Below are 144,179 nucleotides of genomic sequence, written 5' to 3'. Positions count from 1 at the left end.
TAAGCTGGGATATAGAGAAAGACTGTTTTGTTTTTCAGGTTTCTTCAGTAGAAAAGCCATTCACGAGAAGAAGAATTCTATCCACTGTGAACAGTCTCTACGATCCTCTCGGGTTTGTAGCACCTGTCACCATAAAAGGTAAGGCCTTAGTTCGTGAACTGTCAAGTGGAGAAAGTGAGTGGGATGCCTTACTTCCACAAGAGAGACTCCATGAGTGGGTCCAATGGACAGAGTCTTTACAAGCCTTACAATGTTTACAAAGACCTAGATGTTATGTTCCTGTTTCATTGTCACAAGCCTGCAAAAGAGAACTGTACATTTTTTCAGATGCATCTGTTACAGCAATAGGTGCAGTTGCTTACTTAAAGGTAAGCAATGCAGGAAATGTCTGTCATGTTGGATTTGTTATGGGAAAATCCAAACTGAGTCCTAGGCCGGAACATACAATTCCACGCCTAGAGTTATGTGCAGCTGTACTAACGGTGGAACTGTATGAGCTAGTGAGAGACGAGATGGACCTAAGCCTAGATGCTGTGAAATTCTTTACAGACAGTAAAACAGTCTAATGCTCCGTACACACGGTCGGATTTTCCGATGGAAAATGTCCGATCGGAGCGTGTTGTCGGAAATTCCGACCGTGTGTGGGCTCCATCGGACATTTTCCATCGGATTTTCCGACACACAAAGTTGGAGAGTAGGAGATAAAATTTTCCGACAACAAAATCCGTTGTCGGAATTTCCGATCGTGTGTACACAAATCCGACGGACAAAGTGCCAGGCATGCTCAGAATAAATAAAGAGATGAAAGCTATTGGCCACTGCCCCGTTTAAAGTCCCGACGTACGTGTTTTACGTCACCGCGTTCAGAACGATCGGATTTTCCGACAACTTTGTGTGACCGTGTGTATGCAAGACAAGTTTGAGCCAACATCCGTCGGAAAAAATCCTAGGATTTTGTTGTCGGAATGTCCGAACAAAGTCCGACCGTGTGTACGGGGCATTAGGCTATATCTGTAACACTACCAAGAGATTCTTCTTATATGTTTCCAATTGGGTGAATAGGATCAGACAAGCAACCTGTCCAGAGCAATGGTTCTATGTGCCCTCAGAACAAAATCCTGCAGATTATGCTACCAGGCCTACACAGATGGCTTGCCTTCAGAACTCTATATGGTTCTCAGGCCCACATTTTCTGTATCAGACAGTTGTAGATAATTCTGATAACACCAATGTTTACTCTTTAGTGGAACCCAAAGCTGATCCTGAAATTAGGTCAGAAGTAGTAAGCTTCAGTACTTAAGCTGTTGACACTAGACTGCAGTTACATTGTTTTGAAAGATTTCCCAACTGGAAGAGACTAAGCAGGGTCATAGCAAGACTACAAAACTCAGTCCCTTTATAGATCAAGATGGACTATTGAGAGTAGGTGGCCGTTTATCCTTTGCCACGCTGTCAGATGAGGAGAAGCAGCCTGTCATTCCTCATGATCACCACATTGCTACTTTGATTGTAAGACATTATCACAATCAAATAGTTCACCAAGGGCGCCACATAACAGAAGGTGCAATCCAAGCTGCAGGTTTCTGGATTCTTGGTGAAAAACGTCTAGTGTCTGCAATCATTCACAAATGTGTCATGTGCCGTAAGCTCAGAGGGAGATTGTAAAATGAAGTAGAATAGTAAAGTATCGAACCAGGCAGAACTTCAGCAATGCAGGTTTATTAACAGCTGATAACATACAGGTTTTTGTTCAAAGTATTACAAGATACAGATCTAATTTATACAGTTTCTTACCATGCAAGCACATTAGATATAGGTATTCTTATCCTCTACCCCAATTGATACAATTGTGAATTGTTCTTACCTTGAACCAGAATGGGTCTTTACTGCCAATTCTTGGGAACCTCTCACCTGATAGGGACCAGCCAATTGGCCGGTGGTCTGGTCTCCTCACAGAGTTCTGGGTTCCAGCTCAACCAAGTTTGTGAGGGAAATTCACCTGAGACCACACTCTGGAACAAGTTAAGAAGTCTTCTCTGACTTGTACGAGGAGACAAGTTAGGACAGATACTTGCCCATTGGTTCTGACCTCTATGACCCGTGCAATAGGGCAGCATACACAGAGTTCAGCCTTATGAGCTCCTATCTGACTTGTCCGAGGGGACAAGTTAGGACAGATACTTGCCCATTGGTTCTGACCTCTATGACCCGTGCAATAGGGCAGCATACATAGAGTTCAGCCTTATGAGCTCCTATCTGACTTATCTGTCTAACAATTGCAGAGCTTGCATTTATATACTCTTTTACAAGTCTTATCTTAACATATCTCTTACATATGATTGGTCGCTAAGATCTACGTCAAAGTAACCAACCATAAATCTGACACCTGTTCTACAACCAGATAAACTTAATTATTCCCAAAATTCCTATATGTTCATTAAAGTGATTTATAACTGTTTTTGTCCAATTAAAAACACCTGTATAGAGACAGTCTGGCACCCAGCTGTGTTATCAAACTCTCCTTATCTTGATAAGATTTAACTAGCTTCAAGGATTTGCAGATTTACAACTTTGAGACAATTAACTTTCAATAACCCCACCAGATGTTTTATATGTTTCACTATATGCATGTATTTTAACAGTTTTAATGAGGGCACAAGCAGACCTTTGTTTGACCCTGTCAAACTTAATTAATGTTCTGTACATAACTTTCCTGTATTCCACCTAATTATTTTAACCACCTGTTTTCTTATCTGTCTGAGACAATTCTACATAACTTGAATCTATTCTAATGAACTTTCATCCAGTAGACTATCTTAATACATTTTCGAGAACACCTGTTTACAAGTACTTGTCATAAAGCAGAGGTCATTTAAAGTTCAACACTTAAAAATGAAGACTTTCTAAATCTGGAAAACACAGTATACATTATTAAAGATTAATAATTGCTGCTTTACTTATTGAATAATAATATTGATAAAACCACTACTATATAATAATATAAATAATAATAATAATAATAATTATCAATAAAATATATGCAAATCAATATATACAATATGAAATACATTGGCTAATATGAGATTCCACAACATTTCCCCCCTGTTGAGGCATAAGCCTCACAGCAATTACAGTACAGATCACCCACCATGCTCCTCAGAGACCCCATGCACCCAACACTGATCACATAAATTGTCCAAAAAATATAAAAAATAAATCAGTCCAAAAAATAAATAAATCAGTCCAATCAAAAACACACTGCATCTTCTTCTGTAGCTGCAAAGTACTTCTCCATATGTGGCACAGAAAACATAGTTGTCAGTCTCAGTGGCATTGTGATCATTCTTGCTACAAACTTCTTGCAACAGGCAACAGTTACTCAGCAACATCACATCAAGGATAACAGGGAAGAGGAGCAATCCGTTTAGCTAGTGAATGAAAGCCAAGTATGTGGTTCCAAGGAGCATTCAGCAGACTCAGTCCCATAAGGCTCTGCCTTTTCCTGCATAGGTCTTTTCAGCTTAACCAAGTGCTTGATGTTTTTTTTGGAGAGATCTCCTTCTTCATCATCATTTGCTGGTCCAGTATCATAGCACAAGCTGCTTTGGATGCTGTAAGACACAAGTTCAGTGCATACCTGTTCTGCAAAGATACAAGTCTCAGATTTTCCAGTTCCTCCTTTTATGCATGAAATCCTTCCTTTGTAGCAATGAACATTTGTAACAAGTTACATCATGTCTTCTGCGATCACCGAATATTTGTCTGGATATAAAATACACTTCAAAAATATAGTTATAAAAAATAAAAATAAAAATAAAGTCAGTGTCAGGATACAATAGGTCTCTGGCAAACATTTCAGGGCAACCTACAAAGCAATGGCTCCTCCACTCTCATCTTATCTAATAACTTAATTTAGTGGCTTCCTTTTACTTCTACAACATCCGCTAAAATAATATACATAACTCTATATAGTTTTATCATAATACAATACTCTTACAATATTAATAATAATTGTTAGTATAAATCCCTTGAAGTACATAATTTCACTACAAAGTATTTTATATAGACTATTCTTTCACATTTCCCAACCTATACTATTTCCCATACAATAATTGTAAAATTCTTATCATTTCTTAACCTTGACTCCACCTATCAGTCACTATGTCATACTGTCAATATAGTCAGTCCAGATATTTCATTAGTTTTAATTTTGTAGTCTTCCCACAAAGTTTGCTAAACCCAAAACCATTTCAGTTTTTGTCCATCCCTGCGCAAACTATACTGCAGAATATTGTACAATAACAGTCATCATGGGTCTCTTCTGTCAGTCACTGCTATACTGTCTAAGTCAGTAGCCTACCTCTCCTATGTCTTAAAACATAAATTATAAAACAATATCAAGATAAATATCATAACGTATCTTATAAAGCATCAATATCATACAGTCTTTAGCGAAAATGTCATACTCATTACATAACACCTCCCCACTTTTTTTTTTTTTTTTTTTTTTAAATGATAAAACTATTTGTTTATAATGATTGAACATTTACTCAAAGTGGAACTCTACTCACAAAAATGTGATAAAATAAGGTTCATTAGCAAGAAAAATACATTCCACATTAATTATAATGCTACCATTTTACTGAAGCCCAGAACCTTTGAGCAGCAGTAGAATTTCAGGCTGTCAGCAAACTGGCCTCTAGATTTTATTCATTGCAAAAAAATAGAGCACAACTGAGCCTGTGTAGAGCAGGGTGGAACAGTGGATTTTAAACAGTATAGGCACTTTTTTTTTTTTTTTTTTTTTTTTACTGTGTTTCATAGCTACACCTGCAAAAGGGGTCAGCCTCAAGTGATCCAGCAGGAATTAAGTTTCTGACCAAAGTTCCACTTTAAGGTGTTCACAATAATAATACTTATAACATATATAACAAACAAGACAACAGTAAGTCTCTACATACAAAGTATCACATATAATTAATTAGCATTGTCCATTACTGAAATACTTCCAATGTCTTTGTCTGCAACAGTCTCTTGTATGTATTCCACTTGCACTTTTCTTTTAACTACAAGTAAATGAAGCATTAACCTGATTACAACAATTTTTCAATTTGTTTCTCAGCTGCTTAATGTGTTCCATAAAATATTACATATAAGAGCAGGTACAGCAAATACAATTCCTGACACAGAGATTAACATGCGAAGGTGTTGAGGGTTTCTTAGTATAGATACAGTCAAAAAAAATCTTTTTCCCTTGGAACAGTCAGTCTTTTTGTTTCAACTTGCATTGGCTCAAATGATACCATACTGATCTCCCCTGGACTTTAACTGCTGTTGGAGTTGAAAAAATTACTTCAAATGGACCCTCAAATTTTGGATCTTTCCACTTTTTCTTATGCACTTTAATATACACGTAGTCTCCAGGAATCACTGATATTTCTTTTGGATTGCCTCCTCCTGGATGAGATATTGTTTCTGAAACTGGAATCTGTTTGGAAAGAAACTGCACAGCTTTGGTTAACTCTTTTAAATATACTGACATTTCATCTCCCAGGATGCTACACTGGGTCTCTGCATCTGTATTCTGCCTTTTTAACAGCAGAGGAGTGGGCATAATTCTGCCTGTCACAATTTCATGTGGTGTTAAATGATGTTCTCTAGCTCTTGTATTTCTAAGACTAAACAATGCCAGTGGTAGACAGTCTACCCAAGTCTTTCCTGTGGTCCTGCAGATTTTAGCTAATTTTGTTTTCAACAGTCCATTCATCCTTTCAACCAATCCATTTGATTGTGGATGATAAACACTCACCAGGTTCTGTCTTATGCCAAGCATAGTACAGATATGAGCAATAATTTCATTAGAGAAATGACTTCCATTGTCTGATCTGAGAGCTATGCAAATCCCAAACCTGGGAAACACCTCTCGGATTAGACATTTAGCTGTTGTTTTTGCGTCTGCATGTACACATGGAAAGGCCTCTATCCATTTTGAAAAGGGGCAGACTATCACTAAAATGTACCTATATCTTTGGCATCGTTCCGTCATATCAATAAAGTCCATGTGAAGATGTATAAAGGGACCTTGAGGTCTTGGAATGGTAGACATAACCACCTTTTGCGTGGGACTTGGTGTATATGTTTGGCAGATGGCACAGTTGTGTAAAAAGTAAGTGACTTGCTCTGCTAAATTAGGGACATACCATTCTGTGCTGAGCTGTGCCATAAGTGAATTTTTTGACTCATGAGTTGGTAAGTGTAATTCTGTCAGCATTACAGAAAGTAATACTTGAGGAAGCACCACTTTTCCTGACCCCGCTTGTCTCCACAATCCTGTGGCAGGGCAAAGTATACAACCCCTAGATTTCCATAACTCTTTTTCAGCCACTGGTGCATTTGTCTGACATTCTAAAAGACTTAGAACATTTTCAGCTTTTGAAGATTCTGATGTAGATTCTACTGATTTAGGTGACATGTTCATAATGTATGCTGGGTACGGTGTCACCATATAAGCTGCCTCCTTGGCTGCTACATCAGCCATGTGATTCCCTTGGCTAATAACATCATTTCCCCCTGTATGTGCCGCGCACTTAACAACTGCAAGTTGGGAGGGTAATGTAACTGCAGTAAGAAGTTGCTGAAGCAAGTGTTTATGTTGTACAGGGGAACCATCACTTTTAACAAACCCCCTGCGCTCCCAGACAGAAGCGTTAACATGAATAGTAGAGCAAACATAGGCAGAGTCAGAATAGATAGTTAGAGGTGAATTTTGAAATTCAGATAGAGCAACAATAACAGCAATTAATTCAGCAGCCTGAGCAGAAAAGTTGTAAGGTAGTGCCCATTGAGAAACAACAACAAAAGAATCATGTTGAAGTGCCACTACTGCTGCACCTGTATGCCGTAACCCTGTGCTTTGATCAATACTAGAAGAACCATCTACAAAGACAATAATGCCGGCAGACAAAGGATCTTCAGAGATATTCAAATTATCTTGGTGAGTAGGGGAGTATACAGCGCAATCATGAGGTGCTCTGTCATCAAACTCCTGGGCTAGAAAAGTGGCAGGGTTAACAACAGAACACCTCACCACCAAATTGGCGTTGGATAGGATAACTTCATATCCAGAACGTCTTTGAGGAGTGAGACAAGATTTAGCTTTTTCAAACACTGCATACAAGGAATGTTCAGCATACAGAGTAACAGGATGCCCCAAAGTGATGGAAGAGGACTTTTCAACAGCAAAGGCAGCAGCAGCAAGGGCCTGTTCACATGGAAATAAGCCACCCACAACATAATCCTGTTTTGCACTGTAATAACCTAAGGGCTTATGGCCCATAGAGGTTTTTTGAGCAAGAACAGCGGACATGTATCCATTTGAGGCCTGTGAAAAGAGATAAAACATTTTAGTATAATCTGGAATACCCAATGCAGGAGCCTGCATAATGGCTGCCTTGAGAGAGCAAAACATCCCAGTGGTAGGGCCAGTCCACTCAATACATTCATTTTGCTTTTTATTTTTCATTAAGTTAATCAAGGGCTTAGTAAGAAGTGCATAGTCACAGATCCATGATCTACAATAATTTGTCATCCCCAAAAACTTTTGGAGCTGCCTAACTGTTTGTGGCTGAGGGTAATTCATGATTACAAGCACCCTGTCTTCTGTAATGGACTTAAGATTGTGACCAATAGTCTGTCCAAGGTATGTGACTTGTTTTTGACAATACTGCAACTTTGATCTATTAACTTTATGGCCATTACTTGCTAGAGTTTTAAGCAAGAGCAGTGTGTCTTCTTGACAATCTTGCTCTGAATCTGAACATAAAAGCAAATCATCTACATACTGAATGAGAGTGCTTTTAAGAGGTAAATTAGCCAAATCTTGCGCTATGATTCTATTGAACACACTCGGGCTTTCGCAATATCCCTGGGGTAATCTACTATAGGTATACTGCGATTTTCCATAAGAAAAAGCAAATAAATATTGCGATTCTTCATGCAACGGTATACTGAAAAATGCTGCACTTAGATCAATTACAGTAAAATGTGTTGCAGTAGGTGGAATATTGGACAGAATCGTAGCTGGATTAGGTACGACAGGGAATTCAGCTTGTACAATCTGATTAATGGGTCTAAGATCTTGGACCATACGCCATTCCCCCGTTTTACCCTTTTTAATTGGGAGTATTGGGGTGTTGCAGGGACTAGATGTCTTATAAATTACTCCCTGTTTTTCTAGCCTTCGAATTGTATATCCTATTCCATGATAAGCTTCTGCGGACATTGGGTACTGCCTAATCCTAGGCAGCTGACAATTAGGCTTTAGCTGTATTCTAACTGGGCCTACTGAAGTCAGAAGACCCACATCATCCTTGTCTTTTGTCCATAATGAGTCAGGTATTTTTGAGGCAATATCCTCAGGTATGTCATTCAATACAGTCTGAGGCATGACATTGTGTGAAAATAACTGTACAGTAATGGGGAACCTTAACTTGATACTAACAACAGATATGTTCCTATTTGCACTAACAAGTAAGGTATGGGGATGTGTTTGGTGTTTACTGGTATCTAATAATAAGCTCAGTGCTCTCCTAGTAGAAATCTTATTGTCTCCAAAAAGCCACACTATAGCTTCCCATTCATTTCCTATACAATCTTCTGCTACAGCCCTACAGTCCTGCAGGGTCAAATATATAGCAGTTACTGTAAATACAGCATGGTCATTAGGGTCAAGACCAGATACTAGTTCGTCCACGGGTTGGAATATAACATTATGTGGGGGATGTCCCTCAGTTTTAAAAAATAACTCCACCCAGTCATTAGATTCGGTCCACATATCAACAATCTGATAAATCAAATCGTTATCAATTAGTGTGTACCTTTGTGCACCTACATAATTCTGTAAATACGCTTTTAGTGCACTTGGGTCAATGCCAGGGGTTTCACATATAAGACCTCCAGGGGTGCATGAAATGGTAAAGTTAAATTTGGACAGCAAATCCCTTCCTAGCAAGTTAACGGGAGAAGTAGGTGAATACAACAGAGGTTCAGTAACTGTTAATGAGCCCACAGTGATGTCAATTGGTTTGGTAAGGGGTACATTCTGAATTAACCCAGAAAAACCTTGGGTAGTAATATGTTTTCCTGACAGAGGCAAAGACTGACCATCCTTACCTATGCATGAAAAAGTTGCCCCAGTATCAACCAGAAACTGGATGGTATTTCCCCCCACATTGACATGCACTATGGGCTCTTCTTTGGGGGCATTGGTTATGGTCTTTACTGGCAACATATAGGTTTCTCTTGGGCACCCTCAATCTTGTTTAGGGTATGGGTCTTGTCTGTGGGGTCTGTATTCTCCAACTACATCGGGGTAGGGACCCCTCCTGGGGGCCCTACACATCCTAGCAGTATGTCCCAAGTTCCCACAGTTCCAACACTGACCTGTTCTTTTAGTAGACATCCTATCAGGTGTATTTCTCTGGTCTCTCCAAGGGATCCTATATGGCACATATCTTTGGCTGTCATGATGATCTCTTACATTTGTAACAACAGCAGCCTCTACTACATGCGGTTTTCCCTGGTATACTTGCTGGTGCACCAGTTTTGCCTCATTAAGAGTTTTCTGTTCCTTCCTATCTCTTTCACTCCTTTCCAGTTGTCTAAAGTAATGTATAATATGTGCTTGGATTTCCATCCAAGGTTTCTGTTCCATTCCTACCACCTCATCCAGTTTTTTCTGTATGTCTGCAGGTAATCCCTTTTTCATTGTATAATAAAATAGAGCATGGGATCCCCCTGTCTCATTCCAGTCTTGTCCTACTTCCGCTCTCCATTTTTTCTGCATTTCAGTAATGTAGTCTAATGGGTCTTGCCCTTTTTTCATGTGAATTGCAGTAAGATTGGCTATATCCCTTCTATCGGGGTAAATCCTACGCATAGAATCCCAAATTAACTGTCTGTAAGGATTTAAATGTACCCCATCGTGTACATCTACCTGTAGGGTAATTTCAGGCAGTCCTGCTCCTACAAAAACTTCATTGGTCTTTGCTCCAATTGACCTTCCCAATAATGCTTTTATCTATTGTTATGGATTGCCCAGTTGTTATTTCCTCCAGCTTTCTAATCCATTCACTTGCACCTCCAGTCAATGAGGGCAGCGCTTTTATGAGATTTTCCTGATCCATATGGGACCAGGGCACATACCTCAAGTTTACCCCACCTAGTCCTCCTGGAGCCCAGAGTAATGGCTGTTGTAAGACTGTCTTTTCCTCAATAGATTCCCATTTTATCAAACAATCACCCATGTATTTATAATCCCAATTTGGGTCACCTCCTTTTCCCCTGATCATTTCTCTTGCTAAATTCATGTAAAATGTGAGAAATGATCCCTCTTTTGGCCATGGATCAGCTACAACTTTTTCAGTCCAACTACTTAGATTGGCACTGAAGGGATTTACATAGTACCAACCATACTTTACTGCCATCTTTTCATTTGGGGTCATCTTTAGTTGACTATTCCCTGAATTCTGAAAATTTCTTATTTCATTGTTTTTTGGAGTTGCAAAAACAGGGCACATGGTATTGGTGTCTGGATATCCTGTCTCATCTATTGTCACCTTTGTTTCTCCATATTCCTTATAACTCACTACTCCCTGTCCCCTTGATTCTCCTTTAATTGTGCTACTCTTCGGCTGTTTCACTTTACTGTCCTCAATTTCACTTATCTCTCCCCCTCCTTCCTTGTCACCCAGATGAATGCCAATAAGTCGTTGGATGACTCCGTGCAAATCAGCCTTGACATCCCGTAGTTTTATCAGGGCTGAAGCATCTACCCAAACATCACTATCTTCCCCATTACCTCCATTGTCTCTAGTACCCTCTGTCAATGTAGAATCAAAAGTAACTCTATTTATAGAAGAGGATTTAGGGGTACTACAAACTATTGGTTGAGGCTGATTTGCTATAGGGGCTGAGGGTCCTTGCAAGGGCTGGTGGGAAGACGCTAAAACTTGCGGAGCTTTGTATCCTAAAGCCACAGTGGGCACCTCTATTTCAGGGTATAATCCCTTGGGGGTCTCATAAGGGGGAGGATTACAAGCATTTGCCATACCCTTGTCTGTTAGGCTGCATACTCGCACATCCTGTGCTGCCTGATGGGCTACAGTGTGCCAGAGGTTAAGTATCCCTGAATGATGTTTTCTGTGTTTGCCCTTTTTTACAGTTTCTATCCATGTGTGGAGCCCACTAAGTGTATTTGAATTAAAAGTTCCCCCTATTGGCCAGGCTAGGGTTAACCCCTTAGTCTGCTCCTGCCACTTCTCATCATATTTGATTATATCCTGTTTTCTATCTGGGTCTTGCTTAATAACTTTATCTAATGGAGTATCCATACTTACAAACAACAATCCTGACTCTATATATACAAAATGATTAGTATTCACAAAATTGTTAGTAAGCAGCAGTGCTCAGAGTGAAGCCCAACGGCACCGTGGGGAAAGGCCCCACGTCTCTTTACAGAAACGCTACTATAAGACAAGTATCCCGCCAAGCCCTGCTTGCCACGGTGATCAGGAATGTCTCAACCTGATCTCAGCCCAGTTAGTACATATATAAATGCATTACAATCAAACATGATATATATACAAATACAAACATTTTCATGTGATTATTAGTTAGAAACAAGACCGTCCTCAAGATCTACCTGTAAAGCAAAAATCATTGCATCATCAAAGTCAATCTTAACAATTAGGCGTGTAATGGTACTATATTTTTGTGCAATTCCCTCAAACATTAGAGTATGAACATTAATGACTTCCTCCCTCACAGCGTCTATTGTTGCCCATAGATTAGGTAACCGTCTCCCTTCAGGCTGCTTTTCAAGTAAGTTGATTTTTAATGGAAATATATTATCTAACAAGGATGATTCAAGATTTAATGCAGTTAACAGATAATCTCTTGGATATCCGTATTCAATCCTGGCCAGGATGTCCTTAATTCTATGAGGAAGGATTTGACACACTATTTCCAACCCAAGGATCACTGTCCTAGAAAACCACAATTCTGCACAGGCGTCTTCTCTAGTGTATGGAACAATTACACCCTTTACAATATGCTGAGCCTTTTCCCACCAAGAAAGGTCTGACATTACTTACCTCCAAGAATATATATATATAAAAAAAATATATATATTAATAATAAATGAATAAAATAAAATAAAAAAAATAAAAGAAAATAATAAAAAAATAAAAATAAATAAATAATAATAAAATAGATCTTGCAGGGGTTTTAATTATCCTGAACCTTTTCAGGACTGAATTTTATGGTCTAGGCAACCAACATGCATGTAAACATAGGTTCTCCAGGGGTCTTTAAGTCCCCAAAACCTCATCCAGACAAAATTTTGCAGTCAAGATAAACAACATGCATGTTACGCAAGTTCTCCAGGGGTCTTTAAGTCCCCAAAACCTCATCCAGACTTAAATTCGCAGTCCAGGGAACCAACATGCATGTTAACATAGGTTCTTCAGGGGTCCTAAATCCCCAAAACCTCTTCCTGACTAATTTTTGCAGTCCAGGGAACCAACATGCATGTTAACATAGGTTCTCCAAGGGTCCTAAATCCCCAAAACCTCTTCCTGACTAATTTTTGCAGTCCAGGGAACCAACATGCATGTTAAATATAGGTTTATATAGAAAGTAACTTAATCCTCTACAGGGGTCCCCCTTCAAAATAATAAAATAAATGAATAAAATATAAAATAAAAAAAAAAAAAAAAAAAAAAAAAAATAATAATTAAAAAAAAAATAAAATACAAAATTTTACAAATGTTTCCACCCAGGGTATCTCAACCTGCACAATGAACCTTAAAGCACCCACAGTTGAGAAAACCCAACCTGTTATCACAAAGATCTACCTGGTGGACAGCGATACCCCAACAACAACCACCTGCCCCTCCTAGCGCTAGCAAAACACGGCACAACACAATGCAGAACTAATAATAGGTGTCTGCTAACCTGATATATTGCGCAATATTGTGTTGAGCTCAGTGCCCTACCAGCATGGAGTTAGGCAAGATCGGAGTTGAGGTTATGCTGTCCCCGTACGGGCCACCAAATGAAGTAGAATAGTAAAGTATCGAACCAGGCAGAACTTCAGCAATGCAGGTTTATTAACAGCTGATAACATACAGGTTTTTGTTCAAAGTATTACAAGATACAGATCTAATTTATACAGTTTCTTACCATGCAAGCACATTAGATATAGGTATTCTTATCCTCTACCCCAATTGATACAATTGTGAATTGTTCTTACCTTGAACCAGAATGGGTCTTTACTGCCAATTCTTGGGAACCTCTCACCTGATAGGGACCAGCCAATTGGCCGGTGGTCTGGTCTCCTCACAGAGTTCTGGGTTCCAGCTCAACCAAGTTTGTGAGGGAAATTCACCTGAGACCACACTCTGGAACAAGTTAAGAAGTCTTCTCTGACTCGTACGAGGAGACAAGTTAGGACAGATACTTGCCCATTGGTTCTGACCTCTATGACCCGTGCAATAGGGCAGCATACACAGAGTTCAGCCTTATGAGCTCCTATCTGACTTGTCCGAGGGAACAAGTTAGGACAGATACGTGCCCATTGGTTCTGACCTCTATGACCCATGCAATAGGGCAGCATACATAAAGTTCAGCCTTATGAGCTCCTATCTGACTTGTCTGTCTAACAATTGCAGAGCTTGCATTTATATACTCTTTTACAAGTCTTATCTTAACATATCTCTTACATATGATTGGTCGCTAAGATCTACGTCAAAGTAACCAACCATAAATCTGACACCTGTTCTACAACCAGATAAACTTAATTATTCCCAAAATTCCTATATGTTCATTAAAGTGATTTATAACTGTTTTTGTCCAATTAAAAACACCTGTATAGAGACAGTCTGGCACCCAGCTGTGTTATCAAACTCTCCTTATCTTGATAAGATTTAACTAGCTTCAAGGATTTGCAGATTTACAACTTTGAGACAATTAACTTTCAATAACCCCACCAGATGTTTTATATGTTTCACTATATGCATGTATTTTAACAGTTTTAATGAGGGCACAAGCAGACCTTTGTTTGACCCTGTCAAACTTAATTAATGTTCTGTACATAACTTTCCTGTATTCCACCTAATTATTTTAACCACCTGTTTTCTTATCTGTCTGAGACAATTCTACATAACTTGAATCTATTCTAATGAACTTTCATCCAGTAGACTATCTTAATACATTTTCGAGAACACCTGTTTACAAGTACTTGTCATAAAGCAGAGGTCATTTAAAGTTCAACACTTAAAAATGAAGACTTTCTAAATCTGAAAAACACAGTATACATTATTAAAGATTAATAATTGTTGCTTTACTTATTGAATAATAATATTGATAAAACCACTACTATATAATAATATAAATAATAATAATAATTATCAATAAAATATATGCAAATCAATATATACAATATGAAATACATTGGCTAATATGAGATTCCACAACAAAAGCCAAAAGATGGCAGAGTTACCAAAAGATAGAGTCAATCCTGAGCCTCCATTCACTAGTGTGGGTGTTGATGTGTTTGGTCCCTGGGCAGTTGTAACACGTCGAACTAGAGGAGGTAGCGCTGACAACAAATGCTGGGCTGTTCTTTTCACATGTCTTTCTACAAGAACAGTGCATAAAGAATTGATTGAGTCCATGTCAGCATCCAGTTTCATCAACGCTCTAAGAAGATTGTTTTCTGTTCGTGGTCCGGCTAAGTTAATTCGCTCGGATAGAGGTACTAATTTTGTAGGAGCATGCAAGGAACTGCATATATGTTCAAATGATGTAGAACTATCTTGAAGACAAAGGATGCACATGGATCTTTAACACTCCACACTCATCTCACATGGGAGGTGCTTGGGAAAGGTTAATAGGTGTAGCTAGGCGCATTTTAGATGCAATGTTACTCCAAGCTAAACCTACTCGTTTGACTCATGAGACTTTGAGTACTTTCATGGCAGAAGTTATGGCCATCATTAATGCAAGACCTTTGGTACCACTATCTACAGATCCAGATAATCCAAAAGTTCTTACTCCTGCTATGCTCTTGACCCAAAAGGTAGACTTTTTGTTGGCCCCTTGTGGAGACTTTAGTACAACAGAACTTCATGTAAAGCAATGGAAACAAGTCCAGTGTCTGGCTGATACATTTTGGAAGAGATGGAGGAGAGATTACCTGTTTACCTTACAAAGTCGCAGGAAATGGGATAAGACCAGTCCCAATGTTAAAGTTGGAGATGTTGTGTTGTTGAAAGATAGTCAAGAAAGCAGAAACAACTGGCCTATGGAAATTGTCACTAATACGTTGCCAAGTAAAGATGGTAATATCAGAAAGGTTGATGTCAAAGTGACGAAACAAGGGACTGTTAAAGTGTACGCCAGACCAGTTTCGGATGTCATTGTTCTCCTTTTAACAGGTATTTCTGTTATGTTGTTGACACAATACATAACATAGAGCTTGTCACTGACGGCTTTCAGACGTGACACTTGCCATGAGTTAAAATTCATCCTGTGGATTACAATTGGCAGTGGAGATAGTTTGGTCTAGTGCGGCTTATCCAATCCGAAGATGGGTTTATGGACAAAACTATTTCTTCATGTAGGCTATCAGCTTGAAGTACCATAGCCAAGAGACACTGATATTGTGGACTCATGTTTTAGTTTATGTTATCAGTTCTAGACGGGAACGTATTTTCTTATTAGTATGTTTTTCCCTGTACAGTAGATATGTATAAGTAGTAATATAATATATTATATCAGACAGGGAGTGTGCTGCCTTTTCAGGCTAATTCAGTTATAGTTACTTATATATAATGTGTAGTTTACGACTGCCATCTAGTGGCCAAAGTCTGTAGCAGTTTTATCTTTAGTTATTAAATATTCTCAGACAGGAAGTGACTTTTGGTTTGACATTTTAGATTGTCATTCTACATGGATGTAGCATGTCTGTTTCTCTCTCAAGGGGCTTGAGACATCATCACCTTTTCAAAAAAAACAAAAAATAAATAATAAAGAAGTAAAGTTGGATTACTTCGGTAGACAAAACAAGCATTGGGCTTCCGTTTACTGGAGTCTCTGACAAGTGCTTAGCTGTCCGTTTAGAACCACACATAGTCAGTGTTTTGAGAGCGGAACACCATGGATAAAGGAAGGTTCAGGATGTCCACTACCTAGAGGGGGGTATCATTATTCCAAAACTTATGCTGATTGCAAAACCAGGGGTGGTATACCTAGCTACTTGTGCTTATGGCACTTTTTATATAAGGAAGACCAAGCGTATCTTTGCCAGACGTATACAAGACTATTTGTATTATTTAGATGCTGGTTTCCTATATACCCTAATCTGTAAACACATAGGACTCAATCATAGTTTTGATTCATCCTTTATCTCATTTTTTGCATTGGAGGTAATTTCCGAACCAGAGAGAGGTAAGGATTTTGACAAAAAGATTCTCCAAGAGGTGGCTAAGTGGATCTTTAACCAGAAAGCCTTATATCCATCGGGTATGAATACAGCCCTCTCTTTCAAATCTTTTCTATAGCTATCTGTGACTTTGACAACTAGGATTCTTCTATATTATTGCAGTGATTTTTACCATATATGATTATATCATTGTATCAATGGATGTCTATAATTATATTTATTGTTTTCTATTTATCTCACTTTATTTATTTTTTTTTAGTTATTTAATTTTGCCTGTTAGTATGGTTTCATTTTTTCTTGTTAAATATATTTATTGAGTTTTCACAGAAGAAGAAATAAAATGATACAATACATGGATACATATCAATCATCAGAAGATCTTTGTTGTATGATAAAAAAGATAAATAAATAAGTTAATAAAATAAAGTAATTTTAGAGATATTTTACAACCATATTTACTATACACTAGTTGGGATTCTAGATGTAAGATTAGAGAAATAAATCAAGTTATTAGACTAAGTATCCATAGGAATATTTTAGGAAATAATAAAAGAAAAGGGGAGGGAGGAGAGATAAAGATGGAAAGAAGGAAAGAAGAGAAAAAAAAAAAAGAGAGTTTCCCGGGATGATGATCCAGCTCTCATTAGGTATACAAATATAATATATATTTCAGTAATAATATGATATATATCTTAGTGTGGTAACAACAGAGATTGGTCAAAATCTGTAGGGAGGTAGTTTTTAACCCATGGTTGCCAAATTTTGTGAAATTTATTTATTTTATTTTCTTCAATAGCTGTCATCTTGGCGTATAAATGTGCTCTGTTCATTCTGTGTTTAGCTTCAGCAAGAATTAGAGTGGGACTTCCACGCCTTGGCAATCGTTTGTTTAGCTGCAGCGCTAAGTTGGATAAACAATTGGAATTGAGTATGGGTGAGTATTGTGGGTTTAAGGTTTAGGAGTGCCGTTGCAGGATCTGGAGGAATTGTGATTTCCAGGGCTTTAGAAGCCATAAGAAATATATTCTTCCAGAATTCTTCAACTACGGGGCATTGCCACCATATGTGAAAATGTGTTCCTGCTGTGTCACATCCTCTAAAGCAATTAGGTGAATATGTGGGGACAAATTTAGCTATTCTAGCTGGTACAAGGTACTAGCGTGCTAGAACCTTGTAATTAGTTTCTACAGCAAAACAATTTGGAGAGGAAGTTTTGGTGGCTGACCATATATTCGACCAATCTTGTTTATTAAACACTCGATTCATATCTTGTGCCCATTTAGTTGTGTATGAGGGCAGAAACTTACTAGATATCATATTAAGTTGGAAATATAATATTGAGATAAGTCCGCTAATGTGTGGATCACTTATACAAATCCGCTCAAATTGAGTCATTTGATTAAAAGTTGAGTCTGTACTAAGAAGTGGTTCAGAAAAATTTTTAATTTGTAAATATCAAAATATTTCAGTTTTAGGTAACCCAAAGGTTTCACATAGTACAGGAAATGTATAAATAGCTTTAGTCGAGGAAAGATTGTATAAACGAGTCAGGTTCGTAGAGGTCCATGCAGAGAATGATTTTGGGAATTTCCAGGCAGGATAAAAGGCTGGATTATTAAGAAATGAAAGCAAGGGATTATGTGTTGATTGAAGATTATGTGCAAATTTACATTTATCCCATACTGCTAGGGTCTGTTTCGTGATAGGATTAGAAAGATGTATTCTATCAGCAGGACAGAGCCAAAACATATTTGCCACTGAGATAGGGTCACTTTCCACTGATTCAAAAGCTACCCATAGGGGAGCTTCTACAGAAGTATGATACTTGGGTATAAGTGCTAGCTGTGCAGTGTAGAAATAGGAGGAAAAGTTGGGCAATCCCAAACCACCACTCAATTTATTAAGGTAAAGCGTAGATTTAGGTATACGAGGTTTGGTGGTACCCCAAATGAAGGACATAACTCTACGTTGAGTAAGTCTAAGAAAGTAAGATGGTAAAGAAATAGGGAGTACCCTAAATAAATATAAGAATTTCGGCAGGATTGACATCTTTACCGCATTAATCCTTCCCAACCATGACAATGATAGAAGAGCCCATTGTTTCAGGAAGCCGGAAGTTTGTTTAAGGAGGGGTAAGTAATTTGCCGCAAAAAGGTCTTTAAGAGAGATTGTGAGTTTTATTCCTAGGTATGGAAGCTGCTTTGGAACCCAAGTAAAGGGTAAGGAAGTTTGTGCCTGCTGAAGTTCTAATTGAGATAAGGAAATATTTAATGCATTTGATTTTGTTGGATTAACATGTAGTCCTGATATTTGGGCAAAATTATCTAGTGTTTTTAGTAGATTAGGGGTGGATATATGGGGATGAGACAAAAATATGAGAATGTCATCCGCAAAGAGACATAGTTTATGGTGATAACAACCTAGTTCGATACCTTTAATGTCAGGATTGGTTCTAATAAGGTGTGCCAGGGGTTCTATTATTAGGGCAAAAAGTAGAGGGGAAAGAGGGCATCCTTGTCTAGTGCCTCTTTTGATATCAATCATTGTTGAATTATAGCCTGCATATTTGATATATGCTCTAGGATTATTGTATAAGGATGAGACCCAGGTTAAAAAATTGTTTCCAAATCCCCATTTACCAAGGACATATTCCATATAAGGCCACGTAACCGAATCAAATGCTTTCCTTTTGTCTAAGGATACAAGGCAAGCTGGGATTCGTCTAGTTTTAGCCGCATTAATAAGTAAGAGTGCTCTCCTGATATTATCTCCAGCTTGGCGTTTAGGCATAAAGCCTGTTTGGTATTTATGGATTAGTAGGCCAATAATATTATTCAGTCTAGTGGCCAAAATTTTAGCAATTAATTTTATATCGAGATTTAGGAGGGGTATAGGATGATAATTAGTCCAGGAGGTGGAGCCAGAATGTGGTTTGGGGATCATTGCTATTATAGAGGTGAGAGTCTCTGTTCTAAATGAGTTACCTTTAAGGATCGAATTGAAGGCTTTAGTTAAGACAGGTGTTAAGATTGATGCAAATGGTCTATAATATGTTGCCGAAAATCCATCTGGGCCTGGTCTTTTACGTAATTTTAAAGATTTTATTGCGTTAAGGACTTCAGTATCTGTAATTGGACATTCAAGAAGATCTTTCTGTTGTTGATCAAGGTTAGGAAGCGTGATATTGGAGAACAGTGTGTCTGCTTTAGTTTTATCAAAATTTGAGGCAGAAGAATATAGTTTAGATAACTTAGAGCGAAAAATTTCAAGTATTTTCACTGGGTTACTAGTGTAAGATTCCTGGGATACTTTCAATCTGATAGGCGTATGTATATGTTGTGAATTTTTTTAAATTCTGGCCATAGGTGTATCAGGTTTATTTGCCCTGCGATATTGAACATGCTGGCGTTTACTTATAAGTTTATCTGCGGTATCAGTAAGAAAAAGATCTAGATCCAGGTGGGCTTTTTCTAGTTTGGTACTGTTGGTAGCATTCGGGGAGGTTTGAAAAGTTTGATGACAGTCATTAAAGGTAGATTCAAGTTTTGCAAACAACAGTTTGCATTCTCTTTTAAGGTTAGTTGCTTGTTGTATCAGTCTACCCCTAATGACTACCTTGTGCGCCTCCCATAATGTAATAGCAGAGACATCGTCTGTATCATTGGATTTTAGGTAATCAGAAAGTGCTTTTTCAATCTCAACACGATGAGAAGGGTGGGTCAGAATTGAATCGTTTATACACCAAGTGGTATCGTGTGATCTAGGAATTGTGGAAGCAATGGTAATGAATACTGCGCAGTGGTCTGTCCATGGAAAAGGAATGATTTTGGATGATATGATTTCTGGTAGCATACTTGACGGAATTAGTATATGATCTATTCGTGAAAAAGAGTTATGCGGATAAGAATAATGAGTGAAGCGCCTACTATTAGGGTTCATCTCTCGCCAAGTATCTACCAGGCTATGAGTGGTGAGTAAATGTTGAAAAGTTAGGTTTATTGAGTTTGTGGTAGGTCCAGGGGGAGATTTATTTAAGAACGGGAAAATAGTAGCATTAGAATCCCCACAAATAACAACAGTACCAAACTTATGTACTTCTATAAGTTGAAAAAGGTGGGATAAGAAAGCAGTTGGGCGTTTGTTAGGGGCATAATAAGACACAATAGTAATAGGATTATCAGAAATAAATCCTGTTAGGAGAACATATCGTCCTTCAGGGTCTGTTATTTTGGATACAAGGTTAAACGGAGTGGAACGGTGAAAACCAATGAGAGTTCCGCGCTGTTTAACCGTAGCTGAAGCAGTATAGAATTGTGGATATGATGATGAAAGAAATTTGGGATAAACTTTGTCAGTAAAATGCGTTTCCTGCAAACATATAATATTAGCTTTTTTCATAGCAAAAGAGCGTAAAGCCTTGGTTCTCTTATGTGGAGTATTAAACCCCTGTACATTTAATGACAAGATATTTATAGGAGCCATAAAACACGAATGCGAATATTATAGCATAACAAGCAGAGTACTCACCGAGAGCCAGGATCACCAACCCGAGAGTCAGGAGGGAATAGCAAAGATTAAAGAAAGAAGCAATAGAATAGAAAAAGAAAAAAGGAGAGGAGAATCGAACAAACCCAATATGAAGACAATTTAGCAGTATATAAAGGCTAAATAATAGGGTGTAGGAGCATCTCAGGAGAGTTTTTAGAACTCTCTGAGAGGTTCCGGGACCACCAATAGAGACCCCCATAACAATGGTAGGAGTCCTTAGGTGGAATAAAGGGCAACAAGAAATTCCTAAGGGATGTATAACATCGGAGGACCACAGGAACTATTCCATTACTATCATGGAAAAATTTCACTTAAATTGTTACAAAAAAAGAAAAAATAAAGTTCAAAAACTTGAGAGGAAAAAAAAACAGAAAAAAGTTAATATAAAAAAAAAAAAATATATATATTTTTGTAACATAACAGTAGTATGTAGCCATAACTCATTTTAGTCATGAATATGGACAAATAACTAGTCTGGCTTAGATTGTCAGTCCATTGAATCCTCATTGTTTGGTGGTGAATGTTCATATCGACCTTGCTTGTTAAGATTTTGATGGGAAGATGTGGAATAGCTGTGTTTTGGGTCTTTGTTTTGCTGTGTAGAACGAAAAGCTGAGCGCCTATGAGACTGGTCATTTGGTAAGATTGCTTCGGCTAGGCCCATATCAAATAGGGCTGACTTCAAGTCCTCTGAAGAGCGACAAACATATTTTGTTTCCAAATGAGTAAATCTGAGACAAAAAGGAAATCCCCATTGATAGGAAATTTCTCTGGAGTACCTGGAGTTGAGGTTTAAGTGCATGTCTTTTTGCAACCGTTAGTGGGGACAAATCTGTGAAGATTTGATAGGTATTGCCCTGGAAGCTAAGAGATTCTCTCCCTCTGGCAGCTGTTAGTATCTGTTCTTTGGTTCTGTAAAAGTGCAATTTAGCTATAATATCCCTCGGGGGACCATTTATTTTGCGTGGGGCTAACGCTCTATGCACTCTATCCATTTCAAACCTGTCAATAGGGGTTCCAGGTAATAATTCTTGAAAGAGCGCCGTGATATTAGCCTGCAGGTCTAGAACAGATTCAGGGATTCCCCTGATTCGCAGATTCGATCGACGATCTCTGTTCTCTTGGTCCTCTAAACGATTTTGTAATGTAAAGTTTTCCTCTTTTAGTACCTTCATCTCAGACATGTAGTTCTGTGTAAAATTACCAATTTCATCAACCCTCAGCTGTTTTCTGACCTAGTTCTCTAATTTCTTTAGTCAGTTTGTCAGTTATATGATCAGAAGTCTGTTTGAGGGCTTTCTGAAGCATACATTGAAATTTTTTGAAGATGTCAGACTGTGTAGCAGCTTGTAATTCACAGTATTCATATTCAGACTCAGACTCACCGTTAGCAGCCTGTGTCTTCTGACTGTGAGGTAAAGATTTTCCAGTGTATTCACCGTTGTGCTGACTGTGAGGTAAAGATTTTCCAGTGTATTCACTGCTGTGCTGACTGTGAGGTAAAGATTTTTCGGTGTATTCACCGCTGTGCTGACTGTGAGGTAAAGATTTTCCAGTGTATTCACCGCTGTGCTGACTGTGAGGTAAAGATTTTTTAGTGTATTCACCGCTGTGCTGTGGGGGAGAGGATGCTGCCGCCATTCCAGCCGCCAGCCTGTGTGCCATTTCCTTCGTTTTTCCTGCTTTAATTTTCGTTTTAGGAGCTCTCAAGACCATTGTCAGTGAAGCTGACAGTATTAGGTAGGATTTTCTGCAGTTTTGGGATACTTGCTGGTTCACTGGGACCTGTAGTCCTCCGATGAAAACTCCAGAGGAGCGGAGCTCTAAGGTAACATTACCTTCACCTCAGGCTGCCGCACATGCGCCCCATGGTTTCATTTTTTATCATTATCTTCATTTCCCTTTTGTATGCTACTCTATTTTGTATTTCCTACATTTTTATATGTAATTGTTAATTGCTAAAGATTCATTGGCTTGATATAGCAACTACTTCTGTGACCACTGGGGGCAGAGGATTTTCCTGTGGATATGGTCATCTGTTACGGACATTTGGGTGCCCTTGGTGGACGAGGAGGTTACTTTTCTCCTCGTTACCCTCCCCCTTCTTTCATCTCTGGGGAAGGCAACGCCTTTGCTTTGTATCCCATAGCATTAAAGCATCTTTGTTGTATCATGTGCATTAAGTATTTTGCATTAAGCATTAAGTATTTTTCCTGGTCATATTTCTATCTGACCCCTAAGACTATTATATTGTCATTTTTAATGATTTTTTTTGTAATAAATCTTTAAATATTTTTATACTACTTGTGGTCGTGCTTGCCTCAGCCTGACAGTCGAAACAATTTTCACTAAAATCCCACTACTCTCTGAGAGAGATTTTCTCCCTCATACCTCCTTTCTTTATACTTTACTAAGGAATGTGAATTGTTCATCTGTCCCTAGAAACCATCTAACATTTTCAATAGAGCCAGGACACGTTCCTCCAGTCGGGTGTTCGGGGGTTCCTCTTGTAAGTTCTTGACAGCCTGGGTAAGGCCTGCCAGGTGTAGGCAAAGTTCATCCATGGGAGAGGCGCAGACTCAGACATGGCTGTCTGGTACTGTCACGTACCTGGTGGTAGAGTCTGATATGCAGAGGGAGGCCTCTCTTACACCTCTGACTCGAGGCCCCTGGTAGAGTAAACAGGAGGTGCGGGAGTGTAGAGTCGCAGGAGTGCCTGGCAGAGTTGCTAACAGTGGAGCTGGAACGGAACTGATGGTAGAGTCGGGATGGAACCAGGAACAACTGTCAGGCTGGAGACTGGAGTAGGCTGCTACATGGAAGACATGGGCTGGAACGTGAATACAGCAGCTAGCAGGAAAGATATCAGCATGGACTGGAGCTCAGGCAGGTGCAATTAGGCTGGCTGGAGACACTGGTAAACAAGTCCAGAACAGACGTGGATACAGGAGCAGAGTCAGGTGCAGGCAGGTTCAGCAACAGGCTGGCAACAAGATAGCAGAAGGAGCAGGCAGAAACGTAGTCAAAGACAAGCTGAGGTCGGGTGCAGGCAGATAGCAGGAATAGCCAGGGACAAGCCGGGTAGGTCAACTGGAACAGGTACAGGCAAACGGGAATCAGGAATCACAGGGAACGCTGTAGACCAGACAGCACTTATCCTGGGGAATGAGTCAGTTTAAATAGTCTGTTTAGCGCCAAGAACTGTTACAGGGTGCGCACACGCGTACACTTGTTGGCATTCCTTTCTGCATTAGCGTGCATGTGCATCAGTGCACGCAAGTGTGCCCGCGTACCCCTTCTCAGTGGGACATGCAGTACGGGGGAACTTCTGTGGCCGCCATCTTGAGTATTGGTGTGCCCTTCCTGACACGTGCAATAAAAAAAAAAACGGACAATCATTCGTCTGATAATCTCATTGTGTGTACCGGGCATTAGTGTCTCAAGAAATGAGCTAGGCCGTCAGTACATCAGGTGTGATCAATTTTCAGTGATTGGCACCGCAGCTTGTAGACTCTATAACTTTCACAAAAACCAAATAATATATGCTGATTTTGGTTAATTTTACCAAAGATAGGTAGCAGTATAAATTTTGTCCAGAAACAAAGACAAATGCAATTTTGTACAAACATTTTCGGTCTTTTTTCATTAATAGCGCAAAAAATAAAAAACCCAGTGGTGATTGAATACCACCAAAAGATAGCTCTATTTGTATGAAAAATAGGACAAAAATTTCATATGGGTACTGATAGGATTCACTTTCATCCTATACCTCTATTCCTAACTATCACCTTATTACTGTCTACTAGGGATGAGCCAAATACGCCCCGGTTCGGTTCGCGGCAGAACATGCGAACAGACCAAAAATTTGTGCGAACACGCGAACCCCATTAAAGTCTATGGGACTCGAACGTGAAAAATCAAAAGTGCTAATTTTAAAGGCTGATATGCAAGTTATTGTCATAAAAAGTGCCCCAGGGGACATGTATCAATGCAAAAAAAAAGTTTTAAAAACTGACATTTTTTTCGGGAGCAGTGATTTTAATAATGCTTAAAGTGAAACAGTAAAAGTGTATATTCCTTTAAATATCGTACCTGGGAGGGTGTCTATAGTATGCCTGTAAAGTGGCGCATTTTTCCCGTGTTTAGAACAGTCCCTGCACAAAATGAAATTTCGAAAGGAAAAAAAGTCATTTGAAACTGCTTGCGGCTGTAATGTAATGTTGCCCCCCACAGCCCATTACCAGGCCCTTTGGGTCTGGTGATGGATATTAAGGGAAACCCCGCACCCAAATAAAAAAAAAAGGTGTGGGGTCCCCAGGCCCTATATACTCTGAACAGCAGTATACAGGTGGTCCCCGGGTTACAAAAAAGATAGGGACTGTAGGTTTGTTGTTGAGTTGAATATGTTTGTAATTTGGAACAGGTACATTTTTTAAGTGTAGCTCCAGCCCAAAAATCTATTTTTAAGCTTTTTGGAAAACATAGGGAAGGGTTATCACCCCTGTAACATTTCTTTTCCTGTCTGTGCCCCTGTTCAGAAGATTTCACCTCACTTTCTGTCCCGATGACAATTGGATTTTGAAAATGTTGGGTTATTAGGGAAACAAGGATTGGTGATAAAGCATTAGTGGAGACACCTTTTTCCCATATTAACTCTTACAGGAGAGAATTTCTATTCCTAGGGGTAGATTTTCTCTCACTTCCTATTGTCTACCTCCATTTGTAAGTAGGAGTTGTTTGTAAGTCGGATGTTTGAAAATAGGGGACTGCCTGTATATACTATATGGCCTGCCCTATACACTCTGTGGAAAATTGGGCCTTAGGTGTTGGTGGTACCAGAACACTGTAAGCCCTCACAGTTACTCTTGGTGGGTGCTGGAAGGGGCCCTGCTGTGAAATATTATATCAAGAATTGTAATTACATGCCACCGTTAAACAGGGGCAGAAAAATTGGGCCTTAGGCGGTGGTGGTGTTGGTGTTGGTGGTGGCACAACACTGTAAAGAAAGTTACGGGACCTCTGCGCTACTATAAATCTGAAGTGAATACAAAACAAAAATATATATACAAAGAACATGGAGATGCTGCAAAATCAATATAGTGATCACTAGTCACCTAAATACAGTAGAAAGTATATAATTAAATTATATGTGATCTTGCGCATAAATCTCAGTTAGCAGTGAATGGTTGAGAAAGGTGCTAAAAATAATCGTGTGTGCGGCACACTCACCAACCAATAATAAAACTTTCCACCAATAAACTCATATACAAAAAATGTGCTCACATGTGTAACAGAATAAGAATGATCAATACATAGGGGGTGGATTCTTGATGCAATAGATGAATATCTCCTCCAGCCCGGTATCCAGATCCACATGTAAAGGAATAGCCTCCAATAGTGTATTACCACAAAAGACCAATTTATTAAAGATAAAATTATGCTTACATCAAACAAATGAAGGATAAGCCAAACAAAGACCAGAAACAGCGTGTTTTCGCCACCTCATACGTCACTTCCGGTCCACGGTGACCACTTCCGGTTCGCGGTAAACTCCCGATTCGCAGTGAACGGCTTCAGGTTATGCCTTGCATCTTACGCGTTATGTCACACCCTTGTGACTTCCTCTGAAGTCACGAGGAAGTAGCCCAACCATCATGCACGGAGGAGTCCCCCGAACTATTCAACCAGAGTGTCGAGTACATGCTGCTGGAGGATGCGCAGCAATTTGAAGGCTCCGATGTTGGTTCCCAGGTTGAGGAAGGGAGTAACGTGAGCCTAGAGAGAGGGGGTGCCCAAGAAGGACAAGAAACTGGCAGTCATGTTCCCCCAGCTGCAGCATAGTGCCAAGTTTGCTCCAGTGACAGGGAGGGATGAGGAGGTCACTGATTCTACTTGGGTGCCTGATAGAATAGAGGAGGAGGAGGAGGCACAACTCCAATGAGGCAGGATGTCCTCTAGGAGGCAGCTTAAGGGCAGCCACCCTACTGCATCACACCGCAAAGCTCCGCAGGTGCAGGGCGCTGCTGACTCCCCGCTGATTTTGAAAAGTTCCTTGGTGTGGGCCTTTTTGGACACGTGTGCAGCAGATCACACCATTGCTGTTTGCAACCTATGTCTGAAGCAGATCAAGTGTGGCCACAACAGCAGCCGCTTGGGCACCACATGCTTGCCAGACATATATAACGACCTCCCATGCAGTCTTTTTCCCGTATACTATATTTGAGATCTAATATCTCTCAGATATAATTTGGGTTAAATGAGATTTCTTTGACCATGAGTGAAAGCTTAATACAATAACAACATTTATTGGTGAGTAGTTGAAAATCTATCTAATACACAACCATCTATCTATAGTCTACACCAAGGAAGAAAATATTAGGTTAAAATAAGAGAATTACATGAAGGAATACTGAGTATATTCCCAAAAACATTAATCTGCAAACATATTAGTTACAAGTAAAATGCAGACCTTTCCCATAATTACCCTTTGCACCAAGGTTCCATTCTGATGGTTGCTCTCCCATAAAAGTGTGTGTTTCCCTCCCATCTAGTCTGTGTATATCATTATATGTTGATGCCTCATTGGTTGGCATAGCGTGGCTCTGATTGGTGAGCTTCCCTATTCCTGGTTAAGGACTGGCTACATCTCCAGTCCCTATACTTTGCATAAGTTAGCCCCTTTTAATGCAAATCCTTGTGACTATTCTGAGCAAGAGCTTAACTTGAATTTCCCCGGGAAGTTAAGTATTGATTACGGGTTGGCCTCCCTTCATTGCATATCCCAGCATGGGATCCTTTGAAGTGAGTATATGTAAAACAATGAGGTTTGGATCCCATTTTTTTGCATACACAAGCCTAGGCACCGACTTGTCTGGTCTACCAGAGATTTCTGTGAAGATAATATGTACTGCCCTACATAGATAAAAGCTAAATTAAATATATTCATTAAATATAAATAAATTAAATATAAATTAAATATAAATTAAACATATTCATAATTACAATATCCGTTGGCAACAGCACTTGAAAGACCCACATCAAAGAAAAAGGTGGACTTCTCCTTGCTCCTCATCTGGGATCTCCAACCCTACTCCAGTCCTCTCGAAAACCTGCACCGAGAGGAATGAAGGGATAGCAATAGGTGTCCCAAGTACTTGCAGCCAATCTGCTAGCAGTACACCACCATCTGATTTTAGCAGGCAAATTTCCCTACCCCAGTTGCTAAACCGTAAAAAGAAATTCGGTCCCAGCTATCCACATGCTCACAGTCTGAATGCTAGCTTGAATGCCAGCTTGGCCAAATTGCTAGCACTGCAACTACTGCCTTTTCAGCTGGTAGTCACGTGGTCAGTGACGATACTCATGAGGGAAAGGAGCCGTGGTGACATCACTTCCGGTCGTGACCGAGACCAGGAAGTCTGCTTTGTTTATGCTGTTCATTCGTTTCTGCAATTGTAAGTTGTTACTACATTATTATTAAAATCACTTGCTAAATACTACACTATGGAGTCCTCCTCTTGCCTTTGCCTTTCCATGCTATGCCATTGAGTGCTGCCAATCTGAGAGCCTGGTTGTTCCTGACCCACTGAGGAATCGATCTACCAGAAATCAATCGGCTAGTGTGGAATACTCAAGCTTAATTTATTTCAATATGAGGTGAGAGGCTGGGGCAAATGGTATCACTCACAGTGGATGGAATACCCAAACTAGAGTGTGGCACATGCACTTTATGTGTGGAATATTTAAGCTTGATTGATTTCTGTATGAGGTGAGAGGCTGGGGGAAACTTTATCACTCACATTGGATGGAGTATTCTTATTAGAGTGTGGCACATGCACTTTATATCTGGATGCACTATATATTGGATGAACTGTCCTGTCTGTTGGAATTCAGCACCCTTTTTTTGGATATATTACACTTATAAAGACTGTGTTGTCACAAATTGATTGTATTTGCATTTGCACTTTTTGGAAGTTTTTTACTGTCACTTTGCACTTTATTTTTGGATAGTACTACACATTCACTTTAATACTGGTATTCATACCAACTGGTATATTTTTTGCACTTTAATATATAGCTGCTATTGTTTGCGCAGTTATTTATTTTGATATATTTTTATTGATTATGTATTTAGTCATATTTATTTAGGATTTGCTCAGCTTTTAGTAAGCGCCACATTCTTTTACGTTCTCATTAATGCTTTTGACTTGTTGGACAGGGCGGTCAGCCGTAAGGTGTATATTACCGCAGAGTCATGGTCTAGCAGGCATGGGCAGGGATGTTACCTTTCCTTCACGGCGCACTGGGTAACTCTGCTGGCAGCTGGGAAGGATGCAGGACAAAATACTAGCGGTTATTCTGCCACAGCTCTCTCCTCCACCCCCTCCTCTTCTTCTTCCTCTATGGCTTCTTCTGCAGATTTGTTCTCTGAACCAGCGGTGCTCTGTAAGCATTCAAGGGGCTTACACAAGTCTATCAAGTCCAACCTATGTGTGTGATTATATGTCAGTATTACATTGTATATATGTTGCGGTCATTCAGGTGCTTATCTAATAGTTTCTTGAAACTATTGATGCCCCCCGCTGAGACCACCACCTGTGGAAGGGAATTCCACATCCTTGCCGCTCTTATGCCCCGTACACACGGTCGGACATTGATTGGACATTCTGACAACAAAATCCTAGGATTTTTTCCGACGGATGTTGGCTCAAACTTGTTTTGCGTACACACGGTCGCACAAAGTTGTCGGAATTTCCGATCGCCAAGAACGCAGTGACGTCAAGCACGTACGACGAGACTAGAAAAGGTCAGTTCAGAACCAAGCGCGGCACCCTTTGGGCTTCTTTTGCTAATCTCGTGTTAGTAAAAGTTTGGTGAGAGACGATTCGCGCTTTTTCAGACTCGTGGTTTTCAGATCGTTTTCTGCTGTTTAGTTTGTGCTTGTGGGTTTGTATCTGCTCTTCAGTGCGTGCAAGCAAGTTCCGCGTGACTTAGTCATTGTATTCTTGTTCGTTCGTTACTGTTTTTCAGGTCGCTCTTCACAGGCCTTGCTGTTCTTCAGTGCGTTCTGTTACTTCGTTCTGAGCAGCCGACCGTTTTCTAGCCATGTTGCGTATGCGTACTCCTCGTAGAGTTCGTGCTGTGCGGGGGCTTGGTGTTGGAGTCCTGACCTTGACACAAGTCCAGTCCATGAACAGGGTGGGGAGGAGTTCATGGACCAAGAATTGGTTGCTTCAGCGTGACCAGTTCTCTCATATGCCTTTGCTCCGTGAGATCCGTGAGAATAATCCTGATGATTTCAGGAACTTTCTCAGGATGACGGACCCCGTGTTTCACCGTTTGTTGGCTTCGCTGACCCCTTATATTAGCAGGCAGGATACCTGCATGAGGCAAGCCATCACTCCGGAGCAGAGGCTCGTCGCCACCCTGCGGTACTTGGCGACAGGGAGAAGTCTGCAGGACTTGAAGTTCTCGACAGGCATCTCCCCCCAGGCTCTGGGGATCATTATCCCAGAGACCTGTTCTGCCATCATCCAGGTCCTGCAGAAGGAGTATATGAAGGTAAGATTTTTATCCTTTAATATCACATTTCATTGTATTTAATGTGTGCTAATATATTGTATTTTTTTCCTCATTCCCTAATTACCATGATTGTAATATGCTGTGAATGTCCCCTTTGTTCTCATGCATGCTGGATTTTTATGTAATTAATTTTTTAGGTCCTTCATACAGATTGTCCTTCACTAACTTCCCCAGCATGTTCTCTCCTGGCCCTATATTCACCGCATGTAGTCACTTTAAACAATGTATTTTATCAGCTCCATAGTAGTGCTTTACCCCAAACATCCCCTAAAATGTTTTGAAATGTTATTTTAGCTTTAAATTCAGGCAGAGTGGCAGAGGCTTATTTTTTGTGGTGTCCCCAAATCATTTTTAGTAACCCTCCCTCCCCCCAACTGCTAAGTCAGCTGATCCCAATTCTCTATCTATCCTCAATCATCTATCTGCTGACTTTGCCAAACCCATACACACTATACCCACCTCTTTTGTGCTCTGATTTATGGATGAATTCCCCAAAGCATGTAGTGCAAGGGCCTGCCTGTATACTTTCAAATGGTACTGTTTAAATTTTTAAGATCCTATTATTATCTTGAGTCAGGTAATAGCAGAATGTTCAAATGTGCTCAAATGTGTACAATGTGTATTTATATCTTTGTATTCAGACACTTCTTACCTGTCCAGTGGGCTGCCAATAGTGTAACTAAGGAGGGGCTGTTCCAAGTAATACCCTGTATTTAGGCATTCATCTCTCAATGAAGTGAAGAGGGTTACCTGTCCAAGATTTCCACACCCCCCATAATGTTAGAAATGGCCCATGAGAGGGGGGGGAGGGGGAATATGATAGGTGTACCTTATACTTTGGTGTTAAATTCCCCTTAATAAATGCTATCTGGAGGTTGCCCCAGAATGTTTGTGCCTAATCTGCTTGCCATGTTTCTGAGCAAAAATATTAATTGTTTTTTTTTTTCCTCAACAGTTTCCTTCCACGCCACAGGAATGGCAGACTGTGGCCTCCCACTTTGCCCAGCGGTGGGACTTTTCTAACTGCAGAGGGGCAATTGATGGGAAACATGTCCACATCATCCCACCACCCAACTCGGGGTCGTACTATATCAACTATAAGGGGTTCAATAGTATTGTGATGTTGGCGGTGGTGTCGGCTAATTACGACTTCTTGTATGTGGACGTGGGGAAGAATGGCCGGATGTCCGATGGTGGAGTCATCGCCCAGACGGAGTTCTACAGGCGTCTCCAGAATGGCAGCTTGGACTTGCCAGCTCCAGAGGACAATGTGGAAGGACTCCCATTTGTTGCTGATGAAGCGTTTGCGCTGGGGGACCATCTTATGCGGCCATTCCCTATGAGGACCCTCACCCCGGACCAGAGGGTTTTTAATTACCGGCTGGCCAGAGCCCGAAGAGTGGTGGAGAACACATTTGGAATCCTGGCCAGCCGGTTCTGCCTATTTCTGACACCTATCCATATGGCAGAGTATAAACTTAATCATATCATCATGGCGTGCTGTATTCTCCATAACTTTTTAAGGAAACATTCGGCCAACCATGCTGGCTCTGTTGGGCCTGAGGCCGGAGTGATACCTGAAACAACACTGACGGCGCTTGAAAGCGGCCGTCCTGGCTTGCCCTCCCTGAGTGCCCGTGATGTCCGGTTACGATACCTGGAGTTCTTTGCGGGTAGGGAGGCCATCAATATGCCAGCAAATATGTGAAGCCTTTTTCAAATTAAAAAAGCAAAAAACAGAAATTCTTTGTGGACATTTACTGCTTGTGTTTGTTTTAGCTGACCCTGACAGAAATGTGTTGAGTCCAGAAAATGGCGTGATTGTGTAACCTTATACAAAGCACTGTTGGGTGTTCTTGACTAAATGCAAAGACACTTTTCACTACAAGTGCACTTGCAACTGCACTGAAACTGCACTTGTAGTGCCAAGAGGATTTGTCCTTAGGAAATAACCACCATTTTCACCGAAAACACCAATTACATCACCACCAAAGTGTTTTAGCGTTGACACAATAATCCACACATTCTTGATTAACACACTTTTTAATACCTGCACAATCACATGTGCATTTACCAAAGGTTTTTCAAACAAACCAACATGTTTGTTGTCGACCAATTTTTGGGGTAGCATTATCAAAAATAGAAATGTCCATTTAAGATAAAACAGGCATGTGTCAAACCAACAAGAAAGACACAAATCTTGAACTTACAAAGTTCACATTTGCTAGAATTTGAAGGCAATATCAGACATGAGTATTTAGGAACTGTGTTTGATATTACGTTCAGATGGGGTGAAGTCACCCCAGGAAAAGCCAAATTTGGAAGATGCACACAAATTTCCGAATGTCAACATGTGTTAGCTGCCATCACGGGGGATCAAGGGACGTGTTCGGGGTGAGAAACCCCTTCCTCTCAGCTACTTTATTATTGAGGAAGGGGTTGCACCCCCAAAACGCGTCCATTGATCTCCCGTGATGGCAGATAGCACATGTTGGCACACTGTGTGCATCCTCCAAATTTGGCTTTGGGAAAAATCACAAAAACATTTTTCACATTGTAGCACACCAAAAAACAAAGGGATTTGAAGGGGCTTTAAACTCGCCCCAAAACATCAATGATGTTTATATTTTTGGGAATAACATCATTGATGTTTTTCTTGAGGTTTTCCAATTGTAAATTACACCCCATGATCTCCCCGATCAGGATCTGGGCACTTTCGGATGTGAAAGGATCTGGATCCACAAAAAAAAATTAGGTGTCAAAAATATGCCGCCATCGATCTCTTACCTGAGCCTGTGGTCGCAGACACTCACCTGTTGTGGTGACTAGTTCCACCACGTCTTCTTCCTCCTGCTCAGCTTGTGTTGGGGGGATTTCCCCTTCTTCCAGAGGGAGGTGGGCTCTGGTCTCCTCGGATGAGGGGTGTCCTCCAAGTCTTTTATCCCCTATGTAAAACATAATGGTATATTTAGCACACAGATATTTGATGGCAGAACTAGAAATAGTCAACATTGCTTGGAAGTGGGGTACAATTGTCAATTTTAGCAGAGTTCCAAAATGTAGCATTTTCAGTGTCCTTTGTCAAAGCTTCAATACTTAACCTGTTTGGTACGAGCTTCACAGATGTAGCCCCCACTATAGTATACACTGGAGCACCTGTGTGGCCCCCTAATAAAAATGGTGTTCTGGGGTCCCACACTAGTGCTCCAGAGTCCAGATGTGAAAAAAGCTGCTGATTGTCCTCTCCTTACACAGAATCTAGTTTGCATTTCATTCTAGTAACAAAGCCATCTACACAACCAAATTAGTTGCAGACAAGTATAGGGCGTAAAAATGGTGGCCAAATGCATATGGCCTAAACAATGGTGTTTTATAGGCTGAAAGAAAAATGTTTGATATGAACGAATAATGTGCCCATGAACATGAAAGTTGCCATTTTAAACTGTACAACAGTTCCTAAAAGCACATGGAGCAGCACGAACGTAATAAACATCAAAAGAATAGGAACACAGGACAACTACTTACTTTTTTGCAGCACTCTCCGGATCTTTCTGTACTGCTCATGTTCTCGTAATTTCAGGTCCGACCACCGCTTCCTGAGCTTATCTTTCGATCGTTGTACCCCGAATTTCCGGTGCAGACTCTTGACCACTTTCGCAATGATCTTGGCCTTTCTGACATTGGGGTTGGGGTAAAGTCCATACTTTCCATCATAGTCGGCCTTCTTCAGGATGTCGACCATCTCCAACATCTCACCAAAGGACATATTTGAGGCCTTAAATCTCCTTCTGGATTGGGACGTTTCCGGATCTGGCCTTTCCTCCTCCTCCTCCTCGTTGCTACAATTAGCACGATCCTGCTGTGTATCCGCCATGTGCTCTTCCCCCACTGCACAGATCGAAAAGAACGTCAGGGGCGCAGTGTGTATAAAGCGTAACACGCGCGCGTCTTACGTACGATCTGTGAGCAGAGGAAGGAGCATCGGAGGCGCCTTCGTGATAACGAAGGTAAGATCTAAACTTGCGCCTATACTGCTTCTAAATGGAAGCCTATATTTTAACAAGATTAGGGGAGTTTGGCCTGACCTTAGGGTTTGTCTTGTGTTGTGTCTTGCAGAGAAAATGGATGGGTTCAACGTCCACAATTTCCTCCCCCTGTTCATAGACAAATACAGGGAGCTGCCCTGTCTGTGGCAGGTGAGACACCCGCATTACAACAATAAACAAAAGAGGCAGGCAGCGCTGGAGAAACTGCTGGAGTTGGTGAAGCCGGTGGTCCCCGCGGCAACCATCCCTTATTTAAAAACCAAAATTGGTGGCCTGAGGAGCACTTATCTAAGGGAGCGCAAGAAGGTCACGGATTCCCAGAGGTCCGAAGCTGCAGCAGATGACGTTTATGTCCCCAGGCTGTGGTACTATGAGAGACTGCGATTTCTGTCAGACCACACTGAAGTCAGGGAATCCCTCTCTACTCTTCCTTCCACTCTTCCTTCCACCCCAGCTGAGGCTTCCGATGTCCAACCTGGGCCTTCCAGCCAGGAAGAAGTGGAGGAGCCCAGCTGGAGTCAGGTATAGCATTCTTCTACAGATTTCTGGTCAATAAAGAAATGATGTATACTATACATGTTATTATTGATCACTAATTGGTGATTTAAAACAATTGTTTTACATATCAATAGACAGTAGTGGGCACCCAAAATTGTTAAAAGAAACAAAAATGCTGGGCTCAGAATGATAGTCTGTTATATTTGTTAACATTCAATTTGCAACAGTCAGGAGGTGAAAATTGTGTGTGATTGATGAATAAAAAACTAAAACAATGCCCCTTTTTCATACACAGGAAGACCTCAGCCAGGAGGAGGTTGTGGAATGTGGCAGTCAGGAGGAGGCTGGGATTAGTGGCAGCCAGGAGGAGGCGGGGCTAAGTGTCAGCCAAGAGAAGCCTGGGACAAGTCGCAGCCTGACCGAAACGCAGGTTCCTCCCCTCCGCCTTCCATATAATAAAAGAGCGAGGAAGGCGACTCCCATGCAGGATTCTGCGCTCAGGCTCATTCAGGAGGCTTCTGCATCCCTCCGAGCCTTACCCACTCCTGAAGAGGCCTTTGCCTGCATGGCTGCCACCAAACTGCAGGGCATGCAGGAGGGGCAACGCAAGCTATGTGAGGACCTGCTTTATAAAGTCCTAAGAAAGGGGGTGAGTGGGGAACTAACACCCAAGACCGACGTGATTGAGTTGGACCATCCTCCTCCTCCTCCTGCTGCCACAACTCCACCACCACAGCCACAGCGTGTAAGGAAGCGTGGAAAGAAGACCTGAGAGTGATGACCCTGGGTTCAGTCTGGTCTGACAAAAGATGCAGTCTCTCGTATGACCACAGCCTGGGGACACAGATGTCATCTGCTGCTTTCCGGATCTCTGGGACTTCTGGACCAGACTGCCCTCCCTTAGATAAAGACTCCTCAGCCCACCAATTTTGCTTGAAAATAGTTGATGTGTGCCCTGGCGTCCAAGGCTTCACCCATTTCTGCAGTTTCTCCAGCGTTGCCTCCCTCTTTGTTTAGTTGTGAGCCCTTAATAAATGTTTTTTTGGGGGGAAATTCTACTCTCCTGTGTGTGTTTTCATCCAAAAAGGACAGTTTGTTGGTGACGATTCAGGTACATTTCTAACATAAAATGTGAAATTAACAAGGGACAGCAACACCAAACAATCTCCTACAGATTAAATAGAACAACATATCAATGGTGTTGTGGTAACTTGACACAAAAAACACACAAAAAAATATTTCGGGAGTACAAATAAAAATCCAAAAAAAAAAAACACCCTTCAAAAAAATACAAACACAAAAAAAAAATCTACATTAAAGCCAAAAAAAAAAAAAAAAATTACACAAAAATAATGTTGTCAGATGTGAGAAATCAAAATATATTGAGTGAATCACCATAAATAGTAACGAAATAAGTTTGTGAGAAGTGTGTGTGAATATGAGCAGCAAAACTACTTAATTCTTCTCACATAATAAAGAAGAAGAGAGTGCGCTGTATTAAACCATTTTTTACATTGCAGCGTGACGAAAGTGCTGTATCCATTGCGAACGCTAAGTTTACCAGAATGAGCTGTTCTGTGTCGGAATTTCTTCTGAGCATGCGTGGCACTTTGTGCGTCGGAACAGGCCACACACGGTCGGAATTGATGCGATCGGATTTTGTTGTCGGAAAATTTTATCTCCTGCTCTCCAACTTTGTGTGTCGGAAAATCTGATGGAAAATGTCCGATGGAGCCCACACATGGTCGGAATTTCCGACAACATGCTCCGATCGGACATTTTCCATCAGAAAATCCGACCGTGTGTACGGGGCATTACAGTAAAGAACCCTCTACGTAGTTTAAGGGGACAGGAGCCACACTGGAGCAGAGATTCTGTCAGCTCTGCAGGGGCAGGCTCAGAGGTGGTTGACACCACACCAGCTTCAGCCAGGAATGGTTGTATGCGACAATGGCACCAACCTTCTCTCCGCCCTCCGACAGGGACTCTTGATCCATGTTCCATGTTTGGCACACATCCTGAATTTGGTGGTGCAGCGGTTCTTGAGCAGGTACCCAGGCTTACAAGATCTCCTGAGGCAGGACAGAAAAGTCTGTGGTCATTTCCAAGAGTCATACAATGCCAGTGCTCGGCTGGCTGACACTTAAAGGGAATGCAACCTGCCCACCAACCTCCTCATTTGTGACATGTCCACCAGGTGGAAGTCAACGTTGGCAATGCTGCAGCGGCTGTACATGCAGCAAAGGGCCATCAATGAGTACCTGTGTGAGTATGGCACCAGGACAGGGTGAGGGGAGCTTGGCTTCTTTTCACCACACCAGTGGCTACTGATTAAGGATGCATGCACTGGCCTGTCACCATTTGATGAGGCCACGAGGATGGTGAGCAGTGACAATGCATGCATCAGTGATACTGTCCCTCTTGTCTTCCTGTTGGAGCACACGCTTCATGGAATGATGGACAGGGCATTTGAGGCAGAACAGTGTGAGGAAGAGGAGGACTTCCTTACCTCTCAAGGCCCCCTTTATTCAGATATTATTCCTGCAGGCCTGCCTAACACACAGGAAGAAGAGGAGGAGAAGGAGGAGGATTGTGTCAGCATGGACGTGGAGGATAACACTCAGCAGAAGTCTTCAAGGGATGGTTTTCAGTCTCCAGAAACCCAAGGAGTTGTAAGTGGCTGGAAGGAGGTTGATACAGATCATGTGATCCTTAGTGACCCAGAGGACTCAGAATCCAATGCCTCTGAAAACTTTTGCAGGCCTTGCAGAATCAGGGAGGCCATGCTCCTTCTCTCAAAGAGAAGGAATCATGACTGGCTGGGAACCCTTCTTTATCCATGTTACAAGGGTAAGGTTGCAGAACTCATTCTGCCTTCGCAGAGGTAGCAGAGGATGAAACATCTTCAGGAGGCCTTGAAGAAAGGATTGTGCAATGCATTTCTAGACCCTGTGAGGTTACAATTTCCTGGTGCTGTAAAACGTGTGGCTGAGGCTTCTGTCAGGTCACCTGGGGCCAGATGACAGATGCACACTGTTGTGGTCAGGAGTGCACTGCAAAGGTAGTGGACCCTATGGCTGACTGCTGCGGATGGGAGTCTAGGTGGTTAAGGAAGGCAGGTCCGCTGGAACACCAACACGGATCCCACAGGGGCTAGAGCGTAAGATTCCCCAGGGCACGGAGTCTAAGAGCCAGCAGGTGTTCACCATAGCCTCTAGTGGTGAGGATGGACTGGGCTGCAACTGGCTCCAGGTCGCGACCCCCAGGGTCTCCCAGCTCATGCCCACAGTAGGCTACAGGAGAACAGAGATAGTAAGGGAATAAGCCAAAGGTCAGGGTGACTAGCAGACAAGGATAAACATAGAACACGCCAAAGGTCAGGGTCACAAGCAGGCAGGGATAGTCGAGAACAAGCCAAGATTGGTAACTGTAATCAGATGTAGAAGACACAGCAAGATGCACACGGAAGCTAAACACACAAAGGTTGATCAGCAAGGCAGGCTTGCAGTGCACAGGTTAATATAGAGTTCCCTGATAGGGGCTGGGGTGGATGCCATGCTTTGAGGAGAGATTATTTAAGTAGCCAGGTGAGAGTGGCTGGCCTCCAAAGGTGAACACATGGAGGAGAGGTAAACTGACAGACAAAGATTACTGCATAACCATGACAGCTTCATTCAGTCAGAGGAAGAGCAGTGGAGAAGGTGGCCGGCTGACCGATGCCTTTAGACAATTTTTCAGTCCTCAGCACCAAGGTTCAAGCAACCATCACCATTGTCTGCATTACATGGTGCAGGAATATCTAGGGGCAAGAGCAGACTTAGAGACCTTTCCAACAGAGCATCCACTGGGTTACTGGGTCTTGAGGATGGACCACTGGCCAGAACTTGCTCAATATGCAATTGATCTACTGGCCTGTCATAGAGTGCGCCTGTCCACAGACTCCCTTGATAGGCTCACATTCATAAAAATGAATCAGTCTGATCTGATCTAATATTTCACAGCAGGGCCTATTCCTGCCCCTAACAAGAGTATCTGGGAGGGGTTACAGTGTTATGGCACCACCATCACCAAGGGCCCAATTTTTGCCAGAAGTATATTAGAAAGAGTACACCAGGAACGGCCTGCAGTGAGATATAGCTAAACTGTGTGAAGTGGATATATATATATATATATATATATATACAAGACTATCTGTATATATATATATATATATATATATATATATGTCATTTAGAGTGTCATTGAGCAGGCAGGCAGGCAGATTATTCAGTTAGCTGCAGTGTATTTAAAATATATATACAGTCTCATATATATATATATATATATATATATATATATATATATATATCCACTGTATCCAGTTTAGCTAGATCTGACTGCAGTGTGATATAGCTAAACGGCCTGCAGTGAGATATAGCTAAACTGTATGCAGTGGATATATATATATATATATATATATACACACACATATGAGACTATCTGTATATATATATATATATATATATATATATATATATATATATATATATATATATATATATATATATATAAAATACACTGCAGCTAACTGAATCACCTGCCTGCCTGAAGTATATTGGAAACATTACATCAGGAACGGACTGCAGTCAGATCTAGCTAAACTGGATACAGTGGATATATATATATATATATATATATATATATATATATATGAGACTGTATATATATTTTAAATACACTGCAGCTAACTGAATAATCTGCCTGCCTGCCTGCTCAATGACACTCTAAATGACACTCTCTCTTTGTCCACGCCAACGACACACTACACGAGGCCGACGTGTAGGCGGCCTTATATAGTGTGGGGCGTGGACTTAGTCCCCCTGAGCCATGATTGGCAAAAGGCACCCTGCCTTTGGCCAATTATGGCTCTCTTAGCTGAGGGCGCTGTGATTGGCCAAAGCATGCAGGTCATTGTGCATTCTCTAGCCAATCATCATACAGCAATGCACTGTGGTCTCACAGTGCATTATGGGCCGTTACGCGCCACTTGAATTTGGCACGAATGGCCCATAATGTTCGGTTTTCGACGAACGGGCGAACAGCCAATGTTCGAGTCGAACTCATGTTCGACCCGAACAGAAAGCTCATCCCTACTGTCTACATTACCTTACCTTATTTGCTGGCATTCCTCTATTCCGCTACACCCAGATTCTGCGCAGGGAACAATGTATATATAAAAATGACCCAACACAGATCAGATCTACACACTGTACCGCATATTTATAGTATACATTCAAGATACAGCCCACCCATGGGTCATTACCAATCCAAGCCATGCCAAACACCTCCCCCATGTACATACAGTTATTCATAGCATTTCTGGCCTATCAATGTTCAGACAGTTTTTATAAAAGCTTTTATAACAATACACAGGCTATCACATCACTTTGACTCAGACGTTAGTTTTGTGTTTTACACAAAACTAAAACAAGACTTCCATTTTCTCGATAGAAACACCTCTCTTATTTCTAACTTAAGAGCAACAATATATTGAAAGGAGTAATAACCCAAAACAATATATATACAGTATCTCACAAAAGTATGTATATCCCTCACATTTTTATAAATATTATATTATATCTTTTCATGTGACAACCTTGAAGAAATTAAACTTTGCTACAATGTAAAGTAGTGAGTGTACAGCTTTAATAACAGTGTAAATTTGCTGTCCCCTCAAAACTTACTCAACACACAGCCATTAATGTGTTAACCACTGGCAACAAAATAGAGTACACCCCTAAGTAAAAATGTCCAAATTGGGCCAATTAGCTATTTTCCCTCGTTATGTCATGTGACTCGTTAGTGTTACAAGGTCTCAGGTGTGAATGGGGAGCAGGCATGTTAAATTTGGTGTTATCGCTCTCACTCGCTCATACTGGTTACTGGAAGTTTAACATGGCACCTCATGGCAAAGATCTCTCTTGGGATCTGATAAAAAGAATTGTTGCTCTACATAAAGATGGCCTAGGCTATAGGAAGATTGCCAAGACCTTGAAACTGAGCTGAACCACGGTGGCCAAGATCATACAGCGGTTTAACAGGATAGGTTCCACTCAGAACAGGCCTCGCCATGGTCGACCAAAGAAGTTGAGTGCAAGTACTTAGCATCATATCCAGAGGTTGTCTTTGGAAAATAGACGTATGAGTGCTCTGCCTGTCAGTGCTCAGACCATACTGCAATGCATCAAAGTGGTCTGCATGGCTGTCATCCCAGAGGGAAGCCTCTTCTAAAGATGATGCACAAGAAAGCCCGCAAACAGTTTGCCGAAGACAAGCAGACTAAGGCCATGGATTACTGGAACCATGTCCTGTGGTCTGATAAGACCAAGATAAACTTATTTGGTTCAGATGGTGTCAAGCATGTGTGGCGGCAACCAGGTGAGGAGTACAAAGTGTGTCTTGCATACAGTCAAGCATGGTGGTGGGAGTGTCATGGTCTGGGGCTGCATGAGTGCTGTCGGTGTCTTGTCGAATACTGTCCCCCATTGGATAGTGTCCACCCTGTACTGCGCAGGCGAAGTATGGAGGACAAACGAGACGCCGAAAGTCTCCGAAATTCAACAGCTGATCATCAGCTCTACACGGCACCTGCGCACTTATTCTGCCTTGAGTCCAGGTTCATGCCCCACTATCCAAGTGGACATAGATTTAGAATAAAAAGATGCAGAGCGCAGCGAGGCCGTGCCCGAAGCGTGGCAAGCGAAGCGAGCCCACGAGGGGCCCTGTTACAAAGCGTTCATTATTAAGCGCCCAAGCGCCGTGTACAGCTGATCAACTTCGGAGACTTTCGGCGTCTCCTTGTCCTCCGTACTGCGCAAGCGCTGTGCCTGCGCAGTACGGGGCGGACACTATCCGATAGGAGGACACTTCTCGTCAGAACACCGGCACTGAGAGCTATAGTTCATTGAGGGAACCATGAATGCCAACAAGTACTGTGACATACTGAAGCAGAGCATGATCCCCTCCCTTCAGAGACTGGGCTGCAGGGCAGTATTCCAACATGATAACGACCCCAAACACACCTCCAAGACGACCACTGCCTTGCTAATGAAGCTGAGGGTAAAAGTGATGGACTGGCCAAGCATGTCTCCAGACCTAAACCCTGTTGAGCATATGTGGGGCATCCTCAAACGGAAGGTGGAGGAGAGCAAGGTCTCTAACATCCACCAGCTCTGTGATGTCATCATGGAGGAGTGGAAGAGGACTCCAGTGGCAACCTTTTAAGCTCTGGTGAACTCCATGCCCAAGAGGGTTAAGGCAGTGCTGTAAAATAATGGTGGCCACACAAAATATTGACACTTTGGGCCCAATTCGGTCATTTTCACTTAGAGGTGTACTTACTTTTGTTGCCAGCGGTTTAGACATTAATGGCTGTGTGTTGAGTTATTTTGAGGGGACAGCTAATTTACACTGTTATACAAGTTGTACACTCACTACCTTACATTGTAGCAAAGTGTCATTTCTTCAGTGTTGTCACATGAAAAGATAATAAAATATTTTAAAAAATGTGAGGGGTGTACTCACTTTTGTGAGATACTGTATATCTATATTAGGGGAGCTCTTTACAATATTCTTTCAGGTACAGTGTTGCATGACTGAGTACTTGTCATTCAAAATGTGAGAGCACTGAATGTTGAAAATTGGTCTGGTTAGGAAGGGGAAACTAAAAATATTAAGGTTATTCCCGCGCTATCTAAATATGGAAGACGGCTAAACCTGGAAAAGCTGCTTACACCGATTCGGGTACACACCTGACCTTCACAGAGAATAAGTATAAATGGGTGGTGCTGCGCTAATCCTCATTAAACAAACTTGTGTCATATGGGGTACGGATTCATTCGACTGGAATACCCCATTGCACATTGTCACTTTCTCTGAGCATTTTGCACACAGTTTAAATCATTTTGATTTTGCACTATATGATGGAATGTTTTTTTTAATGATTGCGAGGTTTACTAAATTGCTAGGAGGCCATATTTATGTGCCATCATGTATACATTTTCACGTATATGATATATATTTGTTTTTTCTCTCCTCACTGGATTAGTTTTACTTATTGGTTAGTGTCACATATCACGTTTTGGTTAGGAAGGGGGTTTAAGTGCCCAGTGGGCAAGTAAGTGGGTAAACACAAATATCAGTGATAGAAATTGAATCAAATAGATAAGAAAGGTTTAAAGGAGGTGGATTTATTCAAACCAGGGGTTGGGGGGGGGGATAGCCCTGAACGGGTGAATCCACCTCATCTCCTTCTGCAACACTCTCCTATCCCAATCACTCTCCTCGGACCACAGGGAATATGGCCAAATGCTAAAAAATGAAATTTAAATCAACGATATTGATGGTTAATCCCTGCATGTCGACTAATTGGTGAATACAAGTCCCCTATTTCTATGGCATAGGTGTGGTCATATATTCTATGCCAGAATTCACGCATTGTCTTTCCGACATAAAACGATCCACACTCACATGTAAAGAGGTAAACAATCACTTGTGTGTGACAAATTAACAAAGTGCTTGGGAAAGAACTTTCTGCCATTAGGGAGGACTATGTTTTTATTGGTGTTTAAAAATGTGCAATATTCACAATATCCACACTTGAAAGTACCACCTGGTAAATTCCTATTAAGATGGCCAGAAAAGTGACTGTGAAACAAGTTTTTCTTTTAGAGACAATGCATGTCGAAATTCAATGCTAGGTTGAGGTGCTACATATTTTGCTATAGCAGGGTCACTGGTAAGTAGATACCAATATTTTTGTAGAACAGTTTTTATAGCATGGTGTTGACAGTGTTATCTTGTTTTGCTGGTTTCTTGGAAAATAACAAGGACTCACAGGACTGGGTTTTGGTACGGTTATAGGTCTTCCTCAGACATTTCTTAGTATAGCCCCTATCCAGAAGATGTTCTTGTAGTTTTCTGGCTTCCAACCCAAAGACATTATTGTCACTACAGTTCTGTTTCAGTCTAAGATATTGACTATACGGAATCAAGTGTATTAAAGGGTGATAGGTGGGCACTGCTTGCATGTAAAATTATGTTGCCTGCTGTAGGCTTACTTAGTATTTGATCCTTGCAGTGCAGGGAACCTCAGGCTTAAGGTGTATGTACACCCAAAAGTTTATTTTAGTTTGGGGTGAAATAGGGAAAGGTTAAAACTCTGCCAGTATAGTTTTTGCTGTCTGTGTCCTATTGGGGAGATTTCCCTTTACTTCCTATTGTGGAGATAAAACAAAAAGTGAGAATACTGTAAATCTCTATTCCTGTATTACAGTTGTTCCTAAAATAAGTGTCTCTATTGGAAGATTTAACTTCTGTTTCTGTTCTAGGTACAGATGTAAAATTTTGGATTTCCTAACATTTTCTGTTTTGGTGACAATAGCCAAAAGGACAAATAGGTTAATGTCCAGAAACCCTCACCACACATGACAAGTGACAAGCATAAAGAGATAATCCCAAAAATAAATAAACACCCAAAAACGGATATAAAGTAAATGCTGCACTGCTGTGAAAACCAAAATGACACTGTATAATTTACAGAAAATGTAATGTTCACTCTGATAAATTTAAAGCAGATCTTTACCATTTGAAACAAGTTTGTTCCTCTCCATCCTGCCCCCCCCTCCTGCTGCAACAATATTTATTTACTTACCTTGTTTACCTCCATGATTGCCTAGGCCAGGGGTCTACAAACTTCTTTCTAAACAGTGGGCCAGTCTACTGTCCCTAGACTTGGGGGGGTAGGATTGTGGCCATTGGGAGTAGAAAAGGTCCAGACGTCAGTGGGAATAAACAATGCGCCATCTTTGGTGTCAGTGGGAAGCATTGCGCTCCATCATTGGTGTTATTGGGAGGAATTGTGCCCCATCATTGGTGTCATTGTGCCCAATAGCCGGTGTCACCGAGAGTTAATGTGCCCTATCCTTGGAGTCATTGGGAGGAATTGTGCCCCATCCTTGGTGAGATTGTGCTCCTTTCTTGGTGTTGATGGGAGGAGTTGTGCCCTATCATTGATGTCAGTGGGAGGAATTGTGCCCTATCATTGATGTCAATGGGAGGAATTGTGCCCCATCATTGGTGTCATTTTGCCCAGTTGTTGGTGTCATTGGGAGGAATTGTGCCCTGCTGTTGGTATAATTGGAAGGAAGTGTGCCCCTTCACTGGTCTCAGTGGGGGAGAATAATACCTCATTGTTGGTATCAGTGGGTGAAATGGTGCCCCAAGGACCTGATAAAAGCAAGCAAACGGCCACCCAGGCCGCAGTTTAGAGACCACTGGCCTAGGCGAATGATGTCCATGCCCCCGGTGCCTCCTGAGATTTGTGACTTGCATATCCCAGGAGGCACCCGGAGCATTACAGTAATTCCATTTACTAAAAGAGAAGGAGGTGGGCCTAGCGGTAGATCATCAGGTTAGGGAAGAGCCAGCAGTCTTCTGATGATGTCATAGGGCAACATGGCAACGCAGGGCCCAAATGGAAGCTACAGAGAAGAGGATCTTCTGCAAACACAAAGCTGGATCTGCTGGGGGGGTGGGTGGGTATCTGAATGGAGGACGATCCAGCATCAGGTAAGTAGGGAAAAATAGGTTAATGAGGGGGAAGGTGAAGTTCCTATAAGTTAAATACAAAATCTATAAAATCACCATATTACCACAATATACATTAATATAATACATGTCTCATGCAAACAGTATCCCACAATTAAGAGCACAACTGCAAAATTCCAAACGTTATCAAATTCATTTTAAATGTGACTACTGTTACTAAAAAAACTAAAATGTCAGTGAAGGCTCCTATACTCTTCTAGTGGGACACAGGCAGCAATAAAAACTTAATCAGGGTTCTAATCTGTCCCCACTCTACTGAAAACCTTAAAAAAAGGTGAACTAACTCCAAATATCCTTGCCACTCCTCCAGACCCCACTGCACACAGTGTCAATGATGCCCCAGTGTGAGTATCCATTATAATGCTGACAATGGCAAGTGCTCAGTGGTTAGTGTGACCATTTGACTGAGCTGACCAATGAGAAGTGCTGCTTTCTTATGGGACACCTTACCAGATGAAGATGCATAATTCATTGGTCAGTGCAACTACAAGGCCACACTGACTAGTGAGAGCTTGCCACTGCTAACATTATGAAGTGTACTCACTCCAGGACTGTGTATTGCAATATATTGTGCACAGACTGATACACCAGCAGCACAGGGCATCATGTGCAGCGGGGTCTGGAGGGGTGGCCAAGAAATATCAAGGTAGTTTACCTTTTCATTTTTCATTACAAGGTGAGCTTACCCTTAAAAGTTTTGTCTATGCATACATAGTTATAAAGGTTGAATAAAGACACCAGTCCATCCTGAGTGAGTGTGGGTGCGTGTCTACAATTGTCCCTATCCCTGTACATTGTGTCTCATTAAGATGCTCATCTATTATATTATTATTTATTTAAGGTACCCATATACCCATTGCTCCACGCATACATCGTCCCTACCTTCAAGGAGCCCACAATCCAAGGTCCCCAACTCACATTCATATACTAGGGCCAATTTTGGACAGAAGCCAATTAATCACTTGCCAACCGGCTCACGCCGATATACGTCGGCAGAAGGGCACGTACAGGCAGATTAATGTACCTGTACGTTGTCCTTTAAGAAGCGGTTTGCAGGTGCGCGCGTTCGCCGCGACCTCCGTGAGTGTGATTGCGGGTCCAGCAGACTCGATGTCCGCGGGGATACCCCGGATTGTCTCACTGAGAGGAAGAACGGGGAAATGCTGATGTAAACAAGCATTTCCCCGTTATGCCTAGTGACAGGACACTGATCACCTGTAATCGGGAGCGGTGATCAGTGTCGTGTCACACATAGCCCCTCCCCCCCACAGTTAGAATCACTCCCTAGGACACACTTAACCCCTACACGGCCACCTAGTGGTTAACCCCTTCACTGCCAGTCACATTTACACAGTAATCAATGCATTTTTAATTGCACTGATCGCTGTATAAATGTGAATGGTCCCAAAATCACGCCAAAAGTGTCCGATCTGTCCGCCATAATGTCACAGTCACGATAAAAATGATCGCCGCCATTACTAGTAAAAAAAAATAATTAATAAAAATGCCATAAAACTATCCCCTATTTTGTAGACGCTATAACTTTTGTGCAATCCAATCAATAAACGCTTATTGCGATTTTTTTTTACCAAAAATATGTAGAAGAAAATGTATTGGCCTAAACTGAGGAAAAAAATGTTTTTTTATATATTTTTGGGGGATGTTTATTATAGCAAAAAGTAAAAAATAATGTGTTTTTTCAAAATTTACGCTATTTTTTTGTTTATAGCGCAAAGAATGAAAACCGCAGAGGTGGTCAAATACCACCAAAAGAAAGCTCTATTTGTGGGGGAAAAAGAACGTCAATTTTGTTTGGCAGCCACGTCGCAGGACCGTGCAATTGTCAGTTAAAGCGACGCAGTGCCAAATCGCAAAAAGTGCTCTGGTCTTTGGGCAGCCAAATGGTCTGGGGCTTAAGTGGTTAACCTACCAGCATGTCTTTGGAGTGTGGGAGGAAACTGGAGTACCCAGAGGAAACCCACGCAGGCACAGGGAGAACATGCAAACTCCAGGCAGGTAGTGTTGTGGTTGGGATTTGAACCAGTGACCCTTTTTACTGCTAGGCAAGAGAGAGGCTACCCACTACTCCACTGTGCCGCCCAAACACTATAATCTTGCAGGTTTAGTTACAAGTGGCCCTACCCCTCTATTTTGTAAAATGTCACCAATAATAACAAGCAAAGCCAACTTCAGTCCTTCATTATTTTTTAATGTTGTTTAGCAAAAGATACGTTTCCCAATTAATATGTGTTATACTCTGTTCAATCCAAAATGCTGTAAATCATGAAAATCTAATCAAATTCTATTATCGATTAAACTGTGAAATTTGTTTTTATGGTTTTGGATTGAACAGTGTATAGCATATATTTGTTGTTTAGTTCCTTTGTTTAGATTGGTCTCATTGATCATTACATTTGAGCGTGGTGTAATAGTTTTATATATTTGTGGAGGTGAATAATCATGTAAATACTGCTTCTTCAAACACTTATTAGGTGAGTGTGAAAGTTTCATTTGAATTGACACTTTATGTAGATGACTATTTACTTTTACTTTTGTCATATGCAATGTCATCTTAATATTCAAATGTACCAGAAGGTGGCACTACAGGATCTTGCAAGAATTACTTACAGCTGTGGATAAGAAATGTTAAACCTTACATGGGAAATGAGGTCACCTTAATCCTACAATATATTTTGTTACTTTTAACCTGCACTTTTAGAAATGTTCTACAGGATATACACCATAGCAAGAAATTACAACACATTTATTATGTGTGTTTATAGGGTGGTAGGGGATTTAGAACCAAATAGCTCCCCTTTGAAGTTTTTGTTAAAGCCTTAAATCATAAACATGTCCATGACAAATGTGACATAATGTACTGTAGACAATCTGAGAAGCTGGTGATCTTTTAGGTAGTTGTAATGCTCCGACAGTTCACTGACAAGCAGGACTGTTAAAGACCTTTATTCAAAAGTACTGATTTAATTTTGGGTGGAGAGTGATAGGGGTAGCCCTACTAATCTTAAAATCTTAGACCTCAGCAAAAATGTATTTTTTGTTGGATGCATTATGCTAGGGAATTTTGTTTATTATGATGCTGCTTATTTATGAAGCTTTAACTGAAGGATGAATGATGAACTCCTTTAATACGTTGCAGTTCATTTGGACCAAGCTGATCCAAACAAACTTTTTCCTTTACCAATACATGCGCCCCCTGTTAGAGCTGTATAAACTGTATGTAGCATCAGTTCCTGTTCCCACGACAAAATCGAGTCGGGCTAAGCGCTGCCAGACGTTTACAGAAAGCCTTGTATTTTTATGATTAAATACAAGGCTTCCTCTGATTTGCTGAAGTGGAGAGGTGCGTGGATGATGTCACGCTCTCCACCCCAGCCAATCAGAAGGAGCCTAGTCTGTGAATGACTGAGCAGCGCTCAGGCCAACTTGATTATGTTACGCAATGGGAAAAAAATTCTATAAAATGCTAAAAGATGGTTTATACATTTTTTACTGTGCTGACAGCAGGTGCATGTATAAGTGAAGAAAATTGTATGCTTGGACCAGGGGTTAGACCCCTGATAGGTTTTTGTGGTGTACTCCAGAACAACATACTCAAAGTTACTCAGGTAGCTTTCAGACTTGCACCTGTTGTCAGATAAGGGAAAACTTCAAACAAGCTCTGTAGCTCTGGCGAGGCGGCTGCCACACAGCAAGCACCCAACAGTAGCTCAAACCATAGAAATACAGAAAGGAGAGTCAGAACAAAACCAGATAAAGGAGTAAAAAAGTAATATAAAAAAATCCAGAAATCCAGTGCGTTTCGGGGACAATACTACTCCCGGCTTCATCAGGGTTTACATAGTTGCCAACATTGTGAAAAAAAATTATAGGGCCACGGTGAAAAATGGGCGTGGTTTACGTGAAATAGTGGACGTGGATTAAATGGACGTGGCTCAAAGGTGGTATGGAAGGAAGGAAGGAAGGAAGAAAGAAAGAAAGAAAGAAAGAAAGAAAGAAAGAAAGAAAGAGAGGAGAGAGAAGGAAGGAAAGAAAGAAAGAGGGAGGGAAGGAGAGAGAAGGAAGGAAAGAGGGATGGAGGGACAGCAGGCCCAGATCCTACACCACAATAGACATGTGCATTCCAGAGTTTAACAAATCAGCAGATAAAGATACTCCATCAGGTGCCCCCAGCAGAGTCCGTCCTTGCATCAGGTGCCCCAGCAGAGTCCATCCTTACATCAGGCATTCCCAGCGGAGTTCCTCCTTAAATCAGGTGTCCCCAGCGGAGTCCCTCCTTACATCAGGCGTCCCCAGTGGAGTCCCTCTTTACATCAGGCATCCCCAGCGGAGTCCCTCCTTACATCAGGCGTCCCCAGAGGAGTCCCTCCTTACAACAGGTGTCACCAGCAGAGTCCCTGCTTACATTAGGTGTCCCCAGCGGAGTCCCTCCTTACATCAGGTGTCCCCAGCAGAGTCCCTCCTTACATCAAGTGTCCCCAGCGGAGTCCCTCCTTACATCAGGCGTCGCCAGCGGAGTCCCTCCTTACATCAGGCGTCCCCAGCGGAGTCCCTCCTTACATCAGGCATCCCCAGAGGAGTCCCTCCTTACATCAGATGTCCCCCTATTGAGCCCCCTTACATCAGGTGCCCCCCTATTGGAGCCACCCTTACATCAGGTGTCCCCTCATTGGAGCCCCCCTTACATTAGGCATCATCCCCCATTGGAGCCCTATTACATCAAGTGTCCCACATTGGAGCCCCCTTAATCAGGCGTCCCCCTATTGGAGCCCCCTTACATCAGGCTTCCCCCCATCGGAGCCCCCCATTGGAAACCCCTTAATCAGGCGTCCCCCTATTGGAGCCCCCCTTACATCAGGCTTCCCCCCATTGGAGCCCCCTTACATCAGTCGTCCCCCCATTGGAGCCCCCCTTACATCAGTCATCCCCTATTGGCGCCCCCTTACATCAGGTATAGCGGTGTCTCCACCGCCATTACGGTTTCCCCGTTCCCTCGCGGGGAAACCGTAATGGCGGTGGAGACACCGCTATACCTATACCTATACCGAACAAAATAGAGGCGGAGCCGGCCTCATGGCTACAATAAAAATTAAGCTGTGGCGCCGCCCACCCGCCCCTTTCCATAATAGGTCAGAGACGGACCGGCAGCAGGGCAGGCCGGCCTGGGGTCTACGGCGCCTCAGCTTAATTTCTATTGTAGCCACCCATGTTCTTCGTATGGTCTTCTTAAAAATGGTGGCCAGCAGAGACATTGTCTCCCAGGATTCCCAGGACGCAGGATACCTCATGGTGTATTAACAATACCACTCTCTCCCAACCCTCTCACTGCCTAGACCTTGAAATAGCTCTAAAAGAATATCTCTCTGATAACAATACTGACGATATATCGGTGTCACGGAACGTCCCTCACTCCGCTTCAGTGCTTCCGTCATATACCACTTCCTCCCAGTCTGTATACAGATATCAGATATTCCAACCTCTCTGAGCACAAAACAAGGCGACACTTGCTTGTTGCTACCATGAACTCACTTTTATTTAGAATCAAAATTACAAGACTTTATATGCCGTTGGAACCTCCTCTAACAATACAACTTTAACCTAATTAACATAATTAACATGAGCTAATTAACTAAAAAATTTACCCAGACCAGATGACAGACTTGTGGGCACCGAGCTTCACACAGTAGTATAAACACAATAGCTGGAACTAATTACAATTAACAATACAAACAACAATCTCCCCCCTCCTCAGCCTATTCATCAAAAGTTCGGCTACTAGCCAGTCCTGGAGGCTAATGTGATCAGCTCACTCAATTAACAGGTTGAGTTCAGAATCAACCAAACCAATAATAGTCTCTACATACATCCTGGGAGATATTGTGGACAAATATTACTGTCCCATTTTAAGTAGTCCAATATATATTTTCTCACTCACCCTGTGCCAGGATGGCACAGGGTGACTTAGACATAAGATGTATTGTGAGTTCCACGGGCCCTCCCGTCACATCTCTCCCCTTTCGGCAGAAGACTAACACAGGAGGAGACCCCAGACGGGTTGACTCCGAAGTTAGTAAGTAGTTCCAGTCCTCTACTGCCTGTACCTACACAGTACCCCAAATAAATTGTTCCAAACAAAGCATTACTCACCCAGCCAACCTCTGCCTCTCTCAGAGAACATATCTGCCGCTGGGGAGAGGCCCGGACTGGCCCTTCTCCCTGGAGTCCTTTCTGCCGCTGGAGAGAAGACAGGGTGTCTGGGCTCACTCTGTCATGCTGTTGGGGATCGGGGCCCACTGCCCAGCATCCCTGGGGTATACAGGTGGAGACTGAAGTCCCATCCACCTTCACAGGAAATCCATCCTCTGTTAGTCGAGGGCAGAGTCCAGCAGTCCTCGGCCCTGTTGCCAGCCCTTCTGCTGGAAACCCCACACCATCTGTTCCGGCTAACTGTTGGGGAGGGAGGCCGACTGCCCCGCCTCCCTGGAACTCTGTAGTTGGTGCTGGGCAGAGGTTGGTAACACTCTGCCCTGTTGCCAGCACTTCTGCTGGGGACTCCGCATCCTCCGCTTCGGCTAACCGTTGGGGCAGGAGGCTGGCTTCCTCCACTCCCAAACTGTGTAGCTGCCATTGGGGAGGTGAGCCGGCTGCTTCCTTTTCCATTCCCTCATCTGGTTGCTTAGACGACATGTCTATGGTACTGTCTCCCAGGTGCACTGATCTTTGCTGGGGAGGGAAGGCCGCTTCCTCCACCCTGACCAACTGTTGGGGAGGGACAACACACACCTCCTCTCTCTTCTCCCCCTGTATCTGCTGCTGGGAAGTGATTGCCATCAAAACAAGGCGACACTTGCTTGTTGCTACCATGAACTCACTTTTATTTAGAATCAAAATTACAAGACTTTATATGCCGTTGGAACCTCCTCTAACAATACAACTGTAACCTAATTAACATAATTAACATGAGCTAATTAACTAAAAAATTTACCCAGACCAGATGGCAGACTTGTGGGCACCGAACTTCACACAGTAGTATAAACACAATAGCTGGAACTAATTACAATTAACAATACAAACAACAATCTCCCCCCTCCTCAGCCTATTCATCAAAAGTTCGGCTCCTAGCCAGTCCTGGAGGCTAATGTGATCAGCTCACTCAATTAACAGGTTGAGTTCAGAATCAACCAAACCAATAATAGTCTCTACATACATCCTGGGAGATATTGTGGACAAATATTACTGTCCCATTTTAAGTAGTCCAATATATATTTTCTCACTCACCCTGTGCCAGGATGGCACAGGGTGACTTAGACATAAGATGTATTGTGAGTTCCACGGGCCCTCCCGTCACAATCGGCATTAACACTATGGGAAGCCCACAAAACGGTTATGTGGGGAAGATTGATCAAACAGGCGACATCCCTTAAACGAGAACGCAGGATCCTATTCCAAAAGTTGGAAGCAAACTTTACTGCATTTCACGCAGTTTTCCAGACCAACCCCACCCCTACCACTAACTCGCTTCTCGACACGGCCCGACTAGATATTGACCTATTTCTCACCGATTCCGCTGACAAACTCGCCCTTGCGAACGCCAACATACATCCTATCTTAAGGCCAATAAACTAGTCACACCTATGGCACGCGCACTATGAGCCATTAATCACCCCGCAACATCTGTGCGATTAAAAACAACCCGTAATGCTTATACAAGTAACCCAGTCAAAATATTAGAAGTGTTCCGTGCAAACCTTGCCAAACTCTATTCACCCTCTCAAGACTTTGACCCTGCCAAAGTGGACGACCTATTCTCCCATATCACCCTCCCTTCACTTACACAAGATCAGCAAGATTTACTTAAGTGCCCTATCACAGACCTAGAAGTGACGGCTGCCATTAAAGTGTTTAAACCAAATAAAAGACCGGGACCGGACGGATTCTCAGCGTCATACTATAAAATATTAGCACCTATTCTAGCACCTATACTCACAAATGCCTTCAACTCACTGCTTAACGGACACTCATTCAGATCTGAAACTCTGACATCTATAATCTCTGTGATGTGAAAAACAAAGTGTAGCGCTAGATATACTCATGTAACACTATGACAGTGGTGAACTGAAAATATTGAAATATACAAAACATGAAATATGACATATATATATATATATATATATATATATATATATATATGTTAAAATACGAACATGTGACATGTGAATATAATAATCACATGTACAAAAAAAGGTGATCAGTAAAGATAATGTCCAAACAGTGAAGAAAAAAATATAAACACCAAAATAATTAACTTCCTAAGAAGTGTGTCCATCAAATGGCTGACTTTAAAATCCTCTGTAGGAATGGTAATGATACAGCAGGATGAATAGAGGCTGGCTGTAGAGCTGTTAAAACAAGAAAGTCTTCTAATGGAAAGATGTAGATATATAATCTTACCAGACAAGGTGAACCCACTTGCCAGAAGCCTAGTGGTCAAAAGTGGTACCAACTCAAATGCGACTGGAACATGAAAGGAGGTAGCTCCAAACATGGTAGGTCAGCAGGAATACAGCCTGTGCCAGTAGATATATAGTATATCTTATTACCTGTCCTTGCAAAAAACAATACGTATGACGCACCATGAGGACCTTCTCGGTGAGGGTCAATGAACGTCTGGCCAGCATCAGGAAGGGTTGTATTAATCACAGTGCGCCTCGTCATTACCTGAAACATCATGATAAAAATCCTATGGGCACTCAATTCCAAATAATGGATAAATTTGTTCCACATTGGAGAGGCAACTCCTGCTTACGCGGAGTATCCCATCTTGAGACCTACTGGATACATGAATTAAAGTCCTATTTGCCGCTCAGCATGAATGTCGATTGGGACATAAATTGTTTTATTAATCAAGCCTAATCCATTTGTTTTGTGTTTGACCTGCTATATTACTTATGCACATTTTGATACATGTCCATTATTCTCAGTGTTATTTGTACTAGATTTCTCAATTTATTTGTGTTATTGTTTTACTAGTTTTTTGATATTATGGTACTTAGGCATATTAATTTTACATTATTGTGTTATTTTAGATCATGATTCCAGTTAAGTCATTGGTCCCATTGATGTTTTTTATATTTGTTACTTTCGTGGTTATGTCGGCTCATTCTCCACTGTAAGACTCGAACGGGCCTCCAGGTGGCAGTTTGGAGCGCATACCACCTGTTGACACCAGTACGTTCTTGCGCCATGACGGCAGTGAAGCCTGTGTGGCTTAGGCGAAGTCAAATGGTGGTCATGTGATCGACCCATCTAGGAAGCTCCGGGCAATCACGCTCACCCAGTGAGTGCATGACATCGGGTGATGCCATTGTGCCATGACAAGAATGAAGCCCACGAGACCTGTGGTGAGTCACGTATTCAATCACGCAACCTGTTTAGAAGTTCTTCTATGGATGGGTCATGCGGGGGTTGCACCCTCGCCTTTGCAGTTACGTGGTTCCCTAGCGGCGTGTTTCCTTCCTACCTCGACCTGGAAATCTAGGAATGAGGCGTGGAATTTGCGCCAATGGCCATATTTTCTGAGTCTTGGTATAGTGGGCATAATCTAGCCCTCCATCCATATATGTGGGATTACATCTCTAACGAGGCGTGGCGCTGATGCCGGAGGCCACTACTACCGGTTTCAATACTGAGGGCGGAGCCATACTTCTCATTGTCACATGTTTGATCAGCAAGATATGTTATAAATACAAGCAATGTGGGGGGGAGCAGTGTTATGCCCCAGTTGAAGTCCGTTAGGACGAAACGCGTCGGGATGGCTTCACTTGCTCCCCGCATTGCTTTTAACCTTTTTATTCAGTAATCACAATTTTTTCTGTACTCATCTACATTGATGTTTGTATTTTTTAAGATTAAAATCCTTTTTTTGACCTACACCATATGGAGATTTTTTATTTCCTTATTTGTATGTTGACCTGAATGAGAATACTTCCCCATCCATCACTGGTCTTCAAACGGACCCTTCATTGGGTTTCAGTTAGACATGTGCAATTCGTTTAGTTACAAATTCATTTTTTAACAAATTTTGACAAATTCGTTATTTCCAAAATTTCCGAATTTTCCAAAAATTTCAATTTCCGAAATTTCAAATTTCCAAAAATTGGAATTTCCGAATTTCGAATTTCCGAATTTCCGAATTTCCGAATTCCGAAATTCAAAATTTCGGAAATTGGAAAATTCAAAATTTCGGAAGATGGAAAATTCAAAATTTCAGAAATTCGACATTTCAGAAATTCGAAAACTCGGAAATCCAAAAATTCAAAATTCAGAAATTTGAAAATCCGAATTTTCAGATTTCCGAATTCCTAAATTTTTGAATTTCCAAATTTTCACATTTCCGATTTTCAAATTTCCGATTTTCAAATTTCCGAATTTCGAATATTCGGATTTCGGAAATTTCAAATTTTCAAATTTTCGAATTCCCAACTTCCGAATTTTGAATTTTAGAATTTCGTATTTCGAATGCTTGAATTTCTGAAATTTTGAATTTCTGAAAATTCGGAAATTTGAAATTTCTGAAATGTCGAATTTCTGAAATTTTGAATTTTCAATTTCCGAAATTTAGAATTTCAGAATTTCCAAAATTCTGAATTTCCGAAATTCTGAATTTCCCAAATTCCGATTTTCTGAAATTCCAAAATTCCGAATTTTCGAAAATTCAGAAATTTGAAAATTTGAAAAATCGGAAATTGGAAATTTTGGAAATTGGAATATTAAAATTTTTTGAAATTTCGAATTTCCAAATTTCGAATTTCTGAATTTCGAATTTTCGAATTTTCAAATTTCAGAATTTTTGAAAAATTCAACATTTAGAAAATTCAAAATTTTGGAATTTCAGAATTTAGGAAATTTGAAATATTGGAAAGTCTACATTCGGAATTTGGAAATTTCAGAAATTCAGGATTTGGAAATTTCAGAAATTCAGAAATTCGAAATTTCGGAAATTCGAAATTCTGAAATTGGAACATTTTGGGAAATTGGAAATTCTGAAATTAGTAATTTCGCAAATATGAAATTTGGAAATTCGCAATTTCAGAAATTGGTACATTTTGGAAATTGGAACATTTTCAATAATTCAAAAATTTCAAATTTTGGAAATTCAGAAATTCGAAAAAAGAAAATTCGAAATTTCATAAATTTAAAAATTCAAAAATTTGGAAATTTGAAACTCCAAAAATAAGAATGAAAATCTGAACATTCGAAAACCCGAAAATCGGAAATAATAAATAACTAATAATAAGTATTAAATTTATTTATAAATTGGGGGAGCAGTGTTATGCCCCACTTGAATTCCGTTAGGCCGAAACGCATCGGGATTGCTTCATTTGCTCCCCATATTGCTTTTAACCTTTTTATTCCATGATCACAATTTTTTCTGTACTCATCTACATGATGTTTGTACTTTTTAAGTTCCAAATCCTTTTTTTGCAATTCATTTAGTTCCAAATTCATTTTTTACCGAATTTTGACAAATTCGTTATTTCCGAAATTTCCGAATTTTCCGAAATTTTCAATTTCCGAAATTTGGAATTTGCGAAATTGGAATTTCCGAATTTTGATTTTCCGAATTCTCAAATTTTCAAATTTCCGAATTTTCGAAAATTCGGAATTTCGGAATTTCAGAAATTCGGAAATTCGGAATTTCGGAAATTTGAAAATTCAAAATTTCAGAAATTTCAAATTTCCAAATTTTTAAAATTTTCCAAATTTTCGAAAATTCAAAATTTCGGAAATTCAAAAATTCGAAATTCGAAATTTGGAAATTCGGAATTCGAAATTTCGGAAATTCGAAATTCTGAAATTGGAACATTTTGGGAAATTGGAAATTCTGAAATTAGTAATTTCGCAAATATGAAATTTGGAAATTCGCAATTTCAGAAATTGGTACATTTTGGAAATTGGAACATTTTCAGAAATTCAAAAATTTGAAATTTTGGAAATTCAGAAATTCGAAAAAAGAAAATTCGAAATTTCATAAATTTAAAAATTCAAAAATTTGGAAATGTGAAACTCCAAAAATAAGAATGAAAATCTGAACAGTCGAAAACCCGAAAATCTGAAATAATAAATAACTAATAATAAGTATTAAATTTATTTATAAATTGGGGGAGCAGTGTTATGCCCCACTTGAATTCCGTTAGGCCGAAACGCATCGGCATTGCTTCATTTGCTCCCCATATTGCTTTTAACCTTTTTATTCCATGATCACAATTTTTTCTGTACTCATCTACATGATGTTTGTACTTTTTAAGTTCCAAATCCTTTTTTTGCAATTCATTTAGTTCCAAATTCATTTTTTACCGAATTTTGACAAATTCGTTATTTCCGAAATTTCCGAATTTTCCAAAATTTTCAATTTCCAAAATTTGGAATTTGCGAAATTGGAATTTCCGAATTTCCGAATTTTGATTTTCCGAATTCTCAAATTTTCAAATTTCCGAATTTTCGAAAATTCGGAATTTCGGAATTTCAGAAATTCGGAAATTCGGAATTTCGGAAATTTGAGAATTCGGAAATCCGAAAATTCGAAATTTGGAAATTCGGAAATGTGAAAATCCGAATTTTCGGATTTCCGAATTCCGAATTTTTGAATTTCCGAAATTTCAAATTTCCATTTTCAAATTTCTGAATTTCCAAATTTTCGAATTCCGAATTTCTGAATTTCCAAATTTTCCAATTTTGGAATTTCCAAATTTCGAATTTTTGAATTCCGAATTTCCGAATTCCGAATTTCCGAATTTTCCAATTTTGGTATTTCCAAATTTCGAATTTCTGAATTTCGAATTTTTGAATTTCCGAAATTTCTAATTTTCAAAAATTCTGAAATGTGAAAATTCAGAAACTTGAAAGTTCTGAAATGTTGAATTTCTGAAATTTTAAATTTTCCAATTTCTGAAATTTAGAATTTCAGAATTTCCAAAATTCAGAATTTCTGAATTTCTGAAATTCCGAAATTCAGAATTTTCGAAAATTCTGAAATTTGAAAGATTTGAAAAATCGGAAATTGGAAATTTTGGAAATTGAAATATTCAAAATTTTTGAAACTTCGAATTTCCGTATTTTGAATTTCCGAATTTAGAATTTCCGAATTTTCAAATTTCAGAGTTTTTAAAAAATTCTAAATTTCAAAAATTCAAAATTTCGGAATTTAGGAAATTGGAAATTTTGGAAATTCTAAATTCGGAATTCTTGAAATTTCCGAAATTGGAAATTTTGGAAATTCAAATTTTCGGAAATTCAAAATTCGGAAATTGGAACATGTTCGGAAATTGGAAATTTTGAAATTTTGGAAATTCAGAAATTAGAAAAAAGGAAATTAGAATTTTTGAAATTTCATAAATTTGAAAATTCAAAAATTTGGAAATTTGAAACTCCAAAAATAATAATGAAAATCTGAACATTCGAAAACCCGAAAATCTGAAATAATAACTAACTAATAATAAATTCTAAATTATAGGTAATGTCCTTTCAAATTTGGCAGTTAGTGAACGTAACGAGTATGTCTTTATCCAAAGTTATCTGAAATAACGAATGCCGCATCTAAATGAATGGAATGTAACAATCTAATAATAATAAATAACAATAATAATAAAACCTTTTTATTATTATTATGTATTATTAATTTGTTCCATTCCATTTGTTTATATGCGCCATTCGTTATTTTGGATAATTCCTAACTTCAGATAAATTTGTATTAGTTATGTTCACAAACAGCCAAATTTGAAAGGAAATGCCAATACCTATAATTTAATAGTTAGTTATTATTAAATCTGAAAATTCAGAAATTCTGAATTCAAAAATTCAGAGAATTCGAAAATTCTGAGATTCTGAATTCGAAAATTCAGAAATTCAGAAAAATGAAATTGAAATTCGGAAATTCGAAAAATTCAAAAATCCAAAAATTCGAAATTCGGAAATTCGATAATTCGAAAATTCGGAAATCCAAAAATTAGATTTTCAGACATTTGGACATTATCTTCACTAATCACCTCTTTTTTTGTACATGTGATTATTATATTCACATGTCACATGTTTGTATTTTAACACGCAGATATCACATGTCGTATTTCATGTTTTGCATATTTCAATGCTTTCAGTTCACCACTGTCATAGTGTTTGAGGAGTTTATCTAGCGCTACACTTTGTTTTTCACATTCATTTTTGGCCTTGTTTGTTTTAGTGTTAGCAGCTTCACCCATATTGGTTTAGAGCAGTAATTTCTCCATTTCTTACATAATCTCTATGATACCTAAACCCTGATTGGACACTTCTTCGTGGACAATCACTCCATCTCCCTCCTATATCTCGACATTAAATTACTAGCCAAGATCCCAGCAACCTGCCTGAATAACCTCATAGGTCAACTAATACACTGTGACCAAACCAAATTTATGCCAATTCGCTAGGCTGGCGATAATATCAGTCGTGCCCTATTGCTAGCCCAAACAGCCAAAAATAGATGCATCCTGACATGTTTCCTTTACCTTGACATCAGGAAAGCATTTGACTCAGTCGCCTGGCCACATCTCAATTACACACTTCAACGTTGGGGTTTTGGGAATCATTTCCTGGCTTGGGTCTCCTCCTTATATGATAATCCGCGAGCGTACATAAAGTATGCTGGCTATAAATCAGCAATATTTGACATTAAGAGGCACTAGACAGGGCTGCCCCTTATCCCTGCTGTTGTTCGCCTTACTCCTTGAACCGCTGGATCAGATCGGACCCTGATGTCAAGGGGATAGAATTGGGAGGCCACCGACACAAAATCTTCGCGAACGATATATTAATCTTCTTATCCCACCAGCACATCTCCACCCCCAAACTACTCTCCATATTAGAGAGTTTCACCTATATTGCCGGCCTCCATGTTAACCATACCAAATCGCAGGCCCTCAATATATCCCTATCACCGTAAGAACTCACATGAACCATGTCCTTTCCAGAATTTACATGGGTGCCACACCACCTTCCATACCTAGGGGTTCAACTGACTGCCTCTATAACTGATCTATTTGCAGGCAATTATTTACCACTACTAAAGCAGGTTACCAGCCTCATGTCTCAATGGTTCTCTCTCCCCCTCTCCTGGATGGATAGAATTAACACCACCAAAATGTCGATACTGCCCAAGTTTCTGTACCTTTTTAGAGTACCCATTCCATTACCCTCGTATTTCCTACACCTACGCAGAGTGATGTCCTATATTTGAGGTACTATAAAACCCTATAAAACCCTGTATTCCCAAAACCATCCTACTTCTTCACAAAGCCAGTGGGGGACTTGGAATCCCAAATTTTTCATCCTTCTATTATGCTGCACAACACGCACAATTGTCTAAATATAATGCAGCGAAAGAAACACCACTTTGAGCAGCGGTCGAATCTGTTGACTGTGATCCTGTATCTGTAGCTAACATGCTATGGCTCCATCCGAAAGATAGAAACTTTATTCAAAACCCCATTACCATAAATTCCCTATTTATATGGGATAAGTTCAGGGACACGCGTAACCTACAATCCCCCCCATAATCCACTCCTCTTCTTCCTTAGGAACCCGGCATTTTACCCAGCATGGGAATCTCCTACAGCATTTACTGCCTGGTCCAATACTAATCTATTCAGACTTCACAAACTAGTCTCTAATAATGCTATTCATTTTTTTCCAACTCTTTGTGAGTCTAGGACTCCCTAGATCCGAACTCTTTTGCTATCTACAGATCAAAAATTTTTATATGCCATTCCTTAGAATGGGATCACAACTCAGCCAGATGACACAATTCTAACGGATCTGTAAAAGTGACCCACATGTTCGAGGTCTCATCACAATGTTTTATCAACAATTGAACAACGTTCCAGAAACTGCACCACCATCATACACAGATAAATAGTCACATGATTTGGAGCGCACGTTTGAGATTGCAGATTGGTCTAATATATGGATGGCCACTGAATCCTCTTCTCCTAATATCCTGGCAATCAAAACTAACTACAAGGCCTTAGCATGCTGGTACCTTGTACCAGCAAGGATGGCAAAATATGCCCCATCTTATCCAGGGACATGTTTTCGGGGGTGTACAGCTCAGGGTACACACTCACATACATACAACCGTCAACATGGACCCGGCAACAGCCCTTTTAAACCTTAAACCTCCTGAGCTCAATTACTTTTACAACTCACCACAGGGGCCAAACAAACCAAACAAGGCATGGAAATCCCAGACTGGTTGTGGCTGAAGCTAAGCATAGAATGAATAAAGCCCTTATAAATGCTAAAATGACTGCCATTGAAAACAACAAGATCCGGAAATTCTAAAAGGTCTGGCAACCTTGGGTCAAACACTGCTTAACCCCCTGATTTTGACGAATTCTTATTACTGCCATGGTAACTGTAATTCGATATATAATTCTCGAGCCATGTCCGAGCCATGTCCTGAGACAGAGTCGCACCCCCGTGATGGAAATCTTTCACCCACCTGTAATTGTTCTATTGGGGTCTCTCTGTCCCTTGGGGTGTGAACGCTCTACAGTACATACATACCGTTTACGTAGTGCTAAACAAAGCCGGAGACGCTCACCCCCTTTCTTTCTTCCCCCTTTTCTCTTTTCACTCTTTCCCTTCTTTTCTTATCTTCTCTTCTCTCCTCTCTTCTAGGTTACAGATTCAATAATCCGAAACTCCTACCTGAGATCTCGTCTCTCTTCTTAACCCACAAACTAATATTTGGTTCTATTATTAACATATTGCACCAGTGTTGATTATTCATTCTACTTTTTTGCCAATGTTGTTGTACTACACTGATAGAAGTTGCCTCAATAGAGTCTCATGCTTACACTCATCCCAAATGTGGATGAGTAGGTTCCTTGGTTTGTTACCTTACATATCTTTTGTATGACGATTCTCATGTTCCTTTTATGTACCTACTTAATAAAATCTTTTGACAAGAAATATAATGCCATGCTTTCTGAGAATTGCCTATATAATCAGTTCCATTGTCCGTGTGCAAATACACTCAGCATTTTGGCAAATTTGTTGCTTACTTGAGCCAAATACTGTTCACGTTTCTCTGGTACTTCACTTTTGTTGTGTAACAGATATACAGTATCTCACAAAAGTGAGTACACTCACATTTTTGTAAATATTTTATTATATCTTTTACTGTGACAAAACTGAAGAAATGACAATTTGCTACAATGTAAAGTAGTGAGTGTACAGCTTGTATAACAGTGTAAACTTGCTGTACCTTCAAAATAACTCAAAACACGGCCATTAATGTCTAAACAGCTGGCAACAAAAGTGAGTATATCCCTAAGTGAACATTTCCAAATTTGGCCCAAAGGGTCAATATTTTGTGTGGCTACCATTATTTTCCAGCACTGCCTTAAAAGAGAAGTATGTTTTTTTTAACCCATCATACTTACAGATGTAGATGCAGCATCGGACCAATGCACCTGGCGTTTCTGCTCTGAGAACCGAGCCATCGAACAGCTCCGATGGCTCCATTCTCTCAGCTGCCCGAGCAGAGAGCTGTTGCCTTTCAGTCAGGAGCTCTCCTCTCTGCTCCTCCACACTCATTGGAGTGCGGAGCTGTGGAGGGGCGGGGAACGGCCATCTCAGGCTCTCAGCGGCTCACTGAGAGGCTGAGACAGGCATCAGTCCAGGCACCTGGCGGATGCAGACTTTATTGTCATGATGACGCGGTGCCTTACAGACACTCCCACCACCATGCTTGACTGTAGGCAAGACACACCTGTCTTTGTACTCTTCACCTGGTTGCCGCCACACGCTTGACACCATCTGAACCAAATAAGTTTATCTTGGTCTCATCAGACCACAGGACATGGTTCCAGTAATCCATGTCCTTAGTCTACCTGTCATCAGCAAACTGTTTGCAGGCTTTCTTGTGCATCATCTTTAGAAGAGGCTTCCTTCTGGGACGACAACCTTGCAGATCAATTTGATGCAGTGTGCGGTGTATGGTCTGAGCACTGACAGGCTGACCCCCCACCCCTTCAACCTCTGCAGCAATGCTGGCAGCACTCATACATCTATTTCCCAAATACAACCTCTGGATATGACGCTGAGCACATGCACTCAACTTCTTTGGTCGACCATGGCGAGGCCTGTTCTGAATGGAACATGTCCTGTTAAACCACTGTATGGTTTTGGCCACCATGCTGCAGCTCAGTTTCAGGGTCTTAGCAATCTTCCTGTAGCCTAAGCCATCTTTACGTAAAGCAACAATTCTTTTTTTTTCAGATCCTCAGAGAGTTCTGTGCCATGAGGTGCCATGTTGAACTTTCGGTGACCAGTATGAGAGAGTGAGAGCGATAACACCACATTTAACACACCTGCTCCCCATTCACACCTGAGACCTTGTAACACTAACGAGTCACATGACACCTGGGAGGGAAAATGGCTACTTGGGCCCAATTTGGACTTTTCACTTAGGGGTGTACTCACTTTTGTTGCCAGCGGTTTAGACATTAATGGCTGTGCGTTGAGTTATTTTGAGGGGAGAGCAAATTTACACTGTTATACAAGCTGTACACTCACTACTTTCTTCAGCAAAGTGTAATTTCTTCAGTGTTGTCACATGAAAAGATATAATAAAATATTTACAAAAATGTGAGGGGTGTACTCACTTTTGTGAGATACTGTATGTGTAGTTTGGAAAAAAGGGTATAAGTACCACAGCGCTGACAGCCTGAATAAATACAATAAAGTGCAACTGTAGTGCATACTAAATTAAGTGCAAAATGAATTAAAAAAAGCCCCAAAAATATATCAAGCATGTAGCCAGTGAAAGCTTAAAAAACACATGCAAATATGTACAAACTTATAGTTGGAAGGTTCCTTTCACAGGTGCTGCTGTGATAGAAATAGTACAAATCAATATTAAGCATGTGACCAGTCCAAAAAACACGTGCACATAAACATATGGCAGTTCTCAGTTGATAAGTTCCTTTCCCAAGTGCCTTTCAAAAGGGCTGCTATGCTAAAAAAAAACATATGATGCTGTAAACAGGTACATTTGGGATCCACACCAGATCCAGTGGACCCCCAGGCAGTACTGCGTTGCGGGTCAGGTAGGCTTAGTATGGTGAGCAGGGTGATGAAAACGCCAACTCCTGGGTGCGATCCTTCCTGTGGTGTTTCAGGCACAAACATATGGAGAAAGAGCCCGCATAGTAAAGTACATCTTGTTTAATTCATTAAAATCAATCTTTACAAAGTTCCAATCATAAAATCAATCTTTACAAGGTTCCAAGGTGAAGGGCAAACGAATGAACATCAATTACCAGTCCATTAATCAATAGGTTCTCTTACAGCCTAAATGCAAGCCGCAAGCTGCGGTTGACGCTGCGTTTCTCCCTTCTCACAGGGCGTTATCAAAGACAAGAGACTCATGGCATCGCTGTGATATTTATAGCCAGAGTGATAACATGGAGCCAGCACAATACGTCCCAACGTTTCATCCACTAAGACATCATCCGGGGTACAGGGTCACAGTAATCAGTTGTTATTTATAGCACTGATTGATGTAAAAAATATCACTGGACCCAAAAAAGTGTCAAAAGTGTCCGATCTGTCCGCCGCAATGTCGCAGTCCTGCTAAAAATTGCAGCTCACTAGCATTACTAGTAAAAAATAAATAAATAATAAATATGCCATAAATCTATCCCCTATTTTGTAGACGCTATGACTTTTGCATGAACTAATTAATATGCTTATTGCTTTTTTGTTTCGCCAAAAATATGTAGAAGAATACATATTGGCCTAAACTGATGAAGAAATTTGTTTTTTTTTTGGATATTATAGCAAAAAGTAAAAAATATTAGCTTTTTTTTCAAAATTGTCGCTCTTTATTTGCGTTTACAGCGCAAAAAATAAAAACCGCAGAGGTGATCAAATACCACCAAAAGAAAGCTCTATTTGTGGGACATAAATTTTGTTTGGATACAGCATCGCACGACTACACAATTGTCAGTTAAAGCGACGCAGTACCGTATCGCAAAAAATGGCCTGGTCATTAAGGGGGGCAAATCCTTCCAGTGGTTAATGCCACTGCTGTGCACTGGAAACCAGAACGTTTTAATAAATCATCACTATGCAGTTTCCATGCAGCTGCAGGGACCTTTTCCCTGTGTTTTCTGTAGGTACTGTAGCCCATTCAAATGAATGGGCTGCTGTACCCGTGTAAACATGGCCACCACCAAACCAACATAGTGTGAACTCTGTTTAATGTCATAACATTTGCACACAGATACACTATGTACTTTTAACTACAGAGTTTAGACCCAGTTTTGTACATTCCTAAAATATTGACAGCCTGTACTATGAGATAAATAAAAAATGTATGTGTTTTTTAGTGCATTGACTTTAATGATCTATCTAATGTTTTATGATATTTATCTCATATTTGATATTTTACTTGGATTCATTGACTCTTTTATTATTGCATGTGATAAAAAAAACACAAATGCAATAACTGTTAATGAATTGACCCCGCTGAGACAAATTTTCCTTCCATTTATTTTGGGACATCTTTTTATTCCACTGACCACCATTGCTAGGGCATTCTTCCTTATTTTTCCCTCCTACTGATCACTGACACCGGGGCATTTTACAAAATAAATGTGTGTTGTGCTACAGTGATATTAAAAATACTGTTTTTTTTTTTTTTAAACAAACAGTCTAGGAAAACCAGTATCTCAAATGGACCATATGTGGATAAGGTTATCCAATCCCTTCACCAAGCGAACACGCCACCACCACAATAGGTTGGATTCTTACCAAGGAGCCTGGACCCTTTATTACAAAGGTTCAAACAGACTTGATGAATATGTCCCGGTAGGGGTCATCAGCAGGGAATGTGCAAAGGAACCATGTCAGGAACAGCTCCAGAGCATCCAGGGGACTCCACCCAAACGACGATCGTGTAGTCAGATCCAAATAAAACCTAAAACGCTTGACAGTGTAAAACCTCTTAAGGCTTGCATTTATTTAAAGTATTGCACCTACACCATAGTAAAAACAGCATTACATTGTAAAAAAGGAAGGCGGCCACCACAGAACATCCAAACATATAAAATGTGCAATAACAAGAACATACAGCTCAGCCCCTGGGACATTTTATCCTGCCACTGGCTGCTGACACCACACCATTCTTCCTCATGCTGACACTGAAGACCAGACATTTTTCCTTCTATGGACCATTACCACTGATCATCAATTTTTGGAAGTTTTTCACCAAGCACTGGGGAAGCTTTTCTCCTATATTATATAATCCTAAACGCTGCGCTCTGTAAGCTGTACTGTGCAATGGCATACTCCTGTGCCCGTTTCAACAATGCCCAATATTTAGCAATATGCATTCACACCCATTTTTAAATGCTGTGCATGCTGCAAATCGATGTACCTATATGTCTGCTTTTTTATTATATAGAGTTGGCAGGTACAGATCCCATATCTACAATAGATCCCAAACCAGCAGCATGTTGGCAGCTCAGATTTGCGACCAGCTCAAAACAAGCTGGTCAGGGTCTCTGCCCCATTCCTTCTTGGAATAGGGTATGTACATAGGTGTGCGCAGGAGGTGTGCCAGGTGTGCACACCCTAATCACTCTTTGCAGTGCACATTCCCCCCCCCTCCCCGTGTTGCGCCCCCAAACCCCCACACCAGTTTTGCTGGCTTCCCTCCTCTCCTCTCCCCACAGCTGCTCGGGGGGATGTTTGAGGATAGAGAGTGGGGGAAGGTGCTAATCAATATGGTATTTACTGGCCCCGTCCTTTTCTAAAGAAACACACACTATGTTCAATAATGACTGAAGCACAGTAAACTGTGTTTACTATGCTTCAGTTTGTGAATGAACAGGAAGCCGCCCAGAACGGAGCACCTACCGTTCATTCACTGTCCCATGCAGCTGAGGCTGCAGAGAAAGGCATGTGTGTTTGAGCTTTGGGGTGCACACCCTACTGCAATAGGCTACGCACACCTATGGGTATGTACATATCTGCCATGGGAGAGACTCTGCCATATTGTGACTCACATACTCCAAGCCTGAAACCCACCTTCTTGGGTAAAGAATGTCCACAGAATAGTCTTTCAACTCTTTTATTGTGAAATAACAGGATAACATTTTGTACAGTCACTTCTTCAAATTCATAATCAAGCCATCAGTACAGTCCTATTCAGTGCAAATAACTTTAAACATAGACAGTCCAGCTGTCTCTCCCTTTCTCTCTCTCCATCATGATCCCCACTATTGTGGGTCCCCACCCCGGGTCTCTTTCCTGGTAGGACCAAATGACCTTCTAAACTTTAGGATACAAATCTGCATTTTGTAAGTTAGGTGTAGCCTGTGTACCCCATCCACACAAGTTTGTAAAGGGGGGCAAGGACTCCACCCACACCTACACAAAGGGGCGGGGTCTCCCTAAAAGGGTAACACCTGCGTACAAGCAGAAAATGTGAAAGGACTGTGCATTGTGTTCAGTGAGTTTTATAGTGTTTTACTAAACTATAATTCTTCATCCTAGTCTTCAACTCTGTGGTCACACTTACTGTTTGCTACTGACACTAATGGGGGGGGAACTTCAATGGTGACACCAGTGTATTTGGAGAAATAAGAAAGACAAGGAGAGGGGTGCCTCTGAATAAATAGTAAAAACTTTAATTAAAAAAAGCAATATGGACTCACATGAGAGAAAGTAATGTTGCACATGGGTTAACTGGATACCCTCCAGGAGCAGGGTCAGGATAGATGAACATGTCGAGGCAAGGTCCACTTCTCACTGATATAGTTGAAATCCTGCTGGGACATCAGTTATCGGGGGGGGGTTGGAAGTAGTGAGCTATCAGAGCTGGAGCGCTCAGTGCTGCTATTCCTTACTTGTCCTCACTGGTAACTGTTGCAGAGTGGAAAACGGCCGTGTTGTGTCAGATCTCCTCCAGAACGAGGCTTGGAAAGCATGTGGCAGCGTGGTGCTGTGACGTCACAAACATGCAATGCGTTTCCGAGCATTCGTGCTGCGAGTGGTGTGGCAGCAGTGCTCCTTTTTTAAGCATAGAGAATGGAATGAGGGGAACAGTCCTATGTAGTGGGACAAGGGGCGGAGTTAATGAGCATGCACAGGGCTTTTTTTCTCAAACAATAGGTGCTGGAACTTAACCACGGCCCCACAAAACCCCTCCCCCTACACACACCCTCCAAATCACATCAAATAGTGGGTGTGTTCAGTCAAATTTCACGAAAACAGTAGGAGGGTCTTAAAGGAGCCTTAAATACCAGGATTGCATTACATACAGAGTGCTGAGCTGTCACTTGTAAACACAGAAACCAGACTTCTGTGTTTACAAGTGATTGTGGTGAGCAGGCACCAAAGGGTCTGAGCCAGAGGTGGTGGAAGTCCTGAGCGTGCATAAGCAATAGTTGATGGAAGCATAAAGTGCATCATATACAACATAAAGAAGACATAAAAAATTCACTAAAAAATCTCACAATATTACTAAACACAGAAAAAGTAGAAGGGCTCACGAAAGAATGGATTAAATAAATATGAAACTAAAAAATAAAAAAAATGTTAAATTATTCAATTGATTAATTGTTGAGGTAATTGATGGGTTTTATGGATTTACTGGAAGGTGACAGTGATCAGTTGTCCAGTGCACACTCTCAACATGACGGCATATACTCATATGCATACACATAGGGAACTAGGGAAATAGAAAAACAGAAAATAAAGGAATATGGATATAAAGAAAGGGAAGGAAAAGGGGAGAAGCATATGACTATGTAGGTCATCTTCAGGTCAGGTGTATATATATATATATATATATATATATATATATATATATATATATATATATATATATATAAAAAGGATATATATAAGTCATATATAAAAAGTCCCACACATATGGCTACCTATAGTCTAATACAAAAAAACCTCAGATCAATAGACCAAGATTATAATACCGTGGTGATTTCAACGCCCTCATTCAGGCCTCCAGATGAGAGCACATCAAGATTGTAAATCCAGAAGCTTTCTCTGGTGCACAGTTTTTTGAAGCGCACGGCCTCCGTGAGGGACCTCAGTATTTGTTCTATCACCCACACCTGCAGGCCAGCAGTGGATTTGTGTTGAAACTCAGCAAAATGCCGTGGGACACTATGTTTATCCTTGCCCCTTTCAATGAGTCTTCTATGTTGGCCGAACCTCTGCCTAAGAGGGCAGATGGTGCGGCCAACATATATCAACCCACAAGGGCAAGTGAGTTCATAGACCACGAAATCTGATGAACAATTGAAGAAATTTTCCAGCTGAGGTTTTACCTTTAGAGCAAAAAGATTTCTTGCCATGTTGCACAAAACCTTTCGGCACTGGTACATACCCACAAGGGGTATGAGAACCAGAGGGCTGGGACTAACATGAAGAGGTTTGAGTTTACTGGGAGATATCTTATTTTTGACATTAGGGGCTTTTCGGTAGGTGACTCTCAGTTTACCTGGAAGAATGTTTTTAGGATGGGGGTCCTGTTACAGTATGTGCCAGTGGTTGCTAAGTATATTTTCCATTTTTTTATATTGGTAGTGAAATGTGGTTATGAATCTGGTGGAGTGATCTATGGATTTCACGTACTGTTTGGGGTGGTTTGCCTTTTGAATAAATTTCACAAGCTTTATCTACCAATTCCTTGGGATATTGTTTGTCCAGAATTTTTTTCTTGAGTAGTAAACTTTTTTGGGCATAATCAGTGTCAATAGCACAATTCTGTTGGAGCTGACAAGACTGGCCTTTTGGAATATTTTGTATCCATTTAGGATAATGGCAGCTACTATGGTGCAAAAAGGAGTTGCCCGCAGTAGGCTTAGTATAATTTTTGGCAAAGATGGTGTCACGGTTCCAGGTCCAGAAAGGCTAAGTGGTAAGGGTCAGAAACATGTGTAAATGACAGACCATATGGGTTGGTGTTGCAATGATTAACAAAGGAGGCAACAAGTTCAATAGATCTGTCCCAGATGATGATGAGTTCATCAATATATCTTCCAAAAAAGACAATATGGGCGGAGAACGGGTTGTGTTGCCAAATGTAATTATTTTCCCAATAGCCCATAGCCAAATTGGCATACAAGGGGGCAAAATTAGCCCCCATAGCTGTCCCCTATATTTGCAAGTAGAAGTTGCCATCAAAATTAAAATAATTATGAGTAAGGCAAAAATTGGTTGCTTCCAAAATGAAGGCCGCCTGTCTAGGATTTAGTAATGGGTCATTGGCGAGAAAATACTCTAATGCTAGTGGGCCAAACTGACGGGGAATAGAGGTATAGAGGTATAGAGGGAATTAACATCTAAGGAAAGCCACAACCAAAGATTGTAGTTGGTGGACTAACGGCTGAAGGTATTGATCAATATATTGGCAGAATCTCATAGTCACGCTGTCCATAGCAGCTACTATGGGTCTGCCAGGTGAGGCTGTCAAATTTTTGTGAATCTGCTGGCATGCTAACCACTGGAAGAGAATTGATATCATTAGGTGATCTAACAGCCATAGATGGATTATATATGTCCACAGGGCTGTCGGTCAGGGGATGTGATTCTGTAGGGCTAGTTATACATTATTTTTATTGATCAATATATCGGCAGAATCTCATAGTCACGCTGTCAATAGCAGCTACTATGGGTCTGCTAGGTGAGGCTGTCAAATTTTTGTGAATCTGCTGGCATGCTAACCACTGGAAGAGAATTGATATCATTAGGTGATCTAACAGCCATAGATGGATTATATATGTCCACAGGGCTGTCGGTCAGGGGATGTGATTCTGTAGGGCTAGTTATACACTATTTTTATTGATTTTTGGTGGGAGTAGAGGTAGGTGTCTGGAAGAGGGGATGGAATGAGAGGGTGGAAAAGGGGTGCGAGTGATAGGGAATGACATCAGAAGAGGGGGAGGGGAAGGTGTGGGGATGGGCTTGGGACAGGAAGGAAAGGAACGGGTGAGACCCATGTCATGAGTTGGTTGTTTTTTTTTTCCCTTTCCAAGTGAATATTCTATCCATATTGAAATCATCTAGCTCTCTTCTGAATTTTCCTAACTTGGTCTTAATGATAAAATCTTCCTCTGACTTTGTGTTTTTCTTTAACACATCAAGCCAGGAAAGAGGAATAGTAGCTTTATGATTAATAATATCCTGAGCTAGTAAATGGGCTTAGTGAGTGAGTTTCCCCAGCCAATGTGATCTATGCTGGATTAGAACCTCCATCCATTTGGATGTGCAGAATTCGGATATATTTTCCCATTCCTTTTTGCCAGCAATATCAAGCAATGGGCAGTCCTTAAGGACTCTGAGTCCTCTAGGTGGGATTTTTGTGGAAATATATTTCTACAGAAAGAATCTATCCCACCATTGCTGGTTAGTGTTTTTTATTCTTTCGAGATGTTTGAATTTCCCACACAAAATCTGTCTGGTTTTGCCAGTCAGTGTAGCATTATGGGGGAAAATTGAGGAAGGAAGTGTAGTATATAGGGTGTTATGTCTATGGGTTTCTACTTCTTTTAAGATATCCATGTCGTAATGGGTGTACCATATAGCATGGGCATAGTGAGCCAAAGAAGAAAGGTAACATACAGTGTTCAATAGATGCAGAGAATTACAAAGATATTATGAGTGCATATACATACAGTATCTCACAAAAGTGAGTACACCCCTCACATTTTTGTGAAAATTTTATTATATCTTTTAAATGTGACAACACTGAAGAAATGACACTTTGCTACAATGTAAAGTAGTGAGTGTACAGCTTGCATAACAGTGTAAATTTGCCGTCCCCTCAAAATAACTCAACACACAGCCATTATTATCTGAACCTCTGGCAACAAAAGTGAGTACACCCCTAAGTGAAAATGTCAAAATTGGGCCCAAAGTGTCAATATTTTGTGTGGCCACCATTATTTTCCAGGACTGCCTTAACCCTCTTAAGCATGGAGTTCACCAGAGCTTCACAGGTTGCCACTGGAGTCCTCTTCCACTCCTCCATGATGAGCTGGTGGATGTTAGAGACCTTGCACTCCTCCAACTTCCGTTTGAGGATGCCCCACAGATGCTTAATAGGGTTTAGGTCTGAAGACATGCTTGGCCAGTCCATCACCCTTACCCTCAGCTTCTTTAGCAAGGCAGTGGTCATCTTGGGGGTGTGTTTGAGGTTGTTATCATGTTGGAATACTGCCCTGTGGCCCAGTCTCTAAATGGAGGGGATCCTGCTTTGCTTCAGTATGTCACAGTACATGTTGGCATTCATGGTTCCCTCAATGAACTGTAGTAGCTCCCCAGTGCTGGCAGCACTCATGCTGCCCCAGACCATGACACTCCTAACACCATGCTTGACTGTAGGCAAGACACACATGTCTTTGTACTCCTTACCTGGTTGCCGTCACATGCTTGACGCCATCTGAACCAAAAAAGTTTATCTTGGTCTCATCAGACCACAGGACATGGTTCCAGTAATCCATGTCCTTAGTCTGCTTGTCTTCAGGAAACTGCGGACTTTCTTGTGCATCATCTTTAGAAGAGGCATCCTTCTGGGATGACAGCCATGCAGACCAATTATGATGCAGTATGCAGCGTATGGTCTGAGCACTGACAGGCTGACCCCCCACTCCTTCAACCTCTGCAGCAATGATGGCAGCACTCACACGTCTTTTTCCCAAAGACAACCTCTGGATATGACGCTAAGCATGTGCACTCAACTTCTTTGGTGGACCATGGCGAGGCCTGTTCTGAGTGGAACCCTTTCCTGTTAAACCGCTGTATGGTCTTGACCACCATGCTTTAGCTCAGTTTCAGGGTCTTGGCAATCTTCTTATAGCCTAGGCCATATTTATATAGAGCAAAAATTATTTTTTTTTCAGATCCTCAGAGAGTTCTTTGCCATGTGGTGCCATGTTGAACTTCCAGTGACCAGTATGAGAGAGTGAGAGCGATAACACCAAATTTAACCACTTGTCGCCCACCATATAGCAATATGACGTCGGCAAAGTGGTTTCAATATCCTGACCGGGCGTCATATGACGTCCAGTAGGATATCAAGCCGCTGCGCGTCCCTGGGGGCGCGCATCGCGGCGATCATTGTTGCGGTGTGTCAGTCTGACACAGCGCAAAACCGATCTAGGTAAAGAGTCTCTGACGGAGACTCTTTAGCACATGATCAGCCATGTCCAATCACGGTTTACCTCAGTGTAAACAGGAAGAGCTGTTGCGCCTCTGACGGGGGGTCTGTGCTGATTGATTATCAGCACAGCCCCCCCGAGGATGCCCCGCGCTGGACCACCAGGGACGCCACTAGGACCACCAGGGATGTCACCACTAGGTATGTCACCCTAGACTATCAGGGATGCCAAGCAGTGCCCACAATGGATGCCAATCATTGCCCACAAAGGGCATCACTGATTGGCAGGCATTATTGTTTGTCACTGATTGGCATCCATCTATACCATCAATAAGTGTACATCAGTGTCTCTATCAGTGCCCATCCATGCCCATCCGTGCCACCTATCAGTGCCCATTCATGCCACCTATCTGTGCCCATCTGTGCTGTGTATCAGTGCTCATCCGTGCCGCCTATCAGTGCCCATCCGTGCTGCCTATCAGTGCCTATCTGTGCCGCCTATCAGTGCCCATCAGTGCCACCTATGTGTACCCATCAGTGCTGCATATCAGTGCCCATCAGTGCCACCTATCAGTGCCGCATATTAGTGCCCATCATCAGTGCCACCTCATCCGTGCCCATCAGTGCCGCCTTATCAGTGCCCGTCAGTGCAGCCCCATTAGTGCCCATCAGTGAAGGAGAAAACTTACTTATTTACAAAGTTCTGTAACAAAACCCAAAAAATACATTTTTTCCCAAAATTTTCCGTCTTTTTTTTATTTGTTTCACAGAAAATAAAAATCCCAGAGGTGATCAAATACCACCAAAAGCTCTATTTGTGGGAACAAAATGATAAAAATTTAGTTTGGGTACAGTGTTGTATGACCGTGCAATTGTCATTCAAAGTGCGACAGCGCTAAAGGATGAAAACTGGTCTGGGCAGGAAGGTATATAAGTGCCCTGTATTGAAGTGGTTAACACACCTGCTTTACATCCACATCTGTGACCTTGTAACACTAACGAGTCACATGACACCGGGGAGGGAAAAGGGCTAATTGTGCCAAATTTGGACATTTTCACTCAAGGGTGTACTCACTTTTGTTGCCAGCGTTTTGGACATTAATGGCTGTGTGTTGAGTTATTTTAACTGGACGGCAAATTTACACTGTTATACAAGCTGTACACTCACTACTTTACATTGTAACAAAGTGTAATTTCTTCAGTGTTGTCACATAAGTAAAGTAGTAATAGTAAACACTTTAATTAAAAAAAGCAATATTGACTCACATGAGAAAAAGCAATGTTGCACATGGGTGAACTGGATACAGTCCAGGATCAGGGTCAGGATTGATGATCATGTCACGGTGAGGTCCACTTCTCACTGATACAGTTGCTGCTGGGAATTAAAGTGTTTACTATTTATTCAGAGGCGCCCCTCTCCTTGTCTTTCTCAGCTCAACTGGATTTCTGGCTTCTGGTCTACATCGGTGGCAGGCCTGACTTGCAGACCCATTACCCATCATATACTTATTGTTGGACTTTTATGGATTTTATATGGTCACCTCAGGAGGTACTAGTGTGTTGCGCCTTTTACTTGTATCCAATTGGAGAAATCCACTGACAACCAAGGTAAGGGTGGGTTTCTCTACTGACCACCAATGTAAGGTGGCACTCTTCCACTAATGACCAATGTAAGGGGAACTTCTCTTATAACCACCGACCTAAGCAGGCACTTCTCCATTGACCACCAATGTAAGAGTCACTACACTGGCCACTTTTTAGAGTGCATATCTCAGACACATTCCCCTATTTGCACACCATTTACTAAGTTGTATATTATTCTCCAGGCCACTGCTCCTAGTAAGTTCTTTTGTACATTATACACTACTGACCAGTGCTCATTGTCTCAACATTTGCTGTTTTTTAAAATTGCCCCCAATATATTTTGTGAAGTTCTTCTTTAAGGTAGACTCAGACAAAATATTAATTCTCTGTCCATATTTGATGTGTAGAAAACTATATATAGTGAAAGTGTTTGTTTTTAATTGTACAGTATTAGCATGGCATGTATGTTTTCTTCTCTCTTGTTGTCTACTCCATGCCTTATCATGAGCCATTTTCCAGTTTCGCTATGATGTCTATTCCGGTAATTCATGCAATGATTTAGTGCAGATACATGACAGCTCCTGCCAAGTGGCATCTTCAGCTACTATATGCATGGAACATTATGAATTGTTTTACCTTTGTGATCGGATAATGATTCTTTCTTCTGGAGTCAGCACATATCATTGTCTATATAATTAGGTATTTTTTTGGAATGTGACAATTATTTACAGTATATTTACTCAGTGGTACTTTTGAGTGGATTTTTCATTTAATTTTGTTGATGGTAGTTTATGCATCTTTTTAGTTCTATTTTGAAACATTTTATTGGATTTATATTTTTCTATCTTTGACACAGATATATATTCTACATATTTTGTACTCGTGTGGTTTAGAGCTATTACTTTGGATTTTGGGATTTTTTAAATGCTTTTCCCTCATTCATTGGGGAACACAGTACACCACTGGTCATAGGCTCTGCCACTAGAAGAGTGGACACTAAAGCTGGCCATAGATGGATTGAATTTTGAACTAAAATTCTTAGGAAAATTTGTCAAGACATTCAAATGTCGTTTGAAAGGTTTTGTTTGCTTCTAACATTTGATTTTGGAGAGAATAGATTTTGCCAATCAAAAATTAAATACACTGTTAGAAGTGTGTTCCTTTGAGGAAAATTTTCCTCAAATTTTCTCATCACTGTAGTCAAAAACAAACGTCCGTTTGACTCACTAATTGTTAGAAAAACAAACTGTTAGGAGTCTGCACAGGAGATGAAGGAGATATGTAGCTACACAAAGAATCTGGGACCCAACCAAAAGTATATATCTTTAAAGTGAGATTTATTTACGATGAAAGAAAGATAACTTCACACCAGCAAGCAACACGAGAGTGCATTAAATCAGAACTAAATAACAAACTGCAGCAACCTAAACATCAAACTAAATATACAAATATACAGTATACACGTGAAATGTACAAGGCAGGGGGAAAACTAGGGGAGCAGATGGGAAGAAGGGAAACAAGACTGAGAAAGGAACAAGGCAACAGAATACTGGATACAGGGAAAGATCAAGGGTAAATGGCAACAGAGCCTGGCAGCACCATGGCAAACAGGGAACAAGGCAGGAGCAGCCAAAACACTGATGCGCCATGTGCTAGTAGAAGCAGCCTTATACAGCCACCTAGCAGCTGAAACCAGGTGGAGCTGATCGCTGAAACCTGTTAACTTCTGGGAAACATCTGCTGGCGGACACTGGAACTGCAACTATCAGTCCTGAGAACCACAGCACCACTGGCAGATGAACCAGGACCTGACACAAACTTTCTTAGAACATTCTCTTCCAAAGAACTTTTGTTGAAATTCTAGCCATCTATACCCGTTTTTTTTACAGATACTCTTAATTAAACTAGAATTCCAGCCAAAGCTTGTTTGGCTGGGCTTCTCATATAGGTCACAGGAGTGCAATCCGTTGTGCACTCCTGTGACCCATTTTCAGTAGAGAGTGGACTGAAGTCTGCTCTCTGCTCATGTCACAGAAATCAGTCCAAGCACCGCATCATCGCAACAATAAAGTCTGAATCTGCCAGGTGCCTGGATTGACACAGATCTCAGCCCCTCAGCGAGCCGCTGAGAGCCTGAGATGGGTGCTTCCCTCCACAGCTCAGCACTCCAGTAAGCGTGGAGGAGCAGAGCGGAGAGCTGCTGATTGACAGTCTGCTCGGGGAGCTGTGAGAACCGAGCCATCGGCAGTGTTCGATCGCTTGGTTCTCAGAGGCGCCAGGGGACAGCTGCAGCATCGGACCAAAGCTACATCCACCTAGGTACATACGATGGAGGAAAAAACCCCAAACCCATACTTCTCTTTTAAGTTTTTTGAATTTAAGGTACAAAACAAAGCTTATTAGGCATACCCAGGCTTATAAGGAAAAAAAAAAGACATAAAAAGAGAAAAAAAGATGTCTGATTTGGATAAAGCTCATTGGCGTAGGCAAAAATGGCACCACCTATTCTACTTTGCCCTACAGATGCTCTCATTAAGTCAGTAGAATGAAATCAGGGAGGGGGGACCCAGATATCCCATGTTTTGGTGAATTTCCCAGGACAACCCCTGGACTCATAAGTGAACTTATACAGCGGTATTGCTGAATTGACCAGAGTTTTCCAAAAATCAAGTGTAGGTGCCATTGGAGACTTCCATTTGAGCAGTATGGCCTTGCTGGCGTAAAATATTAAATAAAACCCCTATCAGCGTTCTAATAGCTCTGGACATGGCCAGCAAGTAGACCAGATCAGTATACAAACATCCACCGTCAGTGGTACAGAGAGCAGAGTACACTTTTTAATACACTCAGTAACATCTTTCCAAAAGGATTGGAACATTGGACACAGCCATTTATAAATATTGCTGGGTCTTCTGGGCAGCACCAGCATTTTGCAGAAATGTTTGTGTAAATCCTATGCAGTTTTTGCGGTGTGATATATATACCCTGTGCAGTATTTTAAATTGGATTAGTCTGTCTTTTGCTGAGACCAGCTCTTGCATAAGATATTCCCAGACATCCTCCCAAGTCCTCCAAGTCCATATCTGGGGCCTCCATGCGCCAGCTGGACAGCAGTTTATCAAGGCTATCATGAATAGATGGAAGGAGAGCTTTGTATATTGTGGATAAAAGTTTTTCCAAAGCATCGTCTCACAGCATGCTCTCCAATCCTGATTCCAGAAAGGTCATCTTTGGCCAGTTTAAGAAAGCAGCAAGATTGGCTAGGTTTCCTGATTCAAGATTGTATATGACATGCTGCTGACAATGTCATAAAATTTTTTTCCACGTCTTAGAGGGTATCTGCCACAGTCACCTACATGCTCTTTTTCATAATTTGGTCACCAGATCCAATAGTTTTACTGCAGCCTCTTCTCAAAGGTCACTATGGATAAGAAACCCATGACAAACTCAGTTTCATACAGGATCTCTAAACTTTGGAGTTTCACTGTAGCTTCTGCTATTTCTCATCTTACAAAGAGAAATCCTTCAGCCAAGTTTCATACTATTATGCATAAACCCTGGAGATTCACTGCTGCATCAGCATACTTCTTAAAAAGAATAAGGCTGCTCTGGGGAAGGGGTTCTGCTGTATCTTTACAGGGGGTTTTAGGGTCTCCCTAGCTTCTATTTATTGCTGTCTCACTGTGTCCCTTGCTTTACTGTTTAACAGTAATCATATACTGGTAGCTCATCTCTTCACAGTGCTGATAGTGACTTTACATTGATCCCTGAGGCTGAGTAATGGACACTACATTGGGTACTGTACATTGCGCACTGACACAGGGTAATCAGATGCAAAATTCTTGCCCCATGGTCTACAGCCGTGGGCCTTGGACTGTTCACTATTAACCATTACTGCTCTAGAAAGACTGTCTTCTGATTACTGGCTATTGATGAGCTTTTTGGAGTATCCCATGCCCCAAACCCTCTCCTATTACAATTTTTGTCAGCAATAAATCACAAAGAGACAACCCCTAGATTGTTTGATGGAGCCAGAGTGAATGGACTGTTACTTGGCCCTTTTTAGGGCTTTCAGAAGTAGGAATAGAGAATGTATTGTGGATCTCAGTTAGGTTCTCAGTTTCCCAAGGGCTCTCATAAGAAACCTCTTCCTACTCCTGAATTTATTGCTCCTTCTGATTCCAAAAATGAGCCTTCTCTAGAACCCCCCAGGTCATCTGTAGTTCACCAAGATTGCAGTTTCTCTTAGGAATGGTGAGCAATCTAAGGTCAAGTCAAATTGTCTCACTATAAAGAGACAATTGACAGCCTGTTTTAGGCAATACATTGTACTTTAGAAGCCCAGGTTTTAGGCGTTAGCCAAAACTTACAACAGCATGTTTACAAAGTTCAGTTTTAGGAATCACACAGCTTAGAAGTTTGAGGACATTCTATGGAAGGAGAGGTAACACCATAAACAGGCCTGTTTTGTTCCAAGCCACTTGGACATTTCTTACCTTCTTAACAAAAAAACAAAAACAAAAAAAACGGTGAAGAAGTATCCATGGTAGACCCACTGGCAAAGGTCATCCATACTGATTGTGAGCCTTTTAAAGCCCCAGTGAACAAAAATGATTTACTGTGGATTCTTAGACCAGTGTTTGCCTCCACATGAATGAACAAAGTCTCAAACTGAGCTCTGAAGGATCTTTTTGATCAAAAATAGAAAGATCCTTCCTTAGAAGAGATCTTCAACTTCCATGTCTGGAAAAGGTAAGTACCTTTTCCCCGTGTGGTATCTTTGATAATTTCATCCAGAGAGGCCCTGAAAAGATGGGAACAAATAACTTAGCACAGTGTTTCTCAACTCCAGTCCTCAAGGCGCCCCAACCTGTCATGTTTTCAGTTTTACCCTCAGATGAAACGGCTGTGGTAATTACTAAGATAGTAAAACTGATCAAATCACCTGTGCAAAATAACGGGAAGCCTGAAAACATAACCTGTTGGGGCGCCTTGAGGACTGGAGTTGAGAAACACTGGCTTAGCAAACTCCTAAGTGATGCTTTCCCTGGATGCAACTCTCTTATTCTCCAACATTAGCTTTGCAGCTATTGTCTTGAGGAGGACTCTCTAGCTAATTGCTGGTCTGCAGACCAACCTGGCCATTTAACGGCTTGTATCAATTGAGGCCTATCTGCGTCATACCATCAAGGTTGCCACAGGGGAAAAGGTGCTTATTTTTCCCTGACATGGAAGCTAATTCTCTCTTCTAAGAAATTATTTTTTTTCTTTTCAAATTTTTTTTTTGCATCATTTTATTTGCAGGAAAAAGGTTTAAATTGCTCTTTGAAACACAGGTCTAAACCTAGACAGAAGTCTTCCTGAGCCACCAAGTTCGATAAGGTATCCAACAAATCTTTGTTGACACACAGTTCTATCCCCACTTTTAGCAAAAAATTTGGGGGGAATGCTGTTAAAGTATTGGTTGCACAGGATCTCTGACTTTAGGAAGTAGTCTTACCAGATACAAGACAGTTTCTGTCTCTCCCTATTATTTTTTTTACCTCAAATTTCCCAATTTCCTCTCAGCGCAGCACTAAATTGTTTGAGGCCTTACATATGTAGCGATACCCCCGAATGAGCTGCTTTTATTTGTTCGCCTTCTTCCTCACACCACTGGATAGCAGCGGCAAGGTCCATCCTGGTGCTTATAGGGGAGTTGAATGCAGAGTAGCGGAAAATCCCAGATAAGAGCCCCCACATGTAGCGATACCCCTGAAGGAGCTGCTTTTGTTTGTTCAGTCTGTTACCCTGCCTCTCAACCCCAGCCCCTCTGGAGCACCTAGCAATGTGATTAATGGAATAACACAGTAATAACACACAGACAAAGTTCTGCACTCTCAAATTTACTTGGACCAGAGAAAGGTTTAAAATGATATTAGTCAGCCAAGTCCTGTATAAGTAGCCAGGGCTTGGTTGAAACAATTACTGTTAAAACAATAAATGGCAATTAGCAACAACAAAAGTAACACCAGTAAGTACAGTGTTAAGCAGTAATAAGCAAATCTTTAAGCAAGCTAAGGATAATTATAGATATTAATATCATTAAAGGGGAACCCCGGGCCAACCTATTGGGAATAATGCACTATAGGTATCAGTGGCAGTAAATAACAGTGTCCTAAAAGTGAGGCCTCACACAATCTTCACCGGCACGTTGAAGCTCTAAGAACAAGGGTCCTTTGATGTAACAGAGTGATAAGGAACATGGTAAGATAGCTGTCTTGTGATATAACACTCCTCTACATGATCCGGGTAACAGATGTCTGTGCACAGTGTTCAAATGTATAATTTATAAAAGGCAATGAGATTCCTGGGCAAGAGCCCCCCACCAATCCTGTACATGTTTAGTGATCCTCTGAAGAGCGATCAAACGATTCTCCTAATCGCAGATGTGTTGCAATGGCATTCAGTCTGCTGACCTGGTGAATCGGCTGATTCAGTGGCATACAGCGTTGCTGCAGAGTGTCCTTCTGAAAGCAGATGGCGTCCTGAACCTCTGGATTGGACCTGTAGGCTGTGTGCCCCTTGGTAGGCTACAATCCCTTCACACAGCAACAGGATAGTGTTCTCACAATGGGATTCAGGAAGCAACCTCACTTGGGCCTTGTCTGCTGATCATTTTATAATCTCTCCCATCATCCTCTGCTTTTCATGCAATGCAGGCTGGGTTTTGTAGTTCTGTGCCTTTAAAAATCAGTGAGCAGCTTTTGTGCTGGGACTTCATATTCAAGACTACTTTTCAGCTGCTGCTGGTTAAAGCCACATTCATTGGTTCCTGTAACTGCTTCTACAATTGGCTTCCTTCCTCCTGCCAATAGGAACACAGGGAAGGAACAGACTAGCCTGTGTGTGTGTGTGTGTGTGTAAGGAGAGGAAGGGGGTGAAAAGTCCATGCAGCTGCTAGCAGGCAGCTCTCTCTCCTTTGTGGATTCAATCAGCTTGGAGAGGTACCCGCTACAAACTCCCCCGACCAAAGAACCTTTGGACCCCAAAGGAAGTAAAAAAATCTGTGACCTGTTACATGCTTTTTATATACAAGCGGAGAAAGCAAGTTAGTGTGCACAGGAAATCAGACAGTTTGCATCTGCATAAAACCTGGCAGAGGAACCTCCCTCAAATTAGCATAGGAGGGGAGATTGTCCTGCCTACAGGCCACCTGAGTTGGTAAAGCCCAGCTAGATGTGCCAGGGGGTGAGTTGGGGTTGTCCTCCACCAAATGCATGGTGGAAGAACCAGGCGCCTCAAGAGTCGTTTTTGAAGTGAAAACAACACATCATACGCATATCATAGGTCAGTCTCTTAGGTGGATGAATAGTTTTTTGCTCGCTCTGTTCTTTAGGCTCTGGAGGTACAAGGTCTCTGCTTCATCCACAGCTTTTTCTTCTTCCTGCATGTCAGCCTCAGCTTCTTCTTCATCAATAAAAAGAGAATCCTCGGGGCCTGTTGCCAGCAGGGAAGATTGAGGGTCTTCCAACACTTCAGAAGGTGGAATTTGAGGCACAAACTCAGGAGCCTCTGGTCTGAGAATCCTAATGTCTGTCACCTTGGGAGGAGACGAAGGGGGGGGTGGCAGGCCCTGGCATTTGAGAGGGCCACATCCAGTCTATTCCCATCTCTTCATCTTCGCTGTCCTCATCGTCTACAGCAAGGGGTACAGACTGAGATCTAGTGACCGGTTCAGGATCTCTGAGAGGCCGTGGGTGTGGACTGTGAATTTGGCTGTGGTGGCAAACTAACTGCTTCTGGTAGAGGCAACAGATGGTTGCAGTGCCAAGTCTTTAGCGGGCCTGTACCCCCCTCTGGCCATATTTGGTACACTGGGAGTCCTGGCAGCTGCTTGCAAATGACATAGGGCTGCAACTTTCAGCCAACTTGTGCTTTCCAGGGAAACCCAGATTCCTCAGCAGCACTCCTTCGCCTGGATGCAAGTCCTGTACTCATACCCTGATGTCAAAGTTTCTTTTGTTCCTCTGTCCTGGGGCATCTGAAGCAGCTTTGGCCTTGTCATAGATGGTCTTCAGACTTTTCCATAAGCGGTCCACATACCCTCTGTGGGAGGTTGTCGAAGTATGGTCTAAGGACGTGCCAAAGGCCAAGTCTACTGGCAGCCGGGCCTCCCGTCCAAACATCAGACGATAGGGGAAGTATCCTTTGGCATCGTTTGCGGTGCTGTTATAAGCCTGCACTACTTGCTCCAGTGCTGCTTCTGTTCTGAATTCAAAGTCCCAAGCATATCCAGGAGGGTTCGGTTGAAACTCTCTGGCTGAGTATCCCCTTGAGGATGGTATGGGGTGGTTCTGGACTTCTTAATGCCTAACAGGTCTAAAAGTCTTTTTATGAGGCTGCTCTTGAAGTCTCTCCCTTGATCAGAGTGGATACGTTGGGGCAGACCATAGTGTACAAATAACTTCTCCACTAAGATCTTGGCCACCGTGGATGCCTGTTGATCCTTTGTGGGAAGTGCCTGGGCATACCGAGTGAAGTGGTCAGTCAATACCAGAATATTTCCCTGTGCACTCAGATCAGGCTCCAAGCACAGAAAGTCAATGCACACCAGCTCTATGGGTCCCTGACTCGGTGAGGCAAAGTTTTTCTTTGAATACATCTGATGCAGGAGTGGCAATAGCCCTCGACTTCAGCCTGCATGCAGGGCCAGTAGAATCGGTCCCTCACCAGGTGGAAAGTCCTCTAGGGCCCTAGGTGGCCATGGTTGTCATGAAGGGAAGTTAATACTGTCTCCCTATGTTTTTCCAGTAGAAATAACTGCCATTTTTCTTCGAGAACATCAGAGGGGCCCTTTCGGTAGACCACCCCTTGATGCAGCTGCAAACGATCCCACTCTCGGTGCAGTAGAAGGCATCCTTCGGGGAGTCAGTGAGGAGCATGTCAGGGCATTATCTCTCCAAGGCCTTCAATGCCAAGCTACAGAGAGGATTTTCCAATTGGTCCCTTTGCAAGTCCTTCTTAGAAAGCTTTGGCAGACTTTCATCCCTGACTTGGGTGACATTGCAATAACAATTGAGGACATCAGCAGACTAAACTCCAATGTCTTTGGTCCTGGATCCTCCTCCAGCTTGGTGTTTTTCTCCTTGACATAAGGCTTGTAACCCTTCAAATGTCAGCTGGGCCCATTCTTCTGGAGGGTCACTGGAGCAATGGGGCCTTCTTGACAGAGCATCTGCATCTTTGTTCCCAAACCCCGGTCGATACTTCAGGCTGAAAGTAAACCTAGATAGGGCAGCCAAACATCTGTGACCTGTGGTGTCCAACTTGGCAGTGGTGAGGATGTAGGTGAGAGGATTATTGTCAGTGTTAATCACGAACTCCGCTCCATATAGATAATCCCTCAGGTTATCCACTACTGCCCACTTCAAGGCCAGAAACTTGAGTTTGTGTGTGGGGTAGTTCTTCTCGGTGTGTGCCAAGTTCCAACTCACATAGGCAACAGGCCGTAGGTGGCTGTCGTGCTCTTGATACAGCACCCCACCTAACCCATCTCAACTCGCGTCAACGTGTAGTTAATATGGCTTTGTTGTATCTGCATAGGCCAGGACTAGAGCAGGTGTTAGGCTCCATTTCAGCTGCCTAAAAGCCTCTTCACATTGGGCAGTCAACTGTTCCTGAATGGAATCTCTGGGTTTTCTGGCCCCTCCAGCTGGTCTGACAGGCTTTGTCGGACCATTGTCTTCCTTTGCTTTTCAGTAGCTCAATGAGTGTGCGAGCTATTTTAGCGAATCCCTCGACTAATCTTCTGTAACAGGAACAGAATCCCAGAAATCACCTGAGCTCAGTCACATTAGTGGGCTTCGGGCAGGAGGTGACGGCTTCCAGCTTCTGTGCGTCAGTGGCCACTCTGTCGGCAGACACGATGTGACCATGGTAGTTGACCGAGGGTTGATAAAACTGGCACTTCTCCAGAGACAGCTTCAACCCCTCATCATAGAGTCTCTTCAGAACCTTCTCCAAACGTTCCCATGCTCCTCTAAGGTCTTCCCAAAGATGATGATATCGTCTAAATATACCAACACCTCTGTCAGGTTCATGTCACCCACGGTCTTCTCCATGAGCCTTTGGAAAGTGGCTGGGGTGCCGGACAAGCCCTGAGGCATGAGGTTGAATTCAAAGAACCCCACCGGGGTAATGAAGGCGGACTTCTCCCGGTTGAAATCACTTGGTTTGGTTGAAATCACTTCGAGAATCATCTCCACTCCCATGTCTTTTTTTCTGTCTGTCTGCTTCAAGGAAAATGAAAGAGCCTGGTTGTTTCCAACTTAGTTTGACAGATGCCCGTAAACAGGCCACTTCACAAGGCTGTAACACCTTCTCACTCTGGTCCTGGTGCCAGATCTTTCCCACTCCTTCAGCTGGGGCCTTCTGTTCTTGCATCAGGCACTGATAGGCTTGTCTCAACATGGGGTGCACACTAGTGTAGTTGAAGTGTCCTGCTTTTGGACAAGAGGTGTCAAAAGTCTTCTGACAAGATCAGTATTAGTCCTGATGATGAGAGAACTTTTACTAGCCCCTGGTGGGGGAGGACAGACCACTGCCAAAGTGTCAAAGGTCTCAGCTATGGAGGGATCGAAGATCAGCTTGACTGGTAGATAGCCATCATAGGGGAAGTTCTGAGTCCCAATGCCTCATATCTCTAGCCCTTCTAACTTCTGTAATGGCAGGTGTTTAAGGTGCCTGTCATAGAAGTCTCTGTAGAGGAGGGTCACTTGAGCTCCATTATCCTGGATGGCCTTGGTGTAGATTCCCTCCACTTGGATGGAGACAACCAGAGAAGGTCCCACTAGCTTGGCAGGGAATTTGTGGGAAGTGGCAGGCTTGGCCTGTTTGGTGGCTTGTATCTGCACTCCTTTCTTGCAGAAGTTCTGATCTGGCTTGAGTCTCTGTTCAGCTCTAGGTGTCTGGTGTGCATTGACTCTCCAATGCCAGGTAGCATGGGTCAAAGGGAGTGGGACACTGGGTCGCTCGGAGGCAACAACAGGAGCCCTCTGCAAGGGTTTGGACTTCCACTGCGGTCTCTTCGCGTCGTTGGTTTTTCTGAAGCTAGCTAATGTAGATGAGCACCCAGTTGACTCCTTCACCAGGGCCTTCTAGAGTTTCCCACTAGCTTTTGGCGCTGTGCTTCAGTCTTCACTGGGCTTGGGCATACTCGTCGATAATGTCCTACAACTCTGCAGTTGAAGCAGACTTCATTATTCATTGGCCTCTGGCCAGAGGCAGTAGATGGAGTTGGAGGCACTCCTGTCACTGTGACACCCTCATCAGTTGTCTTGGTGATTTTCACTGCCAAAAAGGTCATCATCTCCATTATCTGTGCCATTTGAGACTTCAGGGTGGCTATTTCAGAGTTTTGCCCCACTGCCCCCACAGGCCTGATTTCATCCAGAAGTGTAGAGGCTGGACGAACAGCTACTCGCTTGTCATGGAACATGGCCTCTTCTCTCACTACTTTGATGAGATCAGGGTATTTTAGGGACATAACAAACGCATAGGTCTTCAGCTGAAGCCAGACTAGGTTGAAACGTAGGGCCCCCTTTAGGATTTGCTGTATTCTGGCCTGGTCTATGGCAGAAGGCATCATCCCTGTTTTTAGCACAATCTGGTATAGCATCTTGTTCAGCCGTCTAATGTATTCAGATGCCCTTGGCGTTGAAGGGCATGTTTGAATTAATAGATCAGGTCAGCTGCTTTCGCTGTCTGCCTAAACTCCTCCTGTAGCATGGCTAGGTAATCATAAGCCGTACAGGTTGTGTTACTAAATCTCAAGTTCCTGATAGCCTCAGCAGCGGCTCCTCGCAAACTCTCAATGATGCATTGCTTCTTTTGGGCCTCTGGCAGGTCCCACTCTCCAAGTCCTGTATAAGTAGACAGGGCTTGATTGAAACAATTACTTTTAAAACAATAAATGGCAATTAGCAACAACAAAAGTAACACCAGTGAGTACAGTGTTAAACAGTAATAAGCAAATCTTTAAGCAAGCTAAGAATAATTATAGATATTAATATCACTAAAAGGGATCCCGGGCCAACCTATAATATCTCAAAGTCTATTGGGAATAATACACTATAGGTATCAGTTGTGTGTCCCCTTTAAGAGCAGAATATAACAGTTTCCTAAAAGTGATGCCTCACACAATCTTCACCGGCATGTTGGAGCTCTAAGAACAAGGGTCCTTTGATGTAACAGAGTGATAAGGAACAGGGTAAGATAGCTGTCTTGTGATATAACACTCCTCTACATGATCTGGGTAACAGATGTCTGTGCACAGTGTTCAAATGTGTAATTTATAAAAGGCAATGAGATTCCTGAGCAAGAGCCCCCTTACCAAACACCTGTACACGTTCAGCAATCCTCTGAAGAGTGATCGAACAATTCTCCTAATCGCAGATCTGTTGCAATGGCATTCAGTCTGCTGACCTGGTGAATCGACTGATTCTGTGGCATACAGCGTTGCTGCAGAGTGTCCTTCTGAAAGCAGATGGCGTCCTGACCCTCTGGATTGGACCTGTAGGCTGTGTGCCCCTTGGTAGGCTACAATCCCTTCACACAGCAACAGGATAGTGTTCTCACAATGGGATTCAGGAAGCAACCTCACTTGGGCCTTGTCTGCTGATCATTTTATAATCTCTCCCATCATCCTCTACTTTTCATGCAATACAGGCTGGGTTTTGTAGTTCTGTGCCTTTAAAAATCAGTGAGCAGCTTTGTGCTGGGACTTCATTTTCCAGACTACTTTTCAGCTGCTGCTTGTTAACCACTTGCCGACTGGGCCATAGCTGAAAGACGGCTACAACGCGGTTGGCTTATTCTGGGTGGGCATCCATGGACGTCCTCACAGAATCGTGCTCCCGCGTGCCCCCTGGGGCGCGCACTCAGGAAAATCCGTGACCGCTGGGTCTGGGGGACTCGGCGCATCACGGATCACGGTAAATGGCCGCTGATAGCGGTCGTTTACCACGTAATCACTCCGTCAAATGACGGAGCATCATTTGTAAACAAACATGTCGGTACAGTGTGAGAGGAGAGAGATCGTTTGCAGTGCTGTGGGCACTACAGATCCAGCACACAGCGCTGCTCAGTGCCCATACTCTGCCATACTATGCAATATTCTGCAATACCATGCAATACTCTGCAATACTCTGCCAATACCATGCAATACTCTGCCAATACTCTGCAATACTCTGCAATACTCTGCCAATACTCTGCCAATACTCGCCAATACTCTGCCAATACTCGCCAATACTTGCCAATACTCTGCCAATACTCTGCCAATACTCTGCCAATACTCGCCAATACTCTGCAATACTCTGCCAATACTCTGCCAATTCTCTACCCATACTCTGCAATACTCGCCAATACTCTGCCCATACGCTGCAATACTCTGCCAATACTCTGCAATACTCTGCTATACTCTGCCAATACTCTGCAATACTCTGCCAATACTCTGCAATACTCTGCCAATACTCTGCCAATACTCTGCAATACTCTGCAATACTCGCCAATATTCTGCAATAAATTTTACCAGAAACAAAGGGTTTTTTTTTCTTTTACCTAATTTTTAGTCTTTTTTTGATTTATAGCGCAAAAAATAAAAAAAACAGCAGTGATTAACCACTTGCCGACCGCCTCACGCATATATACGTGAGCAGGTCGGCACGGGCAGGCAAAATCACGTACCTGATACGTGATGCCTTCCCGCGGGCGGGAGGTCCGATCGGACCCCCCCCGGTGCCCTGAGTGGTCGGCTCTTGTTCGCGGGCGATTAGGGGTCAGGGGGAGGCCATCCATTGATGGCCACCCCCTCCCGATCGCTCCCACGAATCAAATGCTTCCTCTCCCTCTGTAATGTAAACAGAGGGAGAGGAAGTGATGTAATCTCTCCTGGAGCCGGTCTTTTTGATCCGACGCCGAGGAGAGAAGACATCCAAGTAAGTGCACCAACACCACACACTCAGTAGAACACGCAGGCACACTTGTCACCCCCCTGTCACCCCCCGATCACCCCCCGATCACCCCCCTGTACCCCCTGTCACTCTGACACCAATAGCAGTGTTTTTTTTTTTTTTGCATTGGTGTCAGTTTGTCAGTTATAAGTGTTAGGGCAGTTAGGTTAGCCCCCTTTAGGTCTAGGGTACCCCCCTTAGGTCCAGGGTACCCCCTAACCCCCCCTAATAAAAGTTAACCCCTTGATTACCCCCCGTCACCAGTGTCGCTAAGCGATCGTTTTTCTGATCGCTGTATTAGTGACACAGGTGACGCTAGTTTAGGGAGGTAAGTATATAGGTTCGCTGTCAGTGTTTTATAGCGACAGGGACCCCCATATACTACCTACTAAAGGTTTTAACCCCCTGATTGCCCCCTAGTTAACCCTTTCACCAGCAATCACCGTATAAGTGTTACGGGTGACGCTGGTTAGATAGTTTGTTTTTTGTAGTTTATTACAGTTTATTACAGTTTATTATAGTTTTAGGGCATCCGCCGTTTATTACCTTATAAAGGTTTAACCCCCTAATTGCCCGGCGGTGATAGAAGTTAAGTTTTTAGGATCAGATAAGGTCTGCGTCGCCCCAGGCAGCGTCAGGTTAGCGCCAGTACCGCTAAAACCCACGCACGCAGCATACACCTCCCTTAGTGCTATAGTATCTGAACGGATCGATATCTGATCCGATCAGATCTATACTCCCCAGCAGTTTAGGGTTCCCTGAAACGCAGTGTTAGCGGGATCAGCCCAGATACCTGCTAGCACCTGCGTTTTGCTCCTCGGCCCAGCCCAGCCCAGCCCACCCAAGTGCAGTATCGATCGATTACTGACACTTACAAAACACTAAGCACACATAACTGCAGCGGTCGCAGAGTCAGGCCTGATCCCTGCGATCGCTAACAGTTTTTTGGTAGCGTTTTGAATCAGTCGCTGACAGTCGGGAGCTTTTTTGCCTGTGAGTCTCACTAGTGTACCCCTAAATTTAGAGGCCAAAATGGCAAATCGAAGGTACACTAGTGAAGAGGCCTACAGGATTCTGAGCATGACAGATAGTGAAGAGGAAGTCACTCATCTGTCAAGTTCAGGCTCAGAATACGATCCTGTAGAGGACAGCGGCTCCATGACAGATAGCTCTGACGACGGAGTTGTGGTCCCTGCTAAGGTCAGGCGTACCAGACCCCGAACTTATGCTGTCCTTGAAGTGCAAGAACCGCAGGGCTCTCGTATGGAGCAGAGAGGTACTAGCGCCGCTACTCCTTCTGGTGAACTGGCAAGCACCAGCGGCCTAGTACACCCTGGTCGTACATCCAGCACTGCAGTATCACGTGGTGACGTGGCGAGTCCCATAAGTGCAGTTCAAGCTGGCGAGGTGGCAAGCACTAGTAGTGTCCCGCTGCCACCAAGAAGACGAACACAGGCCCGTCGTGCCCATAGTGCCCTTCCTGCTGCATTGGCCAATCCGAATTGGGTACCCACCACTTCTGCAGCACCCGTACTTCCCCCTTTCACTGGCCAACCCGGAATTCAGGTGGAAACAGTTGACTTTACGCCACTGGATTTTTATTCGCTGTTTTTCACCGAAGATCTCTATAGATCTATTGTGGACCAAAGCAATTTATACGCTGGTCAATACATCGCCACTATGCCCCAGTCCACCCTTGCCAGAGATTGGAGACCAATTACGGTCTCCGAATTTAAGATCTTTCTGGGCCTTTCCCTCCTCATGGGGTTGAATAAAAAGAGTGAGTTGCGGTCATATTGGTCCACTGACCCAATTTACCATTCACCCTTGTTCTCTGCTTCCATGGCCAGGGCACGATACGAGCAGATTTTGCGGTTCATGCACTTCAACGACAATGAACTCTGTCGTCCTCGTGGAGACCCTGAATACGATCGGCTCTACAAAATTCGGCCCCTCGTAAACCACTTCAACCAACGTTTTGCAGACTTGTTTACCCCCCATCAAGTTGTCTGCGTTGATGAGTCCCTGGTTAAATTTTCTGGCCGCTTGTCATTCAAACAGTACCTTCCCAGCAAGCGTGCCAGATACGGGGTCAAGATGTATAAGCTCTGTGACAGGGCCACAGGCTATACATGTAGATTTATGGTTTACGAGGGAAAAGATAGTCACGTAGAGCCGACAAACTGCCCTGACTACATAGGAAGCGCTGGCAAGATAGTGTGGGACTTGGTGTCACCCTTATTCGGAAAGGGGTACCACTTGTACGTGGACAATTATTATACGAGCGTGCCACTTTTTAGCCACCTTTTTGATCATCAGATTGGAGCATGTGGCACCGTGCGACCTAATCGCCGGGGCTTTCCCCAGCGGCTTGTAGATTCCCGTCTTAGGCTGGGGGAGAGAGCCTGCTTGAAGTATAATAATTTGCTCGCTATGAAGTGGAGGCATAAGAAGAATGTTTTCGTTCTCACCTCCCTTCATGCAGACACGATGGTCCAAATTCCTACGGCGACTGGTGTTGTGGAGAAACCCCTCTGTGTCCACGAATATAACCTTAATATGGGAGGGGTGGACCTCAACGACCAGTTGTTGGCGCCGTACCTAATTGCCCGTAAGGCCAGACGCTGGTACAAAAAAGTGTCTGTTTATTTATTTCAATTGGCTTTGCTGAATGCTTATGTGCTATACAGAGCTTCAGGACGGACTGGATCCTTCCTTAAATTCCAGGAAGAGATCGTCAGAGCCCTTCTGTATCCAGACGGTGCTCCACCTCACCTTCCCCAACCAAATGCAGTAAGCCGGCTGCATGAGAGGCATTTTCTTTATGCCCTCCCGAGTACCCCTACCCAACGAACCCCCCAAAAAAGATGTCGTGTCTGCAGCAAGCGCGGATTTAGGCGTGACACCCGGTATTGTTGTCCCCTCTGTCCTGGCAATCCTGGTCTTTGCATTGGTGAATGTTTTGAACGCTACCATACACTAGTGGAGTATTAGCGTAGGGTACAGCACTGCACAGACTAGGCACACTTCCACAGGGTCTCCCAAGATGCTGTCGCATTTTGAGAGACCCAAACCTGGTACCAGTTAAAAAAGTTAAAGTTACAAAAAAAAGTGTAAAAAAAACAAAAAAAAGTAAAAAAAAGAAAAAAACACAAAAAAAATATAAAATAAAAAAACCAAAAATAGTTGTTGTTTTATTGTTCTCTCTCTATTCTCTCTCTATTCTCTCTCTATTGTTCTGCATTCTATACTGCAATGTTTTATTGTTATGTTTTTATCATGTTTGCTTTATAGGTATGCAATTTTTTTATACTTTGTTTTTTTTTATTGTTAACCACCTTTGTGTTTTCAGGTACGCCATTCAGCTGCAGAGCGGATTTATTTATCTTGACAGCAACAGCGTTTGCTCCCACGATACATAAAGCCGCGACTCCAGCGCTGTCGGAGGTGATTTCACCACCACAGTTACATACTTCAGCATATATGCCGAAGCGTGGGGGCAGCAGTGGGTGGAGGAGCGATTTGCTCCTGCCTTTTGCGGGAGGATGCCCCCATGCTTCGGCATATATATTTTTTAGGTAGGCACAGGTTGCGTTAAATGTTTTATTTTTTACTATGTTTTTTTTGTATTTTGCTTTGCAGGTATGGTAAGTATTACTGTTATACTGTAATGTTACTTTGTTTTTTTGTTAACCATCATTTGCTTAGCAGGTACGCCATTCAGCTGCAGAGCGGATTTATTTATCTTGACAGCAACAGCGTTTGCTCCCACGATACATAAAGCCGCGACTCCAGCGCTGTCGGAGGTGATTTCACCACCACAGTTACATACTTCAGCATATATGCCGAAGCGTGGGGGCAGCAGTGGGTGGAGGAGCGATTTGCTCCTGCCTTTTGCGGGAGGATGCCCCCATGCTTCGGCATATATATTTTTTAGGTAGGCACAGGTTGCGTTAAATGTTTTATTTTTTACTATGTTTTTTTTGTATTTTGCTTTGCAGGTATGGTAAGTATTACTGTTATACTGTAATGTTACTTTGTTTTTTTGTTAACCATCATTTGCTTAGCAGGTACGCCATTCAGCTGCAGAGCGGATTTATTTATCTTGACAGCAACAGCGTTTGCTCCCACGATACATAAAGCCGCGACTCCAGCGCTGTCGGAGGTGATTTCACCACCACAGTTACATACTTCAGCATATATGCCGAAGCGTGGGGGCAGCAGTGGGTGGAGGAGCGATTTGCTCCTGCCTTTTGCGGGAGGATGCCCCCATGCTTCGGCATATATATACGGTGCATGTATGCCCATCATTAGAAGTGGGTGGATGAAGGGAGGTATTCTAATGGTGGGCATACCCACCGATCAATATCTTTTTTTCGTTCAGCCCACAGGCTGCATGAAAAAAAAGTTTACAATGTATGCCCAACAAGGACCAGCAACGTACTGGTATGTTGCTGGACTTTGAGTGGTTATACCAGAATGATGCCTGCAGGTTTAGGTATCATCTTGGTATCATTCTTTTCAGCCAGTGGTCGGCTTTCTTGTAAAAGCAATCCTAGCGGCTAATTAGCCTCTAGACTGCTTTTACAAGCAGTGGGAGGGAATGCCCCCCCCCCCCACACCGTCGTCCATGTTTTTCTCTGGCTCTCCTGTCCCAACAGGGAACTTGAGAATGCAGCCGGTGATTCACCCAGCTGACCATAGAGCTGATCAGAGACCAGAATGGCTCCAAACATCTCTATGGCCTAAGAAACTGGAAGCTACAAGCATTTCATGACTTAGATTTCGCCGGATGTAAACAGCGCCATTGGGAAATTGGGAAAGCATTTTATGACACCGATCTTGGTGTGGTCAGATGCTTTGAGGGCAGAGGAGAGATCTAGGGTCTAATAGACCCCAATTTTTTCTAAAAAGAGTACCTGTCACTACCTATTGCTATCATGGGGGATATTTACATTCCCTGAGATAACAATAAAAATGATAAAAAAAAAATAAAAATGAAAGGAACAGTTTAAAAATAAGATAAAAAAGCAAAAAAAATAATAAAAAAAAAAAAAAAAAAAAAAAAAGCACCCCTGCCCCCCCCCTGCTCTCGCACAAAGGCGAACGCAAGCGTCGGTCTGGCGTCATATGTAAACAGCAATTGCACCATGCATGTGAGGTATCACCGCGAAGGTCAGATCGAGGGCAGTAATTTTAGCAGTAGACCTCCTCTGTAAATCTAAAGTGGTAACCTGTAAAGGCTTTTAAGGGCTTTTAAAAATGTATTTAGTTTGTCGCCACTGCACGTTTGTGCGCAATTTTAAAGCATGTCATGTTTGGTATCCATGTACTCGGCCTAAGATCATCTTTTTTATTTCATCAAACATTTTGACAAAATAGTGTGTTTTAGTGTATTAAAATTTAAAAAAGTGTGTTTTTTCCCCAAAAAATGCGTTTGAAAAATCGCTGCGCAAATACTGTGTGAAAAAAAAAAATGAAACACCCACCATTTTAATCTGTAGGGCATTTGCTTTAAAAAAATATATAATGTCTGAGGGTTCAAAGTAATTTTTTTGCAAAAAAAAATAATTTTTTCATGTAAACAATAAGTGTCAGAAAGGGCTTTGTCTTCAAGTGGTTAGAAGAGTGGTCGATGTGTGACATAAGCTTCTAAATGTTGTGCATAAAATGCCAGGACAGTTCAAAACCCCCCCAAATGACCCCATTTTGGAAAGTAGACACCCCAAGCTATTTGCTGAGAGGCATGTCGAGTCCATTGAATATTTTATATTGTGACACAAGTTGCGGGAAAAAGACAAATTTTTTTTTTTTTTTTGCACAAAGTTGTCACTAAATGATATATTGCTCAAACATGCCATGGGAATATGTGAAATTGCACCCCAAAATACATTCTGTTGCTTCTCCTGAGTACGGGGATACCACATGTGTGAGACTTTTTGGGAGCCTAGCCACGTACGGGACCCCGAAAACCAAGCCCCGCCTTCAGGCTTTCTAAGGGCGTAAATTTTTGATTTCACTCTTCACTGCCTATCACAGTTTCGGAGGCCATGGAATGCCCAGATGGCACAACCCCCCCCCCCAAATGACCCCATTTTGGAAAACAGACACCCAAAGCTATTTGCTGAGAGGTATAGTGAGTATTTTGCAGACCTCACTTTTTGTCACAAAGTTTTGAAAATTGAAAAAAGAAAAAAAAAATACGTTTTTCTTGCCTTTCTTCATTTTCAAAAACAAATGAGAGCTGCAAAATACTCACCATGCCTCTCAGCAAATAGCTTGGGGTGTCTACTTTCCAAAATGGGGTCATTTGGGGGGGTTTTGTGCCATCTTGGCATTTTATGGCCTTCAAAAGTGTGATAGGTAGTGAGGAGTAAAATCAAAAATGTATGCCCTTAGAAATCCTGAAGGCGGTGCTTGGTTTTCGGGGCCCCGTACGCGGCTAGGCTCCCAAAAAGTCCCACACATGTGGTATCCCCGTACTCAGGAGAAGCAGCAGAATATATTTTGGGGTGTAATTCCACATATGCCCATGGCATGTTTGAACAATATATCATTTAGTGACAACTTTGTGCAAAAAAAAATTAAAAAAAAAAAAAATTGTCACTTTCCCGCAACTTGTGTCAAAATATAAAATATTCCATGGACTCAACATGCCTCTCAGCAAATAGCTTGGGGTGTCTACTTTCCAAAATGGGGTCAATTGGGGGGGGTTTGTGCCATCTGGGCATTTTATGGCCTTCAAAAATGTGATAGGTAGTGGGGAGTGAAATTACAACTTTACACCCTTAGAAATCCTGAAGGCGGTGCTGGGTTTTCGGGGGCCCCGTACGCAGCTAGGCTCCCAAAAAGTCCCACACATGTGGTATCCCCGTACTCAGGAGAATCAGCAGAATGTATTTTGGGGTGCAATTCCACATATGCCCATGGCCTGTGTGAGCAATATATCATTTAGTGACAACTTTGTGCAAAAAAAAAAAAAAATTCTCACATTCCCGCAACTTGTGTCAAAAAATAAAATATTCCATGGACTCAACATGCCTCTCAGCAAATAGCTTGGGGTGTCTACTTTCCAAAATGGGGTCATTTGGGGGGCTTTTGTGCCATCTTGGCATTTTATGGCCTTCAAAACTGTGATAGGTAGTGAGAAGTGAAATCAAAAATTTATGCCCTTAGAAATCCTGAAGGCGGTGCTTGGTTTTCGGGGCCCCGTACGCGGCTAGGCTCCCAAAAAGTCCCACACATGTGGTATCCCCGTACTCAGGAGAAGCAGCAGAATATATTTTGGGGTGCAATTCCACATATGCCCATGGCATGTTTGAGCAATATATCATTTAGTGACAACTTTGTGCAAAAAAAAAAAAAAAAAAAAAAAATTGTCACTTTCCAGCAACTTGTGTCAAAATACAAAATATTCCATGGACTCAACATGCCTCTCAGCAAATAGCTTGGGGTGTCTACTTTCCAAAATGGGGTCATTTGGGGGGGTTTTGTGCCATCTTGGCATTTTATGGCCTTCAAAACTCTGATAGGTAGTGAGGAGTGAAATGAAAAATTTATGCCCTTAGAAATCCTAAAGGCGGTGATTGGTTTTCGGGGCCCCGTACGCGGCTAGGCTCCCAAAAAGTCCCACACATGTGGTATCCCCATACTCAGGAGAAGCAGCTAAATGTATTTTGGGGTACAATTCCACATATGCCCATGGCCTGTGTGAGCAATATATCATTTAGTGACAACTTTGTGCAAAAAAAAAAAAAATTGTCACATTCCCACAACTTGTGTCAAAAAATAAAATATTCCATGGACTCAACATACCTCTCAGCAAATAGCTTGGGGTGTCTACTTTCCAAAATGGGGTCATTTGGGGGTGTTTTGTGCCATCTTGGCATTTTATGGCCTTCAAAACTGTGATAGGTAGTGAGGAGTGTAATCAAAAATCTATGCCCTTAGAAATCCTGAAGGCGGTGCTTGGTTTTCGGGGCCCCATACGCGGCTAGGCTCCCAAAAAGTCCCACACATGTGGTATCCCCGTACTCAGGAGAAGCAGCTGAATGTATTTTGGGGTGCAATTCCACATATGCCCATGGCCTGTGTGAGCAATATATCATTTAGTGACAACTTTTTGTAAATTTTTTTTTTTTTTTTTGTCATTATTCAATCACCTGGGACAAAAAAAATAAATATTCAATGGGTTCAACATGCCTCTCAGCAATTTACTTGGGGTGTCTACTTTCCAAAATGGGGTCATTTGGGGGGGTTTTGTACTGCCCTGCCATTTTAGCACCTCAAGAAATGACATAGGCAGTCATAAACTAAAAGCTGTGTAAATTCCAGAAAATGTACCCTAGTTTGTAGGCGCTATAACTTTTGCGCAAACCAATAAATATACGCTTATTGACTTTTTTTTTACCAAAGACATGTGGCCGAATACATTTTGGCCTAAATGTATGACTAAAATTGAGTTTATTGGATTTTTTTTATAACAAAAAGTAGAAAATATCATTTTTTTTCAAAATTTTCGGTCTTTTTCCGTTTATAGCGCAAAAAATAAAAATGGCAGAGGTGATCAAATACCATCAAAAGAAAGCTCTATTTGTGGGAAGAAAAGGACGCAAATTTCGTTTGGGTACACCATTGCATGACCGCGCAATTAGCAGTTAAAGCGACGCAGTGCCAAATTGTAAAAAGTGCTCTGGTCAGGAAGGGGGTAAATCCTTCCGGGGCTGAAGTGGTTAAATACCACCAAAAGAAAGCTCTATTTGTGTGAAAAAAAGGACAAAAATTTCATATGGGTACGGTGTTGCATGACTGAGTAATTGTTATTCAAACTGTGAGAGCACTGAAAGCTAAAAATTGGTCTGGTTAGGAAGGGGGTTTAAGTGCCCAGTGGGCAAGTGGTTAAGGCCCCATTCATTGGTTCCTGTAACTTCTCCTACAATTGGCTTCCTTCCTCCTGCCAATAGGAACACAGGGGAGGAACAGACTAGCCTCTGTGTGTGTGAGGAGAGGAAAGGGGGTGAAAAGACCATGCAGCTTCTAGCAGGCAGCTCTCTCTCCTTCGTGGATTCAATAAGCTTGGAGAGGTACCTGCTACACATATTAAACCAGTTTCTGAAATGAGACAGCACATTCCTGTCTATCAAGGCTCTCAATAACTTTATTTGACTCCATACATTCTGCATGGAGTCAACCAGATCTGTCATGGCTCCCCTGGAACAAGAAGAATTTCTAGCCTCTATGGACATAAGGACTGCCTATCCTGATTCCCCTATCTTCCCTCTGCACCAGCTTTTTTTGTTCTTTGACATTGGGGAAATGTAATTCCAGTATGTGGCTTTGCCTTTCAGCCTAGCCATATCTCCAAGGGTGTTCTTCAAGATCCTGGCCCTGGTTTAACTCAGGAGCATCCTAGTCATGGCATATCATAATAACCTCCTCAGCAGGGCTTTGTTCTGCAAGAAGCCGCAGGTCAGCATACACATGACCTTAATACTCTTCAAAGTTTATGCTGGTTTATGAATTATCACAAGTCCTGTCTGACCCCATCACATTGCCTAGAATAACTGGACTAGCTACTGGACACCAAGGAGACAAAGGCTATTACCTTCCACAAAGCTGAGAGTAGGATTCAGTCCTTACTCTACAGTAGAGGATCCCTGGATACAAGTCTCTCTGGCTATGAAGGATTTCTTGGTGTGGTTTGGTACTGGGTTGCTGGATGTATAAGAAAACTACCCTGTTGATCTGCATTCTTAAAGTGGTGTTCCGCTCACAAAAAAAATTAAAAGCCAGCAGCTACACATACTGCAGCTGCTAGCTTTTAACAATAGGACACTTACCTGTCCTGGAGTCCAGCGATGTCGACACCACAGCTGATGTTTCCATCAGTTTTCGGGTGCTGCCACCGCCATTGCGGGTAAGGGTACCCGGCATTGTAGCCTAACGGCTTCATGCCGGGAACCCTACTGGCACAGCGACAGGGAGAGGAGGAGGGAGCCCCATGGTGATGTCACGGGCCACGGCCCGGACTCCCAGACGTGGGAACAGGATACCTGTCAAATACAGGTATCCTATCCCCACTCCCCCCGAAAGCTGCCAATTATGGCACCGAAGGGGGAGAGGAGACAAATGAGCAGAAGTTCCACTTTTGGGTGGAACTCCGCTTTAAAATCAGGGCAGTCTACTTTTTCTCTTCTATGCTGGAAAGTACATCTTAACTTTAGAACCACTGACTTTAGAGCCACTTTAACTCTAGTGCCCTGTACACACGATCGGACATTGATCGGACATTCTGACAACAAAATTCATGGATTTTTTCCGACGAATGTTGGCTCAAACTTGTCTTGTATAGACACGGTCACACAAAGTTGTCGGAAAATCCGATCGTTCTGAACATGGTGACGTAAAACACGTACTTCGGGACTATAAACGGGGCAGTAGCCAATAACTTTCCTCTCTTAATTTATTCTGAGCATGCATGGCACTTTGTGCGTCGGATTTGTGTACACACGATCGGAATTTCTGACAACGCATTTTGTTGTCGGAAAATTTTATAGCAAGCTCTCAAACTTTGTGTGTCGGAAATTCCTATGGAAAATGTGTGATGGAGCCAACACACGGTCGGAATTTCCGACAACAAGGTCCTATCACACATTTTCCATCGGAAAATCCTATCGTGTGTACAAGGCATAGGACATTCTCTACTGCTAGGAATCTCAATTTCCTGAGAATCAATGGATCAATGGGCAGATTTCCACTGAATTCCTTTAGGAACCATTGGTGTCTCATTCCTTGACATGTACTTTTGTACAGGTAATTCTACACCTTCATTCCTCTCAGTGCAGGTCTCAGAGAGGACTGAAGGTATAGTGGGGTTGGAATTCCTAGCTAAAGAGGAACAAGGAGAGGTCCTCTTTGTTCTTTGGTGTGGGTGTTTTAGGTACGTTTGCCAACGAACTGCATGGCAGATCAACATATGTCTGGTCAAGCATGTTGAGCCCAAGCGGGTGATGTTTTGGCCACGCGAGATACGCTTTAGACATATGTTGCAAATAGCAGCAGTGGGATCTGATGCACTAGTCTCAAAAAAGGCCCACACCAAAGAACTTTTGGAATAACGCGCAGAGACAGCAGCGCCCTGCACATGCGGAGCTCTGTGATGTGATGCTGTCGGTGTGCTGCCCTTAAGCTGGCCCCTGGAGGGCATCCTGCCTCATTGGTGATGTGCCTCCTCCTCCTCTCTCCTATCAGGCACCCATGTGGAGTCAGTGACCTCATCATCCCCTCCCTCCTCATCACTGGAGCAAACCTGGCAGTATGCTGCAGCTGGGGGAACATGACTGCCAGATTGCTGCCCTTCTTGGTTACCCCCTCTCTCTGGGCTCACGTTACTGCCTTCCTCTAGCTGGGTACCATCATCTTAGCCTTCAAAACGCTGGGCATCCTCCTGGAGCATGTACCCAACACTGTGGTCAAACAGTTCGGGGGACTCCTCAGGAGAACATGGTGGGGCTAGGGAAGTAGTGACTGATGCCATTGAGCCGAGGGAAGGGGCCACGTTGGCAGCTGCTTTGCCAGAAAAAGTACCCTGAGCCTGGGTGAGAGAGGATGAGGAGGATGAGGATGGCTTGGTAATCCACTCTACCAAGTCTTCCGCATGTTGCAGCTCAACGCGGCCAGCTGCTGCAAAAAAGGACAAGTGTGTTTCATGGCCACGTGCTGATGAGGATGCACCGTCTCCATGACCAGCACTGTTGCCTCTAGACAATGAGCCTGCTTGCCCTCTTTTATTGGCTTGTGACTGTCTGCCTCTCCTTGTTGGCCTTCCAGACATACTAATGGCCTGCAGTGAGATGTAGCTGCACAAAGCTGGGATGTATATATATACTGATACTGCAGCTAGCAGAATCAACTGCCTGCCTGTAGTATTATTAGTATGAGAACACCAGCAATTGTCTTCAGGTCGCTTTAGGTGCACACTGTGCAGAGGACACAGTACACTAACCAGGGGCGTAACTATCGGGGGTGCAAGAGTCGCAGCCGCGAATGGGCTCTGTGCTGCAGGGGGCCCGTGCGGCCCCCCTTTACACATGGCCTGGCGGCATCATAGGCTAGGAATACCAATGCGTGCACCGTGCGCACGGGTGGCTGGCTGCTGACTGGAGGTGGGGGGTGGCTATCAGAGCTCCATGCTCGAGTACCGCACTGGCTGCTGTTTAGTTCTGGGTTCCCCGCATGACCTGTGTCCACAGCCAGCTCCTCTGGGTCCCCCTCTCCTGCTTCATGCAGCGTCGCTCAGTCCGTTTTCAGTCCCGCCCCCTGAGTCGGCTCACACTGCACTGCATGCTTCTAAAGGGGCAAACAAACTGAGCACACAGAGGCAGTGTGTGCAGCCCTGTGAGAGCCGGCTCCTCGGAGGACACTGCAGGCTTGTCTGCCAGCCCCCCTCCTCCCCCGTCATACACAGATGACAGGTCTTTCTGGGAGATACACTGATCGTCTGTGCAGCATGCTGGAGGGAGCCCAGGCCACCATGGATGAGTGCCCGGCCTGCAGCTTGGTCATGGTGAGTGAGATGACCCCATCCCCCACACATACCATCACATACCCCCCTCCATCACCCTTAAGACAGGGATCCCATGTCCCCTAATGACAGGGACCCCATCTCCCCTAAGGACAGGGACCCCATCTCCACTAAGGACAGGGACCCCATCTCCCCTAAGGACAGGGACCCCATCTCCCCTAAGGACAGGGACCCCATCTCCCATAAGGACAGGGACCCCATCACCTCTGAGACAGGGATCCCATCACCCCTAAGGAGAGGGACCCCATCACCCCTAAGGACAGGGACCCCATCTCCCCTAAGGACAGGGACCCCATCTCCCATAAGGACAGGGACCCCATCACCTCTGAGACAGGGACCCCATCTCCCCTAAGGAGAGGGACCCCATCACCCCTAAGGACAGGGACCCCATCTCCCCTAAGGACAGGGACCCCATACGGGGACCCCATCACCCCTAAGGACAGGGACCCCATCACCTCTAAGACAGGGATCCCATCTCCCCTAAGGACAGGGACCCCATCACCTCTGAGACAGGGACCCCATCACCCCTAAGGACAGGGACCCCATCTCCCCTAAGGACAGGGACCCCATCACCCCAAAGGACAGGGATCCCATCTCTCCTAAGGACAGGGACCCCATACAGGGACCCCATCACCCCTAAGGACAGGGACCCCATCACCTCTGAGACAGGGACCCCATCTCCCCTAAGGAGAGGGACCCCATCTTCCCTAAGGACAGGGACCCCATCTCCCATAAGGACAGGGACCCCATCACCTCTGAGACAGGGATCCCATCACCCCTAAGGCGAGGGACCCCATCACCCCTAAGGACAGGGACCCCATCACCCCTAAGGACAGGGACCCCATCTCCCCTAATGACAGGGACCCCATCTCCCATAAGGACAGGGACCCCATCACCTCTGAGACAGGGATCCCATCTCCCCTAAGGAGAGGGACCCCATCACCCCTAAGGACAGGGATCCCATCTCCTCTAAGGAGAGGGACCCCATCACCCCTAAGGACAGGGACCCCATCACCCCTAAGGACAGGGACCCCATCACCCCTAAGGAGATGGACCCCGTCACCCCTAAGGAGAGGGACCCCATCACCCCTAAGGACAGGGACCCCATCTCCCCTAAGGACAGGGATCCCATCTCCCATAAGGACAGGGACCCCATCACCTCAGAGACAGGGACCCCATCTCCCCTAAGGAGAGGGACCCCATCTCCCCTAAGGACAGGGACCCCACCTCCCCTAAGGACAGGGACCCCATACAGGGACCCCACCACCTCAGAGACAGGGACCCCATCTCCCCTAAGGAGAGGGACCCCATCACCCCTAAGGACAGGGACCCCATCTCCACTAAGGACAGGATCCTCATAACCCCAAAGGACAGGGACCCCACCACCTCTGAGACAGTGACCCCATCACCCCTGGGGACAGGGGCCCCATATCCTCTAAGGACAGGGACCCCATCTCCCCTGGGGAAAGGTACCCCGTCTCTCCTGGGGACAGGGCGCACTTCTCCCCAGAGGGCAGGGACCACTTCTCATCTGGGGACAGGGACCCTCTTCTCACCTGGGTACAGGGACCCCATCACCCCTGGGGACAGGTACCCCATCACCTCTGAGACAGGGACCCCATCTCCCCTAAGGACAGGGACCCCATCTCCCCTAAGGACAGGGACCCCATGTCACCTGGGGAAAGGGACCCCATCGCCCATGGGAACAGGGCCCTCTTCTCACCTCGGGACAGGGACCCCATCTCACCTGGGGGCAGGAAATCTATCTGCCCTGGGGACTGGGACCCCATCCTTCCTAGGGACAGGAACCCCATCCCCCCTGGCAATGGGGACTCCATCTTACCTAGGGATCCCATCTTCCCTTGGGACCAGGACCCCACCTCCCCTAAGAACAGAAACCCCATCTACAGACCATAATGGCTGGCAGGGCTGGCGTCAGCCATCCTAGGGTGCCAGGATGGAGGAGGGAGCAGGACACACAGAGGAAATCTGAATCCCCAGCTATTTAGGGGGTGTACCAGCAGGGGTCACTGGACACCAGGGGGGGGTACAGCAGGACCAGCATGCGGTCACTGGAGATGGGGATGGGGTACCAGCAAGGTGTGCACTCCAGCCCCTGTGTGCTCTTTCCCAGACCTTCTCGTCGGTTCTTCTCGTCGGTTGCCAAGTTACCCCATTCTCTCTCCTGCTGGCTGCTGCTGGGGATCTGTCAGGACGGAGAGTGGGAAATGGGCCAGTAAATGTGTACCGATCACTGACTCCATTTCATAACTGTGTTTACTATGCTTCAGTTTATGAATGGGCAAGAAGCTCTGTACAGAGCTGTTCCTGTCCATTTATTCTATGTAGCTGAGGCTGCAGAGAAGGCGATTGGGGGCTGTGTCCCCAGTCTTCCTCTTTAGCTCAAAGGTGGAACATCATAGTCTGTTTAGACCTCTGAAATGTCACCAAAGCCCCCCAACGGGGCTCCTAAAAAATTGTAAAAAAATAATAAAAAAACTACTGATACCAGTGGCAGAACTACAGGGCTCACAAAGGTCTTACCTGTAATCGGGCCCTGGAGTTCCACCACCTGACTCGGAGGGAAGGGCCCCGGCTGGGGTTCAGGGGGGCCCTTAATGGTTTCTTGCACCGGGGCCCTGGAGGTTCTAGTTACGCCACTGACACTAACTGTAAATACTGTAGCTGCCTGCCTGTGGTATTAATAGGATCAGAAGAACACCACCAATTGTCTTCAGGTAGCTTTAGGTGCACACTGTGCAGAGGACACAGTACACTAACTGTAAATACTGTAGCTGCCTGCCTGTGGTATTAATAGGAGCAGAACAACATCAATTGTCTTCAGGTAGCTTTAGGTGCACACTGTGCAGAGGACACAGTACACTAACTGTAAATACTGTAGCTGCCTGCCTGTGGTATTAATAGGAGCAGAACAACAGCAATTGTCTTCAGGTAGCTTTAGGTGCACACTGTGCAGAGGACACAGTACACTAACTGTAAATACTGTAGCTGCCTGCCTGTGGTATTAATAGGAGCAGAACAACATCAATTGTCTTCAGGTAGCTTTAGGTGCACACTGTGCAGAGGACACAGTACACTAACTGTAAATACTGTAGCTGCCTGCCTGTGGTATTAATAGGAGCAGAACAACAGCAATTGTCTTCAGGTAGCTTTAGGTGCACACTGTGCAGAGGACACAGTATACTGTAGCTGCCTGCCTGTGGTATTAATAGGAGCAGAACAACAGCAATTGTCTTCAGGTAGCTTTAGGTGCACACTGTGCAGAGGACACAGTACACTAACTGTAAATACTGTAACTGCCTGCCTGTGGTATTAATAGGATCAGAAGAACATCACCAATTTTCTTCAGGTAGCTTTAGGTGCACACTGTGCAGAGGACGCACTACACTAACTTGTAAATACTGCAGCTGCCTGCGGTACTAATAGGATCAGAAGAACACCACCAATTTTCTTCAGGTAGCTTTAGGTGCACACTGTGCAGAGGATGCAGTACACTGACTTGTAAATACTGCAGCTGCCTGCGGTACTAATAGGATCAGAAGAACACCACCAATTTTCTTCAGGTAGCTTTAGGTGCACACTGTGCAGAGGACGCACTACACTAACTTGTAAATACTGCAGCTGCCTGTGTTACTAATAGGATCAGAAGAACACCACCAATTTTCTTCAGGTAGCTTTAGGTGCACACTGTGCAGAGGACGCACTACACTAACTTGTAAATACTGCAGCTGCCTGCAGTACTAATAGGATCAGAAGAACAACAGCAATTGTCTTCAGGTAGCTTTAGGTGCACACTGTGCAGAGGACGCACTGCACTAACTGTAAATACTGCAGCTGCCTGCGTTACTAATAGGATCAGAAGAACACCACCAATTTTCTTCAGGTAGCTTTAGGTGCACACTGTGCAGAGGACATACTACACTAACTTGTAAATACTGCAGCTGCCTGCAGTACTAATAGGATCAAAAGAACACCACCAATTTTCTTCAGGTAGCTTTAGGTGCACACTGTGCAGAGGATGCACTACACTAACTTGTAAATACTGCAGCTGCCTGCGGTACTAATAGGATCAGAAGAACACTACCAATTTTCTTCAGGTAGCTTTAGGTGCACACTGTTCAGAGGATGCACTACACTAACTTGTAAATAATGCAGCTGCCTGCGGTACTAATAGGATCAGAAGAACACCACCAATTTTCTTCAGGTAGCTTTAGGTGCACACTGTGCAGAGGATGCAGTACACTGACTTGTAAATACTGCAGCTGCCTGCGGTACTAATAGGATCAGAAGAACACCACCAATTTTCTTCAGGTAGCTTTAGGTGCACACTGTGCAGAGGACGCACTACACTAACTTGTAAATACTGCAGCTGCCTGTGTTACTAATAGGATCAGAAGAACACCACCAATTTTCTTCAGGTAACTTTAGGTGCACACTGTGCAGAGGACGCACTACACTAACTTGTAAATACTGCAGCTGCCTGCAGTACTAATAGGATCAGAAGAACAACAGCAATTGTCTTCAGGTAGCTTTAGGTGCACACTGTGCAGAGGATGCACTGCACTAACTGTAAATACTGCAGCTGCCTGCGTTACTAATAGGATCAGAAGAACACCACCAATTTTCTTCAGGTAGCTTTAGGTGCACACTGTGCAGAGGACATACTACACTAACTTGTAAATACTGCAGCTGCCTGCAGTACTAATAGGATCAAAAGAACACCACCAATTTTCTTCAGGTAGCTTTAGGTGCACACTGTGCAGAGGATGCACTACACTAACTTGTAAATACTGCAGCTGCCTGCGGTACTAATAGGATCAGAAGAACACTACCAATTTTCTTCAGGTAGCTTTAGGTGCACACTGTGCAGAGGATGCACTACACTAACTTGTAAATAATGCAGCTGCCTGCGGTACTAATAGGATCAGAAGAACACCACCAATTTTCTTCAGGTAGCTTTAGGTGCACACTGTGCAGGGGCCGCACTACACTAACTTGTAAATACTGCAGCTGCCTGTGGTACTAATAGGATCAGAAGAACACCACCAATTTTCTTCAGGTAGCTTTAGGTACACACTGTGCAGAGGACGCACTACACTAACTGTAGATACTGTAGCTAATAGGACTAATAGGATCAGAAGAACACCAGCAATTTTCTTCAGGTAGCTGTAAATACTGTAAAAACACCTGCCTGCCTGTCAGTAGGAAGAGACTAACAGGAAGGGATCTAGCTAAACTGAATACAGTGTATATATATATATATATATATATATACACATATATATATATATATATATATATATATATATATATATACCTAGGATGCATATATATACACATTACACTGTAAGTGTAGCTAACTGACTCGCCTGCCTACTTTATCTAACTTAAATCAAATGACACTGTCTCTCTCTCTCGCTATCTCTCTCTCAACGCCGGAACACACTACACAGGGCCGACGTGCAGGCGGCCTTATATAGTGTGGGGCGTGTACTAAACCCCCTGAGCCATAATTGGCCAAAGCCACCCTGGCTTTGGCCAATTACAGCTCTCTGTACAGTCATAGTCATAGGGGTCATAGTGCATGCTTGACCAATCATCAGCCAGCAATGCACTGCGATGCTGCAGTGAATTATGGGCCATGACGTGCCACTCGAATTTGGCGCAAACGGTCCATATCGTTCGTAATTTGACGAACGGTCGAACATGCGAAGTTCGCATCGAACATGGGTTCGACTCGAACTCGAAGCTCATCCCTTGTGTCAACTGTGTCAAACGCTTTTGCAAAGTTCAAGTATGATATATAACCAAAAACACCTTTGTCAATACTTTTGCTTGCTTCTTCATAAATAGAAAGCAGGATTTGCTTGACAACTTTAATCTGTTGTGAATCCATGCTAACTATTGCTTATAATATTTTGTAGCAAAAAATTCCTCTGTGTGTTTTTTTCTTTTTTTTTTTTACTAAACTCTCAAGTATCTTCCTTATAGAACTTAAAGAGGAGGGCCCATTAAATAAAAAAAAAAATAAAAGTCAGCAGCTACAAATACTGCAGCTGCTGACTTTTAATTGGACACTTACCTGTCCCAGGGTCCAGCGATGCGGGGGATCGAAGCCCCGCTCACCTCCCTCGCCTCCCCCTCGCCTCCCCCTCCGGTCCCCGGGCACCCACTGTGCATGTGCGAGCGGCGCCTCGCGCCGTGATTAGCCGCTCAGTCACCTGGGACCTGTAATGGGTCCCAAGTGATTGACAAGAGCGAGGGAGCAGAGCCAAGTCCTTCATGTACTAAAGTTCTGCTGTCACAAACTGTGAGCAGGCAGGCTCTTTATTGCAGAAGAGACAAGCACTGCCACCTACCTGCATTCTCTGGCATGTAAACTGAGCTGTGCAAGTAAACTAAGCTGTGCATGCACAGCTCAGCTTACATGGCCAGCATGATCCCTGTGTGCCGGGTTGACCGACTATTGTACATGCGCAGGAGTGACATCATTCTGCACTAGCCAATGAAGACAGACTAATGCTGGCAACCAGCAGAAGATGCCGGTGAGGGATGGGGACTGTCGAAAGAAAGGTAAGTTTTGCTCCACTTTTAACTGGTAGCCAATCAGCCGCAGTAGTTATACTGCGGCAGGTTGGCGTGGCTGTGCAAATCCCCGTTGCTCCTTTAAGACAACACAGCAGGCGCGTGTCCCTTGAACCGATGCACATGCCCGGAGGGCGCGATGACCACCGGGCACCCGCGATCGCTCGTGACAGAGCGGGAACCGGGATCCCGTGAGTGTAAACACACAAATCCTGGTTCTCTCAGGGGAGAGGAGACGGATCGTGTGTTCATACTATGAACACCGATCGGTCTCCTCCCCTAGTCAGTCCCATACCCCCTACAGTTAGAACACACCTAGTGAAAACAGTTAACCCCTTGATCACCCCCTAGTGTTAACCCCTATCCCTGCCAGTGACATTTATACCGTAATCAGTGCCTTTTCAGCTCTGATCGCTGTATAAATGTCAATGGTCCCAAAATAGTGTCAAAGTGTCCGATCTGTCCGCCGCAATGTCGCAGTCCTGATAAAAATCACAGATCACCGCCATTGCTAGTAAAAAAATTAAAAAATTCTAAAAATGACATAAATCTATCTACTATTTTGTAGATACTATAACTTTTGCGCAAACCAATCAATATATGCTTATTGTGATTTTTTTTTTTAGACTTTTTTGGGGGGATATTTATTACAGCAAAAAGTGAAAAATATAGCTTTTTTTTCAAAATTGACGCTCTTTTATGTTTATAGCGCAAAACATAAAAACCACAGTGGTGATCAAATACTACCAAAAGAAAGCTCTAAAAAAAAAGGACATCAATTTTGTTTGGGTAAAGCATCGCATGACCGTGCAATTGTCAGTTAATCGACGCAGCGCTGTATTGCAAAAAATGGCCTGGTCATTAAGGGGGTAGATCCTTCCGGTCCTTAAAGCAGAGTTCCAGCTGCAAATTTTTTTTTAAAGTCAGCAGCTACAAACACTGCAGCTGCTGATTTTTAATAAGGACACTTACCTGTCCAGTGAGCCCGCAATGTTGGCCCCCCGAGGCCGATCCATCAGAACGGGTGCAGGCGTCACCATTCCAACTAAGGGAAACTTCAGGCTTTACTGCCTAATTCCTGCTGCGCATGCGCGAGTCTTGCAGTGATTCCTGAATGGCCCTTCATCTTCTGGGACACACAAAGGTCCCAGAAAGCAGCGGGGGAGAAGAGGACGTGACGCACTAGCCCACGGGGCGGAAGTACACTATGTACTTCATAAAATGTAAGTAAGGAAAAAAAGAAAATATCCAAAATCGAGTGGTGGAGAGGTTGTCATTCCTTTAAGATAAAGTTGAAAAGTGGGTGGAACTCCACTTAAATGGTTAACAGAACTTGGAATCATCTGCAACTAATATTTTTGAATAAATAGACTGTAATCAAAGTTCACCAACAGATGGCAATGCAGGAGAATACTATTTATTTCGTAGCTGATTTTCATTGTTTCTGCTGATGGTAAAACTAAGCTTCTTGTGGGAAACAGAGTACTCTCAATTTCACTACACAAATAGGTCCAAGTCATTATAGATGTTTTCATTTTATAATAAAACCCCTTTAAATTTGAAATATAAGTACAACTGAGCCTAATTTGTTGCATCTCTGCTTGAAATAATTAGAAAGCCTGTTAGTTCATTCCAAGATTCACAGACTGAATATCTGTAGATTTTTTTTTTAATTTCCGCTTGACACTGCTTTTGTCAGATTAGAGCCCGCTTGTCACTCAGTCATGTCTCCTAGTGACATCTGTGTCAGATAAAGAACAGAGAAGTACAGATTCATATTCTTTATCTACAAGGAAACGACCCAGCCCTTGGAGCTGATAAATATTGAATCAAATTTTTACAGTTATCTTTTATTATTAATAAGAAAAATGTTACATGGAAAAAGTGCAACCAGGGGCGGACTGACAACTCATGGGGCCCCCGGGCAATAGGAGATCCTGGGGCCCCTTGTCCCCGCTCATGTGTTCCCACCCACACTCAAGCCACACCCACACAAATTCCCACCTACATTTTGCACTGCCCACACTACATGCGTTCGTCACAGAATTACATTAAAGAAAGTGCAACAACGGTACATTTCCAAAATTAAAGTGATTGTAAAGGCTCTTTTTTTTTTTTTTAAATAACAAACATATCATACTTCCCTCCACTGTGCAGCTCGTTTTGCACAGAGTGGCCCTGAACCTGGTCTTCTGGGGGTGGCTCTCGCGGCTCCTCCCCACATCAGATAACTCCCTAGGAGAAGCGCTCTCCTGGGGGAGGGGGGGGGGTTACCTTTCAGGTGCGCTCCCATGTCCAGCATTTGCGTCTATAGACACATGTTTACATACATGTGCTCATCCTACATAAAGCTTTTCATATAGAGCATGTGCGGGGATCATGGGGGTGCTTTACATTTTTTTTTAATTATTATTATTTACTTTATATAATTTTCACTGACCACCAATGTAAAGAACATTCTTCCCACAGACCACCAATATAAGGAACATTCTTCTCACTGACCACCAATGTAAGGAACATTCTTCTCACTGATCACCAATGTAAGGAACATTCTTCTCACTGATCACCAATGTAAGGAACATTCTTCTCACTGATCACCAATGTAAGGAACATTCTTCTCACTGATCACCAATGTAAGGAACATTCTTCTCACTGATCACCAATGTAAGGAGCATTCTTCCCACTGACCACCAATGTAAGGGACATTCTTCCCACTGACCACCAATGTAAGGAACATTCTTCTCACTGATCACCAATGTAAGGAACATTCTTCTCACTGATCACCAATGTAAGGGACATTCTTCTCACTGATCACCAATGTAAGGAACATTCTTCCCACTGACCATCAATGTAAGGAGCATTCTTCTCACTGATCACCAATGTAAGGAACATTCTTCTCACTGACCACCAATGTAAGGAACATTCTTCCCACTGACCACCAATGTAAGGGACATTCTTCCCACTGACCACCAATGTAAGGAACATTCTTCCCACAGACCACCAATGTAAGGAACATTCTTCTCACTGACCACCAATGTAAGGGACATTCTTCCCACTGACCACCAATGTAAGGGACATTCTTCCCACTGACCACCAATGTAAGGAACATTCTTCCCACAGACCACCAATGTAAGGAACATTCTTCCCACTGATCACCAATGTAAGGAACATTCTTCTCACTGACCACCAATGTAAGGAACATTCTTCCCACTGACCACCAATGTAAGGAACATTCTTCTCACTGACCACCAATGTAAGGAACATTCTTCCCACTGACCACCAATGTAAGGGACATTCTTCTCACTGATCACCAATGTAAGGAACATTCTTCCCACTGATCACCAATGTAAGGAACATTCTTCTCACTGACCACCAATGTAAGGAACATTCTTCCCACTGACCACCAATGTAAGGGACATTCTTCTCACTGATCACCAATGTAAGGAACATTCTTCTCACTGACCACCAATGTAAGGATCATTCTTCTCACTGATCACCAATGTAAGGAACATTCTTCCCACTGACCACCAATGTAAGGATCATTCTTCTCACTGATCACCAATGTAAGGAACATTCTTCTCACTGATCACCAATGTGAGGAACATTCTTCTCACTGACCACCAGTGTAAGGAGCATTCTTCTCACTGATCACCAATGTAAGGAACATTCTTCCCACTGACCACCAATGTAAGGAACATTCTTCCCACTGACCACCAATGTAAGGATCATTCTTCTCACTGATCACCAATGTAAGGATCATTCTTCTCACTGATCACCAATGTAAGGAACATTCTTCCCACTGACCACCAATGTAAGGAGCATTCTTCCCACTGATCACCAATGTAAGGAACATTCTTCCCACTGACCACCAATGTAAGGATCATTCTTCTCACTGATCACCAATGTAAGGAACATTCTTCCCACTGACCATCAATGTAAGGAGCATTCTTCTCACTGACCACCAATGTAAGGAACATTCTTCCCACTGACCACCAATGTAAGGAGCATTCTTCCCACTGACCACCAATGTAAGGAACATTCTTCCCACTGACCACCAATGTAAGGAACATTCTTCCCACTGACCACCAATGTAAAGAACATTCTTCCCACTGACCACCAATGTAAGGAACATTCTTCCCATGACCATCAATGTAAGGAACATTCTTCCCACTGACCACCAATGTAAGGAACATTCTTCCCACTGACCACCAATGTAAGGATCATTCTTCTCACTGATCACCAATGTAAGGAACATTCTTCCCACTGACCACCAATGTAAGGAACATTCTTCCCACTGACCACCAATGTAAGGAACATTCTTCCCACTGACCACCAATGTAAGGAACATTCTTCCCACTGACCACCAATGTAAGGAACATTCTTCTCACTGACCACCAATGTAAGGAACATTCTTCTCACTGACCCCAATGTAAGGAACATTCATCCCACTGACCACCAATGTAAGGAACTTTCTTCCCACTGACCACCAATGTAAGGAACATTCTTCTCACTGATCACCAATGTAAGGAACATTCTTCCCACTGATCACCAATGTAAGGAACATTCTTCTCACTGACCACCAATGTAAGGAACATTCTTCTCACTGACCACCAATGTAAGGAGCATTCTTCTCACTGACCACCAATGTAAGGAACATTCTTCCCACTGATCACCAATGTAAGGAACTTTCTTCCCACTGACCACCAATGTAAGGAACATTCTTCCCACTGACCACCAATGAAAGGAACATTCTTCTTACTGACCACCAATGTAAGGAACTTTCTTCCCACTGACCACCAATGTAAGGAACATTCTTCTCACTGACCACCAATGTAAGGAACTTTCTTCCCACTGACCACCAATGTAAGGAACATTCTTCTCACTGACCACCAATGTAAGGAACTTTCTTCCCACTGACCACCAATGTAAGGAGCATTCTTCCCACTGACCACCAATGTAAGGAACATTCTTCTCACTGACCCCCAATGTAAGGAACATTCTTCTCACTGATCACCAATGTAAGGAACATTCTTCTCACTGACCACCAATGTAAGGAACATTCTTCTCACTGATCACCAATGTAAGGAACATTCTTCTCACTGATCACCAATGTAAGGAACATTCATAGTGTACATATTTTAGTGATATATATATAATAAACGCACTTAGCCCAGGTTCACACTGACAGCGGGAATGAAAGTGTGTGAGTTCAGCTAAACTCGCACAATTTCATACCCACATATCAGTGCGAGTTTGGCAGCGATTTCAGAGACATCTGTGCGGGTTGCTGCACAGATGTCTATGGAAATCGCACCCAGAAGTCACCAAAAGTTGTACAGAAACTACTTTTGGGAATCAGTGCGGTGCCACAAATGTGGCATCGCACTGATTCGGGTAGTGCCATTGCCGGCGATTGCCGCTGATTTGCCATGCGATTTGCCATGTCAAATCGCATGGCAAATTGCTTCAATGTGAACAAGGTATAAGTGCTATTCCCTATATATAACACTGATATCTATACACTGAGTGCACTGAGTGGCATTCAATGTACCAGATGTCAGTGTGCACTAGTGAATAGCACCTGCCACCTGGTAAATAGGCACAGCACAGGGCAAGAATGAAGTGGAACACTCAGCAGCATGGCTCTCTCGTTTACAACACACATTATACACTAACTGGCAACTGCTCTCCTCTTTGTCATTATCACACTGACCTGCTGCTGCACACAAGGCAGGTCAGTGTGGGTTCCTTTGGGAAAGGGAAATTCTTCTCTCCAGATGACTTCACTCAGCCTGTGCGGCGCGCTCTGCTGCCTCCAGCTTCTTTACCGGTCCCCCGCGCCAGTGACGAATGGCCCGCCCCTCGGCTGAATTCCCCAGGGGGAGAGGTGGCCAGAGCGCCTGTCATTAAAATCATCCCCGAACGGCTGACGGCTCGCCTCTGAGCTGATGAATGATGCATCCTGGCCAGCTCTGCTTATATAGCCCCATCAACCAGAGGTAAAGGCTACACTTTACTGCTTCGGAAGGGGTATTTTTTTTCACATTATGCTGCGGGCACCTCCTGGGACAGACGGACTGAGCCGGCCCGGGCCCCCCCCACCACGGGGCCCTCGGACGGCGACCGACTGACCGAATGGTCAGTCCGCCCCTGAGTGCAACTTAGCTAGAGTGGACAATTTAAAGGAAATAAGGAAATCAATGATATTTTTAATGTTTTTCGAGACATATATGCAAGAAAGTAATGTTTAATGCAGCATAAAGAAGACTTGAACTTCGGAAGCTGTGCCTAAAAAGGGAAAGCAGCGAACAAAGGATTATATCATTACGGATGAGGTTTGGGATTGATGCTGCCATGGGTTTGAGGTAAATCCTGCGTACTCGCAGTTTACGGACCTGACAAAATAATTCAGAAATTTGCCAGAGCAACCATAATGCAATACCTGGCCTTTAAACTTAGGCTAGATAGCTTAGAAGGCTTTTGGATAAGCCAGCCTTCTAACTATAAAAGGATGGGATTCCAGCAGCCATATTACAATGTGCTTTGGCTTTGATAGGGGAATCATAGAAAGTGCTGCTGATAAAGTATACAGGAAGAGATTAATGTATGGGTTGTGGGCAATGTCACATCTCTTGAAACACCTTGCTGAATATCCAGTAGGTAGCAAAATGCTTTGTATCTTTGAGAATGTGGGTGTTGGAGGTGGGAAGGGATCTTCCCTTTCATCCTTTGTTATAGCTTAATGCTGCTAATGTCCTGTAAGCCTTTTAAAGCCTGTCCCTATCCACATGCACTACAGTGATACCAGGCTGCATGCGCTTTTCACAGGGCACATTTCCTAGCTGGTGTTGACTGTCATTGTTTTCTCACTGACCTTTTCTAAAGTGGACCTTCCATGAACAGTACCGATTGCTCACTGTGTTCATTCAGGATGGTGAGTCCCCCTGCTCACCATCCTGAAATAACCCACCTGTGTGCCCTTTAGAAGCTGCCAGTGGGAGAGGAGAGGAGGAAAAACTTCAGCACTGAAGGTAAAAGGGGCACGCAGGGGCCCCAAAAAACAGAAGGGGGAAGGGGGCACAGATACTAGAACTGATCCCCTTGAAATGCAGCCAGAGGAAGAAACGAAAAGTAGAAGCTGGGTGCACTGGACAAGTGTTAGCAATAAGGCAGTACTGCAGGCCCTCCTGCTCAGCAGGTGCTCAGCAGGTGCCAGAGCACCCTTTTGAGCTGATGAGGCCTGGTCAGGCCAGCCATTAGCTCATATTTTCATGAAAGTGAACATTTAAAAAAGGATTTTCCAGGTATTATTACTATTTTAAAGGGTAACTCCACCTTCGTGGGAAAAAATACAAAATAAAAATATAATAAAGTATATACAATTGCGACTCAAGTCATATTGTAGTTGAATGTTATTTAAAAGTACCTTTCCTTCTCAATCTGTAGCGCTGTCATTTTCTGTAAAATGCAATGTAATATGGCAAACTGGAGAACGCCCCCCAGAAACATAATCTCCTGCTTGTGTGATTTACTCACTGATTTTACAATATCAGGCATCCCCTGCAACAAAAATGTAATTTTTGGTGAGAAACTCCCAATAGGAAATCATGTCTAAAGGGATGCAAATCCTGAAATTTTCCTCATTAGAGCCCTGCAGGTGCAGCATTATGAAACCACTCCCATTACATTCACTTACGGCATGGATACAGACAAACACACAAGGATTTCTTCAGAATAACATAATAGGCCAGTCAAGTTCCTCCATCCCACACTTGGTGGAGGGGGAATTATGGTGTGGGGTTGTTTTTCAGGGGTTGGGCTCAGTCCCTTAGCTCCAGTGAAGGGAATTCTTAAGGTGTCAGCATACCAAGCTCTCAACTTTGTGGTAAAAGTTTGCGGATGGCCCCTTGCTGTTCCAACATGACTGTGCACCAGTGCACAAAGCAAGGTCCATAAAGACATGGATGAGTAGGTTTGGGGTGGAGGAACTTGAATGGCCTGCACAGACTCTGACCTCAACCTTTGGGGTGAATTAGAGCATAGACTGCAAGCCAGGCCTTCTTGTCCAACATAAGTGCCTTACCTCACAAATGCGCTTCTGGAAGAATGGTCAAACATTCCCATAGACACACTCCTAAACCTTGTGGACAGCCTTCCCAGAAGAGTTCAAACACAAAAAAACCAAAGTCAGCGCTGACCCCACAACCAACTCTCAAATGTTCACAGTCTATATAGAAAAAGTTCTCTTGCTCTAGGTGCTGCAGCTCTCTCAAAGATTCACTGGGTGGCAGACTTAATCTGAAATATACAAGGAAAAGAGAGCTCATGGTTGCCCTAGTGTAATTCCATTTTAATGATACAAATGCAAAATCAAACAATAGAGGATTGCACTCACAAACATGGGACTTAGATCACATGTACAGCAGGATGTATGTCTCCCTTCTTGGCCTGTATAACTGGGTTGGCTCCCAAGAATGAGTGGTGATGGTATGAGAAGTCACTGTGGACTCTGTTTCCTCAGGCTGTTTCTGCTGTAGGGCTGTCCGTCTCATCAGGCTGTGTCTGCTGTAGGGCATGCGCACGGTCCAGCCGGCGCTGAGTGACGTCGCTCGCGGCTGGAGAGAAAGAACAAGGTGAGTGAGATGTCTCCTCTTTAGCTAACAAAAAACGTTGCCAAGACTACATGTTTCAGAGGCGTGGCCTCCTTCTTCAGGTCCTGAAGAAGGAGGCCACGCCTCCAAAACATGTAGTCTTGGACGTGGCGGCCGCCCACTCCTTAGCAATCAGTACACGTTCCATATATACTGCATGCCTCGATCACTACTTAATTACCGCATGCATTTAATTATTTATGTCCTTCTGTTAATTGAGTTGAATGCCTGTTCAAGTGGTATTTACTGAGCGTTTTCAGTGATTTGTAAAAAATACTGCAGAACGGTATAGTGAATTGACAGTTTCAGGATTGCATGTGGTATTTAGTGAAAATGTGCCTGGACACCTAAATACCGCATGCAATCTGGTTCTGTGAATGGAGCCCAGTTTTATTAATCACCAATACACCAGTTACAGTGTCTCCATACTCAAGAGGAACAGAAAAATGTGTTTTAGGTTGTAGTTCTAAGTATGCCCATGCTATGTGTACGAAATTTCCTATTAATTGACAGCTATGTGTAAAAAAAACTACATTTTTTTCTTAATTTTCTAAAAACTTGTGGCAAAAATATGTGATCTTCAAAATACTCACCATGCCTCTAATTAAAAGACGGTCTATTTTGCAAAATTTGGTAATTTTGTGGGTGATTCTCCTGTTCTGGCACTTCAGTGTATCAAGAAATGTGATAGTTAGTCAGGAAATTAGATGCATTATTTATGCACCTTAAAAGCCTAAAGGTGCTCCTTGGATTTTGGTCCGCTATATGCATTTAGGCAAAAGAAAAAAATCTCAAACATGTGGCATCCCCATACTAGGACAAAGTAGACAAATGTGTTTTGTGGTGAAATGATGTGTTAAATTACAACTTTGTGAAATAAAATCAATACTTATTTACTTCCAAAAAAAAAAAAGTGGCAAAAAAATTGCAACTTCAAAAAACTCACCAGGCCTCTTATTAAATACTTTGGACTAATTGTGGGGCTGTTTGTAGTGTCCTGGAATCTGGGCCTCAAGAAAAGGGTTGATTTACAGGAAGGCGGTATAACACTCCAGAGTTTTTTTTTTTTTTTTCCAGATTCGTTTTTTTGAAGAAAAAAAATTCCTACATAACAAACAACCAAAATCAAAATGGCATTCCAACCAGTAACAGCATTGAATGCGTCAACATCAAAATTAGCCCAAGATATTAACATATATGCAAAAATATTCATACATTTTCAAAAACATTCAGACATTTTCAGGAACAAACAGATGTACTCAGAAGTGCTCAGATGTACCCAAAAGGACTCAAAAATACTCAGAAGCACCCAAAAGCACACAGAGGCACCCAAACGTACCCAGAAGCACACATGCTCACGTGTACTCAGAGGCACTCAAGACCACCCAGAAGCGCACCAAAGCACTCAGGAATACCCAGAAATATGCAGAAGCACTCAAAAATACTTAAAAATACCCCCAAATACTCCAGAGCAGATAGTATATAATATACAAATCTTTTAACAGGTCCTTCCACCCACTAAAGACACACCCAGTATTTAACAAATTTACTGACATATAATCACATACATAGGCTGGACTTGATGGACTTTTTTCAACCTCACCTACTACCTACTATGTAACTAAAAGTTAGAACCAGAGGCAATAATCCATTTTCTCCAAATCCTTTCAAATTTCCAGAAGATGTTACATTGAACATAGGTATGTTTTTCAAACATTACGTATTTATCCAGTTTATGAATCCAGTCACCAAGGGTAGGAGGGTTGGGTGAAACCCAGCGAGCGGCTATCAGCTTACGTGCTATAAAAAGAGACCTCACAATAGATATTATCTGATCACAATCTATTCTACTAGAACTTTCGTAACCCAAGAGGCAAAGAACCGGGTCTGGAGTCAGCCCTGTATTATATACAGAGTTTCAGTCTGCCACCCAGTGAATCCAGATCCACCACTTCCCGCCAATACCGAAATAACTTCGGCACCTCCAGAAGCTCATAAAGGAGCCAGGAGATTGAGCGCATCTTGTGCATTTTGCATTTTCTCTCCTACCTACCCTGTACAACAGCTCAGAGGTGCGATATACTCTGTATAAAATAAAAAGCTGAGTCACTCTGTGAGAGGGAGATATTGAAGCAAACTGTACATTCTGTAATATTTGGTCCCATATATCCCCTAATGGCGCATCGATTTCTGTCGCTTATTTTTACCTACATGCAGTAGTAAAGCCAGAAAGCATTTCAGATAGTAGTCCTGTATAGACTTTAGTGATCAGACCCTTCGTAGTATCTGCCCTGGCTATACTGTCCAAAATAGGAACAGAAGAAGAGGAGATCATTGAGGCCAAACCTTGAGTCTTCAGAGTATGTCTTGAATCTAAATATTGAAAAAAAAAAAATTTTGATCTAGATTATATTCAGTACAGAGTTGTTGATACATTTTCAAAACCCCACCGGACTACAATTGTATCAGGGTGTTAATCCCAGCATGCTCCCATCTGGAAAATCCTGCCAATTGTATTTCCAAGAAATGCTCTATTCAACAATAGTGATGTAAATCTAGTGTAGCATGAGATGCCCAGTATTTTTTTAGTAGACTGCCATAACTTATATATCAAGTTTAGTGTTGGATGTGTAAATTGATTAAAAGGTGGGATGGTGGAATTTAGAGCCAACAATGGATTACTGTTATGAAATAGGTAGGCAAGTATATTATATTATAAGAAGATGCCTGCAGACCGTCCACTTTCCAGCCTGCAAGATGCTGGATTTGAGTCGTCAGAAAATATGCCCAAGGATTTGGTGCTGATAGCCCTCCTGATCATTTGGATATTGTAAAAATGTATATTTAATTCTAGCAGGCTTATTACACCATATCAGGTTCTGAAAAATCTTGATAAGCTCTTTGAAGTATTTAAACAGAACCCAACAGGGTGAATTGTGTAAGTAGAACATTCATTGAGGCATCCATATCATTTTCAAAACATTCATGAAACCAGCCACAGAGAGTGGCAGCTTACACCACACCTTACCCTGAGATTTAAATTTTTGAAGAAGTGGTGACAGATTTTGAAAAATATTTTCTCTAGGTTGAGCAGATACTGTATAATTACCCCAAGATATTAAATTCTTACATCAACTTTAAGTTTTGATGCTGCAGGTGGAAGGGGGCCCTGCAAAGGGTCCAATGGATGTAATATAGATGTATCCCAGCTTATTGTGAGACCAAAGAAAGTGCCAAACTTCTCTATAACAGACATTGCGGTAGATAGTGATCCCTGGGTAGCATCTAGATATAACAACATGTCATCCGCATACAAAGCTATTTTTTCCTCTTGTCTTCCTCTACAGAACCCCCTCACCCCCGGAGTTTGTCTCAACAGGGCCGCAAGGGGTTCTATAGTTAAAGTAAAACAGAAGAGGTGAGGGGTGTGGCTTAGCACATGAGGAAGTAAGACGCTCTCTCCCGGAGCTCCCGCACACGCCGGACCTACTGAAGCTCTCAGCGCTTCCGAGCACCAGAATTCAGGTCTGTTATGGGGAGAAGAGGTGGGGGAGACAGACACCATACCCCCGATCCACACCCTGAAGGGGATATAGACCGTTTTTTTACCCATCTGGGCCATAATCGCTCCGGCCCCCCCGTCCAAGATGGCGCCGGCCCGGACCCCAGGCACACATGCGGCCTCACAAGGAGCTGTTTCTCAGCGCTCCACACCACACATGAAGACCAGACAACGTCCTCGGTCCCCCCCGACTCAGAAACAGGATCGGTCCGCTGTGGATGCCATTCCCCTGACTCTCACAGATCCTATGGTGGATGGGACATGGAGGCATACATTAAAGCACTCCCCACCAGGCACGATTTTGAGGCCTGTGTGCAACTATTAGAGCGTTCATACAAACAAGAGATAACTGAACTGCGCAGGGATGTCACTAATAGAATTGAAGAAGTGGAACATAATATTGAGGAGACTGCGTCCACCCTGCAAGCGCATGACACTATTTTGCACGAACACACCCTCCAGATCCAGCAATTGATGTACCATCAAGACAACCAGGAAAACAGGGCCAGACGTAACAATATATGCATACGCGGCCTCCCTGAATCTGTTGAAACCAAAGACCTAGCCCCTGCAGTCATTGCCATGTTCAACTGATTGCTCCAGAAAGACAAAGATGCCCCACTGGAACTTGACCGAATCCACAGAGCTCTTGGCCCTAAGAATCCGAATTTAGAACACCCCAGAGATGTGATCTGCAGGGTGCACTTCTATGCGGTTAAAGACGCCATCATGCAAGCTGCCATATACTTCAATGGCTCCCCTGTATCTCTGCTTCCTGACATCTCCAAAATGACTCTGGACATGCGGCATGCTCTAAAACCCCTTACTAGAGCCCTCCAAGCAAAACAGATCAAGTACCGCTGGGGTTTCCCCTTTAATTTGTTTACGTCTCATGAAGGGAAGTCGGCGACGTTTCGCACACTGGGTGATCTCCCCAAGCTCCTCGGGATTTTTGAACTGCCAAAGATCTCCATCCCAGACTGGCCACTTCATGCAGCCACTCCTGGTTTCAAGGCCACAACAGGATGGCAGAAGCGAACGAAGACAAACAAACGGTCCAAGTCGGACTTCTCCTCTGCGACAGAAGGCTGAACCCCTGCTTTTGACATTTGACCACTATTTTTCTCACAGGTTCCTGACCGGTGGAGACGTCCCTGATTGCAGTTTTGTTGGGACATTATACTTCTAACCCATTTTCTTACTTCCCTAATACAGGATTTATGTTATTGTTTCATCCTTTTGATCCTTTTGATGAATGACTGCCTGTAATACAGGCAACATCCATCTTGTTGCTCATTATTCCCTAACCTTGTCTCATCCCATCCCTTTCCTCCTCCCTCCCCTCCCCCTCCCCCTCCTCCCCTTCATCCCCTATCAAACATGTTGATGACTTGGTTAAAAAGCTCTGCATGCTGTTCATACCTTAGGGGGTCTTTATGAGACACACCCTTTCAGGATAATATGTGTAGCTATTCATCACCCACACAGCAACGCGAAGCTCTGAGATGTTATGTTCATAGTTTTCAAATTTTGTTTTTTCAATAGTTGTTGCCCGGCGTGTGCGGGCTCCCCTGTGCATTGACCGCTGTCCCTCCACTTAGGTTTTTCAGCGCCCATAGTGCTCTTAGCTGAAATGTTGTTCACAACGCTAGTAGTGAGGCTGTTCCGGCCTCGATCACCTTTCTCTACTTTTGTTTTTCTTTTCTCATTACTTCACGTACTTTCCTTCTCTCATTTCACCACTAGATGTCCCTCCTCTCCCTCCTTCTCCCCCTTCACCCATTCCTCTGAGACAACAAACTTCCCCTGTGTCTATTCCCATATGCCAAATAAATCTGTTTTCATATAGCAGTACAAACCTCCTTAAAAGTCTCCTCATTGAATTGCAGGGGTCTTAACGTCCCAGAGAAGAGACGGCAAATATTATATCACTTTCACAAATGCGGACCCAAATCCTTCTTTTGCAGGAAACTCACTTTAGAACAGACAAACTTCCACAATTTCTTCATAAACAATACCCCGTTTGGTTTCATAGTACCAATCCCTCTGCAAAATCTAAAGGGGTCTCTATAGCATTTCATGCATCATTTACTCCAGATGTTCTTGATACTTATATTGACCCGTTAGGCAGGTATATCTTTCTTAAACTGTCTTACCTGAATGTAATTTACACTGTTATTAACATATACTCTCCTAACCAGAACCAACAGCAATTCCTCTCCTCTGTGATCTCCCGTCTTAAAAGATTCTGCACAATCAACATGATCCTGGGCGGGGACCTCAATGCCACCTTGATACCTCTTCTTGACTCTTCAACTGGTAAGTCCTCGATCTCCCCGACCTCCCTGACCAAAATGAGAACACTCCTATCTGATTTATCCCTTGTGGATGTATGGAGGATGCTACATCCTAGCACTAAGGACTATACTTTTTATTCCCCCGCACATACCTCTTAAAGTAGACTGGACTACCTCATCATTTCTCAATCCCTACTAGACTATTCACCTTCCGCTTCTATTGGTCTCACTCTTTGGTCAGACCATGCCCCCATACACATGAGCTTAGGACGTATCCCTACACATAAACGATACTCTTCTTGGAGGCTAAACGATAATCTATTATCTGACTCAGTATGCTCTCAGGACAGCATGGGAAGCACTCAAATGTGTACTTAGGGGCAAACTTATTCAACATGGAGCCCGATTGAAGCGTGCCCGCATCGCAGATAATACACGTCTTCTCACCACCATTGCCAATCTGGAAGAATCACATAAAAAAAACCCTGTTAACTCGGTTCTTCTAGAACTCACCAATGCAAGAAGGGACCTCCTGCTTATCTTTGCTGAGAGGTCTCTAATAGCCCGAGACAAAGGACGATTTACTCACTCCTCCCAAGCCAACAAATGTGGCAGACACCTTGCAAATACAGCCCAACCCCGCCAAACCAGACGGCCTATCCCGTTTATAAACTCCCCCATCAAAGGTAAAATCATGCAGAATTCGGCGGTATCATCAACTATACCTACCTCGCAAGATCTACCCTCATATATCCAGGAGACGGCACTTCCACCTTTTCCGTTATCGGATACGGAGGATCTGGAGGCCTCTCTGTCTGAAGCGGAATTCCTAACCACCATAAAAAAATCTCAAAAATGGCAAGAGCCCAGGTCCAGATGGGTTTTCTTTCCGCTTTTGCAAACTGTTTGCACCACAACTTTCCCCATTGCTAGCGAGGGCTTTTAATGCTATTGATGAGAACATTGCCCCTTCCTCTTCTATACTCCAAGCCCAAATAGTTGTCATCCCCAAATCTGGTAAAGACCCCTCCATCTGCCCCAACTACAGACCGATATCCCTTCTAAATATTGATCTAAAACTGTACGCTAAGATCCTCGCAAACCGTCTCTCCCCTTTGCTACCACAAACAATACATAAAGACCAGGTGGGCTTTGTTCCTGGTCGAGAGGCCAGAGACAACACCACCAAGACCATACACTTAATCACATATGCTCAACGCCATCATATACCGGCCTGCCTTCTCTCCTGTGATGCAGAGAAGGCCTTTGATAGGGTCAGCTGGTCTTTTCTCCAAGACACCCTTTCCCAATTAGGTCTAGGTCCAAGAATGTTGTCGCGTATTATGTCTCTCTACTCCACGCCCTCTGCCATGGTTCTGGTAAACGGCATTCAATCAGAAAAATTTACGATCACTAATGGCACCAGGCAGGGCTGTCTTCTCTCCCCTCTCCTGTTCGCCCTGGTAATTGAACATCTGGCCCAAGCCATCAGATCAAATCCTAACATACAGGGCATACAGACCCCCTCATCCCATTGTAAACTCTCCTTATACGCAGACGATCTACTCCTTTACGTAACCCAACCTCACATTAGCATACCCTCTATACTGGCAGAGATAGACAGATTCGGTTGTTTTAGTAATTACAAATTAAACATCTCTAAAACAGAGGCCCTAAACCTTTCTCTATCACAGACTACACTCTCCTCCCTCCAATCCAACTTTTCCTTTCAATGGCGACCAAACTCTATCTCTTATCTAGGCACGGCCATACCGAAACAAACCTCAGACATATATCCCCTGAATTTTAGCCCCCTACTCCAAAAACTCAGACATCTGACGGAGGAACGAATGGACTTGCCTTTGTCCTGGGTAGGACGTATTAACACATTAAAAATGGATATACTCCCCAAGCTACTATACTTATTTCAGGCCCTACCCATCGCCCTTCCTTCTGCGTTTTTCCGCACCCTTCGATCTATGGCTATCTGATTTGTGTGGAGGGGTAGCCACCCGAGGCTGAAACATAAACTTTTATGCTCTCCTATTACAAAAGGCGGGCTAGGCCTACCTGACTTTGAGCTATATCATACGTCGGCAGTTATATCCCGTATCCTTGAGTGGTTCCCTCGCCCTATGACCAAAGCCGCCACGTTCGTGGAACAAGACCTATCTACACATGATCTATGAGCGCTTCTTTGGGGCTACGATCAGTCGTACAAATCACTTTCAACATTGTCCCCCCTTACTAGGAACGCCCTGGCGATCTGGTACCGTAGGAGAGATAACTATTCATTATCATCTGAACCTAGCCCCCTCACCCCTCTGTTTGATAATCCAAATTTTCCGAAAGGCCAGTCAACCCACTCTATAGACAACTATAATAGAGACTTCTGGCCCACGGCATGACAATTTGTCGACAACACCCTAGGCACATTCATATCTACCCTATCAGACTTTACTTCCAAGGTGACATGGCTCACTCGTGGACACCTAAATTCTTATTGCAAGAAACTCCATAACTCTTGACAAATTCACAGGCCCCTTACCGGGTTCGAACAACTATGCATACTCTCTGAGATTCCACGACACACCTTATCACTGATATATAAACTAATCCTAGACCATACTCACGGAGCCCTACCTAACTATGCTACAAAATGGTCAGCGGAGGTTTGGAAAGAGATAACTGAGGCAGAGTGGAGTACAGCTTTTCTTTTCATGAATAAGACCTCCATTTCGAGCTATACGCAGGAAAAAAAATATTAACTCTTATCAAGGTGGTATCGGGTTCCAACAACCCTCAGGGTCATGTTCCCGTCTAACTCAGATACGTGCTGGAGATGCAATTCAATGAAAGGTACATACATCCATATCTGGTGGGAATGTGACGTGCTTCTCCCATTTTGGACACAAATCTTCCAGATCTATACAGAAATTTACGACAAACCCCTAATGCCATCACCCTCCATTGCCCTCCTCTCCATATTACCCGGGAAAGTCACAAAAAAATAGTCTACTGAAATTCTTTATCAGTGCAGGAAGACAACTTATATCCAGGCACTGGAAAACCACTACGTCCCTCTCTCTAATAGAATGGGTAAGTGAGTTAAACAATATTATGCTCATGGAAGAAATCAGGCCAAAGCCCTGGACAAACAAGCTAAGTTTTCTTTTGTCTGGAGTATCTGGAGGAATGACTCTACTTCAGCTAAACTCAAACAGAGACTCTTGGGAAAGAATTCCACCTAAGAGCTAAAAATGTCCCACCCGCAGGACCATAACCTGGGGCTATGGTCATATCTATAGACTGAGGTTCGCTGTCTCTCTACCCCTCCCCCCTCCTATTCCTCTACAAACTATCCTACACTTATTCTCCTCTCTGCTTTTCTGTTATTCTTAACTTCTTCTTCTATGTCTCCTATGATCTCCCTTAGATGCAATACACCTCACAAGATTTCCCCTCCCTCAAAAGGTGTTTCTCCACCTTCTACTTGTTAAGAGTTCAGGAATCTTGTCACTGAAAATACTCCTGACAATTTTTGTTCTAGTTTAACTTTCCAGACTCCCTGAGCCTCTGGGTGCAGCAGGTTCCCAATGGGGCACCCAAGACCAGGGTAAATAATTCTTACATGTCAACAGACACACGTGTACGGGTTTAATGTAAAGCTTTATTTAAAGTGACCTTTGCACATGTACTCGATTGCACTATTTCAGCATTTGTATAAATCGTATTTGTATACCAGGAGACCTGATGTCAGGCAACTGGCATTGTCTATACGTTTTCTTTTTTTTTGTTTAAATATTTGTTGAAAACAAACAAAAAAAACTTATTGAACCATAAAACAGAAGAGGTGATAGTCTTGTCTGGTTCTGGGAAAATAGCAGAAAAGAGCCTGACACTCCCATTAACTCGAACAGAAGCTCCAGGGCATGTATATAAAAGTTTGACCCAATTACAAAAGGTATCACCAAAACCGAAACGCTTGAGCACCTCCCATATATATCTCTACTCTACCCTTATCGGCATCTAAAGACAGCAGTGCTCTATTGGTCGGGTTGTCGACAAGGATTTGACTATTAAGAAAAGTACATCTTATATTCACCGCAGTTGAAGTATTATGCCGCGTACACACGGTCGGACATTTCGGCTACAAAAGTCCGACGGACGCCGACGGACCAAATACGGCGGACAATCCGATCGTGTGTGGGCTTCCCCGGACTTTCAGTGGACTTTTCCAGCCGCAAATCTGACGGACTTTAGATTTGAAGCATGCTTCAAATCTTTACGTCGTAACTACGCCGGACCCAGAAATCCGCTCGTCTGTATGCTAGTCCGACGGACAAAAAACCCACGCTAGGGCAGCTATTGGCTACTGGCTATCATAGTAGGTGAGGTTGAAAAAAGACACAAGTCCATCAAGTCCAACCTATGTGTGTGATTATGTGTCAGTATTACATTGTATATCCCTGTATGTTGCGGTCATTCAGGTGATTATCTAATAGTTTCTTGAAGCTATCAATGCTCCCCGCTGAGACCACCGCCTGTGGAAGGGAATTCCACATCCTTGCCGCTCTTACAGTAAAGAACCCTCTACGTAGTTTAACCACTTGAGCCCCGGACCATTATGCTGCCTAAGGACCAGATTTCTTTTTCCAATTTGGCACTGCGTCGCTTTAACTGCTAATTGCGCGGTCATGCAATGCTGTACCCAAACGAAATTTGCGTCCTTTTCTTCCCACAAATAGAGCTTTCTTTTGATGGTATTTGATCACCTCTGCAGTTTTTATTTTTTGTGCTATAAACGGAAAAAGACCGAAAATTTTGAAAAAAAAAGATATTTTCTACTTTTTGTTATAAAAAAAATCCAATAAACTAAATTTTAGTCATACATTTAGGCCAAAATGTATTCGGCCACATGTCTTTGGTAAAAAAAATGTCAATAAGCATATATTTATTGGTTTGCGCAAAAGTTATAGCGTCTACAAACTAGGGTACATTTTCTGTAATTTACACAGCTTTTAGTTTATGACTGCCTATGTCATTTCTTGAGGTGCTAAAATGGCAGTGCAGTACAAAACCCCCCCAAATGACCCCATTTTGGAAAGTAGACACCCCAAGGAAATTGCTGAGAGGCATGTTGAACCCATTGAATATTTATTTTTTTTGTCCCAAGTGATTGAATAATGACAAAAAAAAAACAAATATTTACAAAAAGTTGTCACTAAATGATATATTGCTCACACAGGCCATGGGCCTATGTGGAATTGCACCCCAAAATACATTCAGCTGCTTCTCCTGAGTATGGGGATACCACATGTGTGGGACTTTTTGGGAGCTTAGCCGCGTACGGGGCCTCGAAAACCAAGCACCGCCTTCAGGATTTCTAAGGGTGAAAATTTTTGATTTCACTCTTCACTGCCTATCACAGTTTCGGAGGCCATGGAATGCCCAGGTGGCACAAAACCCCCCCAAATGACCCCATTTTGGAAAGTAGACACCCCAAGCTATTTGCTGAGAGGCATATTGAGTCCATGGAATATTTTATATTTTGACACAAGTTGCGGGAAAGTGACACTTTTTTTTTTTTTTTTTTTTGCACAAAGTTGTCACTAAATGATATATTGCTCACACAGGCCATGGACATATGTGGAATTGCACCCCAAAATACATTTAGCTGCTTCTCCTGAGTATGGGAATACCACATGTGTGGGACTTTTTGGGAGCCTAGCCGCGTACGGGGCCCCGAAAACCAAGCACCGCCTTCAGGATTTCTAAGGGTGAAAATTTTTGATTTCACTCTTCACTGCCTATCACAGTTTCGGAGGCCATGGAATGCCCAGGTGGCACAAAACCCCCCCAAATGACCCCATTTTGGAAAGTAGACACCCCAAGCTATTTGCTGAGAGGCATGGTGAGTATTTTGCAGCTCTCATTTGTTTTTGAAAATGAAGAAAGACAAGAAAAAACTTTTTTTTTTTTCTTTTTTCAATTTTCAAAACTTTGTGACAAAAAGTGAGGTCTGCAAAATACTCACTATACCTCTCAGCAAATAGCTTTGGGTGTCTACTTTCCAAAATGGGGTCATTTGGGGGGGTTTTGTGCCACCTGGGCTTTCCATGGCCTCCGAAACTGTGATAGGCAGTGAAGAGTGAAATCAAAAATTCACGCCCTTAGAAAGCCTGAAGGCGGTGCTTGGTTTTCGGGGTAACATACGCGGCTAGGCTCCCAAAAAGTCTCACACATGTGGTATCCCCGTACTCAGGAGAAGCAGCAGAATGTATTTTGGGGTGTAATTTCACATATTCCCATGGCATGTTTGAGCAATATATCATTTAGTGACAACTTTGTGCAAAAAAAAAAAAAAAAAAATTTGTCTCTTTCCCGCAACTTGTGTCGCAATATAAAATATTCCATGGACTCGACATGCCTCTCAGCAAATAGCTTTGGGTGTCTACTTTCCAAAATGGGGTCATTTGGGGGGGGTTTTGAACTGTCCTGGCATTTTATGCACAACATTTAGAAGCTTATGTCACACATCACCAACTCTTCTAACCACTTGAAGACAAAGCCCTTTCTGACACTCATTGTTTACATGAAAAAGTTATTTTTTTTTTGCAAAAAAATTACTTTGAACCCCCAAACATTATATATTTTTTTAAAGCAAATGCCCTACAGATTAAAATGGTGGGTGTTTCATTTTTTTTTTTCACACAGTATTTGCGCAGCGATTTTTCAAACGTATTTTTTGGGGAAAAAACACACTTTTTTAAATTGTAATGCACTAAAACACACTATATTGCCCAAATGTTTGATGAAATAAAAAAGATGATCTTAGGCCGAGTACATGGATACCAAACATGACATGCTTTAAAATTGCGCACAAACGTACAGTGGCAACAAAATAAATACATTTTTAAAAGCCTTTAAAAGCCTTTACAGGTTACCACTTTAGATTTACAGAGGAGGTCTACTGCAAAAATTACTGCCCTCGATCTGACCTTCACGGCGATACCTCACATGCATGGTGCAATTGCTGTTTACATTTGACGACAGACCGCCGCTTGCGTTCGCCTTAGCGCGAGAGCAGGGGGCGACAGGGGTGCTTTTTTTTTTTCTTTTTTTTTTCTTTATTATTTTTTTGCTTTTTTATCTTATTTTTAAACTGTTCCTTTCATTTTTTTTTTTTTAATCATTTTTATTGTTATCTCGGGGAATGTAAATATCCCCTATGATAGCAATAGGTAGTGACAGGTACTCTTTTTTGAAAAAATTGGGGTCTATTAGACCCTAGATCTCTCCTCTGCCCTCAAAGCATCTGATGACACCAAGATCGGTGTGATAAAATGCTTCCCCAATTTCCCAATGGCGCTATTTACATCTGGCAAAATCTAAGTCATAAAATGCTCGTAGCTTCCGGTTTCTTAGGCCATAGAGATGTTTGGAGCCACTCTGGTCTCTGATCAGCTCTATGGTCAGCTGGCTGAATCACCAGCTGCATTCTCAGGTTCCCTGTTGAGACAGGAGAGCCAGAGAAAAACACGGAAGACAGTGGGGGGGGGGGGCATTCCCTCCCACGGCTTGTAAAAGCAGTCTAGAGGCTAATTAGCCACTAGGATTGCTTTTACATGAAAGCCGACCGCTGGCTGAAAAGAATGATACCAAGATGATACCTAAACCTGCAGGCATCATTCTGGTATAACCATTCAAAGTCGTGAATGGCGTACCTGAAGACAAAAAAATGGTTAACAATAAAGCACAGTAAACGGTAAAGTATAAAAAATTGCATACCTGAAAAGCAAACATGATAAAACATAATAACAATAAAACATTGCAGAATAGAATACAGTAAAAAAGAGCAGAACAAGAGAGAGAGAATAGAGAGAGAGAGAACAATAAAACGACAACTATTTTTTTTTTATTTTATATATATTTTTTTTTTTTTACACTTTTTTTGTAACTAACTTTTATAACGGTAACCGGTTCCAGGTTCGGGTCTCTCAAAATGCGATGGCATCTTGGGAGACCCTGTGAAAGTGTGCCTAGTCTGTGCAATGCTGTACCCTACGCTAATACTCAACTAATGAATGGTAGCGTTCAAAACATTCACCAATGCAAAGACCAGGATTGTCAGGACAGGAGGGACAATAATAGAGGGTGTCACGCCTATATTCGCGCTTGCTGCAGACACGACATCTTTTTGGGGGGTTCGTTGGGTAGGGATACTCGGGAGGACATAAAGAAAATGCCTCTCATGCAGCCGACTGCATTTAGTTGGGGATGTGAATGGGGGAAGTACGGGCGCTGCAGAAGCGGTGGGTTCCCAATTAGGATTGGCGAATGCAGCAGGAAGGGCACTATGGGCACGACGGGCCTGTGTTTGTCTTCTTGGTGGCAGCGGGACACTACTTGTGCTTGCCACCTCACCAGCTTGAACTGCACTTATGGGACTCGCCACGTCACCAAGTGTTACTGCAGTGCTGGTTTGACTACGACCGGGGTGTACTAGGCCGCTGGCGCTTGCCAGTTCAATAAAAAGCTACCAAAAAAACTGTTAGCGATCGCAGGGATCAGGCCTGACTCTGCGAATGCTGCAGTTATGCGTTAAGTGTTTTGTAAGTGACAGTGATCGATCGATACTGCACTTGGGTGGGCTGGGCCGGGCGGAGGGGCAAAATGCAGGTGCTAGCAGGTATCTGGGCTGATCCCGCTAACACTGTGTTTTTGGGAACCCTAAACTGCTGGGGACGCCAGTATAGATCTGATCGGATCAGATATTGATCCGTTCAGATACTATACCACTAAGGGAGGTGTACGGTGCGTGCGTGAGTGTTAGCAGTACTGGCGCTAATCTGACGCTGCTTGGGGCTGGTGCTTGCCAGTTCACCAAAATACTACCAAAAAAACTGTTAGCGATCGCAGGGATCAGGCCTGACTCTGCGAACGCTGCAGTTATGCGTATAGTGTTTTGTAAGTGACAGTGATCGATCGATGCTGCACTTGGGTGGGCTGGGCTGGGCTGGGCCGGGCGGAGGGGCAAAATGCAGGTGCTAGCAGGTATCTGGGCTGATCCCGCTAACACTGCGTTTTTGGGAACCCTAAACTGCTGGGGACGCTAGTATAGATCTGATCGGATCAGATATTGATCCGATCAGATACTATACCACTAAGGGAGGTGTACGGTGCGTGCGTGGGTGTTAGCGGTACTGGCGCTAATCTGATGCTGCTTGGGGCTGGTGCTTGCCAGTTCACCAAAATACTACCAAAAAAACTGTTAGCGATCGCAGGGATCAGGCCTGACTCTGCGAACGCTGCAGTTATGCGTATAGTGTTTTGTAAGTGACAGTGATCGATCGATACTGCACTTGGGTGGGCTGGGCTGGGCCGGGCGGAGGGGCAAAACGCAGGTGCTAGCAGGTATCTGGGCTGATCCCGCTAACACTGCGTTTTTGGGAACCCTAAACTGCTTGGGACGCCAGTATAGATCTGATCGGATCAGATATTGATCCGTTCAGATACTATACCACTAAGGGAGGTGTACGGTGCGTGCGTGGGTGTTAGTGGTACTGGCGCTAATCTGACGCTGCTTGGGGCTGGTGCTTGCCAGTTCACTAAAATACTACCAAAAAAACTGTTAGCGATCGCAGGGATCAGGCCTGACTCTGCGAACGCTGCAGTTATGCGTATAGTGTTTTGTAAGTGACAGTGATCGATCGATACTGCACTTGGGTGGGCTGGGCTGGGCCGGGCGGAGGGGCAAAACGCAGGTGCTAGCAGGTATCTGGGCTGATCCCGCTAACACTGCGTTTTTGGGAACCCTAAACTGCTGGGAACGCTAGTATAGATCTGATCGGATCAGATATTGATCCGATCAGATACTATACCACTAAGGGAGCTGTACGGTGCATGCGTGGGTGTTAGCGCTACTGGCGCTAACCTGACGCTGCCTGGGGCTGGTGCTTGCCAGTTCACCAAAATGCTACCAAAAAAACTGTTAGCGATCGCAGGGATCAGGCCTGACTCTGCGAACGCTGCAGTTATGCGTTTAGTGTTTTGTAAGTGACAGTGATCGATCGATACTGCACTTGGGCTGGGCCGGGCGGAGGGGCAAAACGCAGGTGCTAGCAGGTATCTGGGCTGATCCCGCTAACACTGTGTTTTTGGGAACCCTAAACTGCTGGGGACGCTAGTATAGATCTGATCGGATCAGATATTGATCCGATCAGATACTATACCACTAAGGGAGGCGTATGCTGCGTGCATGGGTGTTAGCGGTACTGGCGCTAATCTGACGCTGCCTGGGGCGACACATATCACCGCCGGGCGATCAGGGGGCTAAACCTTTATTCGGTAATAAATGGCGGGTGCCCTGACACTATAAAAAATAAACAAACTAACCAGCGTCACCCGTAACAGTTATACGGTGATCAGTGGTGAAAGGGTTAACTAGGGGGCCATCAAGGGGTTAAAACATTTATTCGGTAGTATATGGGGGTCCCTGTCACTATAAAACGCTGACGGCGAACCTAAATATTTAGGTCCCTAACTAGCGTCACCAGCGACACTAATACAGCGATCAGAAAAATGATCGCTTAGCGACACTGGTGACAGGGGGTGATCAAGGGGTTAAAACTTTATTAGGGGGGGTTAGGGGGGTATCCTAGACCTACAGGGGGGTAATACTAACTGTCCCAACACTGTAACTGTCACAAACTGACACCAATGCAGTAATCAGAAAAAAAAACAAAAAAAAACAAAAAAACTGCTGGTGTCAGTTTGTAACAGGGGGGGGGGGGTGATTGGGGGGGGATCGGGGGGCGGTCGGGGTGTTTTGTGTGCCTGGCATGTTCTACTGTGTGTGTGTAGTGTTGTGCACTCACATACCTGTCTTCTCTCCTCGGGCCGGAACGGAAATTACCGAGCCGAGGAGAGATGACATCATTTCCTTTGCTGCTGTTTAGCATACAGCAGCAAAGGAATGATGTGATTTGCCGGCGGCGATCGCGAGGGGGGGGCCACGAACGGATGGCCTCCCCCTCATCTCCGATCGCCGTGGGACAAAAGACGACCGCCTCGGGCACCGGGGGGGGTCCGATCGGACCCCCCACCCGCGGAAGGCAAATCACGTATATGTACTTGATTTTGCCTGTCCGTGCCACCTTGCCGACGTAAATCGGCGTGAGGCGGTCGTCAAGTGGTTAAGGTTAAACCTCTTTTCTTCTAATTGTAATGAGTGGCCACGAGTATTATTAAACTCTCTTCTGCGAAAAAGTTTTATCCCTATTGTGGGGTCACCAGTACAGTATTTGTAAATTGAAATCATATCCCCTCTCAAGCGTCTCTTCTCCAGAGAGAATAAGTTCAGTGCTTGCAACCTTTCCTCATAACTAAGATCCCCCAGACCCTTTATTAGCTTTGTTGCCCTTCTTTGTACTCGCTCCATTTCCAGTACATCCTTCCTGAGGACTGGTGCCCAGAACTGGACAGCATACTCCAGGTGCGGCCGGACCAGAGCCTTGTAGAGTGGGAGAATTATCGTTTTATCTCTTGCGTTGATCCCCTTTTTAATGCATGCCAATATTCTGTTTGCTTTATTAGCAGCAGCTTGGCATCGCATGCCATTGCTGAGCCTATCATCTACTAGGACCCCCAGGTCCTTTTCCATCCTAGATTCCCCCAGAGGTTCTCCCCCCAGTGTATAGATTGCATTCATATTTTTGCCACCCAAATGCATTATTTTACATTTTTCTACATTGAACCTCATTTGCCATGTAGTCGCCCACCCCATTAATTTGTTCAGGTCTTTTTGCAAGGTTTCCACATCCTGCGGAGAAGTTATTGCCCTGCTTAGCTTAGTATCGTCTGCAAATACAGAGATTGAACTGTTTATCCCATCCTCCAGGTCGTTTATAAACAAATTAAATAGGATTGGTCCCAGCACAGAACCTTGGGGAACCCCACTACCCACCCCTGACCATTCTGAGTACTCCCCATTTATCACCACCCTCTGAACTCGCCCTTGTAGCCAGTTTTCAATCCATGTACTCACCCTATGGTCCATGCCAACGGACCTTATTTTTTACAGTAAACGTTTATGGGGAACTGTGTCAAATGCTTTTGCAAAATCCAGATACACCACGTCTACGGGCCTTCCTTTATCTAGATGGCAGCTCACCTCCTCATAGAAGGTTAATAGATTGGTTTGGCAAGAACGATTCTTCATGAATCCATGCTGATTACTGCTAATGATATCGTTCTTATTACTAAAATCTTGTATATAGTCCCTTATCATCCCCTCCAAGAGTTTACATACTATTGATGTTAGGCTAACTGGTCTGTAATTCCCAGGGATGTATTTTGGGCCCTTTTTAAATATTGGTCCTACATTGGCTTTTCTCCAATCAGCTGGTACCATTCCAGTCAGTAGACTGTCTGTAAAAATTAGGAACAACGGTCTGGCAATCACTTGACTGAGTTCCCTAAGTACCCTCGGATGCAAGCCATCTGGTCCCGGTGATTTATTAATGTTAAGTTTCTCAAGTCTAATTTTAATTCTGTCCTCTGTTAACCATGGAGGTGCTTCCTGTGTTGTGTCATGAGGATAAACACTGCAGTTTTGGTTACTGAAGCCCCCCGATTCACTCGTGAAGACTGAGGAGAAGAATAAATTCAATACCTTCGCCATCTCCCCATCCTTTGTAACCAGATGTCCTTCCTCATTCTTTATGGGGCCAATATGGTCTGTCTTCCCTTTTTTACTGTTTACATACTTAAAAAAGTGTCTTTCATGTTCTATCTTAGCCGTCCTAATTGCACCCTTACATTTCTTGTTGCATTCTTTATAAAGTCTGAATGCTGAGGATGATCCCTCAACCTTGTATTTTTTGAAGGCCTTCTCCTTTGCTTTTATATGCATTTTTACATTGGAGTTAAGCCATCCAGGATTTTTGTTCGCTCTTTCAAATTTATTACCCAATGGGATACATTGGCTAATGCCCTTATTTAATATGCTCTTAAAGCAAACCCATCTCTCCTCCGTATTCTTTGTTCCTAATATTTTATCTCAATTTATGCCTTTTAGCAAGGTTTGTAGTTTAGGGAAGTTGGCTCTTTTGAAATTCAGTGTCTTTGTGTTCCCTTTATGTTTCCTATTTGTGTGATTTATACTGAAACTAATTGACCTGTGATCGCTGTTACCTAAATTGCCCCGTATTTTCACATCCATGATCAGGTCTGTATTGTTGGTAATCAGTAGATCCAGTAATGTTTTATTTCTAATTGGTGCGTCTACCATCTGACCCATAAAATTGTCCTGCAAGACATTAATGAACTGGCGAGCCTTAAATGAATGCGTGGTTCCCTCCGCCCAGTCAATGTCTGGATAATTAAAATCCCCCATTATGATAACACTTCCCATCCTTGCTGCTAATCCAATTTGTGATAGGAGATCCGTCTCCACTTCCTCCCTCAGGTTAGGGGGCCTATAGCATACTCCCAGTATTATTTTCCCCTTAGCTTCATCCCTTTGGAGCTCTACCCATTCCACCTCCTCTCTAGCTCCCTCAGTGATGTCATCTCTCACATTCGCTTGTACATTATTCTTGATATATAGGCATAACCCTCCCCCTTTTTTCCCCTCTCTATCCTTGCGGTATAGGGTATACCCTTGAATGTTTGCCAGCCAATCATGAGAGCGGTTGAACCAGGTCTCTGAAATTCCCACAAAATCCAAATCCTCCTTGTACAACAGTATCTCTAGTACACCCATCTTGTCCACCATGCTCCTGGCATTGGTGAACATGCCACATAGTTTATACCGGTCGCATATTGTCCTCGTATTGGGTGTTTCGAGATTGCAACTAGGACTTGCTATCAACTTCCTTTTTTTAGTCCGGTGTACGTCATCATGTACGAATCCGTCAGACTTTTGTGGGATCGTATGTAGGCAAGTCCGTTCATTAGAAAGTCCACCGCAAGTCCGCCAAAAGTCAGTCGAAAGTCTGTCGGACGGGCTGTCGGACTTTTGTAGCCGAAAAGTCCGACCGTGTATACGCGGCATTAGTCATAAATCCAGTTTGGTCTGGATGAATAATAAATGTAATGATTTATTTAACCTATTTGCCAGAATTTTAGCTAGAATTTTAATATGTGATGTAAGCAAAGAAATTGGTCCATATGATTCTGGGGGCAGTAGATCTTTTCTCTATTTGGGTAGAAGTATGATGATAGCTTCCAGCATAGATGCAGGGAGTCTACCAGTCACCAAGGCTTTACTGAAAGCCTGTAGCAGAAGAGGCAAAAGTGTACTTCCATTTTGTGTATCTACTTCGTTAGGAAGACCATCCCATCCAGGAGACTTCCCCTTAGGAAGGGATGCCACTGTAGCCTCAAGCTCCACCATAATTATTGGAGCATCTAGCTGGCAGCTGATGGGAATACAGTAGTGAAATTAATATCACCTAAAAACTGAAACAAATCAGCGCTGGTATAGGTTGCTCTGGATCTATAAAGCTCCTGATAAAAAGACTTGAAAACTACCAAGACATCCTCAGAAGTAGTACAGAGTCTCTCAGCCGCTGCCCAGATGAGACGTTTAGAAAAAAAATGTTTATTTTGTGCTCTTTTCTGCATAAGAGATTTAAGTTGAGATTGGGCCTCTACCCAAGACAAACAGTTTACAGGATTCAGATCTAAAACATATGCGTTCTCAGCCGCAATCACCCACTTGTTTACTTGGTTTATCTCCCTCCTACTATTGGATTTAACCAAGCTAATTCCTTTAAAGAGGAGTTACACCCAAAAGTGAAACTTCCGTTTTAAGTACTCCTTGCACCCTTACATGCCACATTTAGCATGCAATTTTTTTTGGAGGGAGGGAGTGGGTACTTACTTTAGAAAGGGACTTCCTGTCCCACCTCCTTGTTCCACCTTCAGGATGCCTAGGCGACTCCTCCTCTCTCCCTAAGGGGCCCCTCCCTCTCGGCAATCTTCTGGGACACGTCACAGGTCCCAAAAGATTGCCTGTCCACTTGGAGAGCGCAGTGCGACTCACGCATGTGCAGTGCGCCCGGCCATGAAACCGCAAGCTGTCATGGCCGGGTGCCCGCGGTTTCAATGGTGGCACCACGGAGAGGAGGGGGAGAGAAGCGAGGCTCCACGCGGCTGCATCACTGGACTGTGGGACAGGTGGGTGTCTGTTTATTAAAAGTCAGCAGTTACACTTTTTGTAGCTGCTGACTTTTAATAAGCTGAAAAAAGCCTGGAACTCCGCTTTAATAAGAAGTCCTCTGTTTAAATAAATTTCTAAAAAAAAGAAATCAGCACATGTTGCATCGAGCCGTGGGTATTCATTATCTGAAGCCAGAATGGATTGAGCTTCCACAGGGCCGGACTGGGTCTTTTACACTCTGGTCTTTAAGTGGTTCAAGGATTGTTTTTTCTTCCAAGTTGCCCATGAAATCACGTTAAAAGGACGCCCATGTCCCCTACGGTATTAGCTATCTCCTCATGCACTTTTTTGACAATACTCGCCTATTAGCCTTGAAAAACTGTTAGAATTTACTATCAAGATTTGCCCCCTTAGACTTCATTGGGGTTCAACTGCTAACATCAGGGTTTGCAGATTGTAAGAAGGATTCAATGAATTTTTCCCCGCAAATTGAATCCGGGCAGATTTGTTCATCCCTAGTCATCAGTATTGTCTGTAGGCTCTCTACAGCTGATCTTTTCCCCTTATTGACTTATAATGACTTGTTCTGCACCATGTTAATGTGTGGGGGTGGCCATCTTGGTAGAGGAATAGCACTTTTTTTCCTTGTGTCAGAACTGCACCCTGATGACAGATGATCTGATAACTATTGGATGTTCAAGGGGATGTTCAAGAAGCAGCACAAGAGAAGGAGGAAGCATAGATCTATAGAATCAATGAAACAGGAACGTGTGGTACAGATTTCTCTGCAGCAATTCCTTTGTGTATGACCTAGCGGTAATCCAGAGTGTGGCTCAAGGTGAATTTTCATTACCAAAAGCGGTAACCCCGAGCCACACTCGGGATTGCATTGCAGTATCTTGGTAAAGTTACTTACCTTGTCCCAAGGATCCTGCAATGTCTCCCTGCTGTGTGTGTGGCCTGTATCCTCCGCCCAATGTACTGTGTGCAGGGCTCCCTTCAATGTGAGCGCTGCAACGCACGGGGACTGAACCCGGCGCCAAATTCAAAAAGTGCAAAAAACAAAACACAAACAGTACACTGTAATCTTACAGATTACATTATTGTAACAAATCATTTCACATCCCTTTTGTCCCTCATGCTTTCTCCAGTGCCCTGCATGCAGTTTTATATTATAATGTAGATACTGTTCTTTCTGCCTGGAAGCTTGAGATTGTCCATGGCAACCAAAAAGCGTCCCTTTGCATCAAAAGCGGTTTTAGACCAGCTAGTAAACAGTGATAGTAAATTAGAATCACTTACGGAATTGAGCTAAAGTGATTAGTGGGGAAATCCGTCATCAAACACTGAAAGTAACAACAGCGACAATTCTTTTTGATTTGATTATATTATTGAGTAAATTGTATTATTATTATATTATTATTTTTTATAATGATTTATAGTTATTTATTATATTATAATTTATGATTTTGTGTTTCAAACTTTATCATACCCGGGATGTCTACTAGACTCTTGTTTGGGCAGATTAAATTGAGTTTTGAGATGCAAAAATCTGTTATAAAAATCATACCGCCAGGGACGTTAATGTACCTAGTGCACTATTTCCAAGCTCCATGTTTTAACCACCTTAAAGCCAGCATGTTTCTTCATTTGCAAATAATTGTGGAAAACAATGAGATCACCTGGGTGGATGTCAACTTTCCAAAAGGTAGTCATTTTAAACATTTTCATACTGTCCTGGCATTTTATTTGATATATTTAATAACAGAATGTAAGGGAAACAGTTTTATTTATTTTTTTAATAAAATGTTTAGTATTTTTTATTGTACAAAAATTGAAAAAAGAGTGTTTATTAAATAGCCTCAAAAGAAAGCTCTATCTGTCTCAAAAAAATGATATAACATTAATTTGGCCACAGTGTTGCATGCCCGAGTAATTGTCAGCAAAACTTTTACTGAGCTGAAAACAGAAAAATGATCTAGTAATAAAGGTATAATATGGGCTGGTACCAAAGATGTACACCTGTATTGTTTCTTTCAGTGCATGTTTAGAAACTGTAGGCTGATTGAAACAAATACATGTTCTATTGCACTTTGCGGCTGAGATTTTCTCAGCAGTTGTTGATCTGGGCAACTAGTTGCATTGAAATTCAGATAAGCACTAGAGGGAGAATCAGCAAAGCTTCATACAGTATATTACACTGTAATTAAAGTATGTTAAAGCAAGCACATACAAATTAGAAAGCTGCAAAAAAAAAAAAAATGTAATCCTTTGCAACCAGATTTAGAAAACTTGTAATATGAACTTTTAAATGCACTGTTAAGGGATAGTGTTGGGTATATGATTGGGTTATGATTGCGTTACATACTAAACAGTAGAATTCGAGGCTATACCTAACTAATCCTAAAAATGCTCCCTCCCCTCTCCTAACACCTATTCTGACAAACATGTGTAAGAAATAATTGTATATTTAACTATTTTCAGGCCACTCCTTTCAGATCACGTGATCTCCCGTGTCAGCCACACAGGAGAAGAGTACTCAACAAATGTTGGCAATGCCTCAGAGCAGTGATGTCACCCATAGGCTTACCATGGCCCATCTTTTGTCAGCACTCTCTACTCTCCCATGCAGTCGCTGCTGACTGACACAGGGAAGCCAGATCACGTGACCGCCTCAGAGCAGCCTGAAAATAGGTAAGTAATACAGATCTTTTTTACACAGGTTGGTCAGAATAAGTGTCAGGAGGAGGAAAGAAGCATTTTAAAAGTAGTTTATCCTAGAATTCTACTTTAAAGTCTATAGGCTGAGAAAATTACATTTGTAAATGAGTAAAAAACTGACTAAATGGCCATATTCAGAGATTAAGGATTAATGATTCATACTCTAAATGTTCTAAGGTTATTAGTAGTATACCCCAAGGCTCAATGCCATTTCTGTGTTTGCAGATGACACAAAGCTATGAATAATAAGAATAATGTCCTTACCAGCAGACCTTAAAGTTGATGTAAACCCTCACATATACCCAGTGAATTGAACAGCCTCAGATGATACACAAAGATGAAACAAATATCCCCTCATAAGTTTTACATGTATATATGCTGTCTTCAGCTTTATATACTGTTTAGAAAGTGCACGTAATGTTAGAATTTTCTCTTTCTGTTCCAGCAGGGGGAGGGGAGTCTTGCCATACACTGTGAGACAGCTGGTTGGAGGAAAGGCACATACCCCTTCTCCTCATAGGCAGACACTTGCAGTGCTGTGCTGTGAACTGACCAGCTGTCTGCTAATCTATTTATATCACCCGCCCTGACACAAATTTCAGGCTGGTTTTATCACATGCGAGAACCTGTCAGAAGTTATTATGCTGATAACAGAAGAACGGAGCAGGAGAAAATCACAGGACTTAGGGCTTTGGAGAGAGATAAGAAAACACTGCAGATATATGTGCCCAGCTCAAATTTCATGAATGGGGTTTACATACTTTAATGCAAATATGTGGCAAATAAAGTTTATTGTTGATAAATGGTAAAGGTATGCACCTGAAGGCTAAAAACATGCCTACATCATACATTCTAGGAGGAGTACAACGAATGGTTAATGGTGGAGAAGGATCTGGATATTCTGGTAGATCATAGACTTAAACATATTATGCAATGTCAAGCTACAGTTTCTAAAGCAAGCAAAATAATTTATTGTAATAAAAGATATAGACTCCAGAGAGAGAGACATAATTTTGCCCATGTACAGAGCATAGTAATACCTCATCTGGAATATGCAGCTCCATGTTTGGCAAAAGTTCACACAAGCAAAGCTGGAAGCTGGAAAAAGTGCATAGAAGGGCAACCAAACTGATAACAGGCATGGACGAGCTCCACTATGGTGAAGGATTAGCTGTACTGAATTTATTGTCTTTTTGACTCTTAAACCCATCAAGTCTGGAACCAAATCTACCTCTCGATGAGGGGATGCCTTCACTTGTCAGAGTAGAGGGACTTTTATTGGCCTTTACAACTATTTATTTCCAGAGTATTTAAGATGCTTAGGTCCAGAATAACATTTCCAGGGTCTACAAAATGGAATTCCTTATTTTGACTCCAGCCTTCTTCATGCTGTCAAACTTGCCAACATCTCTGCAAAAGCAGATAGTCTTCTTAACTGTTGTTAAACAACTCTTTCTCAGGGAGTCATGACTACTGTTCTGGAAGAAGAAAGGTTCCAGGAATTCTATGCAAACTTGTATACTTTCCCCAAGGCAAAAGGGACATTTGCCCCATTATGGGTCTGAGTTAATTAACACATTCCTTTAAGTTTATAAATTTAGTATGGCATCTGCAGTCACTGCTTCCCTTCAGCCTGAAGAGTTTTGGCCTATATGGCTATCAAGGATGTTTACTTGCACATCTACATTTATCTGGCACATAAGCACTACCTGTGTTTTGATGTGGGCACACAACATTACCAGTTTGTTCCTCTTTCATTTGATCTGTCTTCATAAAGGTGCTGGCCTCAGTGCTTGCCCTCCTCCACACCCAGGGTATGCCTATCCTGAAATATTTGGATCCTGGTGATGGGACAGTCAGTGTGGGCTCTGTCATTCAATGTCTAATGGACAGTGCAGACCCTGCAGAGATTTGATTGGGTCCTAAATCTCAAGAAATCAGCACTGGACTCAACTTATCATCCAGGGTATCTGGGCCTAGTATTGGATTCAGCCCTGACCATGGTTTTACTTCCTCCATACAAACTCTAGGCTCTCCGCTGCCATGCTTGCATCCTCTATTTGTTTTCCCATGAGGGTTTTAGGCTGAACGGTGGCTTTTTTTCCATAAAGTCTCATATGATAGGTTTTCACTCCAGACAATTTAAATATAACATTCTGGCCACAAGGAAGAAGCAGATTCAGTCTTTGGGTTGCTTCATATGTGTGTCCAGCACCCCAGGCTTGCCCTAGTGTAGTGGATTTCCAGTCCGGCACCGGAATCGAAGAAGCTCTTTATCCCAAAAGGTCTGGAAGATGTTTGGAAGGATGCCAGCCTGTCAGGCTGGGTAGGAGTATTAGATACCCTCTTAGAACAGGGGACCTTGTCGTCTGATGCTTAGCCATGGATCAATATTCTGAAACTCAGAATTATTTGGTTGGCCCTTCAATCCTGGACCTTGCAGCTGCAAGTTTACCTGACCAGGATTCAGTCAGGCAATGCCATGACAATGGCTTACATCAACTGGCAAGGCACCGGAATTTGTGCAGTTCGAAGAAAAGTGGACTAGAATTCTGACCTGGGAGGAACTTCACTGTGCATATGCCAGGTGTGGAAAATTGGGAAGTGGACTTCCTCAGTCACCAATATCTGGACTTTGAAGATGGTCTCCAAGACCTCTGTTTCACAGGGGAGATGCTGGACAAAGACCTCCTGGTTTCCAGGTTTAACCACAAACTTGACAGATCCTAATTTGATAAGTGTGCAGGTGAGTGGCCACAAAAAACTCACCTATGTCTGTCAAATTTGGATTAATGGCCTGGTCCATACAGATGCTGCATCCCTATAGACTTACGTAGGCTGCCTGCATGCAGGACCGGTACATAGCATGGGCGAAAGGGGCACCTGTCCTGGGTGGAGCAGCTCTATGTAGATGCAGGGGCACACTTGGAGCTGGAGCAGCTCC

This window comes from Aquarana catesbeiana, linkage group LG09 (assembly GCF_042186555.1).
Source record: "Aquarana catesbeiana isolate 2022-GZ linkage group LG09, ASM4218655v1, whole genome shotgun sequence".
Lineage (NCBI taxonomy): Eukaryota > Metazoa > Chordata > Amphibia > Anura > Ranidae > Aquarana > Aquarana catesbeiana.
Note: the sequence above shows the minus strand (reverse complement) of the source record.